The sequence below is a fragment of the Cupressus sempervirens genome, chromosome 3 (genome assembly GCF_028749045.1).
Source record: "Cupressus sempervirens isolate cs-2001-9-10 chromosome 3, ASM2874904v1, whole genome shotgun sequence".
Classification (NCBI taxonomy): domain Eukaryota; kingdom Viridiplantae; phylum Streptophyta; class Pinopsida; order Cupressales; family Cupressaceae; genus Cupressus; species Cupressus sempervirens.
The window spans coordinates 727312744-727456922 of record NC_143120.1 but is presented as its reverse complement, the minus strand read 5'-3'; the positions used below and the strand labels follow the sequence as shown (position 1 = coordinate 727456922).

The window sequence follows — 144179 nt, the reverse complement described above, 5'->3', positions numbered from 1 at the left end:
AAGAAGAAATAGAAGAAAAGAACCATGATGATATAAGTTGCAATATGGCGAACACATCTGATGATTTGATAGATTCTGATTCAGAAGAACCTGAGAATGATGTTACCAGCCAGAGAATTGCTTACCAGTTACATCATCAGCAAATATTTGCAGATGATGAAAAGAATGATACAGATAAGGTATGCAATACATTTTCTGAAGTAGGTTTCACAAACCTAAGAATCCCCTCCAAGGAGGAAATTGATAGAATTACAGCCGAAATGATTTCACAAATCCACAGTAATTACAATTTGAGAAATAGAGCAATAAGTAATGAGGCAGGAAGGCCATCTAGTATGTTCATCAAAGACACCACTCATAAGACAGATGATCAACACAAGAAAGTCAGTATAGATGTGTCTAAGATCAAGGAGAACAAGGGTCAGAAATGGGAACCAAAAAAGAAGGTTCAATTTCAGAAAGTTGAAGCAACAAAAACTGTAGTGCAACCAGAGAAATCAAAACCGGATGTTGTCAAGCTAAAAGTGGTGCCCACTACTCAAAAGACTCCGATCCCAGGTACTATTGTAAAACCTACTGTAGTTGAACCTATTGATATGATTGCCATGTTATCTCAAATTACTGTGAAAGTACCCTTGTCTGAGCTCTTTAGAATTGAAGAGCATAAAAATAAGGCTTTGTCATGGTTGGGTGGAATAGCAAACAACAATAGTATTGATAATCAAGTTGTAGCCCAACAGACCCCATTAATAATAGAGGATAATGGTATTATATCCCAGATTCCTCAGATGTTCTTAGATGATTCATCAGTTGCGTTCATACAAGATATTGATCCTTTTTTCCTTAGTTTAATCATAAAAGGGAAAACCTTGAAAAATTGTATGATAGATTCTGGAGCTTCCAACACTATAATGCCTTTTAAAGTAATGGAAGCCCTAGGATTGAAGGTGGATACTAAGCAAGGTAGATGCCGAGGGATGGATGCTAGAGAGGTTCCAGTAATAGGTACTATAAATGCCTTACCATTTAAACTGGCTGCATTTCCTGAGGTGGAATTAACCATGTCTGTCCTTGTAGTGGATATACCCCCACATTACGGGATGCTACTTTCCAGAAAATGGAGTGCCGCCATGGGGGGAAGCCTACAGTGTGACCTTACTTATGCCACTTTCCATATAGGAGACAAAGCTGTCAGGGTAAATAGGGAACCAAGGGTTAACCACATCTTAGGTGAAGACATTGACAAAGATACCACCTGTTTCCTAGACACGAGGATCAATGCTTTTAGGGCTGAATTGATTATTCAGGAAGTGGAAAACTTACCTGATATCATTGAAAATGAGGTTGAATGTTGCATGAATTCACCAAAACTGTGGACAATGTTCTTTGATGGGGCTAGTTCTAAAGAAGGTGCAGGGGCAGGTGTAGTCTTTGTATCCCCTGAAAATAACACCTTCAGGTATTCATTCACCTTGAAGTTTGCTTGCACAAATAACATTGCTGAATATGAAGCATTGTTGCTAGGTCTCAAAGTGGCCACACATCACAAAATTAAGAAATTGTATGTCATAGGGGATTCTGAATTGATCATCTCTCAGATTAAAGGAACATACTCCTCAAAAAATAGGAGATTAAAACAATATAGAAACGAGGTCTGGGATCAAATAGAATTCTTTGATGCATTTGGGATCTCATGGAGAGATAGAACCCAAAATAAAATGGCTGATCTTCTGGCCAATGTAGCTATCAAACCAAAAGAAATATCATTTGCAAGAATCTCCCAGATTGAGATTCAAAACAGACCTTCTATACCTGACAACATTGACAATTGGCAGGTGTTTGAAGATGACAAAGATATCACAAATTTTTTGCTAAATGAAGACAGATACCATGGGCAGGAGATGGACTGCAATGGACTGATTGAAACCATAAATGGGAAGGAAACCATTTTTGGTCAAGAAATCATGCAATTAAAAACAAATAAGATGCCTAAGGGGTTGGTAGTCTTGGAGAACATTTTTGATAACCAAGACAGAGTGAGATCGGAAATAAAGGACCCCAAACCGCAAGAGCTAGAAGAAGTGAATTTGGGAACGAATGAAATCCCTAAAAAGGTTTACATCGGCCAAGATCTGCCAGTTCAAATCAGAAAAGCATTGATTGACCTACTTAGAAAGTACAGGCATGTTTTTGCTTGGTCATATGATGACCTTAAAGCTTATAGGGAGGACCTTTTCCAGCATGTCATACCCTTGAAAGAAAATGTAAAACCCTTTAGGCAAAAGCAGAGGCCAATCAATCCCACCCTTGCCCCAAAAATGCAGGAAGAACTGACAAAACTGAGAGATGGTGGAATAATCAAACCAATTAGGCATTCCACTTGGGTTTCAAACCTTGTTCCTGTAAGAAAAAAGAATGGAGATATTAGGCTTTGTGTGGATTTTAGAAATCTAAACATTGCATCTCTAAAAGATAATTATGGCTTACCTAATATGGAAGCCATGTTGCAACAAGTGACCGGCTCTGAATTAATGTCAATGATGGATGGCTTTTCTGGATATAATCAAGTTCTGGTAAAAGAAAGTGAACAGTTCAAAACAGCCTTCACAACCCCTTGGGGAACATATGTGTATGTGAGGATGCCTTTTGGCTTGATTAATGCAGGAGCTACTTTCCAAAGAGCCATGGATGTAGCATTTCATGAATATATTGACAAATTTATGGTTGTGTACCAGGATGATCTTACAGCGTATTCTAATAAGGCTGAAGATCACTGCAAACACTTGAACAAAATTTTTATAAAAGCCCTGGAATATGGGGTATCCCTAAACCCAAAGAAATGCTCGTTTGGGGTCACAGAAGGAAAGTTATTAGGACACATAGTGTCCAAGGATGGGGTAAAAATAGACCCAGAAAGGGTAATGGCTATTGATAAGGTCCCTAAACCTAAAAACGTGAAAGGTATACAGTCCTTTTTTGGCCAGGTTAATTTTCTGAGGAGGTTTGTTACAAATTTCGCTGAAATCAGTAGACCCATTTCAAAAATGCTCAAGAAAGGAGCTGTTATAGATTGGAATGGTGAACCTTCACAGGCATTTCAGGATATAAAGACTGCGATAAAAAATTCTCCAGTGTTGAGGACCCCAGATTATACAAAACCCATGCATATCTTTTCATTTGCATCATTCCATACTGTGGCTGCAGTTTTATTACAGAAAAACCAAGAAGGGTATGAACAGCCTATTGCCTTTTTTAGCAAATCCCTGCAGCACGAAATAAATGAAAAACAAGCATATGCTTTGGTAAAGGCTGTAAAAGCATTCAGAAGTTATTTGATAGGTGCAACTATTATTGCCTTTGTACCTAGTGCTGCAGTTAAAGATATTTTCTCTCAGCAGGAAGTGTTAGGAAGGAGATGCAGATGGATCAATAGAATCCAAGAATTCAACATCGATATGCAGATAACTAAGTTAGTCAGAGGTCAAGGTTTGGCCAAACTTATGGCTGAAACTAACCTGGAAGCTAATCAGATAAACCTAGTAAATGATGATTTCAGAACTGATTTATGCGACATGGACCAGTGTGACTGGTACATTAATGTTATACATTATTTGCAACACATGAAAGTTCCTCCCCATCTGCCTGATAATGAAAAAAGAAATATTAAATTGCAAGCCATCAGGTATGCAATTGTTCAAAATAACTTATGGTGGAGAAACTTTGAAGGAGTTCTGTTGAAATGTGTTGACAGAGAAAGGGCAAAAGAGATTTTGAAAGAAATGCATGCTGGAGTATGTGGAGGACATTACATGGCCAAAACTACTGTGCATAAGATAATGAGAACTAGTTTCTGGTGGCCCACTCTGTTCAAAGATGCTCAAGCTATGGTTAAAAAATGTGATCCTTGTCAAAGATTTGCTGGGAAGCTGAAATTCTCAGGAAGTACTCCACTGAAGCCAGTTGAAACTAAAGCACATTTTCAACAATGGGGTCTGGACTTCATAGGAGAAATTTTTCCCAAGTCTAGTACTGGCTATTCCTGGATTCTAGTTGCTACTGACTACTTTACAAAATGGGTAGAGGCTATCCCTACCAGAAATGCAACGAGTAAAGTAGTAAATAATTTCTTATTGAATAATATCATTTCCAGATTTGGATGTCCACAGAAAATTGTCACAGATAATGCTATGTGTTTTAGGTCTGAGGAATTCATAAATTTTTGTGATAAATATGGAATGACAAGAACAACGTCTGCCCCATATCATCCACAAGGGAATGGACAAGCTGAGTCCACAAATAAAAGCCTGTTGAAAATCATTAAGAGAACCTTGGACGATAATAAAAGGGCATGGGATTCCAAGTTACAGTTGGCAATATGGGCCGACAGAGTAACTGTAAAGAAGGCAATTGGGGTGGCTCCATTTGATTTAGTGTATGGAATTCAAGCTAGAATGCCCCAGAACAATTTGATGGGATTATACAATTACATCCAGTCATATGATGAAGATACTACTGATGAAATGAAAGAAAGAATGAATGAACTGGTAGGATTGACCGAAGCCAGAAGAGAAGCATCTCTGAGAAATCAAAAATTGCAGTTACAAGTCAAAACACTCTATGATAAAAGAACTGTAAACAAGAAATTTGAAAATGGAGACCTAGTCTTAATGTGGAACGCCAGAATTGAAGATAAAGGAAAACATGGCAAATTTGACCCCATTTGGTTAGGCCCATATCTCATTGAGAATACTTGGGGTGAACATTCCTACATAATCAAAGATGTATTTGATAATATTCTTGAATTTCCAGTTCATGGACAGTTCTTGAAGAGGTATTTTTCTTGAAAAAATACTTAGTTTCTTCCATGAACATTAGTTTTAGGTTTTCCCAGCGTCCTGTTTTCTGTAAATCCTTGTACAGTCTGAGTTTTTGTTTTTGTGTGTTGCTCAGTGCTCTCTGAAGAAGTTGTCATTTCCTGGATGTGTGGTCTGCTCTCCCATAGATTCTGAATCCTTGCATAGACTCAAGTAGTCTATCATCCCCAGACAGAGCCACTGTTGGTCTGACTTTTTTTGCAGTAAAAATTTTTCAGTTAAACCATAGAAAGGTCAGGTGATCTATGTCTAAATGAAGTATAAGGTTTTGGATAAACCATCTGTGAGAAGTATTCGCCTTGTAAGCCTTACATTCATCTCTATTTATAAAAGGTCGGGCGCGAAAATTTTCAAAATTCAAAAGAAGCGAATATGCTTCCGTATTCCTTTTCCTCTCTCCCGGGTTACCTTTCTTACTGTTTGTCCCAACCGTCAGATCTGATTAGATCTACCGCTGGCGTTATCTCGCTATTGAAAGTTGCATGCTCATTAAGTATAGCAAGATAGCGAGTGTCGAATTTTTTAAGCGGTGGGACCATGAAGTGAACGTGCGGCGATCGAAGATTTGCTATTTAATTGCTTTATTGTGCAGGTACACTTAGCAATTCACCGTAAAAAGGGGGAAAAGGACCCACTAGAATATCTGACATCAGAGCCGGAATGTTGATATTTTTTCGGAAGTACCGCCACCTCGCTATCGGAAAATTCAGGCACTTCACCGTTAGCGAAGTAGCGAGGCCACGTGAAAATCTTAAAATGATGACATTGCATCTTGCTTGTGTCATAATTACACCAGGTGGCATGACCTGTCGTAAATACTGTTGTCAGAATCAGTTTTAATTAAACAGAAGTAATTACCGGGTACCCCCTTGCTTTTTTCGGCACGGAATCCTTTAAAGTGCCGAAGCTCGCTACCTCGCTATCGGAAAATTGAAGTTCTTCACCGTTAGCGAGTTAGCGAGGCCCCGTAAAGTGGTAAAAGATCGGCAAGATCTATGATGACGTGTAATGACAGGTGACTGATAAAATTTGACATGTGCTAGCTATGCAGAGATCCGATTCTCATTAATGCCTACCTGACTAAATGTACAAGAAATCTGGAACGTCAGTTTGAAGTGAATCAACGGAGCTCGCTATCTCGTTATGAAGAGTAGCAAGGAAGATAATTATAGCGAAATAGCGAGATGGGCCCACCGCCTTCTTTCTTAAGAAGCCCTGTAGCGTATCTTTCGATCATTTCTTGATCCGATCAACGGTTGTCGCCGCCTCGTTATGGAAAGGTGCTTGTTCTTTATGCATAACGAAGTAGCGACATGCTGACACGTGTTCTCCGTCGTCAGTGGGTTTAAAGGTAAGCGCCATCAAAAGAAAGAATTATGTACATGGCAAGCTCTCATTGGGTAATATGACTGACATGGCAAGTGTAACTCCTAGTTGTTCTCTTTGTACCGCATGATCGTAGGATCTTTGAAGATCAACGGCGCAGTTTTAAATTAAAAATGTAGTGCCACTCTCTGTATTAATTAGACAAGAAAGCTTCGTCCGTGAGAAAAAACAGAGAGATTGCATCAGTTTCATTTCACGCGAGAAAAGATTTGAAGCCATTCCTGTGCAGAAGCTATTACTGAAAGAAAAGCGTGCCAAGGTTGATAAGAAATTGTCAAGTTATCTGTTCGCTGAAATTTTGCAGGAATTCAAAGGAAAATTGAGACAGAATTCAAGTAAGTAAAACTGCCATCATCTTTGTGAGCTTTTAAGTTTTAAAGAGGATAGCTCAAGATGCCTCCTAAGAAGGGATTTACAAGGGCAGTAAACTACCTGGATAGAAATGTGCATGATGATTTGCTTGAGTTACTTCCTGAGTCCACTGTAGAAACGGTGCAAGTTAAAAGGTTGACCTCACTCAATCCTAGGCTTAGGGTAGCTGATGGATTGTATGATAAGGGTAATTGGGTCCGGGATGCTCAAACTGCTCAGACTGGTTTGAGTCTATTCAAGAAATGGTTTGCAGAGAGAAAGTTATATGCCCCTCATGCCAACATTTGGAATTTTGATTTTGGGAAGCTTGTTGTTCCCAGCGTGTTCATGGATTTTGACCTGCTTGAAGCCATAGCAAAAAACTATGACCAAGCCACTAAGGTAGTGAGGAGAATAGATGGTGAGGCTTTAGTTACCATCAGTCCCGAGGAGATTAGGAAGGTATTCAGTCTGGGACCCCTCACCATGTATCATGTGCCCATTAATCTGACAGATTTAGAAAAGGAATATATATCCAAGAGGGATGTAGTTAGACAGGGTGCACTGAAAGCCCACATAGGCCGAATTGGAGGCCTTCCAACCATAACATCATGTTCTAAAGAGCCCTTCAAGAAATCATGTTTTAATGCCAGGGCAGTCGAGATATATAGAACCCTGTGCAAAGTCTTCGGAGAGGGCGAAGAAGATTTTATTCCGGTGAGCTTCATGTATATGATCACCCAAATCTCTTCTTTTGGTGTGGAAATAATTTTTGATTTTGCATCTTACTTGGCAAATGAGATCCATCATGGATTGGTGGGGATTGCACAGGGCAAGGTGGAAAAGGTTTGGGGTCAGTATTCCTTACTGATGCATATGTTTCTTTTTAAAGGGGCCACTTATTTTGGTAAAGAAATGGTTTTAAATAGAGAACAAGAAGGGGAAGCACTACCAGTCCAATTATGGAGTGCAGACATGACCTGGGAAGCAGAAAATGCTAGCTTCGTCAGATTTGATAGGCACTTTGCCTCCAAACTAAGGTGCCTCTTATTGAGTGATAATCCCAGAATCCCTAAGGCATTAATGCACCTTATCAGGCCTATGGACAAAACCCACAATCTAAAGGTTTCACATAATTGGGGAGATATTATCCCATATTCAGTCTCAACGATCATCAGGGTCTATGGTTTCAAAGGAACACCCCATGTGTTACCCTATCAGGTACCCTTGAAGGTAGGGATAGCTGATTTTTTGTGGCAGTTAGGAGGAGTGGAGGAGGCCTTTTTGCACAAAAGGGGGACAGGATCAATTTTTCCTACTTGTACTATAGCCCACCAATTTGTGATAACTAAAGAAGGGTGGGCCTTTCTCCATAAATTTTTGGATCAATACAAAATGGCAGTGTCTCACTCTCGTTTTTGTGATACAGAAGGTTTCTTTAACTCTGCCCTTAGATTGAGAATCAAGCTGCGTCCAGTTCAGCATGAATTCTATTTTCCAGAAGATGTAATAAGAAATGAATATTCTCTCCATGAGCAAGAAATAAAGAAAGAAAAATGGAGAGTCTATTCAAAAGTTTTGGAATTCATTAATTGTTTTGATAAAAATTTCAGTCCTCTTAGTAATGCTGCAAACAATGCAGATAAAGTACATAAGCTCATGAGTAATTTCTCTGAGATAATGGAGGTAATGAATGAGAAGAAACAACATTTTATTAATTCTTTTCCAGATAAAGCCAGAGAAATTATGAGAAAATTGGGTTTCACTCCCAATATTGGAGTAGGTCCACTGGTGGTACGGAAGAAAACAGGATATACTATTGTCCGACAGCAGGTGCCCGTTGTGCATAAATAAAAACAGATTGTTGGATCTTCCAGCAATGTCCTAGAAGAAAGACCCCCTGAACCTTCCCCCAAAAGAAGAAGAATAATAAGGGAGGAAGAATCCCCTGATGAAAGTGGCTCACCTTCTCAAACCCCAATGAGAGTGGAGGAAGAACAACTCACCAGTGAGCAATTTGAACAAATGGGGTCACAAGGAGAAATTTTTGTTACACAAGCAGAGATTGATGAAGGCAACCCTCAGGAAACCCCTGTACCAAGTTTTGAATTAACTACAGCAGATTTCAGAGGAAGGGAATTGGACCCTGTTTTGGAACAAGCCAGTCAGCATTTTTTGTCTGATAACAATTTTGTAAGATCTAGAGCTTTCCATCAGTTTGCGTGGAGAGTAAACATGCACATTTTTGAGCAAAGGTGCAATAATATGAGAACAGAACATCCAGAAATGGATGAGACCTCCATTCAAAATACAATAAAGGAACAAATGGTTCAAGAGTTCCAAAATATAACCCCTGATGAGGGAAGACAGATGGTAAAAAATGCTAATGTTTTATTATTGCCCAATTGGGACATTGCTGACGCATTAGTTTTTAATTCTGTTTCAAATAATTTAGGACTCCAGGATTCGAATAAAGAGGAATTCTTGGGTACAACATTCAGAAATGATCAAGCTGCCCTTGTTATGTGGTCCCTGAGAAGAGGATCCAGAGTTACTTCATCACAGCCTGATGACTCAGGATTGACAGGGAGTATCATTGTAAGAAGAGTTGCTGACACTTCAAATGTACAGGCAGCCCACATGAATGTGGATTATTCTAAATTTTCCCTGGCTACTGCGGAAAGAGAAGAGAGGGAAATGATGGATATGCATAATAAATATGAAGTAGTGGTGGAAGCCTATAATCAAGAGGTGAAGAGGAGAATTGAGTTAGAAAACAGGATATCTCAACTGGAAAAGGTACTTGGAAAGAGAAAAGTGGGAGAATCCAGTACATTGAGAATTGCATATCCCCCACAGTCATCTGTGGGATTAACCCCTATTATTGAGATACCTGACACCCCTGAAAGACCCCAATTCTATACTGCAGAGGAATTTGAAGCAGAAAAAACCAAATTACATGAGTGGCAGATAGAATTTAGAAATCAGCAGGAAGAAAAATAGAAGCAGGGTGTGACATACTTGAGGGATAAAATACAATGGTCAGATTTTTATGACCAGCTGACCAGGATTGTAACCCTCATAGATGAGTTAAATAAAGGAAAGAATGGACTAGACTCCCTTGCACAGAAGTGGAGACAGAGGAATAATGATGTCACGATTGTTTGTATCTCTGCAGTTCAAATGCCTTACCATCAGGTTGAAAGAATTTTTGATTTATTAAATCAATTAGATAACTTTGAAAATAAAAGAGATTCTTTACAGAGGAAATTGACACTCTGTTTTTCAAGATATCTTGCTAAAAAATTCACCCTATTCCCTTGTGCCTTAGAAACTGTTGATACAGTAAAAGAAAAGGACAAATGGAAAAAGGAAATGGATGAATTATTTGATAACAGAATAACAAACATCATCAGTGAGACTGGTTGTTGGTTTTGGGCGAAGACAAATGAAGAGCTGGTAAAGATACAATTGTATTATGCTGATATAAGAAAAGAATTCGATGAATTAGAAGATAATGCCAATTCTTTAATAAAGATACAAAGAGAAACCCTAAGTTTTGATTGGCCAGATGATGATACTTTCAACAGATGGAAAGATCAGTTTAGTGAACAGATGTCAGGAGAAGATGACGATGAAGATGTAAGAGTAATAGTTACTCTTGTAGTCAGCAATGATGACATAGAAAATCCCCAGGTTAAAGTGATTTTGCATGCAACAGAAGATGATACATCACTTGCAGACCTTATGGATATGTACTCTGAAGATGAGGAATGATTGCGAGAACAGACCATAACAACCAAGAAGCATAACAGAAAGGGACCCGCCAAGAAATGTTGTTGTAATCAACCTTTATGTTATTCTTGTTTTTTGTTTTTCAAAAGAAGGACACCTGTCACCTACTGTAGCTTGAAGCTTGTTGCATCTCACATTATTTAAGTGAGATCCCAAGGCTAAAGAGTGGTCCGAATTTGGTTTTCACTAAGTGTTGTGCTTAGTTCCTTTTTGGTCCAAACATTTTTGGAAAGAAATTTATAGTATGCTTTTTCTGTCAAAATCTCTGAGAGATGGATGAATGTAAAAAGGACTGTGCTTCTTCTCTGAAGGTTTTTCTGGGTTTTTTATAAAGGATATATCATTTTCAAAGGAAATGAATACAAGTTATGAACTGTCCCCATATCTGTTCTTCTCTGAATTTTGTCTCCTTTTTAATACTGAGTTACCTTGATGTTGTGTGAGTAAAAGCTTATGCAATTGATTGCAATTTAGTAAGACTGTACATCCATTTGTTATTGCTGTTAATTCAATGAATTAAGTAAAGGCTTTGATAAATGTGATGAGGTTGCTTGAGTGTTAATAAGGATTCTTGAATGATAAATTCTGGTAAGAATTGCTGATGAAAATTCGTTGCAAGGCAACAAATTAGATCTAAGAATTTACTTGACTCTGAATTCCCAATGGATTAGGCACTGATCGAGAGTATTTCAGCCAAAAGAGAAGTATATTATAACTAGCTTTTTCAAAATACATCATAAAATCAATTTTCATTTATCTTTCCTGTAAGATTTTCAAAGTTGGCCAGCACTTGCCTGCCTAGATTGTTTTAGCTTCATTTAGCCATTGTTGTTGGAAACATCTGCAGAGCTATAGAAGATTTCTTGGCCATATCTGTTCAAGGGATGTGTTTATCAGTTATTTACTTATATGTTTAAGGATTTAGAGATGAGAATCAAAATGAAACTAAGGATAATTCTCATACAATTATTCCATCTTTGAACCATCCCCAGGTGCACCCGCCCTGGTTTTACAGAGCCAAAAGAGTAGAAAACCGTCTAAGGTTTTATTGAAGTTGGGTCCTAATACTTTGCATATGCAAGTGATAATGAGAATTGGCTATTCTTTAGGTTGTGTATGTACTGATATCTAGGTACTAAGCCTTTTGTCGCCTAGTAGTTTTAGTACTGTTAACATCAAAATAAAACACCAACAAAGTGCACAATAACCATGCTCATGTTGAGGAATGACTTGAGTGATTCTCCTAGTAGCCAATGAAAAATTAATTTGGAGTTGATAAAGTTGACTAAATATTCTTACATTGACTCAAAAAATTTCTTGGTAAGATATAACTTTTATTTCATATTTCTAGATTATTACACTGGATAGTGTTCTTGATTTTATAAGACAATAGCAAATGCAAGCCACAAAAGGCATTTGACTAATGCATGGAATATTGTTTTGAAATCTAAATTTCCTTTTTAACTTATGAATATTTTCAAATTTTGAAATTAGAAGTTAGAAAGATGATACAACATTAAATTTGTATTCTGTAGTTTGTATTTTCATCCCACATATGGACTTCAATCAATGGATTTAAACATCTCTCTTCTTGGGTTCTGAAATGTGAAGAAATAGGCTTTTGAGACTTTTGACATGTAAAAGGTATCTTTAAAATTACAATAGTTAAAATCATTGTGAAGTCAAACTCTAAACATAAAGGATTAAGGGAAGCCAAGCTTAATCAATCCCATAGTTTGCGAGGTCAAAAAACACCTACCATTACTACAATGTGGATCTTCTAATAACCTCACACTACATGAGGGCTTATTTTATGATCCTTGAGTTTGGGATATGAAAAGACAAGCCAAAAGCCAAAGGCTTGTATGTAAAAGGTGGAAATTATTGAATCATGAATTCTAAAATTTAGTATAACTCATTTTTGCAGTCTTATTTATGATAAGATTTTTTGTTTGACAATCCATGTTTTTGCCTCTTTGTGGGGAATTCGTGGATAATTTTAGGTTACATGTGGTCATGACATTGGAATAAAAAAGAAAATAAGTTGTTGATCTTAGCCTGGTTGGTATATCTCTAATATTTGAGGTGTCTATTTGAATTTTTTTAATTATAAACTATTATTTTTGCTTTCTTAGCTCTGTGGTGAAAGATCTAAACTTCTGCTAAGTTTTTGGTAGTTTACAGTTAAAGGGTAGGTTAATCAATTTCATTTTAAGGAATATGACATATTCATTGCATGCCTTTAATAATGATGCCAACTCTTATGAGTAAAAAATGATTTGATGTTCTAAACAAACATTTTAGGATGTCACTATATGCATTTTTGTTCCTTACAGTGATGACGATAGATATAATAGATTTATTTCTCAAACTAAGCAAGATCAAGCAAATAGAGGTTTGAAAAGAAGAATTAACGGGTAGGCCCCCCACATCTACTTAGTTCTTTCACAATCTATCTTAAGACAATAATAGCTTGAGTGGTGTTTGATTGCAAGGTTGTCTCTATCATTTTGAACAGTTTCATGCTTGATACTTGACCCTTAATGGATATCTACTAAATGTACAATAGCAAGAAAAATCATGTCTAGCTGATTGTAGAAGAAAGCCATCAAAATTACCTGTTTAATCAATAAAAGAAAAGAGCTAGCACTAAATAACCACCATATGAGGGAATTTTGATCTTAAATAACATATTTCACACTACAAATTAGGGTTTTGTCTCACCCCTTTATGCAAATCCAAACCTTTTTTGTTGTACATACCATTAACCTTTCCCTTGAGAAGGGAATGAATATGAAATTTTTCATCTTTAATATCTACATTTTGATAGCTTTGAGGTTTTAGGTAAACAATGGTGGATGATGAGCACTTTTAAATCTGCATTTTGTGTTCTGCTCCATATTATTGTATTTTTAAAGACAAGAAGACACATGAGAAGTAAAGGAACACACCAACTGATTCTTCATAAGTTAGGCCTTATCTAAAAAAAGGGTAGGCTATCAATGGAGGGAAGGAAACATAGCATATCACAACCAAAGCTTTATCGATCATGAACTAAGATAACCTTTTTTCTTTTTTGGTTATGAACTTGAGTTGGAAAATTTTTTGACCAACTCGAGCATAAACCCCTAATCTAGTCAAAATTTTGACCAACATGAGGATAAAAACAAAAAAAGATGAAATCATAGGGCAATATGGCCTTTGGTCAAAAATTTTGGTAGAAGAACAAGGGGAAATGTACTAGTGTTTAGACAAGGAGATCCTAGAGAAAGTTTTACATGCAGTTAGTGTCCCTACTGATATTGATGTGGATAATTTCTAAGCTATGGTTGATCACATTTTTACTCTACATTACCTTATTTTTTTGGAAGAAGATGAAAAAGCACTTAGTCACCCCCATAACCTTGCATTGCACATTGAAGTTCAAATCTATTGGCAGACGAGTGTTGACAGACAATTGTGTAGGGTTAAATATTGTTTCTTTTAATGTTGTTCAACAATTGGACCTCTATGAATTTTCTAATTACCCTAAATGAAAGATCACTATAAAAGCTTATGATGAAGTTGAATTCTCCTCCAATGGTCTCATTGTGCTACTTATTCAGGTTGGTTCTATGGAAAAATATGTGGTATTCCAAGTTCTTGACATCTTATTCACATAGAACATTTTTCTAGGAAGATCATGGATACATGATATGCAAGCTATTCCACCAAATTTTCATTAATGAATTAAGTTCTCCCTTAATGGTACTGAAGTTTTGATTCCCAGAGATAATTCTATATCAATAAACATGCTCACTACAATAAGTCTCTAGTACAAAATAATAAATATTCTAATAAAGATATATCCTCACTCGATGACTATGAGAAAAAGTTAAAAATGATGAGAATTGGCATGGGAGAGTACACCTTAGATTCTTTCTACATTACCAATTTCTCCATGCTCTTATGGAAAACTATCTAAATGCATGAAACCTTCATTCTCATTTATGACCATTTATTGCACATTTGTCCAATCCTCAATCCCATTAGAAGATGAGAACAAAGATCAAGTCTTTAGGGAATGTATATATAGAGAGGAAGACCTAGTTGATAAGGCTACTTTTACTACACCCATTTCTCCTAAGAGGTATGGGAAAGACATGGACCTTTGAATGATAATAAACATGCTCTTTTTGAACCCATGAGTCATACCAATGAATGTAGAAGTAGATACGCAACTGGCTTGGGCTATGGTGTTGATGAAAGTCTTCCTATTTATGATGAAGAAACCCTACAAAATAGTAATTCAAAAAATGTGATTTAACCTATAGCTAATATTATTCTAGAAGAAGATTTCATACCTTCTACCTCCATCCTTTGGGGAGAATACAAGCAACCTAACTACTAAGGCTTCCACTTTTAGACAACTTGAGTTTGATGAATCTAACATAGAGGATCCTAATAGAGAATGGATTAGAGGAAATATTGCTCACCTTATAGCTCATAATCAAAGTTCTGACTCAAATGAATATGAATGGGATTCTCTTTCTGTCACATCTCATGAAGTTGGAATAGATGTTTTACATACCTATACTAATCAAACTGATGTAGTTGACAAGTTTTTCATAGATTTTGATGAGTTGAACTCTCAACTTAGTTTAGTGGACCACACTAATTCTCCTAGGTCTTATCTTGATTTGGGTGGCTTTAAATATTTCCCTATGGGTCCTAACTCTCTTGTCACTAGAGATGATTCCTTTCATATCAATAACCTAGAACCTTCCACTTTCTATCCCTCATGCACCCCAATCTCATAGATTGGTCTATGCAAAATCAATGACCTGAACTACCATCTATTCAAAATGACTACGAGATTTCTTGTTATCTAAATGTTATTGATCCTGTAGTCTCTTTCACCAACGAGCCATTTGTCAACATGAGTGAGTTAGATATCAAGTATCTTAGTCACAAGTTAAAAATGAAAATGAAAAAAGGAACTCTAATGGATAAAACCACTTTGTGGTGGTGTCAAAGCCTAGAAAAAGGTAAAAATAAAGATGTATCTAAGGGTGAAAACCTCTTTGAGGTTCCCAAGGTTGAAGTATTTGGTAGTCTGCCTAGCTTTTTTTAAGATAGGTCATCAGTATTGATTGAACCTACATAGCTTGTCAACCTTGGCACGTAGGAGTCTCCAAATATTATACATCAAGATCAATTATTTTTGGCTAAAGAAAAATAATAGTTCACTCATTTTTTATGTGAAAAGAAAATCAGCTTCGCTTGGACATATGAAGACATGCCTGATCTGAACATTAATTTGATTATGCATCAACTTTCTATAGCTCCTAGTGTCAAGCCTGTTAAGAAAAAATTAAGGAAAATGCACCTACATGTTTCCCTACTGGTGAAAGTTGAATTAGAGAAGCTCCTAAGTGCCAAATTTATAAGAGCTATAGATTATGCTAAATGTATATCCAACATTGTACCTATTTCAAAGCATGAAAAGTCCATTTAAGTTTGTACTAATTCTCAAGATATAAATAAAGATTTCCCTAAGGATGATTTTCCACTCCCAAACATTGATATGATAGTGGGCTTGACTGCATGTTATGAAATATATTCCTTGATGGATGGACTCTTGGGATATAAACAAATAAAAATAGCTCTCAAAGATCAAGAAAAGATTGTTTTCACTTCTGTATGAGTTACCTTTTGCTGCAATGTCATGCTATTTGGGCTTAAGAATGATGGTCCTACCTATAAAAGAGCCATGCCAACCATTTTCCATAATATGATGCATAAAAACATGGAGGATCATGTAGATGACACCTTATCTAAGTCTAAACAAAGAAATACTCATTTGGATGATAGGAGTTTGATATTAGACCGTATGGAACAATTTTAGCTTAGGCTCAATCCTAACAAATGTTCTTTCAGTGTCACCTCTAGAAAAATTCTAGGCTACATCATATCCGCTAAGGGAATTGAAGTTGATCCTAAGAAAGTACAACCTATCATGGAAATGCCACCTTCTAGAAACATAAGTCAATTAAGAAGTCTCCAATGATGTATGCAATCTATAAGGAGCTTTATTTCTCATCTAGCTAATAGATCACAACCATTCAATACAAATATTCACAAGGGCTCTACATGTGTGTGGAATGAAGAGTAAGAAGAGTCCCAATCAAATTAAGGAATATTTGGCCAAACCTCCAATTTCTATGCCACCTATCCTAGGGAAGCCTCTAAATTTATACATCTTAGCTACAAATGCTTCCCTAGGGGAATTACTAGGATACCATGATGAGAATGGAAAGGGGCAAGCTATATATTACATCAACAAAACCTTAGTTACTTATGAGATAAATTACAATAACATTAAGAAAGCTTGTCTTTCCATAGTATTTACATCCCAAAAGTTGTGGCACTAAATGATATCTCATACTACACATTTGGTTGCCAAAATTGATCCACTTAAGTATCTCCTAAGTAAAGTTGCACTTACGGGTAGAATTTATAAATGGATGATGATTCTCTTTGAATTTGACATTTATTATGTCAAACATAAAGCCATTAAAGGACAAGCTATCATAGACCAGCTTGCTAATTTTCTACTTCAAGATAGTGCTCCTATGTAGATAGAATTCTCGAATTCATCCATTATTTATATCACATAAAGAGCTTGGAAAATGTTCTTTGATGGATCACATACTCAAAATGGTGATAGCGCTAGTATTTTTTTCATTATACCTCATGGCTATACAAATCCTAATTTCTACAAGATCTTGTTCCCTTGCAAAAATATTATAGCAGAATATGAGGCTCTCCTAAATGGTATCAAACTAGCTATTAAATGGAGAATTACCGAGCTACATATTTTTGAGACTCCTAACTTGTCATAAACTAAATCAATAATGAGTATCAAACAAGGGATGAAAAGTTGATTCCATATAAGAAGTTTATAGATTCTCTAAGGAATTTCTTCACCTTTGTCACTTTTCAAAAAAACCCTAGGGCTGGAAATAATGTTGCAAATTCTATGGATACCTTGGCATCCAACTTATAGTTGCAAGAACACAAATCTCGATTTAAATTCCTAGTGGAGGAGCTACATTACCCCACCTATTATTCCCCTGATAATCAAGTCATTTGTACTATTTTTGGTCATGACTCTTCTTGCTATGCTACCATTTATTCCTGCCCTTATGAAAAAATTATTCCCAACAACCTAACTTGCAATTAAAAATGCCAACTCATTCGCAATGCCTCCCATTATACCCTCATCTCTAGTGACTCGTATAGGTAGGGTCTAGTTGGAACACTCCTTAGGTGGTTAGAGATGGATGAGTCTGAATGGGCATTATCTGAAGTCCACAATGGCATTTATAGGTCTCACTCTAATGGCATTGCACTTGCTCAAAAATTGTTTAGGGTTGGTTACGATTGGCCTACTATGAAAGTAGATGTTGTGTGTTATCCTAAGTTCTAAAAAAATTGTGAGCTACATGGTTATTTGATTCATGCTCTTGGATATGAATTGGAAAAATATATCCTAGATCTTCAAGTGGACACAAGTTTATAATCATTGCTACATAATACTTCACTAAATAGGTTGAAGTTGTTCCACTTTTGACTGCTATGGGGAAACATGTTTCTCTCTTTATATTAAACCACATTATTTTTCTCTATCGCATTCCCTCCTCTATAGTCACTGATGATGGAGGACATTTAAAAAATGACCATAGAAATCTTTGGAAGAAGTTCAAAATTAAGCAACATTGGTCCTTTATCTACTACCCTCAAGGGAATGATCAAGCTGAGGCTTCAAAAAAAATTTTTTGAAAATTTTGCATAGAACTGTGCACAAATCTAGGAGAGAATGGCATCTTTGGATCAATCCTACACTATGAGCTTATAGGACTAGCATGCATACACCTATTGGGAATACACCTTTTCCTCTAGTTTACGGTTCTAAGGTTATTTTACCACTTAAAGTTGAGATTCCTTCCTTGTAAGTTTCCTTGGAAGGGATAATAAATGATTAATACTATAGAGCTATGTGGATGCAAGACCTTGAAATCCTAGATGAATGTTGTAAAGCTACTTTTGATCATAGGAGAGCTTATCAGAAATGAATGTCTACTAGCTAAAATAAGAAATTTCATCCTAGAGAATTACAAGTGGATGATCTTGTCCTTAGAGAAAATATGAAGAATCAACAAAATAGACAACATAAGGGCAATTTTGAGCCTAATTGGTTGGGTCACTACATAATCACTATTTCTTTTGGCTCAGGTGCTTATAAGCTTTCTACACCTACAAGAGAACAAATGCCCAATCCCATCAACATCCTTCCTTTGAAAAAGTTCTATGCTTAGTGCTCTTGTTACTCAACACTTACACATATCTTATGATCCTGGAAAAAAACCAAAAAAATCATATTTGATGCTGAAAAAATCCTAAAAGAAGAAAATGTCCTGAAAAAGTGACCATCTTAGTGATAACTTAGCATTAGGCACTTTGATGTATCACCAAAAAAATCAAGTATCTCAAAAAAATATAATCATGAAAAGTCCTTAAATTTTTTTAAAAAAATCCTGCCAAGTGGTGAAAACCTAAGAACATGTGCTACTTGAGGCCGTTGCACCTATGGCTATTAGCATCTCTTTTTGTGCTCATAACCCATCAATCTTAAGTCATTTTTCCTTTCCTAGATTGGAACTAACTCTTATCTACATCTAGGGGTTACAAACTATCTAAGCTTAACATGGGTCTCTTTTTGCATTAAGGTTTCTTTGGCAACTCTCAAATAATATTTTTCAGCACTTTTGCCTTTTGACATTGAGTGTTTCTCAACACTTATATGATGCTTTGGCTATAGTCTAGGATGTTGCAATATTTCTCATTAGAAGACTTGATTCCTAAGGAGATAGTAATGTGGCTTTCACACACACACTTAAACTGAAAACTGGCTAGGACTTCTTGACTTACTTTCTTTGTATGTTGTCTATGATGATTTATTCACTAAGTGATACATCCCTAATAGTCTACTGAGGATGTTATGGACTAGAGTACTGGGGGCATGGGACATGTTTTCTTTTCTTTCATCTTGTGGATATAGCTTGTTAATCTGAGGTCTCTTTTGCATCTTGCTTGTCCCACTTGACACTTAGGATCTTCTATGTATCATCATTATCTAACTTTCACAAGTGTGTGCTTATGGTAATCTTGATATTTTGTGTCTTGATGTTAGCATAATATTTCTATACTAAACGTAGGCAACCTGACTGTACCATCATCTTGACCTTTATGTCTTTGATGCATAGGTTGGATTCCCACATACCTATCCAATGTAGATCATGTATTCATATCCTCATAGTTATACTAGTGATGATTATATGATCTTCCAATGTTCCTATTAAGGCTTTATGATAAAAACTAGGACCTACTTATACAACCCTTGCAATTGCACATTTGCATAGTAGCTTTCATTTTAGGCTTCATGCTAGCTTAGCTTTTCATTTTGAGTATTGAGAGATTCTTCTTTATCTTTTGTGGATGTGTCAGTCAATTATGATCATCTTATCTCACTTCTTATCTCAATCATCTCTTGTCATCTCCTTTTAGCTTTCACTTAGCTCCTCATGGATGTGTGATAGGGTAGGTGGCAATGCTAGTTGATAAGCAATAGGACCAATCCTCTTGAGGATCTCAAATAGTCTAACAAAATGTGGCACCAAATTAGAGCCTTTCCCATAACGGATGGGGCTCTTCCTTGAACGCACTCTCAAAAACACCCTATCACCAATGGAAAAGTGACGATCCAACCTATGGGCATATGCATACTTCTTCTGCCTATCCTGTGTAGTAAACAAATTCTCTCTAATATGAATAACCTATTGCTCCATATATTGAAGCATATCTAGACCTAGAAGTACTCAGTCCTCTAAATGATCCCAACTTAAAGGGGTATGACATGGCCTACAAAGGTGACATGCCAAGAGAACTATGATACTCGTTGTTGTAGGAAAACTCAACAAGGTATAAATAATCCTCCCACTTCACCTGCTTGTCCATCACATACATGCAAAGCATATCCTCCAGAATCTAGTTAACTCTCTCTATTTAAACATCGAACTCTGGGTGATAAGGCAAACTAAAATTGAGTTGTAGACCCAAAACATGTTGGAGAGATGTCCATGATGCTGAAGTAAAAAATGGATCTCTATCTGAAATGATCCTATGAGGAATCCCATAAAAGCACACAATATCCTCCAAGAAAACATGCGCTATAGAAGAAGTTGTGTAGGGTGTCCGTATGGGTGAAAAATGTGCTACCTTGGACAACTTGTCCACTATCACCATGATAGAATCATGTCATCATGATGACATAGGAAACCCTGTGATGAAATCAATAGATATCATATCTCAGTTCCACTCTAGAATGGTATGCAGCTACAAGAGACTTGCTAGATGCTGATGCTCTGCCTTCATTCTCTAACACTCAAGAGATCAAGCAACAAAATCAGTAAAAACATGCCTCATCCCTACCCAAAAGTACAATTGTTTAAGATCAGCATGCATCTTCTTGACACTAGGATTTGCGAAATATGGTGCATGATGTGCTTCTAACAAAACCAAGGTATGAAGATTACCAAACACTGGTATATAGATATGCCCCAAGTGTCGTAGTAGTCCATCAGACTTAAGAAAATAGCTTGAGAACATCCCCTCTAGGATATGTCTAGACTCGATCTCTGCCATCAGCTCCTAATACCAAGTGTCACTAGGAAAAGCTTCCAAGATATGGCCTCATAAATCCACTCCCAATGACAACACTGATATCTCATGTCACCTCTTACTCAAGGAATCCACGATGAAATTATCTTCCTTTTAATGTAGTGAACACTAAAGTCATATTCACACAAGAACTCCATCCAGCGAAGATGTCGTGCATTCAAGTTTGGCTGAGTAAAGATATATTGCAAGCTCCTATGATTGCTATGCAACTCAAACCTGTGTCCCAAAAGGAAATGCCTCCAATGAATAAGAGCATGCACCATAGGTGCAAGTTCCAAATCATGAGTGGGGTAGTTAAGCTCATGGTCCTTGAGTTTTCTAGACTCATATGCAATCACTTGACCATCTTGCATCAACACCTCACCCACACCTTCCAACAAAGAATTTGTGCAAAACATGAAATCACCTAGAGGATTAGGCACTAGAAGGACTGGTGCACTGGTCAAAAACTCCTTAAGAGCATTAAAAGCAACCTCACACTAATCTGACCAAACATACTTCTTCCCTTTCTGCTAAAGAGAAGTGATGGGATGAGCTACTCATGAGAAATCCTTCATGAAGCGACGGTAGTAACCTGCCAATCCCATGAAAATACAAACTTCTAATACATTAATCAGTACCAAACAATCCATGATAGCTCAAATTTTCTCCAGATCTATTGTAATACCATCACTAGTGATGATATGCCCCAAATACTTTACCTCTGACTGGAAGAATCCACACTTACCCAAGTTAACATACAACTGATGATCTCTCAAGCACTACAATACCTAGTGTAAATGGACCTCATGTTCCTCAATAGTCTTCAAATAGATCAATATGTCATCCAAGAATACAATGACACAAAAATCAAGGTATGTACAAAATACTCCATTTATCAAACTCATAAATATTGGTGGCACATTGGTTAACCCAAAGGGTACAACCATGAACTCATAATGTCCATACCATGTACGAAAAGTTGTTCGATGAATGTCACCCTCTTGGATATGAAGTTGATGGTATCTCGACTTAAGATCATTCTTTGAGAACACTTGTGCTCCCTTTATTTGATCAAACAAGTCATCTATCATCTGCAAAGAATACTGGTTCTTCACTACTACCTTATTCAACTACCAGTAGTCAATGCATAAATGCAATGAACCATCTTTCTTTTTCAAAAAGATGACTGGTGCACCCCACAAGGATACACTAGGATGAATAGGGCCCTTGGCCAAAAATTCCTCCAACTACAATCAAAGTTCACTTAGCTCCTAAGTAGTCATGTGGTATAGAGCTTGTGAAATTAGCTCTGCTCCTAGTACCAAATCAATCTAAAAATTAATGTCACTCTACATTGGCATACTGGGTATCTCATAAGGAAACACATCAGCATACTCACAAAGGAGTGGGTGATAATCAAGCATCATTATACGACTCTCGGATTCCTCTAGATCACTAGCAAAAACAATGAACAATTGACATCCCTTCTGCACACTCTACTTTAGTTGATTAGCTAAGATCATCCGAAGTGAAACTGGTCTTTGGACTCCTAACAGTTCCACCTACCCACTTGTGTCATCATCACATTATACTAACTTACAATGGCAATCTATATTCTCCTGATGGGCGGCTAACCAATCCATGCCCAACACAATGTTCTATGATCCTAGAGGTAAGATATGAAGATCCATTGTGGTGATGAAGGTATCCAAATTCAAACTAGAACCACTGACCAAGGAGTCTACAACCACTTTGGAACACGTGACCAACTCAATCTACCACCTATTGACCTAATGTGCTCTTGCTAGCCCACATTATTGAATAAGAGATGGTGAAATAAAAGAATCTAAAGCACTAGAGTCAAATAACACTAAAGATGAAATATCTTGTAATATACCTATAGCCTCAACTACCGTACCTTGATACTCAACTTGATGGTTATCAACTGTTGCAAAGACTTGATGACTCCTTCACCAATATCCCATAATAGGCTCTGATCTAGCTATAGCTCTACTAGATCCTGTAGATGGTTTAATAGGACATTTGAAGGCTTCATGGTTAGGCTGGCCACAAGAATAGCAATTTCTTAGATAGTTACAAACATTTCCACAACCACAATGAGTAGCATTAGAGTATGGTGCATTACCCTTGCTAGAGTTCTGTTGACTACTCTAAGGAGGGCAATCTTGCTAGGATTTCTACCCATGACTTTGGTCCTCTCCCTTCTTTCTAGAGGTACCTAAAGACTATCCACCCTTGTTCCAAAAACCCTTCTTAATTCATAGTGATAACCACCCTGAGAGGTTTATGACTGGCCCTAGCCCTTCTCTAAGTACTGAGTAAATTAAGCATCTTTCCTTGAGTTCTGTGCACTTTGGTTTAGAGAACCTGATTTACTGCTGAACCCTCTAGTCACATTTCTCTCAAGAATTCTTGCCTTCTTTATGGCAAGTGCAAGCATCCTAGGTTGGTGAATATGAACATCTCCAATGATAGAGTCCCTAAGGCCTCTAACGAAATGTTGAGTGAGGAGTGCCTCATCATGATGATGGCTCGAGTACTACCTCAACCTAAGAAACTATTTCTCATACTAATCCACTATCATATTCCCTTGCTTAAGCTCATGGAACTTGTCAGTACAAGCCTCACGGTACTATGGAGATAGGAATTTATCACTAAACCTCTCTTCAAAGATTTCCAAAGTGAGCTCTGCCACATAAATATAGAACTTCTCACTCTCCATATCCCACCAAATAGATGCATGGTCCCTCAACTGTATAATCACACAACAAGACTTCACATTTCTTTCATAAGGTAATAATAAGAAGCAACGCCTCATGTCTAGTAACTAGGTCTTAGCCTTGAGCCTTGTCCCATGACCATCAAATAGTGGTAGTTTGGACCTTTAAAATGCTTACATCATCTCCACCTAAGTGAAGTCATCATCATTCTAACCATAACCTCCCCATCGATGCCCTCTACCACTAGGTGGTGTATGAGAATGTTCTCACTTGTGGTCATGCTCTTCCTCTTCCCTATGATCTAACATGTGGGAATCTCCATGATGAGATCCCTCTTCCCAATCCTGATCTTGTTAGCATCCCTACACACAAGGGCCCAACTGGGAAAGAATATCCTATAGCACTGGCATCAATATCCCAATGCCATTCTAGTCATTATTACCTTATTCTCCCTCACCATCCTAACATTCCTCTTCCTGGTGTTCTTCTTCATAGCTATTTTGTTGATTACCACTCTAACTACTAGGTCTACATGCAAGAGGCATCACTAAGGGATCAAAGGATAAGCGTCAGAAGTATACATCACAACCATAAGAGTCAAAATCATGAACCAACAAGATATCACAATATCAAACATAAGATAACAATACACACACTGAAAATGATAACATAGTGGAAGCATAACACATAGATCCCAATGTTACAGCATGGGCTCTAATACCAGATGTAATGCTTTGCCTGGAGATCCTTGGAACAAGGATTCAATACAAGCCAAGATTAAAATAATAATTCAAAAACAAGTATGAATGCACATGACAATCAACATACGAGGATCATAAAGATCACAATAGAAGACCAAACAAACATCCAATCACCAATGGATCTCCAAACACTACTACTAACCAAAGTGACAATCCACGGAAGAATGTAAGCAATTTAAAATTCAAAACATTTCAAATTCAAAATCCAAAACCAAGGGATTCAAGGACACCATAGAGGGTAACCAAAAAACCTCTTAAAAACTTTTGGACAAATTGAAAAGTGCCCACTATTCACCCAAACAGGATTTCCTAAGACCTAGGTGACACTTTCATGCAACATTGTGCGATAGTTTCCAATATCTTATGACCTTTCTCAAGAGGCCATGCAATACTTTTAAGGTCTCGGTGACACTTCTCCAAAGGTCATGTGATACTTTACCAGTATCATATGATGGTTCCTCAAAGGCTATGTAATTCAAGTATCATGCAATAGTTTTCCTAAGTGTGTGTGATACTTTCTAATATCACACAATTCTTCTTCTTTGGGCATATGATACTTTATAAGTATCGCCCAATGCTAACACTTTGTCACCCAGAAAAGCAAGAAACACTCCAAAGAAAAACTATTGAATAAAAAAATGAGTCAGAACCTCCACAACAACAAATATCAAATCCAAAATCAAGGCATACATACTTGAACAATATAACTACAAGAAGAAACTACATCTAACCATCTAATACGTAGTAGTAAAAGAAACATACTAAAAGCAACATCATAGTACATAAGAAACATTGCAATGTACAAGAATAACAAAACTCAAGTGCAATTCCTCTACCAACCCTCTGATCTCAATGATCACTAGGCTATGAGATAGAAATCCACTCCATATGCTACCCTACCCTACTCATTCTCATCCAATGATGAGTGCTCATAGGCATGCATATTCCCAACCCAAACCCAAATGATCTTAAATCTTGGAAGTACCACAAAAGATCGGGCCTCACAAGTCACTTGAAATGCACATGTATGTTCTTGTGTGTGGCACACCACCACCACAAAGGTCATAACACAAGGACTAGATGAGAATACAATGCAAATAAAACACTCAACTAAAAATAGACTAGGGAGGATGAATGGGCATGCATCACAATGCAACATAAGTGTAACAATGGCCTAGCTGACATCCTACAGATAATCCAAGTCCATGACCAACAACATGCCAAGAAAACTCGAGAAAATAGGGTAGCAAACAAAACTATGTAAAAACTCCAAAATTGAAAAACTTTGAAAATAAAATCTATTTGGTCTTAGGGCACAAAAGCCATGAAAATCCAATAAAAATAAGGTTCGCACACCATATGCACAAATGACCAACATAATAGTGTGAAACCCCAAACCCACATCTTGAAAACTTGAAAAATATTCATACCCAGCCAGCCGGGCAAAACCAACAAACAAAATAGAGGAGAACACTAGCTCTTAGCCTCCTAGCAAACATCTACCTAAAACATAACCTAAAACAAAGCTGAAACACAAAAATGTCAGAGCCCTACCTAATAGAAAAAGGGGCAGAAACAGGAAACTACACAATAAAATAATTAACACATAAAAGCTATCAGAAATCATGGCAAACCAAGGTGTCCATGAGCTAGATCCAACAAGACTAACCTCATGAAGATCCCATGCCTACAACTCTCACAACAAACAAAAACGTAATCCTCCAGAAGAGGATTTTGGAAAAAGCTCTTAAATTCTCAATTTCCAAAAGTGAGAAGTGAGGAATTAATTTCCTCTTTCAATACTTATCCACATTTTGAGTGAATAATCAAATAGAGAAAATAACCAGTAGAATTAGTCTAATCCCAAATTAGCCCAAACGAAAATCGGCTATTCAAAGTAATTGGAATTCATCTATTGCAAAGCTGCCAGAAATTAAATTCAATAAAATTTAAAGCCTGAAAACCCAAAATCACTAAAATTCCCCTAATAACTTTCGTGACAATGCAAACCACTAAATGCACAGACACTTTCATTGGTCTAGTTACATAATTAAAATGATTTTGGATTAATCAAATCATCGAAAGTTTTAATTTAACAATTAAATAATATGTATCACCCATATAGGGACAACATTGGTAAAATATGAATGTCTAAATCACTAACTCCATATGCCATTGCCATGAATATAAATCTTGCACACTAAAACACATGATCAAGTGTAATTGCATATAATATAATAGCTGAAGTGATAAATACATTAAATCACCTAATTTGACCATTTATTCAATTATATTGAAATAATCCATTTACATCACTCACATTTGCATAAAGCATAATGAAGCAAGAAAGAAGTAAATAGCCCTAGCATTAAATTCATCACATATAACATAATCAACAATATGTCCAAATACCAAATAACCATATATCATCATAAAACATACTGTCATCTCAAAATGGCATCAACATGTAAAAATGATCAATCACATAGCATAGTAGTATAGCATCTATGATACTGAAATCAAGGTATAATATCTGACCCTTGGATCATCTCAAATGCAAAAATAATAACATGAGTACAAGTATCCATCAAATCAAAATAAACAAGGTAAATACTACAAACACGAGAGGCACTACATGGTCCCACCTCTTAGGTGGGTCACATCCACACATCCCACTAGCCCTTTCTTATACTAATGTTTATATGGTGGTGATGATTTTTTTTAAAAGGTCTTTTATTATCTATCTATTTTATATAACCATTTTTATTTTCAAGATAGAAATCTTTAGGAAGAATTTTCTCTATTGCAAGGGAAAATTTGAGGATGAATTAATTGTTTTTCATACATTTTCTAGAGAACTAATATGCTTTCCTAGAAAAGTATGGATTTTCACAATTCTTGTTTACTCCTTGCTTTATATTATTTTTAGTACCAATGTTATATATCAATTTAGTGGGATTCTATTTTAGTATTGCAATTTCTTATTAGATATTACCATACACCTTCTTTAATGTGTCTACTGAATCCAATTTAATCTAATGGTTAAGACTATAAGTAAGTAACTCCACATACATGATATCCATTTCTTCAATTTATGAATTCTTTTAAATTTGATAGCTAAATCAAGCACATTATTGACATGAAAAGAATACTATTTTAACAAGGCTTAGTGGTGTGATCTCCTTACTAGTATCATTTCATCATAATCTAAATTCCCCACTATGTTGAAAACTATATTTCAATATTAATTTTGTTTCTCTTGATAGATCTTACTTTACTACCAATTTATTTGGAACTTTTTCATCTCATGCACCATAGATTCCAATAGAATGGAAATTTTAAACATCAATACCATATCATTAACTTCCATAATAACCTCATTTAACCTTTTCTTCACTTCTACTACAACACAAGGGAGAGATCCACACAAGATAATTTAATCAATGATATCAACAAAATACCTTTTTATTCCAACTTAATGATACATACAATGTAATGAGATCTATAAATGGAATAGAAATATACTCATTCCACTCAATAATTACACAAAAACAAGGATATGAAATGGAGGACTCTCCAACAACAATTTTCATCCAAAAACTATCTTGAACTCTTTTCTTCACAAAACTCCAATAGGAGGTTCAAGGACTCCTAAGCTATCCAACAAGGATCCACAAACCTACAAATAAGATTGATCATAACCATGGAGAGCTCACCTCCCAACGAAGGCCTCAATGTGAGGCCCTACCTTGAGCTTAGGAGAACTGATAATAGACCGAGTGACAAATCAAAATAATCAAAATGAGCCACTCAACAAACCAATTCCATCCCAAGTATGCACAACAGGTTCCATATTTAACCAAGACAAGGAAGAAGGTGGATTTTTCCATGTAGGAGATGTCAATCATGAACACAAATCATATGCCTCTTCCAAGGCTAACAAATCACAATTAACTTCCATTCTTTCTCTCCTTATTTCCCAAAACACAATCAGTTTGTATTGACAGCAAGGACCCATAACACCTTACTTTCTCCCTCTCCTCATCATGAGAAGAGACTATGCACTCACATAGAATCCAACTAAATCCATTCTCCCATACATGGTTACTTCTTCCCTATCCAAGGGTGAGTAATGTCACCACACCCTTCACATATTTCCAAACAAAACCTAAAGGAAAAACATGAAAGGAGGAAAATAGAAAACCCTCAAATACCCATCCCTCACATGTTATAAAACAAACATGAAATAAACACATGCAAGAGATTTACATAAGCAAGTAATGAACAATGCTTGAAGAACATGACCTTGAAGAATCCTACCTTCAAAAAGGTTATGGAAATGGAGTTTTGAGATGCACTAAATCCTTCTTCCTCTTCAATTCCAAGCTTGACTTTCTCCAAATGTAGAGAATGGGTGAACAACCTTCAACTCTCAAAAAAGCCAATAAATAGGCTTCTAAACTCACCCACCCTAAATGGCAGTAACTCCATGCTTGACTTAAGTCTTCTATGGTATTCCTCTTGTTCCTACCATCAAGACAACCTTTTAGGAGAAGTGTAAACTTGACTCATGGAGATGGTCCATTTTTGCATAAAGTGAAAATTGGGATATTTTAAGGGTCATAAATGCTATTAGGAAGTTCTAGAAGGGTGGAAAAGGTTCCCAACCCATACACATACCCCTTGGGCAATTGGATCACATTAAATTTGGACTCTAGGATTATTTGAGGACCTATATAATTGGCTTGAAATATTTGATCTTTTAAAACCCTAGAATGTAACCTTTCCACTAAGCCTTAATTAGGGTAATTAATATAGGTTACTAACTAACCAATATCCAATTAATGGGTTAGTCTGCTAACTCTAATTTGACATGTCGATACACGTATGCATATAATGAGTGTCAAGTGACACCATAAGATTTACTTTTACATAACATTTGACATGTCACAATCTACAGATTGATACACACACATTTAGATTATGATACAAATAAGAAATGTGACAATGAGGTTCAAATCACTTTATTGGATTTAACCTTAGTCTTACAGTTTGCACATAGAATCAATTACTAATTCTCCAATAAATTTCATGGTTAATTACCCTGCACACTCAATTCAAATATCAGTAGTTTGATAACATCACATTCATATATTTAAACCAAATTTTCATAATCACATTGATCAAAATATTAAACTTTCATTTAAATAACCTTTTTCTCATTTTTCACACATATTTGATCATCACTAATCTCATAATTGAATTATCACAACATATTCATCAGTTAAAAAATACTGAAATACTCATCGTAATGCATACGTATACCCAAACATCATAACATCATCAATAAGGTATACTAAATTATTTTAATGCATATAACCTAATCATGAAGGTACCATAATTAACATTGTCATCATATGGTGAAACACCTTGTATCATCATTAGTGCAAATTAATGTTTAAACAGTCGTGATAATGTAGTAAGTCTCGAATCGCAGAGTATTAAAACATGAATGTATCAAATGATCTTAATTTCTATTAGGATACCTAAACCATAAAATTTTAATTCATATTCAACATCATAATAATTATATGTGAGATAGTTGTAGTTTATCTTGATGTCCTCTACATGTCTTCTAGCAAGAACAACAACATTTCTTCGTACCATTGCCTTGTCATGCTTATTTATTCATTCAAATCTCCTATAAAGGATTTAATGGAGAAAAATCATATTTAAATAAGTACATATGAGGAGGGGTCTTACAATTTGAAGAATAATGACATGAAATTCATTGAGCCAAATCAAAAGGTCAGCAAAGTAAATGATGAACTTAGAATGTTGGAACATGATAAGGGAATAGTACTGAAAAGATTCAATCTACTTATAGATAATTTGACACCAAAGATGGATTTTATAAAAAATCCATTTGGACACACTTTTGGAAGAAAAATCATCTTACGAGAAGTTTTATTATACTAACCTTGATGCAACTTAATTGGCAGCCTATGGATTGTGTGGAGTTATTAGTATTGTTGAAGTAGTTAAAACTTCATGGAATGAAGAATTTAAACAATTGAAGACAATTTTTTCTGACAACATCACACTCTTGACACACACTCAACATTGAAGTAGAAGAAGAAGGCACCAAAATTTTGGCATGCACATAATTTTTGAGTCACCATTGTTATTGATGTCAAAGGGCGAGTGATGGGTAAAAACAAAATTGTAAGCATACATTACATATACATTTTGTAAGAGGGAGACATAAGCTAGATAGAGTATATAATATAAGGGGAAGCACATAAATAATAATGATGGTATAAATTTGAATGATCCACAATTTCGTATGTTTTCACAAGGCCATGAGTTTTTGTAATTTTGAAGATATGTCATACTTAGCCAAATTTTCCACATGTTTCCATCAATGTCAAAGGGGTTGTCTATTCACAATTTGGCTAAGGGAAGTTGATAGGGTTGTTATTAATGGAAACATATCATTCATTTTGATAGGGCATAAGTTATGCTTATTTTTGATGGAATTATACTTAGAAAATTGACTAAGTATAAAGAAAGAATGCAGACTACAAGCAACTTATTTTGTTCAGTGAGATTCACTGGAAGCACATGAAGTTATGTGAGCTTAGAGGATGGAAGTATATACACCATAGTACACATGTGTAAGCTCATGGAAAGAAATGTTTTGGATAAGTTATGGGTAGTTTACTAGAGATAAATTTGACATGATGAAACATGGTAAACATCAGAGTATTGGTATTTTGGTTAAGGAATTATGTTTTCTTGCAAAATAATTACTTAACAAGGTTGGGACAACATCCTAGATGTTAAACCACAAGTGGAATAACCTAATTTAAAGATTTGATAATGTACAAGGTAGCACAAGGCTGACTGGATTAAAGATTTTGGTATAAAGGACTTATCCTTTTGTTTAGTGAAGTGTGACATTGTATTATAATTATATAATGTTTATTTGTGCACTTTGTATGATTGATATAGATGTGAATTTGATGCACATAGAAAAACATAACAGTTGTATGATTGTTTTGTAAATAGAAACCACAAGGACTGATTAGATGTTGAAGATATCAGTAGCAATCAAAAAGTTTTTGTATCTATCTCTATAGATAGTTAAGTATAGTTGTATATGCATGTTTGGGAAGTGGGTTCATCTTGCACTTTGTATTGTAATCACAAATCCTAATAGGGTTGAGGCTTTAACAAGGCAATATAAACTGTACATATGTAATAGACTCCTAATAGCTTCTTAATATCTTTCACAAGATACTTTTCATTAGTGGATCATTTTGTGGGTACCATACCCAGAAAAGTTTTCCCTTGGCTAGGGTTGCCCTAGTTACAAATAATGGTGTTATGATTTTTATTATGTTATGTTTCTATATATTTTTCAGTTTGATCATCTATGAAAATTTAAAGATTGTTAATGATATCCATAGTTGGGCAAGTGTTTGTGGAACATTGATTAACAGCAATTACCCCCCACCCCCCTCAAACCCTCCCCCACCTCCCCCAACATTACTTATTTCTAACACAATGTTTGTCTTATCTATGTGGTTTAAAGAGTTAAGTACTTCGCGTGATCTGTTCTAAACTAGGTGTGACTTCCATTTCCTTGGCATTGAGTCCTTAGTTTGACATGACCATCATTTGGTGAATGAATTTTTCACTACCATGATGGGGAGATATTCTGGGCCACAAATAGTTTGCTAAGTGCAAGGTATAATGTAATTGCATGGTCATGCTATGTTTTTTTTTATATTACTGGTTGCTACATTATTTTTACTAGCCACCATTTGCATTGGACTGAGCATGGGTTGTGTCATATTTGGTTTGGTGATCTATTAAAATTCACTAATTTGGATCTATGCATGGATTATTGGATTTAGGGTTACTTATGAATGACATTTAATATTTCAATCAATTTGTAAAGGTTTGATGATCTGCCTTAAGTTGTCATGGGAAGGATCTAAGGTTCGACTAGTTTTTTTTATTGCCTTAAGACATCAATACTCATATGTGATGGAGGATGTCTTAAAGGTTTGCAGACCTATCTTAATTTGTCATGATAATGATTAAGGGATCAACTAGTTTTTTTTCTTTCCTTAAGATACATTAACACTCATATGTGGTGGAGGATGTGTTAGAAGCTAGGGTTTTCGATGCACCAAAAAATTGACATGTCAATGCCCAATACAACCACTAGACTTATAGAATCCAAAAGAGGCAGTTAAGCCATGTTGTAAACTCACAAGGGATGTTGTTCCACTACCAAAAATCCCCCTCCTAACACTAGTTGTCTAAGCTTATATGGATTCAAACTTGTGACCAAGCTCTGATACCACTTGTTAGAAGCTAGGGTTGTCATTGCACTAAAAGATTAACCTGTCATTGTTTGATACAACCACTAGACTTATAGAATGCATAGGAGGTGACTAAGATATATCACAAACCTCGCAATAGATGTTGGCCCACTACCAAAATGATGTTTGTGAAAACTAGTTTGATGAAGGTTTATAACATCGTTAGGGTCTTTCATAACTAGGTGGCAACACCTTCATTGGATTAACTTGCATCAGGAAGGATATTGACAAACATTTTCTCCTAAATAATGAGATATGTAGCTTTTATTATTTATTGAGTATTACTTTTATTTGCTTTTGGCAGTCAGTCTCTTATCTGTAATCATGTATGTACTGTAAGAGTTGTTTTCCTTGTTCTTTTACTTGGTCCCCAGTGATGGATTTTGCAAGAAAAGAAGCATGATGTATAAGGAATATTCTTGAAGCCTCTATATAGGCGATGCTAGTGTCACGCCCCTTTTTGAACTACTATATCTCTTCACATATTATTTTTTCCCTAATGGTCATCTCTTTCATTTAATAGTTGTCTTGTAAATGTGCCCCAAGTGGTTTTACTTATGCTTAAACAATGGTTTTATGCCCTAAGTGGTTTAGTAATTAAACTGGCATTTTTTCAAATTGTGTCCTAGAGAGTAATTTAATTGCAAACAATGGCTTTATTTTGTGCCCTAAATGGTTTTGGATAAAAATAGTGATTTTATTATATGAATGTTAAGAGAGTAAATTATTTATTGCTTATGAATTGTGAAATATATGATCTAAATGATCTAATTAATGTTGGAAATAGTCCTTATTGAGTAGAAGTAAATATTGATGTAAGACCAAAGTTAATAATGATTTCTAAAATTATGATTGGTTTAACTACTTGTTTTGGAATTGGACGCAAGAGTATCCTAGCCATTATGGAAGGGAGAAGGTATCACCAAGAAAGGGGGATTTTGAATGGCTGTGTCTAAAGACAAATTCAAGGGTTGGTAAGATCTGACATAATAAAGTTAGTGCAACTTTGGTGGCTAAGAGCATTAGGTTTTAGGATCGATAATTATTGTCTCTAAGGGCATTAAGTTTTAGGATCAATTATTACTATCTTCCTTATACTAAGTAAACTTAAAATTTGTTTATCAATCCTTTTGTTCGTTCTCTACCCTTCTCGACCTTGATGATTGAGGAATAATTATTAATATTATATATCTTTATAGATAATTTATATCCCTCCATTTCAACTTTATCTATTAAGTCTTATTCACATGGGAAAGCAATTAAATAATTTTTTTAAAAACTACATTATAATATAATTTATTAATTATCAATTCTTGGCATTATTATTAAAACCAGATGGCTTAAACATCACAAACTAAGGCTTGATTCCTAGGCGAAAAGTGTTAAATAGTCAAAGTTGACTTATTTTTCCAAGCTTAATTTCTTCGTTAGTGTGTGATGTTTAAGGGCGATGAATAAAAACATGTATAATTTAACTCCATTTCAACATAGAATATCTCCTAATCTCTAGCGTGTTTTTGAAATCCTTCATTTTTGACAAGGAAGCCATTTCATTGATCAAAAGATTGTAATTGATTTGGATGGGTAGTGAAATTTGCATGGGCAAGAAGAGGAATGGAATATAGTTGAAAGATCACAATGGAGAGTGTCGGATTAGAAGGACAATCTCTTAGCATCCAATGACATGGAAACCTTTGCATGTGCTCTTGTTAGAGGAGATCAGCGGAAGAGTAGAAAATTCATAGTTGAAAAAAGAATAGAGATCATTTCCTTGCATGGGAGAAAGAAAAGAAGAGTTTTTTAGTTATTGTATGGCAGCCTCCTTGAGTTTTCTCACAGCTTGGGAGGGCATTTGTTAATTTACTTAGGGTTTCCTTTTGGTATCAACTATAAAATATTGTGGGTTTCCTTTCACGAGTAGTGATTCACAAAAATCCATCCCTCATGAGAATAAATGGAACACTTAGCACTCATAGGATCTAGGTGATGCTCACAAGGTGAAGCCCCGAGACTTCTTGGGAGGTCACCCATCCTAGTACCACTCCTACTCAAGGATTAGTACTAGGATGGGTCTCAAGAAGTCCCAGTGCTTCACCTTTATGAACATCACCTAGATCCAATGAGTGCTTTCCATTTATTCTCAGGAGAGATGGATTTGTGTGAATAACAACTCATGAAACATGGGTCAATGAGTTTGACTAAAAAACTACACAGTTAAATCCTGATAGCAATATCACAATTTAATCCTTATTTCAAATAGAGTGTTAGTCTTAGGATAGTATGTATTGCCTCTTTATGGACTCCAATAAGAAGAAGAGAGGACTGAGTTGAGATCTAGCTGATGTTAATCAAAAAGAGAAATTTAGATAATACTTGATAATCTCTGTTGTGTGCATACCGGCTCGGTGAGAGAAAGTTCTAGATTTCTCATGAACTAATATATGTTGTAGCCAGGGAGATAAAACTAAATGAGTATATTCGTAGATAGGAGTTACCTAGTTTTAAAAGGAAACCTTTTTTAGAAAAAATTTGTCCGAAAAAGCAATTTGGTATTCCAGAACTAAAAGAGATAGGAAACCAGTAGCTTTCTTTTAACCTGGAAAAATTCTGATTCAGTACTTGGAATCTATCTACATTTTTGCAGTACATGGTGTTAATAAGAAGACAAACCTGACAAGAGCTAAATATAAAAGATAGGCAAGTTATCATTAATCCTTTACAAGTGTTTCATAAATCTTTATCCTCAGATCCTAATAAAGGTTAGGAATGTTGTAATGATACATAAATGTGGAACTTAACTTGAGCAAAACTCGCTTTCTGATTTCGGTTAAGGTCTGTGAAACCAAAGAAATCAATGTTATCCTTTTCTATATTTTTTAACAAAAATTTGGTAAACAAAAAAGAAAAAAATAAGATAACATCTTACATCCGGTCTGTTATTCAATTGTTTTATATTATTCATACATAAGTATAGCACAACACTGGAAGAGAGTCCCCGTTGTAGGAAATACAAGAAATATTGCTTGAATATGTAGGAATACACGAAGCTGTTTAGTATACGTGCATAAGGAGCAACCTTGATTGAACAATCTAGGTAGAGGATGGAATGTCTCATAATTCTGTTTAATAAAAATTTAAAAATAGAAACAGTGAGAACCACTCAATCAGCAGGAATTGATAATTTATAATATTATATCTATAGTCATTAGTGTTAGACACGAGACCAAGCTAGACAGATTTTAACCAAAACTGGATGAGAAACTGAAACAAGGAAAATTTAGAAGGTTTAGTGTGGACTTACTTCACGAACATAACTAGAGGAAAGAATAACAAAACTGAGATTCAAGTGGGAAGGGTGAGATGTTGGCTCTAATTTAATCAAATCCTTGGCCAAGGTGCACAAATTAGATGACAGTCAGATTAAGATCACAGGATACAATTGTAGTCAAGAGTCATACTAAGTTTGCAGACAGCTAGATAGGGTACAACCGACTAATTGTAGGTCTTCTTACACTTGATCCCAGATATTTGGCACCACCATTCACCATCCCTTGTGGAAGGCTGGGTTCACTTCAAGAATGAAGCGGGCAAGGGTGATCAAGCTACGATCCATGGTTGGGTGGATAAACGCCCCATTGATATTTTTTCCTTGCATGGTGTCTTCAACCAAGTCTTCAAAATCATTCTGCAACTCCAAGTTCTAGTAAGACTCGTCCTTATTTGTCTTGTACAACATTTCCCTTTAGTAATTTTTTAAAAATGTATACATTGTTTTCTTCTGTTCTTAGTTGTAAAGTAAATTGTTCTTTTGAAATGCATAGATTATATTTTTTTAAATATGTCGTAGAATTTTCTTGTTCTTAATTTAAATCTTGATTTTTTTTCTTGAAAACTAGTCGTTATTTAATGGTAGATGTTTAAGTATATTATAACTAGCATCAAGGATTACAAAGAAAAGTCAAGACAAGAAGGCTTTTTCAATGAGAGGGAGTAGGCCATGCAAGATGGGTTGTCTACTGATTGGAAACTATAGCAATCAAAGGACTATGACTCATGGGGATAAAGCTCCATGTATGTTGGCCAGAAAGGCTTTATGCAAACATCTAGGCCATGATATTTCTGGATAGATGGATACTTGTTAGACGAGGAGGTTGTAAGGCTGATATCAAATTTAGAGGAAGTATGCCAATCATCAAAGGCAACCTTGCATGAGGAGGTTAGAAGGTAGATATCAAATTCGAAGGGAGTATGACATTTTATCATAATCAACCTTGGATGAGGTGGTCAAATAGTTGATATATATTTCAAAGAAAGCCACATCATTATGAAGATCTGTTTAATGAGTTCTCTACAAGGGAGAAGTTCAAAGTGCAATCCCTTGTTAATGAGTGTTTTTCTCTGTGAGGAATAAGTTTGAGGTGTGATCCCTTGTTAATGCATTCTCCTTTGCAAGGGAGAAGTTAGAGGTGAAAACTCTTGTTCCACCCTCTCAAGGTGGCTATAGTGGATCCACCCTCTCATATGGTTCATGGCAAATTTTATGTATGTAACGTCATGACTACACCACATGAAAGAGTCTATGGTGATTTTCTTATACTTGTGTGGTAAATATCTTTGTGAGGTGATGATCTCACATGAGAAAACACTTGTGCATTTTACCATCTTTGTGAAGTGACAATATCACAATGATGGTTGCTATCTCATGAAGTAATGTTTATGGATAGCCATATTGGTGGATACCACATGAGATGGCATCCACAGATAAACCATAATGGTGGAAATCACATGTGGAGATATCTAAAATCCATAATGGTGGATAACTTGAGGTAGGATAGGCACAATGGTGAATATCATGTGAAGTGATATTTCTATTTAAACCATAATGTTTTTGATTAGATAAATAGATTTTGAAGGGTGCCTGAAATCCTGTACAAGACTAAAGATATTCAATAAACTTAGAAACAAAGATACAACAAACAAAAGCAGAATTGGTCACCCCTCGAAACATAGGGTAACCAAGGTGACAAAAATCCTATCACCAACCAAAAGAAACAATCCAGCAAGGGGGCAAATCCAGATATATCACGATTTGCCCTTTGATTTCGAGCCACCCTTGCACGATCTAAGGTTCATATCTAAAGGAGGAGCAGATGATCTAGTGTTCTTTTTTTTAACCGCAGTCCAACCATCCTCCACCTTAGTTGCCTCAACAATCCAATCCCCAGATCAAACCAAACAATGAAGCCCAGGGGGATCCGAAACACCAACATTCATCCTAGAAGAGCCCATAGCCAATTGGCCCCCTGCAGAAAGGACAGGGCCAGGGCCAGGAAAAGGGTCCTGGCACCCAACAGGACCGGGAGGAACTTCCAGTACTAGGGCAGGAGAAGGAGCAAGAACCTCCTCAAACATTAAACCATAATGTTGGATATCACATAAAATGATTTTTATGGATAGCCATAATAGTAAATATCATAATGGTGGATATCACGTAAAGTGATATTTATGTCATATTGGTTGATAATACATAGAGCAATACCTTCTTCAAATATGGATGTATTCATTGTGACAACCAAAAATGAATTCCTCCCTACTTAAAAGGGAGTGCTAAAGATAGAATCAAGAGAAGGAACTAGAAGTTATCAAGAAAGATTCCTCCCTAGCTAAGACAAAGTGTTAATGTTATTATGCCGAGAGGCATATACAATGGGAGCAACAATTCCCAACATGAGAATATTTCAAGGAATCATCCATGTAAGGAAAAAAGATTTGATGAGAGTTATAAATGAAATTCACTTTTAAAAATCAAATTAAAATAGCAAATGTCATTTCTCATTCTCAAAAATGTTAAAAACCAATTAAAAATATGTAATGTAATTTGGCAATCATTATTATTAACAAATTTAAATAGAAAACAAATTTGATGGGAGTTAAAAATAGAATTTATTTTTAAAAATTAATTTAAAATAGAAAATTTCATTTGGCATTCACATAAATATTAAAAGCCAAATTAAAACATGTAATGTAATTTGGAAATCATAATTATTAACAAATAGAAATAGAAAATAAATTTGATAGGAGTTACAAATGAAATTTATATTTAGAAATCAATTTAAAATAGATTCCTTGTCAATAAAAAAAAAAGGGAGTTACACAATTTAAAATTAAATATAAAATTATTTAATAATAAAATAATAAAGCAATCCCAAAATAATGGATGGTTGAAATAATAGGAAGCCAAATGGAGGCTGGAATATTAAGCTCAAAAAAATAGGACCTGAAAAAATAGGAGCAAAAAATGGGATTGGAAAATATAGGGCCAAAAAAATAGTATGCAAAAAATATGGCTGAAATAATTTCATTAAAAATTTTAATACGAAATATTTTAAAAAAAAAATATTTTTGGACACACCTTCATGCTTATTTTTTGTGGAGAGTGGTGAAATTTGAAGCAAATTCGTAGAATGTGAAGAGATGTCTATTAGGGGATATGAGGAGCCCCTCACAAGTTATAAAAAAGTCTTCTCATTTCATTTTCATTTTTGTGTTTTTGGAGGGAGGAAGAAATGGAGATTATTTGAGTAGATTTAAGTTTTTGAAGAGAAGTTGATTCAAGTTTTGGAGTAATTTTTTTGCAAGTGAGATTTCTACTTTTAATTTTTTATTTTTTATTTAGTTTTGCATTTAGATTTAGATTTAGTTATGTATTTAGATTTAAATGTAGATTTAGTGTCAAAATTAGTGATAATATTCTACTTTGATTAGATTTCAACTTGAATCAATTTCATTTAGATGTAGAAATGCATTCAAAATTGTTTAGATTTGCATGTAATAATTTGACCTTGCATTTTTTATTTATATTTATAATTGCATTCAAAATCTATTTGATTTATATATTTGATAATACTTTTCATTTGCTTATTTTTAATGTACATGTTTCAAATTAGTTTTAGATTTGTATGTTTCATAATATAGTTTTAGATTTGCATATTTCAAAATGGTTTTGGTTTGCATATATTAGATTTTTATATTTCATAGCATTATTACATTTTACATGTTTCAAAAAAATTATATTTTCATGTTTCATACTTAAATTTTATCATTAATGTGGATGGCAATGTCCCATATCAATGAAATTTGTATTTTATTAAAGTTAATAATTTATATAAGATGGACAAATCGTATATTTAGTTTATATGTTGTCATTATTTAATTAGATTACATCTATGTTTTATTTTAGTATTTTCATTTTACACACACACACACACACACACACACACACACACACACACACACATATATATATATATAATGTTTGTAATGTTTAAAAAGTGGAAAGCAATGCCACCATATTTCAAACATTACAATCTAAATGTTTCATTCAAAGTAGATTTGATTTTGTTTTTTTCTTATTTTGAACATTATTCATTTGAAAGAAATTATGTTAATTTCTAATATTTTTTATTCTGACTATTTCTATATGTTGATGTTTTTTTATAAGTTTGCGAGTTAATATTTGAGTTATGGATGCCTTGAACAAAGAATCAAACATATTGATACTAGCCTAACTACTTCAGTGGCCTCAAATGATTTCTTTGATACTGAGATTGACACAATGCCTATAAATAATTAAAGAGTTGCATGCAACTATAATTAAAGTTGTGGAGAACGCAGTATTGCCAATTGACTGTGTTGAGGAAATGGAAATAATGCAGATGAAAGATACAGAAAATTTATGTGTGACACAGATCTACAAAAGTGGATGGGTTTGCCTTAATGACAAAAGAAGTCTTTCACAATCATTGTTCAAATAAAGGTCACAATAAAATCCTAATCATTGAAGAATGTGACATTTATTTACACCATTACAGATAAATGTTATATATATAGTTCATTCTTGTCTCCAGTTTTAGACTTTTACTTCTTCTAATTACTTGTATTGAGAATTGTGTTTCCCCATTGTTCTATGTAACTTTCATGAAGAAGAGAACAAGAAAAAATAAATTTATTTTTATAAAAGATGTCTTCAATGGATATGTTGGCAATATGACCAATCAATCAAATAAGAGAAGTTATATGGTTGTCATTTATGGCAACATATTTGTTTTACAGATTAGTTATGATTATTCGTGAAGAAAAATTGTCTAAGTATTAGACAGTGTTACAATAGCATGACAAGATTTGATGATAGTGGAATATTCCCTTAGAATATTCTCTTATGTAGTTAACCAGAGATGCATGACATCATATTGATGATGCATACTAGTGCACATGTCCGTACGATCAACCGAGTTCAAGTTATGAAAGAAATAGTGATGCAATGATGATAAAGTGCAGAACAGAGCATGTCAGCAGAATGTGTTAAACGACTTGAATAATTATTTTAATTATTAATTCTTGATGAGCCGACTCTAAGAATGATATGTGAGCTGACTAAGGAAGAATTTACCAATATGTTTGGTATAAGTAAAGAACTTCATTTGCAAAGTTAGTGTATAATATGAATGAATGTCATGCAAAGTAATGATATATGATGCGAGATATGATGCAATTTGATATATGCGCAGTTACTCTTTGTATAAAGAACTAACAATCAGAAGAATTACGAAGTATAGCAAGTAATCAAGTTATGCGCAGTTACTGACATTCAAAAGATTGGCAAAGTACATCAAGTGATCCAATTTTGTATGTATATATATTCTCTTGAAGAACTTATTTGTACAGTTCCATGTTAGGGCAATGGGCTCTTCTTGCACATATTTGTATATGTTCTACCAACTCCTAACAGGGTTGAGGCTTCTAACAAGGCCTAGGAACAGGGACTCGAGACACTATACATTCTTCATAGACTCCTAACAAGGTCAATATCCTTAACCGGATTCTTTATATAGTGAATCATCTTGTGGGTTTCATCCCCACCGAGGTTTTTCCTTGGCCAGGGTTTCCCTAGTTAACAAATTATGGTGTTATGAGTTCTCTTCTTGTATGGTTGTTTATTTTGTTTAGTACTATTGGTTCTCTCTCTTATGCATGTGGAAAAGTAATTAATAAAATTCAATTATGGGCAAAAAGATTGAAAATACTGATTCACCCCGCTCTCAGTATTATCTATTTCTAATAGGATATGGCTACTAAATGTGTTAATTAAGAAAGAAAATCATAAGTCTACATAGATGTGCTTCATGATAGGCATATTTACAATTCTTAATCATTGCAATAAAACTTGCATTAGAATTATTAAAAATTCAACAATATATAATGTTCTCACATCATCATGGAGAAATATTTTCCATAAAATTGATTCTTATCTATTTTTTCACACTTTTTACATCATCTAAATAGTTGTTCTGGGACTTATAATTCCCCTTTCATGAACAAGATACAATTAAAAAAAATCCACATAGTTGAGTCATTTTTAGCCCAATTTCGACCATAGTTCTACTCCAAGTACTCCAACACTATACCTAAATCTCATACTGACTCTAACCATAACATTAAGTTTCATATAAATAAAATTGTAAACCTTGGATCCTGACTCTATATGTGACTATACTAAGCATTTAGTAAATTGCATACCTAAACTTAACCCTATATCTACTACTAAATAGAAATAATATTATGTTTTTTATAGGGGGAATATGTGTACGTGTGTGTGTACATAAACATAAACATATACATATAAATAGATAGATAGAGTAGGGGGCATATCTCGAGACAAGAGGGGGCTCATATTTTTTTATGTATACAGATATATTTTTAGTAGAGAGAGATATATTAGAGATAAGGGTAAAGATAGGCATATGATGGTGTATCTAGAGATAGAGAGATAGAGATTAGTGGTTGTATCTAGAGAGCAAGGTGTGTGTGTGTGTGTGTGTGTGTGTGTGTGTGTGTGTGTGTGTGTGTGTGTGTGTGTGTGTGTGAGAGAGAGAGAGAGAGAGAGAGCAGGGAGGGAGAGAGAGATTAGGGGGTTGTATATAAAGAGCAAGGAGAGAGAGAGAGAGAGAGATAAGGGGGTGTATCTAGATATTAGAGAGAGAAGGATTAGGAGGATTATCTAGAGACTACAAAGAGTGTAATGCCTACCATTAGTTGACTTTTATATTGTATTGTCAAATTCTTTTAGGTCAGTTTTCTAATTCAGTTTTATGATTAGTGGTACTTGGTTACCAAATTTGATTAGATGTTGTTTTATACTCATTTGGTTATATGTGATGAGTTACCAGTCATTTAATGTGTTTATGATTGTTTGATTATATAGGTATGTTCAATTAGTGATTTCAATTATCTCATGATGGTTAGATAGATAGATTTATTATATGCAGTTTCTATGGTTAGTTACCCCATACTTGCATGTGTATGGTGTATGTGTACATTTTTTAATGTATGACATTTATGATGTGGTTGAGGAAGGGAGTCATAGTCACCTGCTAGTCAAAATCTACATGATATACCACTTCTCACCATTTTTTGTTTAGTTTAGAATATGTGTTTGTACATGCATGAATTTTATGCAGATTGCAGGTACCGAGTATCGACTTCCTTGAATTGCTAGGATGAGCATACCCTATCGCAGGATCTTAATGGTACAAGTGGGGAGATAATTCTTGAGTCTAAATCCTAACCTAAGCTAATTGTGCTAGAAATAGGACAAGTATCTAAGTTAGTTTACCCGTCCGAATTTGTCAAGTGACATGAATTGTGATTTTGACCCTGGAGTTTCATTATGTTCTTTGTCTTCAATTAAGTTGATGTATTCAATTTTATGGGTGTGTGATGATTTTCAATTATAATCAAATTGAATTAAAAGATAATTTAATGAAAATTTTATAAAGAAAAATCTATATTTAATTATATTTAATTAGTTGAGAAATAAATTAAATAAAAGATTATATTAAAGTTCTATTTTTGACGTATTTATATTTATTTAATTTAATGATAATTATTTAGGAGTTTTATTTTAATAATAAACTCTAAATAATGGTATTCATTAAGTTAATAAATATATTATTAAAAATGTCTCATGAATTAATTAAATACAAGAATGAAATTTAAAGATAAAGTTATGGTTCTACTTGTGGCATAGTTATATTTATTTAATTTAATGATAATTATTTAGGAGTTTTATTTTAATAATAAACTCTAAATAATGTTATTAATTAAAGTAATGAATATATTATTAAAAATGCTTCAAAAATTTATTAAAGGGAGAAAGAAAAGTAATTTAATAAAGATATTTTAAATTGCTAAAAGTGTGCATAAAAATGTAAAATATAATAAGATAATTAAAAGAAATTGATCAACGAGTTCCCTCTGATGATTGCAAAATCAGAGCCCCAAATTTAGGGGAGAGCTCTTTATCAGAGATCAGGAGTTCATTTTTCAATAACTGGGTTTTTGAGAAGCGATTTTCATAGCAGGAAGTTTTTCAAAGGGAAAGGGTTTTCACGTTTGCTTCATGCGTTTGTGTGTTTGCATGTTAGCATAAGATCTAGGTAGGATCTTGTGGTTTAATTTTACAGTGGATTTTCGTCCTTCAAATTCTTGTCTTCTCCATGTCTATGGTATTTTTGTTTTTAGAATTCTTCTAAGTTGGAACCCTTATTTACATATTTATTATTCTTCATTTTCAGAAACTTCTATAAGCAATTTGATGATTGAAAACCATGTGTGTGGATTTGGTTGTTCATTGTTCTTATGAAGCATCTCTATACAAATTGGAAATTAGAAAACCATTGTTTATGTTTTATCGCTCTTCATGCTCAAAAGCATCTGCAATTAAATGGAAGAATTGTAAACCCTTGTTTGGTAGATGTTATAAATTTGCAATCTAATTGGTAAAAATTGAAATTTGGGTCTTGAAAAGAAAACAAACTTTGTTTTTTTAGAATTTGACTAGTTGGTTTAGATTTCTCTACCAAAATCCTATTGGAAAATTTATCAAATATATGTGTGTGTGCATGTGTGCATGTGTGTGTGTGTGTAAAATAATATAATTACATAGTAATTTATAATTACTATGTAGCTATATTATTAAATATATTAAAAATGTGCAATTTAGAATTTGATTGGTTGGTTTGAATTTCTCTACCAAAGTCCTATTAGAAAATTTATCATACATATATATAATTACATATGGTTTTACTATTTTATTTTATATAAACAAATTATTTTAAAACAAATATATAATTTAAATATGTTTGGGGTGGGCCGGGCCACAAACCCTCCATCCCCCTTCTTTCCCCCTAGCTTCTTTTGTTGTCGACGACGATACTATTGTTGCACAATAGATACTGTTGCTATGGCAGTAGCCTATTGCGGTAGCACTGCCGCAAGGTTGATGAGCCTTTTAATAAATGTAAGTTTTTTAATTTTATTTTTAAATATTTTATTTGTTAAAAACTTTAAATTAATAAATATTTTTATAGTTTTTAATATATTTAAAATTATTAAATTTTAAATAATTAATAAATGTTTTATTATATTTGTTGTTAATTAATTTAATTAATATAATTTATTTTTTATATTATTATTAATGTCAATTATTATTTTATTAACAAATTAGTAGTTATTTTATTAATAATTTAAAATAAGTTATTAATAGGTAATTATAATCGTTAACAATTTAATGATTTTTTGTTTAAGTTTAATAATATTTAATTAAAGTTTTTAATTAATTTGTTATTAAAATGTATTTTTCAACATACTTTGAATTGTGATATGAGGAGATTGGTAAACTTCGATTTTGCTTAATGATTCGATTTTATAAGAAAATGATTTTTTTACTATTACAGGAAATTGATTACATCTTTCGATAATTTGAGAACCTTAATAGTGTTGATACTTTGGTAATGAAAATTGAAACTCTAGTTGTGAAAATCGAATCTTGTGTTTGTTTGGTAACGAATTGAACTATGAAACTATATTCAAACAACTTTATATGACTTGTTGAATCATCTAGAATTCTAGTGAACTCGAAAATCTTTGTAAATCTGGTAACTAGAGAAGAAACTGACACCCTGTTTGAGATCGCAAACATTATGAACTGTAATATTTGAAAAAATGAAAAATGAAAACTTGAAAACCTTTAATGAAAATTAAACCGTTGTGTTTTCTAAACCTAATATTTTGTGAAAGTTACTTTTGTATGTGCTTTTTTTTTATGACGTGTGATTTTATTGTTGGGTTTACTAGAGGCTCGGGAGTTATGCTTTGATCACGGTCTTTTATACTCAACCATGGTAATGTGTCTTGTATGCTCTATGAGGTGTTTTGATCTGTTGATTGTCATTGCTTTCCAATATTCTTGTGTGAAATTGAGGTGAATGGTGTGACCTATCTAATATAACTTTTGAGTCTTCGATCAGTTGTATTTGGATTGCTTTTTAGTTGCTTGTATAGGATTGAGGTGTTTGTATGATTTGTTCTTGGTAATGTCATGTTATGACGTGGATTCGTTTATGTGTACTTAATTTTCGATCAGTCCTATTAGGATGATTGTAGTGGTGGAATGTGTGATTTTGATTAGTGATATTTCAATGCTTGTCAGTTGCTTGTTTAAGAACTGATGTATAGTATGTGGTCTTTTGAGATCTTTTTTCTTTACTAAGCTTAGGGTAGGTTATATGTATGTCATGTTGGGAAGTGGCTTGCAATGGAGGTTGAGGCCCTAAACAGGCTGATGGGAACCCATTGTAGGTTATTTCAATAAGTGATAACATTTCATTAAATGGGTTTAAAATGAATTAATAAGATATGGGTACCACAGAAAGTCACTATGGGGCCAGAGGATTAAAAGACTAGCCAGGTAACCTTAGAGGTGACTCGTTAGTATGCCTTGTCAGTACAAAAAGATACTAGTGATACATAGAGTCACTAGGGGGTCATAGGATTAAAAGACTAGCCGGTTAACCTTAGAGTTGGCTCGTGCGATGACACTTGCCCACATGCATAATAGATTCCCTACGTGTCATTGTTGCCTTTGGGTTTAGATGTCTTTTGTGTCTTGTTACCTTTGAGTTAGATTCTTTTCGGTTTTCCTTGACTTAGATGTTGGATTTGACTTTGCATTTGTTATCTTGTTTGGGACTTGAGACTATCTCCTTAGTGTGGTGGGAGTGGACCTTTTTGGGTTACCATGAGGTCAGGTAGTAGTGCTTTTTCTTGAACCATTGAGATCCAATAGTTCGATGTCATGGCTAGAGTTCCCTATTCTGTAATCCTTTCATTCTATTCTTGTGTACTATGATGGATGGTTATACCTTTTGTATTTTATTTTATTTTGTGAATCTTATGAGATGTTGTAATCTATTTTTATGTTGTATATTATTTCAGCCCTTCATACCTTGTGACCTGTACATCGGATGATAGTGCATTATGATTATTGCCAAGTAACATTCAAGATGACTATATATTATTTAAATGGATTCATACTTGTACATTATTATTTGTTGTGGATTTATTATATATTGGATTTGATGTGATTCATCATCATGGGACCCTTAAGAGTTGTAACCTATTTATGTGTTGTTGACGTATGAGTGTATGTTAATTGCTTCCACTATTCTATAACTATTGTTGTATCTTTAACTTTTAAAAAAAATGTTTGTTAAACTTCGTAAAGCTTTAGGGCCCATTTGGTTGCTCGAATATAAATTAAGCATTGGCATTCATAATGCTGGCTTTGGGGTTCTGGAACTTGGAATCCATATTATGATTAGGGAATCCAATTTGGGATTGTTTGGTTGACCAAGAATTCATTGTGAGAATACAGATTTCCTTCGTTTGGTTGCACATTGTGGAAATGGAATACTAGCCAAAATAACATGCAAAATATTATCATCTAGCTGTAGTATTATCATCATGCAAAAAAATCAATACTTATTTGGTTTGTTGAAGTCCAAACATTTTTAACAAGTATAAAAAGATTAAGTCATGTTGAAAGTAAACATTATCATAACGGATGAGGATGAGATTGTACTAATGGAGACTAAAACTTTTATGACTCTTGCTCTATAAAAAAAATACCATTGATTATAATTCACATAATTACTGATATGAAATATGTATATTGTTCAAGTCTCATTGAATGAATCCGAATCACAAGAATTGATGAAATAAGAGTAAAAAACATCCCATTAAAAAATATATATTTGCAGAGATCAAATAAAAAATTTGATCATCACAACATTCAAACTCATAGGTGCAAAGTCTAAATGTTTATATTAAAATTTTACGAAATTTTACCTAGAAACACTTTTACGCCAGAAAAAAATCAACAGAGTAGATTGTTTTTGTCTTGCATACAATTCATTTAATTGAGAAACAATGTATGTGAAAAAGTTATTTCACCAAACTTTTTTGCAGTAACCACTGACGTGGATCAGGTGGAAAAAGCTTGATAAATTACTCAACAATGGCAAATATATGAGCAAGTAATAGCGAAAAATTTTCCCCCCATTTAAAAAAATTAAATTTCAAAAATTAGTGCAAAAAAAAGTGCCCCCAAATGGGTATCCAGAAGTCAAACCCAATTAAATTTTACTTTAGTTGAAATCCTCATTTTCAAAAAATGGGAATTAAAATGGGAATTCCAAATAACAAGTATTTTGAAGGACTTTGGAATCCTTGTTTTGGGGGTCAAATGGGGATACTGGATTCCACTTTTTCCCAAATCCATTTCTAATTGTGCGGACCCAAACAATGGATAAATTTTTTTTAAAATTTTGAATGCCAATTCCATTCTAATTCCAGCTACCAAACTAGCCCTTAGGTTAACTTCTTTTGGGTTCCCTTTACAGAGAGATATTAGGGGGTGTACTTAGAGAGAGAGACAATAGGAGGTATATTTAGATGTGTGTGTGTGTGTGTGTGTGTGTGTGTGTGTGTGTGTGTGTGTGTGAGAGAGAGAGAGAGAGAGAGAGATTAGGGGGTGTATCGAAAGATTAGAGAGAGAGAGAGAGCGCAGTGATTAAATGTAATCTCTGGAGAGATTGGGAAGGGATGGGAGAGGGAGCGAGTACATTATAAAAAATATAATAATATGTATCATAATAGCACTAACCATGAGCATTTTAATAGAACTAACCCACATAAGAAATTAATCTAACATTTACCATAACACTAACTTAAATTGTAATAATAGTACTAACGTCAACTCTAATAGGAGTAGTAACCCCAAAAATAACCTTAACTACAATAATAACACAAACCTAACTCTCATTCTAATCCTAAACCTAACCCTAACTCTATCTCTAACTCTAACTCTAATTGTAACCCTAACCCTAATACTAATCCTAACCCTAACCCTAACCCTAATCCTAACTCTAACTCTAAACATAACTCTAACTTTAACCCTAACTCTAATTCTACCCCTAACCCTAACCCTAATGCTACATCTAACTCTAACTCTAACTCTAACTTGAACTTGAACCCTAACTCTAATTCAAGTTCTAATCGTAACCCTTACACTAATTCTAAACCTAACTCTATCCCTAAACCTGACCTTAATTCTCAACCTAACTCTAACTCTAACTCTAACTCTAACTCTAACTTAACTTTTGAAGATGTTGCCCGCATCCATTTTGTCGCCTATGCCCACCTCCACATCTACAGCCTTGCCCTCATTTGGGCTTGCTCTTGCTTCGGCTCCCTCTGTGAAAGTCTTTGCTATATAGGCTAGGGTTGGTGTTGCTACTGGATCCGGATCGATTTCTCCCATGACTGTCCCTAACTCTGACTTCCGTAGCTCTACCTTAGTAGGGGCTCATTCCACCCTTCCTCACTAATCCACTGGAGTTGGATTTCAGCTGGTTGGTGGCCTCTCTATGATGTTTCTTGTTGGAGTGGCTTCTCTCCCTCATGGTGCTAATGGCAGAACCACAATATCTTACGCTGAGTTATTGCTTATGAGGTAGGCATTGGAGGGAAGCTTGTACGTTCAAGGCTTTGAGATCCTATGCCAGTTGCATTTAGTAACTCAATAATGATTGATTTAGAGCTTGATATCATTGATGAGGTCTCTGTTTAGGATGATCTCTCCTCCAATGTTGTTATCTTTTATTTTAAGGGTTTCTGGCCCTCTCTGCCAGAGCTACACACATGGATATCCTATGTTTGGAAGCCCTTCATTTCAGGTACAACTTAGATATACCCTGTGATAAGGGGTTTCTTCATTGTGGAATTTGAATCTATTGAAGATAGAAATGCCATCCTATGTCATGGTTTCTCATGAGGGGAGAAGTTTCCCTTGATGGCTAAACCTTGGTATAAGGAGTTTGACCTGTTGATGAAATCTTTTAATAAAATTCATATGTGGGTCAGGTTGTCAAATCTCCCCCTTCACCTTTAGGTGGATTCTATCTTGGAGGTGGTGGGGGATGCCCTCTGGGACTTCTTGATGGTAGATAATGCTTTTTCCAACATGTTTAGGATGGCGTATGCTCGTATCTTGGTTGAGATCGACGTCTCCAAGGGACTCCTTGAAATGATTTAGTTGAATTCTCATGGCCCTTGGATTTAGCTTCTTGAATATGAGGGCATCCCCTTCTGATGTAGGATATGCCACAAGATCGGCCACCTTGCTACCTGTTGCTCCTCTGAAAAATCTAGACCAAAGAAGTCTCCTTGGTGGAAGGGGGTTTCAAATGATCACTACACAATTCAGAAAGCTTACTCTATTGGGAATGGTCACTCTTCTCAAGACACTTTGGTGGCAGACTCGACTGTTGTTTCTGATGGCACGACTATCCCTATGGTGGTGACCTCTTTTGATCACCCTCTTCTGGATTCTATCTCTGGCGATTCGATTGTTGCCCCTCCTGCGGCTTCGTCATTGGATATTTTTGCCCCATCTTTGGATGTTGTTGATCCTTCTTTTGCTACGGTTCATTCACTGGTTGCAGGGGTTTTAGGGGATGGTCATCATGTTGCTGACTTTACATGGCAGAGGACAGTTGGTTTGGTGGAGGATGGATGGACCACAATAAAAGGTAAAAAGGTCAAGCCCTCCACTTCATTTGATATGGCATTATGTTCTCAAAAGTTGGGACTAAAAGGGAAAGCTTGAGTTGTGATTGTCCCTTTCTTTGGTTTTCCTGGCTCTTTTGCCTGTTGTTCAGTGTTGTCTGACATGGTAAGGGACTTATTTTCTATTCCTCTTTTTTGCCATGGGGTTTTAGGTGCCCGTTCAAAACTTATTTGTGTGGCTAATGAGTACTATGTATTCTATGATGCCATGTTGGTCACTGTGTCTTTTTGGGTGACCAATTTCACCTTTGGATTGCAGTTTTGTTTGGTTTGGGTTTCATTGAAAATTTTATGATTTGCAAAGTGTTTCAGGCTCCCTTCAAAACCTATTTTCCTTAATCAAAAACTCTAACTCTAACTCTATCTCTAATTCTAAGCCTAACCCTAACGCTAATTCTAACCCTAAATCTAAATCTAAACCTAACTCTAACTCTAACCCTAACCCTAACCCTCACACTCACCCTAACTCTAACTCTAATCGTAACCCTACCCTAACTCTCACCATAATTCCACCCCTAACCCTAACCCTAACTCTAACCATAATTCTTATCCTAACCCTAACTCTAATTCTAACCTTAACTCTAACTCTAACTCTAACTCTAACATTAGCTCTAACTCTAACTCAAACCTTAACTATATATCTAATTATGACCCTAATACTAACCCTAACCCTAATTCTAACCCTGGCTCTAACAATAACTTTATGTCTAACTCTAACTCTAATTGTAACCCTAACCCTAATGATAAACCAAACTTTAACTATAGCCCTAATGCTAACCTAACTATAACCCTAACCTTGATTCTAACCCTAACTCTAACCCTAACTCTAACCCTATTTCTAATTCTAACCCTAACTCTAATTCTAATTCTAATTTTAACTCCAACTCAAACCCTAACTCTAACCCTAATTATGACCTTAATCCTAAACTTAACTCTAACCCTAACCCTGACCCTAACCCTAACCACAACTCTAACTCTAACCCAAATCCTAAGCCTAACTCTAACTCTAATCCTAACCCTAACTCTAATTCTGACCTTAACTCTCACCCTAACTCTAACTCTAACCTAATGCTAACTTTAATTCTAACTCTAACTCTTACCCTAATTCTAACTCTAACTCTAACCCTAACTCCAACTCTAATTACAACCCTAACCCTAATTCTAACCATATGGTCCTAATTGTAACCTTAAATTTATCCTTAACCCTAACCCTAATTCTATCCTTAACCCTAACCCTAATTCTAGCCCCAACTCTAACCCTAACCCTGACCCTGACCCTAACCTACTCTATCACTAATTATCACCCTAACCCTAACCCTAACCCTGATGTTAACCGTAATTTTAATGCTAACCCTAACCATAACTCTACTCTTGATTGTGACATTTTATGTAACAATATTTTTAAAATAAAACCAAATTAAAGTTATTCAAATTAAACACCATATATAGAATTAAAATATAAAATATTGAAGAATAATTTTATAGTAACATTATACAACTATAGTTAAAAATTTAATGCATCTTTAGTGTTAGTGTTAGTGTTAGTGTTAGTGTTAGTGTTAGGGTTATAATTGGGGCTAGAATTGAGGCTAAGGTTAGGGTTAGGGTTAGGGTTAGAATTAGAGTTAGAGTTAGGGATCAAGTTAGAGTTAAAGTTGGAGATAGAGTTGGGGTTAGGGTTAGATTTAGGGTTAGGGCTGGAGTTAGGGTTAGATTTAGGGTTAGATTTAGGTTTAAAGTTAGAGTTAGGGTTAGAATTAGGATTGGGTTTACGATTAGAATTAGGGTTAGGATTAGAGTTACAGTTACATATAGTGTTAAGGTTAGTATTAGCATTATATATAGTGTTAGGATTAGGATTATGAGTATGATTAGGGTTAGAGTTAGTGTTAGAGTTGGGGTTAGTGTTAGGGTTACAATTAGAGTTAGAGTTATAATTATAGTGAGGGTTAGAGTTAGATTTAGAGTTAGGGTTAGAATTAGGGGTAGGCTTAGGGTTAGGGTTAGAGATAGAGTTGGAGTTAGAGTTAGAGTAAGGGTTAGGGTTAGGGTTAGGGTTAGGGTTAGGGTTAGGCTAAGGTATATAATTTATACATATTATACACTCTCTCTCTCTCTCTCTCTCTCTCTCTCTCTCTCTCTCTCTCTCTCTCTCTCTCTCTCTCTCTCTCTCTCTCTCTCTCTTTGGGTGTGTGTATATACATATTATCACTTATAAAAAGAAATATTATTTCTAGATACTTGTACACATAGGGTTAGGCTAAGGTATATAATTTACTAAATGATTAGTACAATCATATATAGAGTAAGAGTTATAGTTAGGATCCAAGGTTTACAATTTCATTTATATGACACTTAGTGTTATGGTTAGGGTTAATAAGTGGTTAAATGTTACACTAAAATAAGGGACAGGGTTAAGGGAAGTATGAGATTTAGGTGTAGTGTTGGAGTATTTGGAGTACAACTATGGTCAAATTTGGGATATATGTTAAACAAATGACTCAAATAGTGGAAAAATTAATTCATGAAAGGGAAGTTATAAGTCCCAACACAAAAATTGAGATGATGTTAAAAGTGTGAAAGAATATATAAGTCAATTTGATGAAAATTATTTCTCCATGATGATCCCTAACTCTAACCCTAACCCCAACCCCAACTCTATCTCCAACTTTAACTCTAACTTGATCCCTAACTCTAACTCTAATTCTAACCCTAACCCTAACCCTAACCCTAGACTCAATTCTAGTCCCAATTATAACCCTAACACTAACACTAAAACTTACACTAATTATAACCCTAACCCTAATGCTAACCCTAACTCTAACCATAACCCTTATGCTAACCATAATCCTAGCCCTAATTCTAACCCTACCTCTAACTCCAACTCTTGTTCTAATTCTAATTCTATCTCTAAATCTAGCTCAAATCCTACCTCTTAATCTAACCCTAACCCTAACCCTAACTTTATTTGTAACCCTAATTCTAGTCCTAACCCTAATTATTACCCTTACCCTAACTCTAGCTCTAACTCTATCTGTAACCCTAATTATATTTGTAACCCTAATTCTAACCCTAACCCTAATTCTAACTCTAACTCTAATTGTAACTCTAATTCTACCCCTAATCTTAACCCGAACCTATATAACCCTAACTCTAACCCTAATTCTAACCCTAACCCCAATTCTAGCTCTAACCCTAACTATAACACTAACCATAACCCTAACTCTAACACTAATTCTAATCCTAACCTTAATTCTAACCCTAAATATAACCCTAACTCTAACTCTAACTCTAACTCCAACCCTTATTCTAACTCTAATTCTAACTCTATCTCTAACCCTAACCCTAACTCTTATTCTAAGCCTAACCCTAACTATATTTGTAACCCTAATTCCAACCCTCGCCCTAATTCTTACCCTTACCCTAACCCTAACTTTATCTCTAATCCTAACTATATTTCTAACCCTAATTCTAACCCTAACCCTAATCCCAACTCTAATTCTAATTTTAAACCTAACCCTAACCCTAACTCTCTTTGTGCCTACTCTTTAGATAGACCTCATAATCTCTTTTTCTCTCTCTCTCTCTACATAAAACATGCCTCTATAAGAAACATAATATGAGCTCCTTCTTGTCTACATATATGTTCTCTCTCTCTCTCTCTCTCTCTCTCTCTCTCTCTCTCTCTCTCTGGGTGTGTGTATATACATATTATCACTTTTTAAAAGAAAATTATTTCTAGATACTTATACATATAGGGTTAGACTAAGGTACATAATTTACTAAATGATTAGTACAATCATTTATAGAGTAAGAGTTATAGTTAGGATCCAAGGTTTACAATTTCATTTATATGACACTCAATGTTATGGTTAGGGTTAATAAGTGGTTAAATGTTACGCTAAAATAAGGGACATGGTTAAGGGAAGTATGAGATTTAGGTGTAGTGTTGGAGTATTTGGAGTACAACTATGGTAAAATTTGGGATATATGTTATACAAATGACTCAAATAGTGGAAAAATTAATTCATGAAAGGGAAGTTATAAGTCCCAACACAATAATTTAGATGATGTTAAAAGTGTGAAAGAATATATAAGAGTCAATTTTATGAAAATTATTTCTCCATGATGATGTGAGAACATTATATATTGTTGAATTTTTAATAATGCTAATGCAATTTTTATTGCAATGATTAAGAATTGTAATCAATAAATCTCCCTATCATTAAGGAATATATTTAGACTTATGATTTTCTTTCTTAATTAATATATTTAGTAGACACATATATAATCTAATTAAATAATGACAATATAAACTAAATATATGATTCGTTTATTTTAAATTAATCACTAACTTTAATAAAATACAAGTTTTACTGATAGGGTGACCTTCTTGTCCACATCAACGATTAAATTTAATTATGAAACATTAAAAATATAAATATTTTGAAACATGCAAATATAAAACTATTATGAAACATACAAATCTAAACATGGAAACCAAAAGTATTTTGAAGTATGCAAATCTAAAACTAATGTAAAACATGCAAATGTAAAACTAAATTGAAACATGCACATTAAAAATCTAAAAAAGAAATGTATTATCAAATATCTAAATCAAAAAGTTTTTGAATCCTAAATCTAAATCAAACATACAAGGCTAAACTATATGAAACTTTAATCTACTCTTGTTAAAAAACTCTAATTGCTCCAATAATCTCCATCTCTTCCTCCTTGCAAAAACACAAAATGAAAATGAAATGAGGAGCATTTGTTTTATAATTTATGAGAGAACCCTCATATCCCCCAATAGATGTCTTTTGACGTTCCATGAATTTGTTTCAAATTCCCCCACTCCTCACAAAAAATAAGCATGAATGTGCATGCAAAAATATATTTAACAAAAAAAAAAAAGTTTTATATTAAAAATTTTAATTAAGTTATTTCAGCCCTATTTTCTTGCGTTCTATTTTTTTGGCCTTATTTTTTCAGGTTCTATTATTTCGGCATCCATTTGGCTTAAATATTATTTTGGCTAGCTATTATTTTGAAAATTTTATTTTATTTTATAATTCAATAATGTTAAAATATATATTAAATATATGATTTATCTACTTTAAATAAATCATTAACTTTAATAAACTATAAATTGTATTGATACGGTGGCATTCTCATCCAAATTAATGATAAAATCATGCTTTGAAACATGAAAATATAAATACTTAGAAACATGCAAATGTAAAACTATTGTGAAACATTCAAATCTAAAACATGCAAACCAAAACTATTTTGAAATATGAAAATCTAAAACTAATATGAAACATGCAAATATAAAAGTAATTTGAAACATGCACTTTTAAAATATGTAAATGAAAAGTAATATAAAATATATAAATCAAATAGATTTTGAATACAAATCTAAATCTAAATCAAACATGCAAGACTAAACTATTAAATGCAAGCCTAAATAGTTATGAACAGAATTCTAAATCTAAATGAAATTAATTAAAATTGAAATCTAAATCAAAGTAGAATATTATAACTAATTTTGAATTTCAATTTACATCTACATCTAAATCTAAATGAAAATGTAAATAAAAAATAGAAATCTCACCTGCAAAAATGTTACTCCAAAACTTCAATCTGCTCCTATTCAAAAACTCCAATCTAATCCTCCAATAACCTCCACTTCTTCCTTCCTGCAAAAACATAAAATGAAAATGAAATGATGAGCCTTGGTTTTATAACTTCTGAGAGGCTCCTCATATCCCCCAACAGACGTCTCTTCACATTCCACGAATTTGTTTCAAATTTCTCCACTCCCCACACAAAATAAGTATGAATGTGCATGCAAAATTATATTTAACAAAAAAAAAATCATATTGAAATTATTTCGCCCCTATTTTTTCGGGCCCTACTATTTCGGGCCCTACTATTTCGGGCCTATTATTTCGGCCTATTATTTCGGCCTCCATTTGGCTTCCTATTATTTTGGCCAACTATTATTTCGTTTGTAACTCTCACCAAATCTTTTTTCCTTACACGAATTATTCTTTGGAATATTCTTTGTGCTGGGAATTGTTTCTCCCATTGTATATGCCTCTCGACATAATGAAAATGTAAATAAAAAATAGAAATCTCACCTGCAAAAATGTTACTCCAAAACTTCAATCTGCTCCTATTCAAAAACTTCAATCTAATCCTCCAATAACCTCCACTTCTTCCTTCCTGCAAAAACATAAAATGAAAATGAAATGACGAGCCTTGGTTTTATAACTTCTGAGAGGCTCCTCATATCCCCCAACAGACGTCTCTTCACATTCCACGAATTTGTTTCAAATTCTCCCACTCCCCACAAAAAATAAGTATGAATGTGCATGCAAAATTATATTTAACAAAAAAAAAAATCATATTGAAATTATTTCGCCCCTATTTTTTCGGGCCCTACTTTTTCGGGCCCTACTATTTCGGGCCTATTATTTCGGCCTATTATTTCGGCCTATTATTTCGGCTTATTATTTCGGCCTCCATTTGGCTTCCTATTATTTCGGCCAGTTATTATTTCGTTTGTAACTCTCACCAAATCTTTTTTCCTTACACGGATTATTCCTTGAAATATTCTTTGTGCTGGGAATTGTTTCTCCCATTGTATATGCCTCTCGGCATAAAAATTTAATGTATCTTTATAAAACTACAAATTTATAGTAAATTTATATATACTTAATTTATAGTAAATTTATATATAAGTATATATAAGCTAAAAATTTATATATAAGTATGTATCTTTATATATAAATTTACTATAAATTTACATTAAATTTTTAGCTTATATATATATATATATATATAATGTCGAGAGTCATCCTTCTCAAGGCACCTATTTTAATTTAAATCGTAATGGTTTTTTTGTATTGGATACGATTTGAATTAAAATAGGTGCCTTGAGAAGGATGACTCTCGGCATTTATATATATATATATATATATATATATATATATAAGTATATATAAGCTAGTAGCAGTCGCCGCAGATATAGAAGATATGATAATAATTTTAATATTATATATACACACACACACACACACACACACACACACACACACACACACACACACACACACACACACATATATATATTTATACATACTTATATATAAATTTATAAATTTATAGTAAATTTATATATAAGTATATATAAGCTAAAAATTTAATGTATCTTTATAAAACTACAAATTTATAGTAAATTTATTATGCTGAGAGGCATATACAATGGGAGAAACAATTTCCAGCACAAAGAATATTTCAAGGAATAATTCGTGTAAGGAAAAAAGATTTGGTGAGAGTTACAAACGAAATAATAGCTGGCCGAAATAATAGGAAGCCAAATGGAGGCCAAAATAATAGGCCGAAATAATAGGCCCGAAATAGTAGGGCCTGAAAAAGTAGGGACCAAAAAAATAGGGGCGAAATAATTTCAATATGATTTTCTTTTTGTTAAATATAATTTTGCATGCACATTCATACTTTTTTTTTGTGGGGAGTGGGGGAATTCGAAACAAATTCGTGGAATGTGAAGAGAAATCTGTTGGGGGATATGAGGAGCCTCTCAAAAGTTATAAAACCAAGGCTCATCATTTCATTTTCATTTTATGTTTTTGCAGGAAGGAAGAAGTGGAGGTTATTGGAGGATTAGATTGGATTTTTTGAATAGGAGCAGATTGAAGTTTTGGAGTAACATTTTTGCAGGTGAGATTTCTATTTTTTATTTACATTTTCATTTAGATTTAGATGTAGATGTAAATTGAAATTCAAAATTAGTTATAATATTCTACTTTGATTTAGATTTCAATTTTAATTAATTTCATTTAGATTTAGAATTCTGTTCATAACTATTTAGGCATGCATTTAATAGTTTAGTCTTGCATGTTTGATTTAGATTTAGATTTGTATTCAAAATCTATTTGATTTATATATTTTATATTACTTTTCATTTAAATATTTTAAAAGTGCATGTTTCAAATTACTTTTATATTTGCATGTTTCATATTAGTTTTAGATTTTCATATTTCAAAATAGTTTTGGTTTGCATGTTTTAGATTTGAATGTTTCACAATAGTTTTACATTTGCATGTTTCTAAGTATTTATATTTTCATGTTTCAAAGCATGATTTTATCATTAATCTGGATGAGAATGCCACCATATCAATACAATTTATAGTTTATTAAAGTTAATGATTTATTTAAAGTAGATAAATCATATATTTAATATATATTTTAAAATTTTTGAATTATAAAATAAAATAAAAATTTCAAAATAATAGCTAGCCAAAATAATATTTAAGCCAAATGGATGCCGAAATAATAGAACCTGAAAAAATAAGGCCAAAAAAATAGAACGCAAGAAAATAGGGCTGAAATAACTTAATTAAAAAATTTAATATAAAACATTTTCTTTTTGTTAAATATATTTTTGCATGCACATTCATGCTTATTTTTTGTGAGGAGTGGGGGAATTTGAAACAAATTCATGGAACGTCAAAAGACATCTATTAGGGGATACGAGGGTTCTCTCATAAATTATAAAACAAATGCTCCTCATTTCATTTTCATTTTCATTTTGTGTTTTTGCAGGGAGGAAGAAATGGAGATTATTGGAGCAATTAGAGTTTTTTAACAGGAGTAGATTAAAGTTTCATATAGTTTAGCCTTGTATGTTTGATTTAGATTTAGGATTCAAAAACTTTTTGATTTAGATATTTGATAATACATTTCTTTTTTAGATTTTTAATGTGCATGTTTCAATTTAGTTTTACAATTGCATATTTTACATTAGTTTTAGATTTGCATATTTCAAAATACTTTTGGTTTCCATGTTTAGATTTGTATGTTTCATAATAGTTTTATATTTGCATGTTTCAAAATATTTATATTTTTAATGTTTCATAATTAAATTTAATCGTTGATGCGGACAAGAAGGTCACCCTATCAATAAAACTTGTATTTTATTAAAGTTAGTGATTAATTTAAAATAAATGAATCATATATTTAGTTTATATTGTCATTATTTAATTAGATTATATATGTGGCTACTAAATATATTAATTAAGAAAGAAAATCATAAGTCTAAATATATTCCTTAATGATAGGGAGATTTATTGATTACAATTCTTAATTATTGCAATAAAAATTGCATTAGCATTATTAAAAATTCAACAATATATAATGTTCTCACATCATCATGGAGAAATAATTTTCATAAAATTGACTCTTATATATTCTTTCACACTTTTAACATCATCTAAATTGTTTTGTTGGGACTTATAACTTCCCTTTCATGAATTAATTTTTCCACTATTTGAGTCATTTGTATAACATATATCCCAAATTTTACCATAGTTGTACTCCAAATACTCCAACACTACACCTAAATCTCATACTTCCCTTAACCATGTCCCTTATTTTAGCGTAACATTTAACCACTTATTAACCCTAACCATAACACTGAGTGTCATATAAATGAAATTGTAAACCTTGGATCTTAACTATAACTCTTACTCTATATATGATTGTACTAATCATTTAGTAAATTATATACCTTAGCCTAACCCTATATGTATAAGTATCTAGAAATAATTTTTTTTTTTTTAAGTGATAATATGTATATACACACGCCCATAGAGAGAGAGAGAGAGAGAGAGAGAGAGAGAGAGAGAGAGAGATCATATATGTAGACAAGAAGGAGCTCATATTATGTTTCTTATATAGGCATGTTTTATGGAGAGAGAGAGAGAGAGAGAGAGAGAGAGAGAGAGAGAGAGAGAGAGAGAGAGAGATTATGAGGTCTATCTAGAGAGTAGGCACAAAGAGAGTTAGGGTTAGGGTTAGGTTTAAAATTAGAATTAGAGTTGGGATTAGGGTTAGGGTTAGAATTAGGGTTAGAAATATAGTTAAGATTAGAGATAGAGTTACGGTTAGGGTAAGGGTAAGAATTAGGGCGAGGGTTAGAATTAGGGTTACAAATATAGTTAGGGTTAGGGTTAGGGTTAGAATAAGAGTTAGGGTTAGGGTTAGAGATAGAGTTAGAATTAGAGTTAGAATAAGGGTTGGAGTTAGAGTTAGAGTTAGAGTTAGGGTTATATTTAGGGTTAGAATTAAGGTTAGGATTAGAATTAGTGTTAGAGTTAGGGTTATGGTTAGTGTTCGGGTTATAGTTAGGGTTAGAGCTAGAATTGGGGTTAGGGTTAGAATTAGGGTTAGAGTTAGGGTTATATAGGTTCGGGTTAAGATTAGGGGTAGAACTAGAGTTACAATTAGAGTTAGAGTTAGAATTAGGGTTAGGATTAGAATTAGGGTTACAAATATAATTAGGGTTACAAATTGAGTTAGAGCTAGAGTTAGGGTAAGGGTAATAATTAGGGTTAGGGCTAGAATTAGGGTTACAAATAAAGTTAGGGTTAGATTTAGAGGTAGGATTTGAGCTAGATTTAGAGATAGAATTAGAATTAGAACAAGAGTTGGAGTTAGAGGTAGGGTTAGAATTAGGGCTAGGATTATGGTTAGCATAAGGGTTATGGTTAGAGTTAGGGTTAGCATTAGGGTTAGGGTTATAATTAGTGTAAGTTTTAGTGTTAGTGTTAGTGTTAGTGTTAGTGTTATAATTGGGACTAGAATTGAGTCTAGGGTTAGGGTTAGGGTTAGGGTTAGAATTAGAGTTAGAGTTAGGGATCAAGTTAGAGTTAAAGTTGGAGATAGAGTTGGGGTTGGGGTTAGGGTTAGAGTTAGGGATCATCATGGAGAAATAATTTTCATCAAATTGACTTATATATTCTTTCACACTTTTAACATCATCTCAATTGTTGTGTTGGGACTTATAACTTCCCTTTCATGAATTAATTTTTCCACTATTTGAGTCATTTGTATAACATATATCCCAAATTTGACCATAGTTGTACTCCAAATACTCCAACACTACACCTAAATCTCATACTTCCCTTAACCTTGTCCCTTATTTTAGTGTAACATTTAACCACTTATTAACCCTAACCATAACACTAAGTGTCATATAAATGAAATTGTAAACCTTGGATCCTAACTATAACTCTTACTCTATATATGATTGTACTAATCATTTAGTAAATTATATACCTTAGCCTAACCCTATATGTACAAGTATCTAGAAATAAAATTTCTTTTTATAAGTGATAATATGTATATACACACACCCACACAGAGAGAGAGAGAGAGAGAGAGAGAGAGAGAGAGAGAGAGAGAGAGAGCATATATGTAGACAAGAAGGAGCTCATATTATGTTTCTTATAGAGGCATGCTTTATGTAGAGAGAGAGAGAGAGAGAGAGAGAGAGAGAGAGAGAGAGAGATTATGAGGTGTATCTAGACAGTAGGCACAAAGAGAGTTAGGGTTAGGGTTAGGTTTAAAATTAGAGTTAGAGTTGGGATTAGGGTTAGGGTTAGAATTAGGGTTAGAAATATAGTTAGGATTAGAGATAGAGTTAGGGCTAGCGTAAGGGTAAGAATTAGGGTGAGGATTAGAATTAGGGTTACAAATATAGTTAGGGTTAGTGTTAGGGTTAGAATAAGAGTTAGGGTTAGGGTTAGAGATAGAGTTAGAATTAGAGTTAGAATAAGGGTTGGAATTAGAGTTAGAGTTAGGGTTATATTTAGGGTTAGAATTAAGGTTAGGATTAGAATTAGTGTTAGAGTTAGGGTTATGGTTAGTGTTAGGGTTATGGTTAGGGTTAGCATTAGGGTTAGGGTTAGGGTTAGTGTTAGGGTTATGGTTAGGATTAGCATTAGGGTTAGGGTTACAATTAGAGTAAGAGTTAAAATTAGAGGTACTGTTAGTGTTAGTGTTAGTATAAGAGTTAGAGTTAGAATTAGAGTTAGAGTTAGGGTTCAAGTTAGAGTTAGAGTTCAAGTTAGAGATCAAATTTTGATCAGGGTTAGATTAGGGTTAGGGTTAAAGTTACCTTATTAGATTTAGGGTTAGGGTAAGAGTTAGGGCTAGGATTAGGATTAGAATTAGGGTTAGTGTTAGAGTTAGAGTTATATATAGTGTTAGGGTTAGGATTAGGGGTAGGTTTATAGTCAAAGTTAGGGTGAGGGTTAATATTGGGGTTAGGGTTACAAAAAGAGTCAAAGTTAGAGTTAGGGTTAGAATTAGGGGTAGGGTTAGAATCAGGGATAAAGTTAGAGTTGGAGTTAGGGTTAGAGTTAGAGTTAGAGTTAGAGTTAGATTTAGGGTAAGAATTAGGGTTAGGATTAGAATTAGCATTAGAGTTAGAGCTAGGGTTAGAATTAGGGTTAGAGTTAGGGTTAGGGTAAGAATTAGAATTAGAGTTATAGTTAGGGTTAGAGTTAGGAACATAGTTATAGTTAGGGTTAGAATTAGGTAAGGGTTAGAGCTAGAATTAGGGTTAGTGTTAGAATTAGGGTTAGAGTTAGGGTTATATAGGTTTGGGTTAAGATTAGGGGTAGAATTAGAGTTACAATTAGAGTTAGAGTTAGAATTAGGGTTACAAATATAATTAGGGTTATAGATTGAGTTAGAGCTAGAGTTAGGGTAAGGGTAATAATTAGGGTTAGGGCTAGAATTAGGGTTACAAATAAAGTTAGGGTTAGGGTTAGGGTTAGATTTAAAGGTAGGATTTGGGCTAGATTTAGAGATAGAATTAGAATTAGAACAAGAGTTGGAGTTAGAGGTAGGGTTAGAATTAGGGCTAGGATTATGGTTAGCATAAGGGTTATGGTTAGAGTTAGGGTTAGCATTAGGGTTAGGGTTATAATTAGTGTTAGTGTTAGTGTTAGTGTTAGTGTTAGTGTTAGGGTTATAATTGGGGCTAGAATTTAGGCTAGGGTTAGGGTTAGGGTTAGGGTTAGAATTAGAGTTAGAGTTAGGGATCAAGTTAGAGTTAAAGTTGGAGATAGAGTTGGGGTTAGGGTTAGATTTAGGGTTAGGGCTGGAGTTAGGGTTAGATTTAGGGTTAGATTTAGGTTTAGAGTTAGAGTTAGGGTTAGAGTTAGGACTGGGTTTATGATTAGAATTAGGGTTAGGATTAGAGTTAGAGTTACATATAATGTTAAGGTTAGTATTAGCATTATATATAGTGTTAGGATTAGGATTATGAGTATGATTAGGGTTAGAGTTAGTGTTAGGGTTACAATTAGAGTTAGAGTTATAATTTTAGTGAGGGTTAGAGTTAGAGTTAGGGTTAGAATTAGGGGTAGGGGTAGGGTTAGGGTTAGAGATAGAGTTGGAGTTAGAGTCTGGGTTAGAGTTAGAATATGGGATTAAATTAGGGTTAGATTTAGAGTTAGGATTAGAGTTATAGTAAGGCTTAGGGTTAGGGCTACAATTAGGGTTAGGGTTAGAATTAGCATTAGATTTAGGATTATAAAGGGTTAAGGTTAGGGTTAGGGGGAGAATTAAAGTTAGAGATAGAGTTAGAGTTAGGTTAGGGTTAAACTTAGATATATATACTTATATATACTTATATATACTCTTATATATATAAACAAATAAATCGATACTAATTTTATCAAAAATAAAAAATTAGAATATATATATATATATATATATGTGTGTGTGTGTGTGTGTGTGTGTGTGTGTGTGTGTGTGTGTGTGTATGTATATATACATATACCTATATATATATATATTCTAATTTTTTATTTTTGATAAAATTAGTATCGATTTATTTGTTTATATATATATATATATATATATAATGCCAATAGTCATCCTTCTCGAGGCACTTATTTTAATTCAAATCGTATCCAACACCAAAAAACCATTACGATTTAAATTAAAATAGGTGCCTCGAGAAGGATGACTCTCGGCATTTTATATATATATATATAAGTATATATAAGCTAATATAACTATATTTAAAAATAAATATATAATTCAATACTAACTTTATATATATATATATATATAAAGATTTTAAATAAAAATATTATCCAAATTTCTTCAAAGTAAAGATAATTTAAAATTAAAATATTGCATTGCTTGCTCCTAACCATAACCATCCAAATTTCTTTAAAAATGTCTTCCATGGTGTGCGGCGATTGCTAATAGCTTATATATACTTATATATATAATATGCCGAGAGTCATCCTTTTCAAGGCACCTATTTTAATTCAAATCCTAACTCACACAACCATAGGATTTGAATTAAAGTACATATAGAAGGAGGACTCTCGGAATATTATATATAATTATATATAAGCTAGTTGTAGCTATGGTCACTTTTTTAAGACCAACATAGATGACATAAAAGTTGTGATAATATAATTTATATTGATAATAATTATATTATATATATTATATTTAATTGGTCATATAATTATATTAATAATTATAGTGTATAATCATTATATTATAGTATAACATAATTATTATTATATTATATAATTATATCCATAATATGATTATTCACTTGGTGAAGGGGCACCAACGCATATGAAGACTCATTCTTCCTCTAATGAATTTTTAATAAAATATACACAAAAAAATCAACAATAAAATCCACTATTTCTATAATATCGTACCGAGCAGTGGCTGATTCTCAACTTTGTAGCTTGATGCTACCGTTCATATTACATAACAAAAATATTACAAGCACTTCATATAACCACCACATGGGCGAGATGTCATCAAGATAGAATCCTTTCTTAAATTATTCTAGTACTTGAGCTTTTGTTGCTAGGCTTCTTTTGATTCAACATCCTTACAATATGAAAAATATACAATTGGCATGCAATACTCAAAGCAATTGCTTATGATAGTGAGGTAGCTTCGGCATCCCCAACAGGTCACAGAATTAATTGAGTTGAAGCCTGAGACTTCAGATGATATAAATTGCCTTTTGAATTCTCAAAATGCTAATAATTTCAACATGTTTGCAGATGCAGTACAATTTAGTTCTTATATCCTGGATTGCACTAGATTTTTTCCACTCTACATGAAAGAAGTATTTTTTCATTTAGATTTGAAAGTGGAAGAGTGTGCTACAAGATCATTTTTGCAGTAATAGTCATCCACACATGGTCCAAATGAAAACCTTCATTTCCCTAGACGTTTTCCACAAGGCCTCTTAATGTTATCATATTCGTTATAGGTGCAGCAGTTTCAGAACCAATACTCAGTGCTTCCACAAGCATTAGAATGACAGCTTCCATGTTTGGCCTGGTTTCGACTTCTTGGAGAATACATAGACAAGCAATTTCACATATAGCATTAAGTTCCTTTTGAATGATATTCTTCAAAGTAGGATCTGCAATGTCTGCCATTTTATCATTACATTGGAGATATTCTTTTGCCTGCAGACAAACACAAGTTGATCTGAAACTCAACATGAGAAATCTTGAATAAGTTTTAGAATGAACAAGAAGAAACATGTGCCAAGATTAGCATGATGAAGAGAACCAGATTGAATATACAGAAAGAGACATTAAGAGGAACTTCTGCAGGCAATACTTTTATCAACAGGATACAATGGAATGTAAAGACAAACAAATGTCTTGGGTGTAAAACACCTATCATACAATATAAGTGATTACCGAATCAGTAAGCGTCAAAATACTCTGGTTTGAAGCTTGTCTGCCTGAAATAAGCTCCAGGAGAAGTGCACCAAATGCATAAACATCAGCAGCTCTGCCACTCTCCACTGTGTGTGTCTGTAGTTGCACTACTCTCTCTTTATCTGATTTCAAATCTAGCTCCAATGCTTTTTCTGATACCTTCTCTATACCTGTAATCTACATTATCAAGTAATTCTGTCCAGTGTCAACAACAGAAACTAATGGCTAACAAATTCTAACCAGTGAAAAAACATAATTTTCAAAACTGTCAATGGCTAATAAATTCTAACTAGTGAGGAAACATACTTTCAAAATTGTATTTGATTTTCACTACTGAAACATTTTGAAATGCTCCTACTAATAGCTCTAGTACCTCCTGTTTAGTTTATCAACCAAGGAAACTGTTACATCTGTTGTTTATGGTTTCAAATGAATTGCACTTTTTTAGGGAGAGCTTGACTCCTGTTGAATTCATTGTTTTTCTCATAGATTGATAAGAAACAAGGTTAAGGAGACAGGGTACTTCAAGATGTTGGAGACTGTTGCCCGTACCAGTAAGGCTAATTTTCAAATAGGAGATGAGGACACCAGTTTTTTTGATATAATTTAGTAATTTCCAGAAAATATCACAACAGAACTTTGAAAACAAGAACAGTGATAAAGTTTAACTTGTTGAATGAAAAATGAAATTAAATTGCTTATGCTGCCAGGACCATAGCCAGTCTAAATGATTCAGTGAAAGTAAGGTAATATAGGTGTTGAGAAAACTCAATTTTGTTGTCTAGACAGTAAAGGAATTTATCTTTAGACCATTTGAGTGACAGGAAATCAGTCATGCAACTGTTTAGGTCCCTAATTCTACTTAGTCACTAGATCCAATCACCATATAGTATATCTTTGCATGAATTATTGTCTTCCTGCAGCATACTTCCATTATTTCCCTTTGACTTTGCTTTGTTGCAGGCTTATTTTATTTGTTTGACTTCCTTTTCTTTTTTCCTTTTACTGCCTTTTGCCATAAGTTTTCTGGCAGGAGATGCCAGCCAAAAGAGCCCAATACATCAAATGTTTCTGGGGTTATCTTCGGTCCCCAAGAAATGTCTCCATCTCCAAGACGTATCTCCTAGGTCTCCAAGAAGCATCTCCAGTAAACATAGCAACAAACCATTATTTTGATCTCAACCACAGGCCCACAAAAGGGACACAAAAAAAATGCCTGCTAACATACAACCTTTTCTTCCACTTTTTTAATTATACATTCTCTCATTACTTTATTTTATTTTTCATTTAGAACAAAACTAAATGGTGAAAATTTACCCAAGAAAGGAAAAACATCTAGTTATTTAAAGGTCGTTATTCTTTTCTTCTTTGATCAAACATGGAGATTACATGAATTAAACTGCAAAGCCTTCGTTTTTATGTCTCATACTCAGGAAATTTTCAAAGTTAAAATCCTGTATTTCCATTCATTCAAATAGTCATGTTTCAAAGTTTTGCACTGTTAGTCCTTTCTATTTATAGTCGTTTCTAGTTCTACTAACAAATTTTGCATGGTTAGATGATGACCACAAGCTCATTAAAGAAGAAACAACGACTATGTTTATGGATTGGGGGTGGAAGAACAGGTCAGCATATAAAAATAGCTAGCAAGCATATGTCTAATGCCTTTTCAATTTTCAGTCAAACATCATAAGGATTCAGTCTTCAAGGACAACTTGCTGACAACTTGACAGAGTCTGGCAGAGGCATGAAAGGAAATCAAAAGATCAAAAGCACAAGTTTAATGACATGAACCTGCCTTCACCTTAAGGCAATGCATGGTTGTGTTAAGTGTGGCAGACAAGTCAGATTTCGAGTGAAGTACATCCAGTCACATCACAAAGTGTACAGTTCACAACTTTGAGTGTAACCGATTCAAGTTCTTGACAGAGTTTAGGTAGGACCACAAGATTCATATATTCCGTTAGACCACATAAGGTCTATATTGGTCACTAGCAGACAACAGTCCTGATAAAGACAGGGGTTCCAAAGTTTCTAAAGTCTTCCATTGAGAATTCTATTAGGCAAGAGTTTTGGACTCGAAATTTGTGTTATGAATTTCCAATTTTCATTCGGATAGAATATTAAGGTTCAAAAGAACATATCATTCCCTTAAGAAGGGATCCAAACAGTATGAGTTGTAATATGCACAACACTACACTCAGCACTCTCAGAAGGGCACCAGATTGTAGGGCAACATTGTTATCATCAGAAGCAGTTGTCCAGACATACAATGTCCAAACATGGAACCTCTCTCCATAACTTGTTTTTGGTAGATGGTTGAGTAAATCAATTACTAAAGACTCACATGCACATATGATGTATGACTAATATTCTTAAATCACTAAACATGACATTATCATGGATTAGATAAGTAACAGATTGTTAACATACTATGGTTTATGATTATCGACTGGTGACAAACTGGTATTGAAAATAGAGAGATTAGTAATTTCCATGATCATCCATTCAGTCCAGGAGACCACATTGTTATTTAAAAAGAAATGAATAAGACTTAATTTTATTATTGATATGTAGAAAAAGAAACAAACTCATTCTTACAAGCAGAACCTGAAAAATAATACGTTTGAAGTTAGAACTGGTAAGAATTCAATATAAAACTGCTGATTCTGGTAAGCCTAATTCGTGACAAAAACTTTTCAAAATGCACCTTTGCTGCGTAGTCTTCAGTTAGGAGAACATTCAATGAACTGAACTTTCCATGGAAGAACAAAGGCGGATTACATGAATAATGCAAGTAGGACAACCCATATGCAGTGCCGAGTGCAATCCTCATTCTTTGCCTCCATGAAAGTTGTTCACCACCTGCATAAAGTACCTCACATGTATGATCACCATAAGAGAATTTCTTAACATTGAAACAAGAAACAGAACCTTAACACTCAAAAAGCCAGATGGGAATAGTAATAGCATAATACACACCATGCAAATTTTCTGAAAGTGTGCTGTTTGGAGCATACTGCAAAACGATCATCCTGTTTCACATCAGTAATCCATGAAACATATGGTAAGTCAACATCATAAACGAAAAATGTAGTTGTTTTTTTCAACAGTATGATCTTTAAGTGTTTTAACAGATAATGAGCTCTTTTGCTTGTTGCTCATACATCCTTCCAATAAGTTCAATTGCATGACGAAATCTTTGTGTTGAATTATAATTAAATAAGTCTTGCACAAATCCATTGCAATGAAAAAATGGGCCCACAAAATACTCATATTTCCTGAAAGTGAGCCGTTTGGAGCATACTGTAAAATGTGCCCACAAAATAGTTCCTCTAGAAAACCCTTAATCTATTATGCCACCTATCACTAATTTTATCCTTGTTTGGATAACATAATGTCACATACCCACCAGGTACATATATGATAACTATGTAATATATGCATATTGAATATAGAATAAGAACATAATAATAAAAATGGTAGAAAATAAATATATAGGTTGATTTGTTTTTTATGTGCAGACTTAGTGGCATATTCGATAGGATGTGTCCCATCAAGGTGATATGTCACCTCATCACTAGCATGTATCAATTACTAATTATGCTTAACTAGGTATATAACATGCCATCTTGTGTTCGAGATTCTTGGACCTCAAAGCATTGTGAGAATGCTTCAATAAACATTATTTTGACAAAATCTAGACTAGTGACCATCGACTAATGACTATTGAGGCCAATGACTTAATTGTCTAGAAGTGATTCTTATTGTTTAGAACCATTCAATGTCATTGAAACGATTTGATCTTCATTTCAGCATATTTATAATAATTAGTTTCAATCCATCCAAGATTAATCTTTATGTGCATTGATTATTTTGCAAATTATGATTAGAATCTTTATAGTTTTTTGGTTGGAGGAATAATCGTTGTCAATAGAAAGGGTATCAATAAGAATCAAGCAATAATTTTTTTGGATATTGATCAATGTTCTTAGTCTTTGGCAAATTAACAAATTTGATTGATTATTGATGTTAAATAACTTCATTGGTGGAAGTTCTTTGATGCAAAACTGATCATTTAATCACTGTTAAAAAACTCTAGAGTCCACAAAACCTCAGCAGGCCTAAAACTTCCCTTGGACAAAGAACTTGGAAAACCTAAGAAAAAATTTTGAACATTAAAAGCACATCAATTTGTAAAGAAAAAATTAAAATTAATAAAAATGACTAGAGAACTAATAGGTATTTATTCCTTATTTATAGGGCAAAAATGAATTTTATAATAGTTAAGAAGAGATGTGTTTCATACCCATTCTGACATGTCTCAAAAACCAAAGGTGTTCCTAGAAACACCCCAATACACAAGGTTCTTCTAGCTATCGAGTCATGTCATCTCCAAAGTTTGTAGCTTAAAACTTGACCTCTCCTCCAGAAACCTTAGTGAATAATATGTTAACGAAATCTCAATTTCTATCCTCTATCATCAGCCTTGCAAACTCATTAGTAGTTATTTGTTAGTAATGATAGTGAAAGCCACTATAGTCTTCTCGTTGATTTTCTCAATTGCCTTTCTACAAAGACTCAACAATGATGTACAATTATTCACTTTTCTTATAGTGTCATGATTTACTAACTCTTGTTCTTTTAAAAAGGTCACCATGATGGTAATAAAAGATCTTTGCTGATGCGGAAGCATTCTTGGGTCGTTGGCAGTCTTGCATCATCCAAAAACAATTTGCTTTGTTTTTTGTTTTTTTGTTTTTTGTCTGAGTGTTTGAGGTGACGATCACTTGATCACACGTTCTAGATTATTCAAACTTGGTTTCTTATTAAGGACCTATCATGGATCATTCTCCTAAGGTTGCATGTCTTTATGTTTTATATTCTTGGAGATCTGTTTCATTACTCTTGGGTGGTGTATTCTTCATTGGCTCTTCAGATGATGCATAGCATTTTGCTTATGTGATGTTCATCTTTGCTTGTGTGGTTTCGTGGCTTTACATGTGGGCTCTTGGATCATGTGACGACCTATATGTAAGGCCATTGATGTTCTTATGATGTATTATGTATTTAGTCATTTAATTTTAGAGAGTCAATCCTATAGCTTGACACATTTCCTATTTTGGGAATTGTGATCTTAAAGCCGACCTGTGTATCGTGATGGCTATAAATGTAATGTAAGATGTATCTTGAGGGAGCATCATTATCAGTGTTGGTAGAGATGTGATAGCAGAGGTTAGGAAGCAAGTTGATCTATAATATAGATTCTTTGTATTGGTCACAACCGGGAAGGCCTTACAACCTGACACATTTGATGTTCATTTGAGGTAATTTGGATCTTCTATTAATAAAGGAAGTTATTTTCAATTGTATCTTGTTGTACTTTTGTTGTGTGACTTTTCACTAGGGGTTTGGTCATCTCCTTTGGGGATATACCGGCCTTGTACTGCATCACTACGTAATATCATTCGTTGGAAATAATGGAAGCCATTGAGTATCTCCATCCTCAAATATCTTATAGGTGTTAGCATGCATGTTGATGGCATTCCTATGGGAGAGTATGTTAGCATTGTTGGCGAGATGTTTATGTGTTGCATTCATGATTGTGTTTGTCAATGATATCAACATATACATTGTTCTATAAAGATTACTAGAGTTGCAGAGGAAGAAATGTTCAACACAGTCAACGGATTGGGTTCTACACGCTTGGGAAAATATTTAGTGGTCTATACAATTGCTACAGTTATGTACACGGAAAGAGATGTGAAGATATGTCAGAGTCATGCACTATTTTCTGGAGGTAGCTTTCAGAAAGAATTTCTAGAAAGTAGGTCAAGTAAATTGGTTATATCTTTTAGTAGAGATGGAAGTCTGTTTAGCGCAATTGAAGGAAGGTCAAAGACAATGTCAAGATGCTATATTCAAGATGGCGAAATCAGATATTCATTCTATGAGGTTTGGTGAATATTGTTTAGCGTATGTTTCCCAGGAAGCCGACTCTTGATAAAATCATTATGGGAAGTGTTAACTATAATGTAACGTGTATTGTTACATCTTTATGTGGTCCTATATTATTCATTGTAAGTTGGGGAAGCCTCAAGGCCGACTCGATACTAGTTATTTTAACTTGATATAAAGGAAAGTTTGTTTCCTTGTGGATTAGTATCCAGTGCAGATGTTTTCTAATCAATGAGATCATGGTGTTATGCGAGCTTCTGGATGCAAATTATGAGCAGAGATTGATGTTGAGAATGTATTGTGAGCTTCAAAGGAACAATATTGGCAAAGGACTTGTTGTTTAGTCAATTCAGAACTTAGATATGATATCCAGAAGATTGTTTAGTGAAGATAGTCTGAGGCTATTTGAATAGTGGGTTCAGTTGTCCTCCTTTCAACTCCTAACAAAGTTGGCACAACTCCTAATAGAGTTGGAATCTCTTGACAAAGATTCAAAATCTCCTAACAGGGACTCATATGTACTGGTTGTATTTCATTGGCTTCTAACAGGGTGTATCCTTTCACAAGTAACTTTTATATTAGTATATCATCTTGTGGGCATCATTCCCACCGGGGTTTTCCCTCTAATCAAGAGTTTCCCTAGTTAACATATCTAGTGTTGTTGTGCATGGTTATCTTTCTATGATTGTTGCATCTATTGTTTACATGTTTTAGAATTAATAAAAATATTGAGAATTGTTTTAAATGCATAACTAATTCTTCCCCCTCCCGTCCTCCCCCCCCCCCCCCACCAAATATCTTGGTGGACTTTACTTTCTAACAATAGGGACATCCGTGCAAACCATATTCATTCTTAGAAGAACAATAGAAAAATTATCATAAACGCACATCATATCATTTGGCAATTACATGGTATCAAGAGATCAATATTTTGAAATAGTGATGATAATTCAATGTGAAATGTGTAGTGAGCTTTGAACTCTTTGATTCTTTAACAGAATGGCTTTTGACATTTTGTAATTAAATTTTACCACTATTCTTGTTTTCAAAGTTCTATTTCATGATATTATTTGGAACTACTAAATTATATTAAAAAATGCACCCTTCCAGTACACCTCTCTCATATTTTTGAAAATTATCTATACCAATATAGGCACCAATACCTGAACTCTCCAAGTATCTTTGTCTCCCAGTAACTATGAATTTAGTGCATATCACAATGCCATGACTATAAATTAAAAATCCTTATTGGTATTTTACTAATTTATTAATTTTCTCTCAAACTAAAGCTTCCAAGTGGAAGTGTGGTAACCCTTCAAGTGAAGGGTAATCAATCCTATGGAGGAAGCATAGTACAATCGTCCAGAAAATCCATATTAATGCTTCACCTTTTAGCTTTCCTTGTGGCACTACAACTATTGCTTCTCTCAAAATCAGTGATCTCATCTACACAAAACATTCTCCCAATTTATTTTATACTTCATTTTTGCTTAATTTTTTATGCTCATTTAACCACGGGCAATGACATTTCCCTCCTAACCATAGACAAATGACCATCATCTCCCCCAAGCATTGCAAACTAACTTATTATTGTCTATGCTATAGTATTGTATGTATTACAATTACCAAGAGAGGAAGACTTAATCTTCCTTTATACCTATCAGCGGTGCCCCTTCACCAAGGGTAGCTACTCTTCACATGTGACCCTATTAATTTAATAAATGTCTCATATAATTAATTATATATTAATCACATAATTAATATATAATTATATTATCACAATAAATATAATTATTTTATTATCAATAGGGACAGGATTAGGTGTGGATTATTCTCTAACATTTATTCATCTATCCATCCTTCTCCTTGACATTGATTAGTAGGGTGGTTGATCTGAAACCCTTTCTATAACTTACTTCAATTTCGTCCCTTTATTTGATTTGACAAATCATTATTTTATCAATATAATAATTATATTATCAATAATATAATTTATCACAATAATTATATTATCAATATAATTGTATTATCACAATCTTTATGTTATCTATGTTAGCTTGAAGGAATCCAACCATAACTACATTTAACATTAACACTCTTGCTTAGCTAGGGAGGAATCCTTCTCGATAGCTGAGTTATGTAGTGATATCCATCATCACTACTCCCATGAAAGGAAATGCAAATGAACACAAGTGCTCATCACATAATCATTCATCATGACATTCACTATGGCTACTCCTAGAGGGTGAATAAACATGTGCTAAGTCATGGAGTCTCTCACATGACATCCATCATAGCTATTCCTACAGGGTGGATCCATCATAGCTACCCCCATGTATGGAAATAAAAATGAGCACAAGTGCCCATCACAAAATCACTTAATGTGATGTCATCATCTCATCATGGCATTCACCAAGGCTACTCCCAAAGGGTGAATAAACACATGTGCTAAGTCATATAGTTTCTTACGTGACATCCATCATGGCCACACACAAAGGTAGATCCACCATGGCTACTCCCTCAGGGTGGAACAAGGGATTTCAACTCAAACTTCTCTCTAATAGAGAAGAATGCATTGACAAGGGCCTGCACCTCAAACTTCTCTCTCATAGAGACAAATCCATTAACAAGGCTTGCACCTCAAACTTCTCTCTCATAGAGAAGAATGCATTGACAAGGGCTTGCATCTCAAACTTCTCTCTCACAGAGAGGAATGCACAATAGCATAGTTTGCAAACTTAGACTCAGAGAGTACTTGGAAAGCCCAAAATTTTCAACTAGCTGAAAACTTGGCAAAAACTTAGCAACTTAGAAAGAACTCAAAAAAAAATCTCTTAAAGAAACATATTTATTTGGTAAAACTCAATAAGAAAATGTATTAAATTAAAATTGACATCTTGAAAGAGGAAATGCATGGTTTTATAGAAAAAATAGCATGTGAAAAATAGGTTTTAACTAGTGCTTTACCTTAATCGACATTTTTATCCATGGTTCTTTTGTCTATTAAAACATGAGAATTAAATTTCTATGCACTATTGAATTACTCGAGGAGTACTCAAAGAGTTAGAAAAGTATGCACCATAGTACATCTCAAGGAATCATTGACACTAAGACTCCCTCTCAGCAAGGACTTTATTCTCCACAATTCCTAGCTTGTCTCAAAAAATGCACAAACTTCACTTTGGCAAGGGGCTTGGTGAGAATATTGGCCATCTGATTGTCGGTGCTAATATACCTCAACTAAATAGCATTCCTTTGCACCATATCTCTAATATAGTTATATTTGATCTCCACATGCTTTGACCTATCATGAAATACAAGTTTGAAGTTTGCATTGCACTTGGTGAATCCCTCGCTCACCAAGTATCCATCTATTTAGGAATATCCCGACTTAGGTGTTAGCAAAGGGGCCTTTCAACCTACAGACATGGAACTCCATCGCATGAATCATAGTCCTCTAACTGCTATAGTTTCCTGATCACTAGAAACCATCTTGACATGATCTACTCCCTTGGAACCAATACGACCAAGATCCTCGGATGTCAATTGAAGTAGATCCTCTAGCTTCTCCCTCTGACATGGAAGCATACCCTTCTCACATGGTCCCAATCATGGAAGATACATTTCTTCAAGAATGCAATCAAGTCAGAGTTGTTTCCAATGACTCCAAACGAACGAATCAGCCTGCTCCGTTATTTTTGTTAATAGTTTGTGACTTCCCTTCTTGATTTTATTCCATGTCACTTTATTCAATTCATCTTGCAGATTCTTAGTCAAAGTATTGGACTAAGGTCTAGTCCATCGTGTACCAAATTTTGTGTCCAGAACTGAGCGTCCTCTCTTGGTTCCTTCTATAATCACACACCACATTGGCACCTACAACACAAGCTCGCTCAAGAAGACATCACTCAGTACAACGCAACAGACATCGCTCAACACAACAAATGTGCAACGCAGATGAGCTTCATCGCTACCTAGCTCCATACCATCTTCATTTTACATTCGCAGGTGAAACAATTTACATGGAACTCAGCAACATTATTTAAGTCTCTCATGATGCCTTGAGATGATAATACTCCACACACTACACAACCTTTCATTGTAACTATTACTTTATCTACTGTTGTGAGCAGCTCATTTTTATTCAGCAAGTTAGCTCTACAATTTCAAACTAGTGCTATCAATGCCAATCCTCAACTTATTGCATTATGAAGCCAACGAGCACAAACTAAGACACATTCACCATCTTACATTATGACCACCTAACAACCATATAATGAAATCATCAATCTGCTTGACCTTTTTTGCAACTTGGATCATTTCATAAATCACCTCTTCCATAGCATCTGTAGTAGGTCTTACAAACCATTCACATTACAATATCGAAATCTCATACCAAAAAATACATAATGGCCACTACATATAGCTACATTGTTAACCAGATCTGCCAGTGCAACTGATATGCACTTTTCTTCACTTCACTTGAAAACTGCTATAATTATTTCATTTTGAACCTGCACAACTTTATGCCATACCAAATCTGATATAGCTGCTACATCAACTTTTGTCAACTATTGATTAGCATCCTATATAGCTGCAACTATCATTAATAATTATCAACTTCATTGCTTCATATAATACTGTCACTGGTTTTTCACATCATCTGCAGTATCTCCATCGCAATACAGCTAATTGCAATCCAATTCTATTTGACCATCATCCTCTGTATACAGAAAAGTCACACTTCACTTGTTATTATCGTGGTCTCTTCTTAATGCTCATGGGATTCTGTACACAATGAAAATTACTTATGTCCTCTTCAAAATATTGAAGTCTTCATGCATTATTGGCTGCATATATATTACAACATTTGTAAAAGTATGAGATCAATTTGAATATAAATTGGCAAGCCGGAAAGTATTTCTCTCCATTGTTACAACCTGTAAATGTATGTTTTATGGTATGCAAAGACTAAGAACATTGACTTTATTTGCAGCACCACTAACAAATCCATGTTTGAAACCATGTATGCTATCTTTTTTGCTTCTTCTACACTATTGCAGACATACGGTGCAGTTCATTAATCTATCTTGCCATTTTGGTCACACGAAAAAATTACAGTCAATATCTATTGGAACTGTATGCAGAATCAAGCGATCACCTTTCCTCTCATTATTGCAAACGGTCAAAATATAAACCTCATAGGCTTGAGAGGAGGGCTTGCTCTGACACATTGTTATTTTTTATGCTCATTTGACCATGGGCAATGGAGTTGCCCTCCCAACCATAGATGAACAGCTATCATCTCCCCAAGAACTGCAGACTAACATATTATATTCTCTGCTATGATAGTGTATGTATTTCAATTACCAAGAGAGAAATATTTATACTTCCCACCGGTGGCACCCATTCACCAAGGATCACCACTCCACCACATGTGGCCCCATTAATTTAATAAATGTCTCATATTATTAATTATATATTAATCATTTATATTATTAATATATACTATATTATCACAATAAATATAATTATTTTAATGTCAATAATTATACTGCCAATATAATAATTACATTATCACAACCTTTATGTTATTTATGTTGGCCTGAAGGAATTTGACCATAGCTACAATTATCATTAACAAAAATGCCTATTGGAGTCAAGGACCAGCATCCCTTGTAGAGATCTGAAAACCAAGCCTAGCACGATTAAGGGTCAGTGCCCCAGGCCCCTAGTGCATCCTTTCTCTTGATGTACGGTGTGGTCAATGGAGGCTCCACCACTACAACCCAAATTAAGGCCTTTTGACACCACACGGACCTTCATGGCGCATGCCACTTTTCATAGTTTTATCTCTTTTAAGTCTCAACCCACCATCAACAATTCTATGCAGTGTTGTTAAAGGAGCAATTGCACAAATAAGGAAATGAATAAAATAAGAAAAGATGATTTTTTTGCCTGCTGCCCTTTTACTCTGCCAAGAGAAAAAAATCTGCACAAATTTCGCAGTAAATTACTTACCAAAAAATTCACCTGTAATCTGCCATCAAGTTTTCCATTAAAAAACTTTCCAGCCAAGTTTGTCTCACAAGTTACCAGGTTTTCAAACAATGTTTGATACTTAACTTGGTTGATTGCATTATTTGCATTGAAATCTGTCACAGCAATGGAAGTTTGTTTAATAGCTGTCACAATATATTTTCCTCTTCCTTCAAACTCTTCTAACTCTCATAGGAAGATTTTTGGCACGGTTACACAGGCATAAAATATCTCAATCTTTTCTGGACATATTTTCAAAGAATTCTTGACTTGTGCTTTAAAATTTACCTCTTAATAGTAAAAGTTTCTGCTTACACTCTTCATTCTTTGACCAAAACTCTGATTTTCTATATTCCATTCCAACATTTAAGCTTTAAATTTAGCGATGATTTTAAAACTACTCTTGAGACAGCTTGTAAATAGGAAAATGTCTTATTAAAAAGTAATTTTATGTTTAAATACTCACCACCAAGCTTCCATGTCTTCATCCTTCATAAAAATACTGATGTTCAACAATATAAAAATCATACTTATTTAAAATAGTTCTTATTATTTTTAATTACCTAATTCAATTTTTTACAATTTCTACTTTTACCATTTTACTATCAAAGTAATATAGCTAACTAATATATTAGCTGAGAAGAGTTGTCTCCCTAATAAAGTCCACATCCCTTGACTTAATAGCTCCTTATTAATAGATGATTCTCCCTCAAATTTTGTCTCTGTTTTGTTCTTGGCCTTTCCTTATGTATTGATTGAAAATCCAAATGTTTTGGTACATTGTTTAATATGTATTTTAGAAGGTGCATTTTGTTTATTATTTTTTTTCTTAAGCTTCAATTAGTTTGAATTGTAGATATCAGATCCACTCAGATCCATATTTTTTGGACTGGATATGTTTGTTTGATTAGATCTAGATTCTAGATTTTTAAATTCCTTAGAACTCTGGATTTCCAAACGTTTCTAGCCTCTCAAATGAATTAAAAAATTTGGACCTTAAAACCATATTTAGAATAAATCTTTGGTATTTTGATACATATTTTTACTTTAGTGGAATTCATATGGTTTTCTACTATTTTCTTCATGTTTTCTAAGATATTTAGTAGCAAACCAAGAAATTGACCACAAGCTAGAGAAATTTTGCCCGGTCAGAGTCTTCAAACTTGACCAAACCAGAGGTCTGGAACTCAAAGAAAAAGGCAACACCAACCTTACCACAGATTACACCTTGGTTATCTCTGATACCACTTGTTATATACCTAGCAGGTACATACACAAGTGACATAAATATGTAGCATTTACAAATTAAATTAGAATAAGAATATATAATAGTTTAAGGTGAATGAACAAATAGAGTGATAGATTAGTTATGCAGATTACGTTCACTAGTTTATGTATTGTCAAGGTGATGTATTGCATCTTAAGTGGAAAATATTGACAAGTAGTCATGCTTAATGACCTAGATCTGTAACAAAAAATACCATAAACATATTTCAAATCTTTTGGTAAGGTCAACTTAAGAACACTTGACAAGAGGAGAACACTAGAAACTTAATGTTATGGTAACTGCACATGTTTGTCCATAGACTGCCAAGAAACTGTTTAGCATCTACTAAATGTGTTTTCTGGTCGACTATGCCCACTATAAATTGAAATCACCACACTAGAGACAACTAAGTCTTTAAAATCTAATGTAAGGAACTACGTATAAAAATATGTTCATCCTCGGATCTTGAGACTTGTGGAATTTAAGGAAGATTATTTTCACTTGTTCAGAGACAGATCTGTTTCCTTGGTTTGTAATTAACAATACTGAAGAACGATCAATCTGTTTAACTTCACATATATGATATATTGGTTGTCATGATTTATATATGTTATAACTACATCATACCTGGTCACAAAATCCCTGAAAAAATTGAATTATAGACAGTTGGCAGGAGAAAATAAGGAATGTTTGTTGAGGAATATTAATACCATTTGGTCCACTACACATGCATTCAATCTTTAAATTCGCAGGTAGCGTGTAATGTTTCAAATATTGGAGCTCAAAGTGCATATTCAGATTCTACTGCAAAAGCATTGATGCAATAATTAATAGAAGCATTCATTTTTTAACTGCAATATCTCTGTTGAGCTGCTATATAGGGAAGATTAATAGAAAATAGCAATAATAATCTGTCACCATAATTGTACTTGTGACCTTTTCACACCATCACCCCATTGCAAATAGGGAGCTCCTCCTTTCATCTGGTAGTCTTAGAGTGTTGATAGTAGCAGTGTCGAGTCCAAGCTTAAAGGTTGAGGAGTGGTTAAGTGATCAACTCATCAAAGTTGCAAGTACAGATAACATTATAAAGGTTTGATGGTCACTTTGGTCAAGTTGCTTTGAAAGTTAAAAAAATTAAATTTTGATTGCCCGACTCAGTCACGTATTGAGAAAGAAGATAATAAAAATAAATAAATAAATTTTGATTGCCTAACTCGGTCAAGCATTGAGTAGGTTAACTCATGCACAATGAATCAAAATCTTTGGAGTAATTTGGCTTTAAACAACCCTGAATCTGGGTTGGTTGTTTGTCAAGGTTTAATGGCTTTTGCTGAGCTTTAGTTGTTTCTCTCAGTTGTCACTTTTTATTCCATAATGCTTATTGCTTGTCTTCAGTTATGTACAAAGGTTTGGGCCATTCCAAAATCCCTTCTTTTATTAATCAGAACATAAATGATTATTATGATACTTGTAATGCATTTAAAGACCTCTGCGAGCTTGCAATGCACAAAAGATCAATTTACTCATTGTCTGCACTGTAAATTTGTAATGAACATGATTTCTGTCAGAGATTTAGCAGTAACTTCTGTTAAGATTTACCTATATATTTGATCATGATTATTTCCACAATAATCCTACATTATATGCAGATTTATGCTCTGTGATAAATCTCAAATAAATTTACTTTGTTTAGGAGAGAAGATGACTGCACCCAAAATCCTTGGCTTTGAAGCTTGAAGACTGTTGGAATTGTATGTGTTCAATGCCCAAATTATCAAGAAACAAAGATTAATATGTGACAAAGAGTCACACACAATAGGCATAATTGCAAACAAAAACTAAACAATCCGCCAACCATTGATTAGTCAGCAGTCAACCATGTATTCGAATGCATAACTTGATTGATCTCCAATTTGTACTATTATATGCACATTTGATATTTATTTAATTTAAGTTTCATTTTATATATATATAAAAGTCAATTAAATACATATATCTCATTTATTTTATTGTGCAATAATAATATTTAAAATATAATAATAAATATATATATTACATCAATATTATTAGAATTTTCCGACTAAGCTATACAATAACAACTTCAAAAAATATAAATCAAAAACTGGTAAAACAATGAAACAACATCCTGCATGCAAATTGTGAAGCTCTTACTAACCTGGAATTGTTCTCTTCACAATATCCAATAATATTTACCAAATTCGGATGATGCACTCGAGATAATAATTCTACCTGGATAAAGAAAAATACCATTTTATTAGGTGCATTTCCAAGCATCTCAATTACCAGAGTTATCCAAGCAACCACTAAAGGGACATTATAGATAGTAGGAAGAAACACTAAATGTCATCTCATAATTTCACCTTATATAGTTAGATGGAATCATTTAGCTCAAGAAATTATAAATGACTTTAGATAATCCAACATTCTTTGAACTGATATTTTCTGTGGTAGATGTGTACTTATAAATCTGGTTTTAAATGGTTGATAAAACATACTCAATAATTTCAGGAGAAAATCTTATGAAGGACAAAAGGATTTCAAAACATCAAAACATGAGAAATTTTTATGTCACGAAATTCAAGAAATGATTAGGTAAAATAAATGAAAATCCAGTGTACAGTGAGTAACCAGATGAAGGATCAGGCAAAAATTATTAATTTTTGATAGTCAAATTATTGCCATAGAAATATCCAATCTTTGGCTCATTGTAATGTTCCCCATCTAGTATTTCAATGATCTGTCTTAATAAGTTTTGAATTTTGTTTGTTTTAGCAAGCAAATAACTGAAAACAACAAACTAACGTCTTTGAAAGACACTGATTCAAATAACAAATGTAACTATAGACTGAGATGCAACCACACAGTGCAATTAAAACCCCAAAGCTAACCAGAATGAATAAGATAGGATCAATAATGACTGCTGCTAAAAATCTGATTCCATTCATTTTACTTGAAATGAGCCATAGGGCTCATATTCATGCAGATACATGTCACAAACTATAATAGGAACCTCTAGCATATATGCATTTCATATTGCAACATTGGATGCTTTACCACCGATCACAAGCTCGCATTATCAACCATTTTGGTCTGAGTCAAGCTTAGACATTCTGTAATAAGTAATAACCCTTACAGCGAAAATGTGTTCCAAACTTGCAACATCACTGGTTAGCTTGCATTCCATTAAACACTTTGCATACAGTTATCAAAATATTCTAAAACACATACACATTGAACCACTGTAACTAAAATTATAAATCATAACTTCCCTATAGAATTAGTGTACTGCTCATACATTCCACATGGGTTTCTCGTCAAACAGTTGGCATTCTGCTAGACCATGTTTTGTTTTTTGGTTGCTGTGAATACACATTAAAACTAATTAACATGACATTGAATTCTTAATTCCACATATTAAAGTAGAAATATTAAATTGAGTTTATATTTGTCATCTAAGTCATTTAGTTAGTTTTAGTAACTTTCTATTCTGTCTTTAGTTCTTGATCATTTCCAATATGGAAAGATCTTTTGTAATGTCTTATTTATGGAGCATTCCTCTTTTTTGTTGTATATCAATTATCTTGATCATTTTATGGTATTAGAGCATAGTTAAATTTTTGGCGCTTTTTTTATAACAAAAAATTGTGGTCTTTTACCTAGAAATTTTGTAGAAATTTCTAAAACTTTATTTATCAGTCTTTATAAACCAAAAATCATGCATTTATTTGGCAGATTCTTTATCTAATAAAATTTGTGATCTATTCCTGAAAATTTCGTGAGAAAATTTCAAAAGATTTTTGTCGATATTTTTTAGAATATTGTGGGATTGTTTCACTGTTAAAATCACACGGTTTTTTTCTGCAGATCTGTATCAGAATAGTGGAAAATTGCGGCAAGGCTTTTCCCTAAATTACGCAACTCTGAGGAATTTTCTTCTAAATAAAATACACCACTCTTCTCCTACATATTGTGCCCCTATCTTTGGTCTTTTTGACTGTTGCATCGAAGGTTTCTTCTCGGGCAAAGTTCCTGAGTTGGGTTTTTGTGGCCACGCGACCTGATGTTTTGCCCACACGATTGTGGTTTTTGGCTCACACATCTGTTTTCTCTTAACAAGCGTTTCTTGTGCCATTCCCTACTCATGTGACCTATGTCTACTTGCATGACAGAAGATTTTTCCCAGCACAACAAGGACTCTGTTTGTCATGCTTATGTGTTGCATAACCTGTTTCAGAAACTTTTTTTAAAATCGTGATCATCAAGGGTCGCAGCACAGGAACCTTTTCTTTTTCTTCTGCATGACTTACTTTTCATGCTGAACATAAAATAAGAATTAACCAAGCATGCTGAAAATGAGCTCATGTTCTTTAATACCAAATACCCGTGACTCTTCATTTTCCCTTTCTCTATCTCTTGGAATTCCTTTTCTGCTTGGGACACTACATAATTCAAGATCAGCAGGTGTGGAAGGAAACTAAAGATTCTAAATTGATAAAGCATTCGTTTATGTAGACATACCAAAATGATTGAACAACTTCCAAGGAATAGGAGATATTTGTGAAATTGTATTGTGTAAAACTATTTTGGTATGTCTACATAAACGGATGCTTTATCAATTTAGAATCTTTAGTTTCCTTCCACATCCACTGATCTTGAACTAGTTATTCTTGCAATCTGTTTTTTTTTCTATTATAAGATAAGATGAGATGAGAAATTACACAATTAAAAATAATAATAAAAACACAAACATACAAGTGCAAAACAAGGATCAAAAAACATTATAGCAAAGAGTTAAACTTCTATCTTATTTTCTAAAAAAATTGAAAAAACACTTGAAAACAAAACGGCACAAACTTAAAAAAATTCATCAAATGCTTAACTTAGACACTTAAATCTCCTTTGTGCAAGCTATCCAACACTCCACAATTGATCCCCTTTGGGAAAAACCCATTACCCTTCAAAACACAAAAATGCAGACAAAGAGATTTGAGCATAAAGAGAAAACAAAATGATTAGGTTTTAGGTTGAAATGACCTCGTATGGACCAATTTAGGGTTTTCATAAAAAAGGCAAAACAAAATTGTTTTTATTAAGTTTTTATTCACTTTATTGGGCTCTCCTACGAGTATCCTGTGAGTATGCCCCAATAACGTCTAGGTACTTGCACTGTGCACCCTAGGGGCCCCTAGTGTACTCCAAGTATACTAACATGTACCCATAGTGCACCCAGTGTGCCTAGTATGCACCCGGTGCATACCCACATGGTATCTAGCATGCGGACCCTAACTGTACGCACCCACACACAGTACGTAGGTCCTTTGGGCATACCCTACTATCACAATTGTTTGGTGTTTGATTATCATACCCGCTCTATGTTTAGTTAGACATAACAAAAGTCTAAACTTATATCAACGACCATAATGAAGTCATTTCAATCACAGCCCAATAATGATAATTATGCCGATCGATATTGATCTAAACAAATAGGGATCAAAATATATTTCGATCATTACTAAGATACGATCTCAGATGAAAATATATATATGAACATCGGTTTCGATGCAGTGATCATATGCAAAATACTATTCGATTGGATTATATATATGCGTGTATATATATCAATATGTAGATCATTTTGGTATATATATATACATATGTATATAATCTTATATCATCGATCATAGTTATTGTCTAACCGAAGCTACGTGCTTTAACACTCCCTCTTAGCTAGGAAAGACAAAGTACACACACACACACACACACACATATATCAACAAGTTCACCTTATTCGAAAAATGATAGCACTTAGCTTGTGATATCAAAGGAAATGCTTGAGAACATCAAGTCCAATGATATTATTCTCAGTTATGGTATGTGCACTGACATCAAGTCTCATGATGTCTACCATAAGAGATCATGGTATATCCATAGATATTAAGTCTCATAATATCCACCATGATAAGAAAACATAAATATCTTCTACAGAAATCACGTCTCATGATATCTATCAATATGTCATTTTAACTATCATGACCTGTCCATGAATATCAAGTTGCATGATATTTGTCATGATAGTAATCTAATCATTGTAAAGTTGTCACCTTATAATGTTAGAGTCAGCAATTAATTATTAAAAGATCGTCACCTTTTAATAATGTATATAGGATAGGCCCATAAATTATAGAATCACACATATGATAAAAGAGTTTACACTTTAAACATCTTTATATAAACATTAATACAATTTTGAGACTTAATCTCAAAAGCTTACATTTCAACCATACCAAGTTTCTTTCTAAAGTGATCACTTTTCACTTTTGGAAGAGGCTTGGTGAGAATGTCAGTTGTTTGATCACTAGTATTAATATCTCCAACTAGATAGCTCTCCTTTCCACAAAGTCTCTTACGTAGTGGTAAGGGATCTCTATATGTTTTGATCTATCATGAAATACCAGATTCACGGATAATTTGATGCAACTTCGGTTATCACAGTAAATGATGGTAGGCTTCAGAGGCTCACCAAATAGACCCACAAGCAATTTTTGAAGTCATAATGCTTCTCTTTCTCCCATTGGGGCTGCAATCTATTATGCTTCTGTTGAACTCTGAGCAACTGAAGATTGCTTCTTGCAAATCCATGAGATCATAGCTGATCCTAAACTGAAACATCCTGATGTGCTTTTCCAGTCTGTCACACTTCCGACCCAATCAAAATCTGTATATCAATGTAGTTCCAAATTGGCATTCTCATATTTAAGTCCATACCTAATGGTACCTTGAAGGTATCTCAATATACGCTTTACAACAACAATATGTACTTCTGAAGGTTTACACATTAACTAGCTCAATGTATTCATGGCATAGCGGAAATTCGGTTGAGTATTCACAAGGTACATCAAAGATCCAATTATCTATCTTAAAGAATAGGATCTACTATTCTAGATTTGACAGTTGCTTCTTTTAGTTTGTGTTTTCAGAATATCAGTAGTGTACTTCTCTTGATTTAGAAAGATGTTCACTGACTTCTGTCTGAAATCCAATCTAACGAAGTAATGAAGAATTCCCTAAGTCCTTCATGTCAAATTTAGAAGCTAGTTCTTTCTTACATTGATTAATGAGGTGGTCTTCTCCTGTAATCAAAAGATCATCAACATAAGGGATTAAAATCAACATATCACCATTAGTTACTTTAAAATAAAGATTTGGATCAGCATCATTCTTGGAGAATCCAAGACTTCGTAGATATTTGTCAATCCTTTCATACCAGGCTCAGGGAGTGTAATAACCACCCTTTTTTGTTTTTTGAGGAGACTTGTAGATTACTAAGTGTTATCAATTAGAGTGTTATTTTCAACATGGCATTTTGACAAACACTTAGCAAACATACAGCAATAAATATGCAAAGTCTAGAACCTCCTTATTTGCTGATAAAATATTGATTTTGCAATAGAAATGTTTACATACAATTGCCTTATAGGCTGCAGCAAATATTCAAACTAATATTTAACAATTACAATGCCTAAAATAAATAGTGTGATGAAAGGAACCTGGAAGTAGGTGCCGCAACGATCTGCTCATGAAATGACAACCCCCCAACCTTTAATCAGCGAGAGTGAACAAGAAACTCAATGCAACGTTGTTCGCATACTGTAGCAGCACTATTCATCACACTATAGCAAAAACTATTACAATAATAGATAAGACGTCTATTATTAGTTAATGGTTATCCTGTAAATATCTTTAGCTTTAGTTTGCTTTCTCTAGAATAGAATGCTTCTATTCTTTACGATCCTTTCCTAAGGAAACATCGTCTCATTCTTTTGTATAAATTGACCTTTCGGTCTCAGTTATTAATAAGCAAATATTTACCAATTACCTCATAATATGGTATCAGAGCCAAATGCTTAAATTTTTTTGTTCAAATTTATAATTTCTTCTTGAAATTATTTGTTTAAATTTTTCCAAAATTATTTCAGCTATTTTCTCCAAAAACCCGCCTAGGTTTTTCTGTCTAGAGAAATTCTGAACTTGGGTCTACAAATTGCATGAAAATCGTGGTCCTTTTGTACCATTCTCAGCTGGTATCTGAAAATCGCGATTTCTTTTGCCTAACATCCTCTGCAAATAGCACTTTTTTTTTACACTCCATTTTCGCGTCTTCAACTTGCGTGTTTTTGGGGAGAAAATCTGCATGTTTCTGTATCAAATCTTCATGCTCGTAGCCGTCTCAGTCTGTCATCGTGCTCTAGGAAGCAGATTCGACCATTTTTTACATAGTTACACCACCCTGGGGGACGGGGGGACGGCGAAACGGGGGGACAAGTTTCCGGGACGGGGGGACAGAGGGGCCTTAATTTGGGGACAGCGGGGGGACGGTGGGGGGACGGCGGTAGGGGACAAGAGGGGTGTATATATCTATGCGTATGGTATTTAAAAATGTTAGTTATGAAAATATGTATTGCAATATAGGATGTAAAGATGTAAAAGAGTGAATACTTGAAACATTGCATTGAATTGGAACATCGAACATTAAACATAAATAGTTGAATTTGCAAATAGTGAATAGTAGGATGTCCCCCATCCTCGGTGGAGGTGGTGGAATCTAGTGGCACCACTGGGGACGGGGAGACGGAGTCCCCAAGTCTCCGGTGCGTTGAAGTCTCCGAGACGTCGGGCAAAAAGGGGGGGGATGCGTCCCCGTGTTACTATGATTTTTTATCAAGAAATCTGAAGTTTTTTCAAGCTTTTTTCAGCTAGGGCCGTTTTCTTTCAAAACCCTAATTTTTGGGTTCGGAAAAATATTATGTTTGCAAATTCTTGGTGGGTTTTTCGAGAGCTCAACTGGGTTGTTGTCCGTTTTTTCTGGGTGCCTCGATTTTTGTGTCTTGATTTTCGAGCCAGCAGATCCAGAAAACGGCAGCAGATTCCTTCTGGGTTTTTCGAGCTCTCTTCTGGGTCATTCTCTAATTCTTCTGGATCTTTCATATTTTTGCCTCGAAGAACGTGCCTTCACAGATTTTCACAATTTTTCATTGAAAAACGTGCCATGGCATCTCTGACAAATATTCTTCAGAAAGGACCCAAGTGTTGTTCTTCAGCAGGCTCTGGTGTTCAGATTGCATGGCCTGTTCCCACTCTAGAATTCCTTTAGCCTCGGAATATGTTTGAGGTTCAAACACATTGTGAATGTTGGCCATAAGAGCAAAGTTAACAGAATTTGTAGTTTTGCTCTTTTTCCGAGCAGTTCTCCCATCAATGAGCTCATCATCATGAAGATCAGCAAGTGTCTTAGCCCACCACTTAGACCGGAGAGGAGAATGACCAACAGTAGTACTAGGAGATGCTTGATCAGCAGGATCCTCATCAGAAAAATCGACTACTCTGTTGATAATGAAGGCATTATCAAGTTAGCACGGAATCCAGTCTTCCATGACCAAACCAAGCATGTGGATGTTCATTGTCATTACATACGACAGCTGGTTGAAGACGGGACTATAGATCTACAGTATGTTCCTACCACAGATCAGACTGCAGACATTCTCACCAAGCCTCTTGGTCCTGATAAGTTTGTCAAATTCAGAGGCCAGCTTGGTGTGTTAGATAGATTAACCATTAAGGGAGGGTATTACAATAATAGATAAGACGTCTATTATTAGTTAATGGTTATCTTGTAAATATCTTTAGCTTTAGTTTGCTTCCGTTTTTTGCTTTCTCTGGAATAGAATGTTTCTATTCTTTACGATCCTTTCCTAAGGAAACATCGTCTCATTCTTTTGTATAAATTGACCTTTCGGTCTCTATTATTAATAAGCAAGTATTTACCAATTACCTCATAATAAAAACACTATTCATGCATACTGTAGCAAAACACTATTCATGCGTACTGTAGAAAAATCACTATTCACAAGTACTATAGCAAAATCACTATTCATGCGCACTGTAGCAAAATCACTATTCACGGGACTGTAGCAACTTTTGACTTGAACTTTAGAGCTCTCTTCTACTATGTGCAAACTCAACAATAAATTCCACTGTGTTCCCCTAAAAGAAAATGCCCGGTAATCCTCCTGATTGTGTCTTTCAACAACAAAGAGAATGCTAGCAAAGAGGGATTTCGTCCTCTAAGCCCAACAATTAGATTTCCCATAAATCCAATAGCATAATAATAATATCATCCAAGCATGCCTCAACTCATTCCAACCAAGAGAATATAAAGTCGTCAAGGAAGTCGACTTCATTTACATAAGCAATGTGGGATAAATGGGAAACATCTTTTTTAAAACAACTTTATAATAAGTGACTTGATAAGTTTTTTATTTAATTATCACTTTATAATTAAGTAAATTAACTTCGGCATTAAAATCATATACGAGTCGAACTCATAATACCATGTATGATAGCTCGTCGGAAAGAGCTCAACCAAATCCACCAAGCCGAACAATGAAAATTTCCATATCACTTGACTCCCATTGACTTACTAAAAATAGTAACTCCTGAAAATACTAACAAAAGAGCTCCCTAATCACTTGATTATCCTACGGAAGCTCCTATCATAGTCTAATCTACTGACCCTTATGGTCACATTAAGTAGGGGACATTACAGGGAGCCTGTTTGAGTCCATATAGAGCTTTCTTCAATTTACAAACATGAGAAGCTCCTTCATGAATCACAAAGCCTTCAGGTTGCTCTAAATATACTTTTTCCTCAATAGTTCCATTTAGAAAGGCAGTTTTTACATTCATTTGATGGATTTTCCAACCTTTGGTAGCTACCATGGCTATTACTGCGCTAACTAAGGTATGTCTAGCAACTAGTGCAAAAGTTTCTTCATAATCTATTCCTTCCTCTTGGGAGAATCCTCTAGCTACAAATTGTGTTTTATGTTTTTCAATGCTGACACCTACAGCATGCTTAACTTTGAATAAACATTTGGATGAAACAACAAATTTCCCTTTAGGTTTAGGAACTATATCCCAAAAATCATTCTTTAGTATTGATTAATATTCTTCTGTCATAGCATCTTTCCAAACTTTATGCTTGATAGCTTCAGGAACATTAGAAGGTTCAGAGTTAGGAGTCTCACACATTAAAGCATTATATGTTAATTTGAGAGGTCTTTTGATTTCTCTAAATGTCCCTTTAGGTGCTACAAATTGATCCCCTTCCTCTATCATCTTTCTTGATCTTTCTTGCCCAAAGTGGCCTCTTAGGATTATTGTCAAGATTCTCTTCTTGAATCTCAAGAAGGGTCTCATATTCATTTGTAGTCTCTTCAGGGTACTTCCTCTAAATCTCAGGAGTAGGAACCTCTTCTATGGTTTTAGGTATGTCATACATCTCTATCATTTGAACCTTTTGCTCTTTCGAAAACAATGTCTTCTTCAAATATGACATCTCTATTGAGTTCTATTTGTTTTTGTCCAGGTATATGTACTTTGTAACCCTTTGCAGATTTTCTATAACCAATAACGATTCCTTTCCTTCCAATAGGTTCTAATTTTGCCCTTTTCTCCTTAGGTACATGGATATAAACATGGCATCGAAATATCCTCAAATGACTAATGTCTGGATTTACACCAGAAAAGGCTTCTTCAAGGGTTTTGTTGTCCAAATGTGAGCGAGGAAATCTATTTGGAATATAGACTGTTGTATTAGACGCTTCAACCCAAAACGACATGCTCAAAATTTGATCATATATCATAGCCCTAGTAGCTTCTACAATAGTTTTATTTTTCCTTTCAGCAACCCCATTTTTGTTGAGGATTGTAGGGAACTGTATACTCCCTCTGAATTCTAGCATTTGTACATAATATTGTTTTTAAAAATTCAGAAGTGTATTCTTTCCCATTATCTGTTCTAAAATTTTGATTTTCTTTCCTCTGGAGTTTCCCAGTGATAGCTTTGAATTCTCTAAAACTTCTACGAATGTCTTCAGATTCCTTGCACTTAAGGAAACATATCTATGTTTTCCTTGAGAAGTCATCAACAAATATCACATAGTACAAAAATCCTCCTAATGATGGTGTCAACATGGGTGCAGACAAGTCAAAGTGTATTAGTTCTAAGTTTCTAACACATCTTTAGTTTTACACAAACTAGTAGGAAATGAATTTTTTGTGTTTTTCCCCAAGGCACAACCTTTACAAGATTCATTATGAAATTGACTTAATTTAGGTAGTCCAATTACTAACTTCCCATAGAGTTTAAGGCACAAAAGTTGATATGGCCTAATCTTCGATGGCAGATTTCATTTGAGTCTGAGGTCTCATGAATAACAAGCTTAGTTTGATTTAGTGCAAAGTTCATATAATAGTCCTTGTCTCACACCTATAGTTTGAGCCTTCTTTATAGTTGAATTATTTTCCCTTGGTAGTACTTTACCTTCCATGAATGTAACTCTATACGCATCATCTTCAAGGGATGATATAGATATAAGGTCTCTTTTAATACCTGGTACATATAATACTCTAAAGAGTTGAATAGATTGTCCTGATTTTAGTTGGATAGTGCAAGTTTCAATTCCTTCCACGAAATGTACAAAATCATCCCCAATTGTAACTTCTTCATTTGTTTCTGCTTGCATGCTTTCTAGGTTATCTCGATATCGTGTGATGTGTCTTGAAGATCCACTATCAATTATCCAAGTGTTAGATATGTTTGACACTTGACTAGACAATGTTGAGTAGAAGGCATACTTCTCAAGATCTCGATCTTCGTTTGACTTATCAGTTTTAGCAAATGATGCTTGAAGTTTTGATTGATCAAGGCAATCTAGTGCATAATGCCCATATTGATCACATCTGAAACATTGAATTTTAGACAGGTCTTTCTTTTGTTTTGAATATCCCTTTCCATGAAAATTCCTTTTCCTTTTAAGGTTCTTCTTCTTACCCTTCTTATGAGAGTTGGTATTAAGAACATGAATGTCTTCATCTATTGGCTTTTTTTTTTCCTTAAGTCATTTGTCTCGACTCTTCTTGAAGACAATAAGATCTTAATCAATCCAATTTTGGAAGTTCAGATCTCACACTTATACCTTGTACAAATGGTTCCCATGAATTTAGTAGTCCTCCTCTTGATTGTCAATTCCTTACTGATGACAATTGATCTCTTAATTCAGTGATTCTCATGAAGAATGCATTTACTAATTCTCCTTTATTCATGCTTATATGATTCATTTGTCTCTTAAGGGCAAGTTTTCTGCCAGTATTATTAACTACAAATGCATTTTCAAGGGCTTTGAACATGCGATATGCTGTTTCATGCTTTGCTACAATAGGTAATATATGATCTCGAACTGCATCCACTATAATTTCATAGCTTTCTCATTATTCTCAATCCATTGAGTTTTCTCTGGATCATCTTTTGGTTCTTCCTTTTCTTCTCTCACAAAAGATTCTAACTTGTTCTCTTTTAGCAACATTGTTATTTGAAGTTTCCAAGATGCAAAGTTGTCAGCATTTGCAAGACAGTCTTCAAATCTTATCATGTTTGACAATTTAGAAGAATAATATGCGACTGTAATTCATGGTATAAATCTGAATTCCCAAACTTAATATGATCGTTCCTTAACAAGGCTCTGATACCATGCAAACTTATATTAAGTTTATATCAGATTTCTGAATAAGTTTGGATTTTGTATAATATCGACTGATGACAGATTTATTTGCAGGTTCAAACTTCAATGGCGATGGATCTGATTTACTTCAAAATCTATGTGCTTATTCCACAGTAATATAATAGAGATATTCTTCAAACTGTGATGCTTGAGATACTTCAGGTATGCTTTGCATTAATTGATTTCAATGCCTAGCAAGATCGGGCAGATCGAGTATATATATCAAGGAAGGATGTGACAGTGAATGGTCCTGTCTCCAATGGGCATGTCTCCATGACCATTCACTGTCACACCTGTTCGGTGTTTGACTATCATACCCGTTCTATATTTAGTTAGACATAACAAAAGTCTAAACTTATATCAACGACCATAATGAAGTCGTTTCAATCACAACCTGATAATGATAATTATGCAGATAGATATTGATCTAAACAAACAGGGATCAGAATATATCTCAATCATTAATAAGATATGATCTCAGTTGAAAATATATATATGAACATTGGTTTAGATGCAGTGATCATATACAGAATACTATTCAATTGGATTATGTGTGTGTGTGTGCGTGTTTGTGTGTGTATCAGTATGTAGATCATATTGATATATATATATACATATGTATATAATCTCATATCAGTGATCAGAGATATTGTCTAATCGAAGCTACATACTTTAACACTTATGAACTCCATAATGAATGTCAAAATGCTTGCTTTTTATGTAGCAGATTCTAAATATAGCGATCTCTAATATCACAAGGATATATGAATGTTGTTGCTTCTTATGCAAGTATCATGTGATGTCGTGAGCTCTGAATGTTTCAATCTTTGATATGCAAGTTCTTGCTCCCCTTGCAGTATGACACATCCTCCCATTGACTGGATTCTCACCATGGTCATTGTTCTCTCCATTGACTCCATTTGATCTTACTTCTGCCAAGTGATTGAGATTCTCATCAATCTTTCATTGTCCTCTTGCCAACTCTCCCAAGATAGCCATCATATTTGCATTTGCATCTCCCATATTGTCCAAAGAACGATGCCTTATCCTTTGATAAACTATGTAATCTTGTCTTCTCTCTCTCATTTTACTAAGCTTGGTAGATTGGTCAAGTCAAGGCTCTAATGCCACTGAAATGTTCCAAGCACATATAACAAAACAAAATAGACAAAGTGTGTAATGATAGACCAACAAATCTCAATTATATTCTGACAAACAATTGCACTCATAATTCATATATCATTCAAATAACCTTGTAACTTGTTCTTCTAACAATAATTTACATTGGAACACACAGAGTAATGATGTTGCTATGACTGATATATGGATGTCATAATAATGCCATGATCTTTGATTATTATAATATCCTAATATTGTAGTTTTCGCTCCTTCAATCGTTATTCATCAGGGCCGCCAAAGAAATATGAATTTTCATAGACCTCAAATTGTTGTCATTTATACTATAATGAATATGTCAAGATGCGAAGGTAAATTGCAAGACTCGGTTGTATCTCCAAATCAAGATGTGAAAGAAAAACATTGCAAATCTATCAAACTAGTTTGGTCTTGAAGACACTCCACCAAATTGGGATTGATAATAGATTGAAGGAGGATATCTCACCTCTGAAACTACAATCTCCCAATGAATTCCAATAAGGTATCTCAAAGACAAGTAAAAGTCAAGTTGATTGATGTTGATTATGCTCTATCAATGCCAATATATGTATGATGTTCAAGCAATGCAAATTAAACTAGTTGGTTAACACAAATGAGTGTCATAAATGCAGAAATTGGCTTAGGTCTATACTAAGAAGGGTAGCGCACAAGTATGCATGCCAAAATAGCTCCCCCTTGCAAGGCTAACTGGCTCAAAGGGGACCCTATGAGCTAATAGAAAAATTAGGAATGGGTCCATGCCAAAGAGGTGACATGACAGAAAGTGGAAACTTCTTAGAATACGTTGCAACTAGTCTTAAGGCCTTTGGAAGGCCATAGACACAATAGGAATAAAATTTTAAGCCTTTAGAAGTTTGAATTAACCCCTTAAATGGTATAGTGAACCTCTTGTGTTGTACACAAACCTATTTATAAAGGTATTCACCAATTAAAAGTTGTGACTGTGTTTGGAGATATTTGTATAGGTTGCATTGCCCGTAGGAGTACATGTTCCATAGAAGGGTCCGCTACAACGCTTCTTTGAGTAGGGACATTCCCCTACTGTGTCATGCGTTTTGAGAAGGACCTTTGTATCCCCTCACCATTCCCAACATAAAACCACCCTTAATAGAAATCTACTCCACAACTCGGGTTTCAATTATATATAAGATACTTAGAATGAATCAAATGAGTCTCTCCAACATTTTTCTATAATTTTTTGGAAATTTCAATTTTAAAATTAACTTTTAAAATGATAATCCTTTCTGACCCATTAAAATGGCTTTAATTTCTTATTTACTTTTTTGGCACTTTAGCCACCAAATACTCATCCTTATAAATCATTTATACAAGCCTTTTAATTCACCTTTTGACCTCCACCCAAAATTGTAGAAAATACAGGAATAGTTTAAAGCTGAATTTTGAGTGTGACAATATACTTGTAATGTTTCCATCATAAAATAAATAAATAAACAAAGCATAGTTTATGGGCCAATTGATTTAGTATATCTCGGACCCATTTTTATTTTACTTGTTTCCGTAGGTGTTGTCGTCGACTGTCTTTGTAAACCCTCGGGAGTTCCTCCGAAGGGTATTTAAGCATAGTATGTAGGTAGTAGTTGGTATGTGATTTGGATTATTTTCTTTGTACTGTAATGTAATATCCTCCCCTGATTTGAACTTTGACTTGTAGAAATTTAACTTAAGGAATATTGTCAAACACTTTGTATGCAAACTCATAAAGCTGATTTCCTCAATAAATTGCTTTCCAATGAGTAGATTTACGAACAACTATGAAGTGACATTAAAATGCATAATACACATCATAACATTTTCACAAACACTTGGCACACATTCAACCGTATATGAAAAATCTAGAAACTCTTTCAATCTGCTGATAAAGGGTGATTTTTAAATGTAGATGTGCACTTACAGCTGCCTTAAAGGCTGCAACAACTATTCAGACTTGTATTCAACAATTATTATGCAAAGTATCAAAATTTGACAGAAAAAACCTGGAATTAGTTGCTGTAGTATTTTGCAGATGTAGTCGGCAGCCCTCCAAACTTCTAATCAGCCGGAAAAACAAGTAAACTTGATACCAACACTGTTCACGCCGTACTGTAGCAAAATACTGTTCATGCCGACTGTAGCAAAATACTGTTCATGCGGCACTATAGCAATAACTAACTTCAGATCTGCATCTCCAACCCTTGTAAATTTCTTTATGCGAACGCCCCAAATGAAACCCAGTGTGTTTCCTGAAGTGAAAACACCCTTGATCCTCCTGACTGTGTCTTCCAACAGCGAAGAGAATGCTAGCAAAGAGGGATTCCATCCTCCAAGCCCGATAATCAGATATCCAGCAACATAACATTAATCTTCATCCAAGCATACAAAAAAAGGTTCTTCCATTTCTTTTATAGTGTTCTCACAAGAGCTCAATCCTTCGTTTTCTCAATGTGGGATAAAACATAACTCCCTTTATGTACCTTATGTCTCCAATGTGCTATAAAAATAAAGGGAACTCTTTTAATTTAAATATTTCCCACAAACTATAGTCTATGCATTAATAAAGTTAAATATTTAAATTTAACTTTATAAAATGGCTTTATCAATGTATAACAAATCTTATCAATGATAAATAAGTTTTCTTGTCGATTTTAAAAAATTACCATCGACATACCACTGTGACTGAATGTCCGGCCATGTCCAAGATTACTTACTATAAATAGTAAGTATGCCCAAAGTTGCCCCAGAACCCCTCAGAAAGACCTGCAACTAAAACTGTCTAGGCCAAATGGCCTCTAAGCCCCTTTAATGTCCTAGTTAGCCTACGGGACTGTGGGGAAATAGGCTAACGACAACATCATGCTATGAATGCTAGAAAGGGGACATTACAGTAATTCCTATCGGAATTCTACATTGTTCACCATTTCAGAAGTGGAAGATCTTCCCTACTTGGCTTTTCCAATTTCGATGGGATTCAACCCTCACCATATTTTGTCTTTGTAATACTTTGCTTAGATCGAGAAAATTGGAGCACCATCATATTTGCAAATTGTAGGAATAATTGTGTCTAAATTGATTATCTCTCTTTGTGTTTGGGCAATTCAATCCTTGGCAACAATTCTTTGTGTTTGCACTAAAATCTAACTTTGGCAATATTTGCGTACTGTTTGTACGGCTTCGTCTACCGTACGACTTGCACACTACACTCAATCATACGCACCCAAGTCAAAGCACGTCACCCACCGTATGGCCCAAGTCCTCCCTCATTGTACGATCTATTTGTCTACCATACGACTTTTATTCTACACCATATGACATCCTTTCCCACTATACGACCTTCGAATCACATTCATCGTACGGCCTCATTATTCCTTACGTCATTGCCCATCGTACAGCGTGCAACAACCCCCCATCTACCTCCACCGTACGGCCAACTTCCACCTTGCCTAGCGTACGATCTACTCAGATAACCTTACACCGTACAGTGAAGCTCAACATTCTCTTTGTTCGGCATCAAAGTTGCACTTTGACTGGTCTAACACTTTGGTGTCGAACTAGTGTGCGGAGATCTTGAACATTACAATACTCTGAAATACACTTGAGGTCCAACCAATAAATATTAAAAATTGATACTTTTTGAAAAGAGTATTCCTCCAAGAGATTTGCAATGCACCTAGAATGATATAGTTGGCCTTGAAAAGCATCAATGAACTTATCTTGATCCCCTAAACATAACACCATAAACTAGACTTCATTTTGAAGAGTAGCACTCTCCAAGAAAAGTTGGAGCTCTCAAGAATGTTGGAATCACCAAAAAATGGGAACACTAAACATTCTTGCAATGGCTTTCATTGCATGCACACAATCGATCACCAAGAGTAAACTACCAAAGTTTATAATGCAATCCTTGATAAGATGAGCTATCTGATTTTGGAAAGTTTTAAGTAAACAAAAAGCACTATTGTTCAAAACCAAAGCCAGTGATACTAATCTGATTTCAGTGCTCAACAAATTTCCCAACAATAAGGACACATGATAAGCATTTTGCTGTACCAAATCAGCTCACAAGCGGCTGGAAACATTTCCAGGCAATCTCCAACAGAAAATGTTTACTTCTTTGACAAAGAATAATATGCCAACTCTCCTGAATGAGAGTAAACCATATTGTAAAGTAATTGGCCAGAAACCAATCAGCTAACTCAAGACAGAAAATCCGAACCATTCTTTCACAAGAAACACACCCACGATTAGCTACTCATTCATCGCTCCAATCTATTTGTAGATGAGTGATTGGAATCACAAGATGGCTGGTGAGAAAAAGAGCAGCACTACTAATTCTGAAATTTTCATCCTCAGACCTCCAAAACTCATATTTACCTTTTCCAATGAGCTCCATCAATCCTTTTCAAGGATCCTATGCAAGAATACCCAACCAAGAATGATCTCTAGCTTAACTAGAAAGATACACATCACAATTACAGGTGCCATCCATGACATGATGCACATCAAGGAAATTTCTACCCTTTTTGGTACACACCCATGAAAGAATCAATAACTAAGGTGCAAAGAACAATTGTTGCCTTCAAACCAACCCAAAGAAAGATTAGCATGAGATAAAATATCACTCAATCCAAAGGATGGATTGTGGATGTCATGTTTAGGTCCTTCCTCCAGAGTTACACAAGTAACAAGCTTCAAATCTCCTTTCCTACAGTTATTATGGAGATTCCAGCAAGCTCACTAACATTGTTTGGAATTTCAACTTCTGAAATGTAGAAGTCTTCATGAATCGATTCAACCCATTAAGGAAATAAATTACCAATTACAATTGAAGGGCATTAATTACAATTCATCAACTCAAATAATTTACAAAAAGTCCCACTTCTTTAGCCCACTCCACAGCTCGAGACAAAACTCCATACAAGAATGATGCAAGTCAAAGCAAGTGCCAACAAAGAATCACTCTTTAACTGAAATCATAAAATTGAATACCCAATTTACCTATCAATTCCTTATTAGAAAGGAATTATGATCTCTCCTATTGTCATATCACTCATAATGCAATCTTCATATGGCTCCTCATTTGCATATCTCATATCTGGTGTTCCAATAGGAGGGTAACCATTGACCAATCACCTCATAAAGCTATCTCAGATCATTAGCAGGTTGAAAACCATACTCCAACTCAGGTTCTAAATCTTCTCCTGCATCCCATACCTTGCTATTTTCAGAAAGTACAATACTACAAGAAATAGTTCCATCATCCAACACAAAAACTCAATTGTCATATGTCACATCATCACCCATCTCAAACAATGGGTTATCAACAACCACCACAAATTGATTCTCCCAATCGTGGTCATGCAAAGAAAGACTGCAGCTATGATAAATACTAAAATCAGAACTTTCATACATGTCATCAATGACTCCAAGATTGTCCCAAAGCACCATGTCTCTCCATTATCACTTTCAGTAGTACACTGTGGGTCCAAACTAAGTCACAAGGTTTGAATTCAAATTCGAGTTCGTCAATCATAAAATTTGGATGAAATTCGGCAAGGATAAAAATTCAAAAAAAAAATTGGCATTAACTTGAACTTATATATATTTATCAATTTTTAAATATAAGTAATATATCCACAAAATTGTCAAAATAGTTTAACATTGCTAAATAATTAAACTAAATAGCTTAATATTATTTTAAAATAAAATAATCTTATTATAAATAACAATATAATATTAAATATCATAAAATTTGGATGAATTTCAGAAAGGGTAAAATTTGCTGAAATTTGAACTTCATGGATGAAATTCAGCAAATCTTGTGACTTAGGGTCCAAATCATCAAAGAGTCCATCACCAATCACTGATTTGAAGTCACCAAGGCTTTCATCTAAGAGAACATTAGTAAAATCATCAAAATTTATATTATGGAAATCAATATTCTTTGTAATGTCACTGGATAAATTTGAGAGTGGTTCCAAAGTTGTTATGTTCTTCCTTTCATGCTCCATTTCATCTGAATGTTTTGTTATCAACCTCCCTTTCCTGCTTCTCATTAGTTCTTGCATGAGAAGAATCTTTTCCGTTTGCTTCTTTTTGAAAAGGGAAACCTTCACCACTCAAGATGCTCCTGCAATTCTTGCCATAATATTGACAAATCTTGGTATAATTTTGATAACTTGGAAATAACAATCAAGTATGCACTTAGCAAATGGACAAGTCACTAAACATGAGTACCTTAATAAATGTGTCTTTAATCTACTAAAGGTTTGAAATGTCTTCAAATCAACCATCAAATGCTCATAAAAAGATTACTACAAGTCTGCCATGACATTTCTTTAATATTACGATCCAGAAACCATCAAACTAAGCTTTAATACTCAGAAAATGTAACTCAGAAGTTTTCTCCAGCAATTCAATGCAAACAATAGCACAGGGGCAATTCACATAAGAAATATCAGTTACTTTTTTCACCTTCCAAATTGATCCAGATCTGTTAGGAATTCTTAAATAACTCCAAATGATATTTTTGCATTCAAACACAGGCGTCCCAATACCCAAGTTGGGAACTGCCTACAAGGAGAGACTCGAGCTCGAGAAATTAATGCCAAAGTAAAATCTATATATTATATTTGCATACTCATCATCTAGCCATAAAAAAACCTTTGAGACAATACACAAATGATGTCTTTTTTCCAAAGCTATGAGCAAAAACATGAATCTGAAGGTAGCTGGATTGGTACAGACAGCATTGAAAAATGCCTCAAAAATATCTTGAAACTCGAACGAAACACCAAAAAACCAACTAGAAATGCATTGTGAATACTTGTAAGATCAAACAAATACAAACCAAAGTAGATATTCCACTACGTTGCTAGTCTTCTTCAAGACAGATTTCATCCTCAAGAAGGCTATGTGGACCAAGTTGGAATCTCAAAAGCCATGCAAGGTTTTCTCAAAGAGAAATAAAAAAAATAGTAAACTCCACATCAAATCAGCTCTCCATCCCTTTGTTTATAAACTTTTTAGGGAACTTTCCAAAAACTCCTTTGTAAAATCCCTTTAATAATTTCTTAAACCTTTTAACTCGAAAAAGTGACTTAATTCACTTCTTAACGTTTCAGCACATAAAGTCACTTTTAAGCAACTCAACATTTATTAATTTCTATTCTATTTCCAATGAGCTATAACTGAGGTGCCTGATAAACTATTTTAATTAAAATGGCAATCTTATTGAATTTAATCAAATATAGCTCAGTAATACACCCAGCTAACAAAAATGGTTAAAGTACATCGGAATTAGAATTTGACTACACAGGAGTGATCCTTACGAGGAAAGATGATAAATGGGCCTAACTGGATGACTCTTTAAAAACAGACACTCAAAAAAAAAAAATTGACACTCACTCCAAGAATCTTGGAACCAAACATTTGAAAGAGTTATAAATCTTCTAAACCATCTGAATTCACTAGTAACATCAAATTACCCCTCTGAACGAGTTGACACAAACACAGGAAGGCAGGAACAACTACATTGCTAGAGAACCTGAAAATGAGGTCATTACAGGAATTTTTCTTAACAATCAGATCTAGCCCTAGGGAAAACATTCACTCCTTATAGAGCCTTAGCATGCATATTTTAAACTATTGACGGAACTTTTTAAGTGTTGCCAATACGAGTAAATATAGGAAAAGTATATTCTTCTATTCAATAATTGCAAAAATCTGAAATTGCAACTATCCTTGTTTGATGTGTAAGTTCAAATATCTTATGTAGAAAATAAATAAATTGTAAATACTGGACATTATTTTATCTAATTTGAATTTATAAGCACTTTGTCCATATGCTAGGGGGCAAAATTTAGATAGTCTGGTTAAGCAAAACTACTGTTTGAAACTTTCAAACATGTTCATAAAAATATGCTTTTCTACTCTCTAATTTGATGCTATAGGAGATTTGATTGGGTGATCCATGACACCTGTAAGGTCTAATTTAGAATTTGTTGGTATTTTATTCTTGTCTAGGTATACTAAAGACAAACTATAAAAACAGCACGTTCTCGAAAAGACCATAAACTATTCAAGTTTGTATAAAATGTGACATGAATTATGTAAATTAAAAAAATCAGAATTCTTGCTATTAACTTTATTTTTATAATTTCAGCCTTTCATTTGATCTGTTCTGTTCTTTCAGGTTCCCAAAAAATATGAATTATTTGCCACACTGTATTTTTCATAAGAATACAACACAGATAATACCTGATACTGAAATTTTCTTTCTGCATAAGGCTGCTTCTGAACCATATCTTTGAACCTTTTGACTGCAATCTCTGTGCCATCTAATAAGATACCTTTGTAAATGCAAGAGGTAGAGCCCTCACCTACAAGATTACTGAATCCTTCACAGAATGCTTCTATTTCAGTGTAGGTGAAGTATTGTACTCTGCCTGAAAGCAAAACCACAAAAATATCAAATTCATATATCAAGGAAAACCATTTCTAAAAAAAGAAATCATTAGCTTCCCACTAGAACTTAGTAATGATATAACTTCAGAAAGTAAATGGCAAGAGAAACTAAAATGGGCATATATAAAATCTCAGAGAATGCAAGTGATAGCCACCAAAACTGTTAATGCACAAAATTCTTTAATGTGGAATAAATAGAATTACAACAATGCTAAATGGATGAAACTGCTCTTCAACCACAAATATATAGACGACTATCAGTTGCCTGAAGTGGAGTTAGTGAGCAGTGTACATGAACGCCTCATTCATTCTTGTCAAGAAGCAGTCCATAAGTTCCCCATTTTATTAATAACTAAAGGATCTGACATAAAAATATCAAGGTATCAGTCTCCTGGTTGGTTGCACACTTTCAAAAAACTCATACTGTGTCCGGTTGTAAGTCAGAATCCTGTATTGCTCATTTATGAATCATAAACGAAACCTTGTTCCTAAGCGTTGGCAATGCTCTCATCATAATTTTTAGGTAACAAATTTGCAGGGGCAACTAAAGTAGCTCTCTAGCATATTAATCAAATTAAACATGAAAACTTGGATCGTGAAGAAATGGCAAATGCATCATAAGGTAGGTAAACAGTTATCAGAACTTTTGAGAGTCAGGACACATCTAGACAAAGGAGATGCACTTTTTGATGGTTTCAAGTTAGTAAAGGATATGTAAATGTTCCAAAGCACACCAAGAAGACAGGATGTCATAATTGGAGGCCAAAACAGGCAAAACTGCTGTAAGTATGAAGAATTCCCACAAGGAGTAAACTGTAATATTAAACGTTTCAATGAACTTTCAATGATAAGGTCAACTTAGAGAGGGAAAATGTAATGTTGATGACACATGAGAACATGTAATCACCTGCCTGACCCAAAAATGCTTTTTTCAGTCAAATGACAGAACTCAGTATAAAATTACAAATTAAAATAGATTAGATCCTCAAGGATGCACCACAAAAGAAAAATCTGTTAAGTAAAAAACATAACAAAAGTACATCCAATCTCCGACAAGCACAAGAAGGGGATTAAGTAACAAAAATCGATGTGAAAATAGATGAAACATATCAATCCTAACAGTGCACCTTATGAGTTGAACGTAATTTCAAGAAAGAAACATGAGGAAAGCACAATGTAACTCCCAAGCATGGGGCCAAGGAGTAGAATGCCAAAAAATTATTATAAAAAGGTCATTTAAGTGATAAAGCGCGCCCTAGAGTTCTTGGATGCAAGTGTAAACGGTAATAATAGAAGGCAAAAATTTCCATTAGAGGTCAAAAAGTGCACCTAGGATAGAGTGAAAAGAAAAAGCAAATTCAAAGTTTGAAAAGAACACACCAATTTCTATTGGAGTGTTTTTATTCTCTTATTTTCTCATTGTTGAAGGAAGGGGTTGAAAAGAATCATCATTAAAGCACCATTGGAGTAGTTTGGACTTAAAAGACATTTGCCTTTCTTCAAGGTTTCTCTACGAACACCAAAGGGTTACACCCTATTTCCATCCTCCAAGATTTATAGCAGGTATTCTCCTTATTTGTGTCATTTTCATAAGAGTTGTACTGCACATTTGTTGTAGTTTGAACTAGTTTTCATGGCAGTTCTCTTATCATTTATAAGTGTGTTCCCATCTACATCATGTTGAGCGGTCATTTTGCACAATGCTAACAGCAGAAATTCTCACAAATCTCTCTTGAAAAGCTAATAATGACCAATTCCAAGGTTTCGGATGGCTGTTTTTCAACCTGTTGGGTAACTCAATTGAAGATAAATGTGAATGTTCACAAGGAGGCCTTTGCTGGTATCTACCAATTCTGCACAACTTTGCCGAAAACAGAACCACAAAATGAATATATTTTTGTATTTTCAATTTTATGATGAATGCAATTTCTAATCAATGCAACTATATGAATTCCTATTTTGACCAAGTATTTGAAGAGAAAATAATGAAGATAGAGCAATGAGAGATTTAAAGCAAATTACTGAAAGGGAAATTCCTAATGAACATAAGCCAAAGTAACCACACGTCTGTGAATTAAATTATCGAGAGGCCCTGGTAGGATACCAAAGAAATTAGGAGCAGCGCTTCCTCAACTCCACTAATGCAATCATTGATGGGAACTTTAATAAAAACTGAAAGATATTTCACGATTCATCAAATCGTGTAGGCACGGAAAGTGCGCGCACATGAGACAACACGTTGTGCAAGAACAATAATGATCCTTTCTCCAATTTGTCACAACAGCAGGATTTGTTAACATAAGGCAAACACTAGAATTAAAAGATTGCACAATTATAACAACACAATAAAACCATTAGCTCCATTATCATTCATGAAAGTGAATACACAAAATTAACACACTCTGGCAAGATTTACTACACTCAGAATGGGAGTACCAATACCATTTATTATTGCATCAAAATATCGGCTTGGAGTACACAGTACATCCATTTATTTATAAGAAACCCTCTCCTCTTTTTGTGTTAGGAGTGAGAACTCTTCTAATGCAAACACTAAGCTTAAAACTAATAAAATAAAGCTAATTATATACAAACTGACTCTCTAAATGGTGCTAAGTAGGTCTCCACCCTTGTTTATATCATTTAATGGGTGCATGAGCCTTTACATGACTTAAAACAATAAAAGAATAAGAAAATAAGAAGAGAGAAGCCATGAGATGATTTGGGAGTCACTAGGACTTCTAAAAATGAAAGAATGGCCTTCTCTAGGTGTTTTTGGGAGTTGAACTATCGTCAAAAATGCATTTTTGATGCATGGAATGCTCAAAAATAGCAATTGGTGGTTAACTGTCGGTCCACTACTTCATCTTCAAAATTGTCGATGCACCTCTATGAAAAGTGCACCTTCTGAAAAGCGTACCTCTATGAAATGAAAAAATTGACAAAAAAATTGTAACTCGACAATTTTCCAAGAGAGAATTTTTCTAACTCCACAATTTTCAAAGTGAGAATTTTTCCAACTCCACAATTTTCCAAGAGAGCTTTTCTAACTCCACAATTTTCCAAAGTGAGAATTTTTCCAAGTCCACAATTTTCAATTTCTAGCATCTGGGGCTTGTTGACCTTCAACCAAAATGATGTGTGGATGTTCCCCTTTGAACTTTTGGATGACGGAGGTGATTTCTTGAGGATCTAACAAGTCTAAAGCTTCATATTTTGCCCTCGCTTCCCTATGGAAATCATGAACTTCTTGCCTTACCTTTGCAAAATCATCCAGCTTGGAGTCCAATTCCCTTAGTGTCTCATCGGTTTCAAAAATGTGGTTGACATCATCCTTAGAGGATACTACTTCAAATGATGCTTGAATTGTTGTACAAATATTTTTACTGAGCATAGTTGTGTTCTGGAGTTGTCTAGTTGGTTGCATTATAGTATTTATCCACTTTTAATAGTTGGGCATGTGTTCTTCTCTGCATATCCCGGATACCTTCATACATAGATAACATGACCTTATTACTGGCCTGTATATTCTCAATCCAATCATTGCTCTTATCCAGTTCTTCTCTTGTCTAACATCTAGCAACATTCGGTATCTCTCACTTTTGAGTGCAAATCCATGAAGTGTGACTTCTTGGGCACTCCTTGGAACTTGAAGTCATGGGTTTTAGTGTGGTCTTAGCTGTTGTAGAAGACGAGGAAGCAATGGTAATCTTGGGAACCTCGAGGGTCCCTAGATTTTTTGGATATGTGCACTTGTGCACCTTTAGAGACAATTCCTTCACCAAATCTTCAAATTGCGCACCTGTGCACCCTTGGAGATATGCGCAAGGTGCTCAAGTCACAAAAATCCAAAGTTCCAAGATTTGAAATTGATTTATGGGTTTTGCTCAAATGGGATCTTAGACCACTCTTCTACCCTTATTTCTAATATTTCCAATGATTTAGACCCATTTGCGCACCTTGTGCACCTATGCACTTTGCTCATAGCACACCTTGCACTTATGCATCTTCAAAACTTTGTAAGATTGCGCACCTGCGCACGTTAGCATCTTTGGGACCTTGGGCATCTCCAAGACTTTAGAATAGCGCACCTGTGCACCTTCACTAAAGTGTGCAAGGTGTTCAATTCACCCAAAAATCAAAGTTCCTAGTTTTGAAAACGGCTTCTAGGTTTTTCTCAAATGACATCTGAGAGCACTCGTGTACTTATTCCTGATATTTTTGATGACTTATGCCCTCTTTATAGTTAAGATTTTCATGGACTTGAACTCCTTCTGCTTCTTCTATCTGAAATCCCAAAACACCTGTGTTGAATATGCACATGCAATACCATGGTTTTTTCTGCTACGGATGATGATGATGCCATGATGACCTACACAAAAGATTAACATCAGTATACTGGTGCTAGGGGTAAAAAATGACGCTAACTAACCAAACTCCTAAACCCAAACTACAAAATTTCCACTCCCCAAGGCACCTTGGAAGAAACCCTATTCTGAGGAACAAGCTTCTGTGAGCCAAAAAAGGGGTGTCCCCATTTCTGAAGTTGAAAATGGGGTGTGTTGTGGAACCACAACACATCATAAAGTACTCAGACATTCAATTAAGTACAAAAATGGAAGGATTTCAAGGTTTTGGTAGTGTTGGCATTGGCTTATTAACATTTGACAATGGTAGCAGCCATAGAATAGAGGATTACAAGCTCCTATATCCCCTTTTTGCATCATTCTATGATGAATATTCATGTGAAAGAGGCTGCATAAGTGTTGTGGGAAGTTTATTTAAATGAGAGAGGAGTGTTAACTTCAGCCAAACCTTTAAAGATTCAGCCATAATTTCAGGAAGTTTTTAATGCAAGCAAGCTTCATAATAGAAGATTTCAAGCTCCTTGCTTGCTTTTCTATGGTTTGTTCTCATCATGAATGGAAGGGAATAAACATAGCAACCGATGACAGCAGGTTCTCCACCTTTAAGCACTATAAAACGGTGGTTTTTGGATTCCAAGGGTTTCAAGGCATCTTGATTTATAGTGGTTAAGGGCCTCAAAGGACAAAAATTAAGAGTAAAAATCAGCAAAAAAAAATACTCTAGTTCCAAAACAACAATCTTTTCTTAAGCATTCAAGTCAGCCTAATGTAATATCATTTCCAAGCTTAATGATCAAGTAACTCGTGGACTCCAAAACGAAGTTTCCAAATGAGTGATTTCATAAAAGGAGTAGGCAATATGTGAAATTATTAAAGAAATTAATAAATACTAGCAAACTCTTCAAATCTGAAATGCTCAATAGAGTGGGCCACTCATGACTTATGTAAGATATGCTCATAAATAAGGAAGCCCAAGTACTACAACAGGTTTTCCCAAACTAAAAGAAACTTTGTCTTGGATTCTTCCTCACAATGTGAATGATTTACTTCATTCCTTTTCACCTTCTCATAACTCTTCAACATCTTTGTTGTAGATTTATTTTTCTCTAGCTTCTTATTGTTGCATGTCTCATAACCTTCCAATATACACCATAACTCCTCCAACTCAACCTCTAACTATTGCAACTCCTTTTGTTGGCCCTTTGTTAACTTCTTTCTTTTTCTTTGTCTTTATAGTGCCTCTCGTGTTCACATTTTATTCCTTCGTTATTTTGACCCAAGATATACTTTGATGGATTTTGCATGTTTATTTGAATATTGAATTGCTTCGATGACTATACACTATTTTGATTACCAGTGTCATAGCTGCTAGATGATAGATGTGCTACTATTCAGTTTGATGATATCAGCATGATAATGCCAGTGAATGTGACATGATGCCTTATGATGACATCTTGTTTATTTTGTATTCAAACATGGATGATGCTTTATGTGTTATCAGATGAATATTATTGAATTCATTTCTAGTGTGCTTTTATGCTATGGATGTCTTTTACCTTTAGTAAATGTATGCTCAAAATAAATAATGATTATTTAAATGATTTAATTTAAATGCTTTATTGTATGATTATATGTTGTTATGTTGTAAACTTGTACTGCACTACATGGATTGCCCGTCAATGCTAGTACAAAGTGGGAATGGAGCCGTAGTCACTTGCAATATCAACATGGTGTGTCGTTCTCCTTCATGTGATTATGTGTAATTTGTGCTTTGGATATTATATATTGAGCATTTGCCTTGATGTTTTCTTGCTTACTAAATAGGTATCAAGTTCATTCACCCTAAATTTAGGATCTAAGTGTGTACCTATATCATCGACAGTGGCACCTAGAGATAGTGACTTTGACCGATCGTGTTGAGTCAATGTCATCCCTGTATGGGTGGCGTATCCATATATTTTTTATTATTAACCCTCTAGTAATTGGTAAATCTGGATTCATAATGCATTATAATTTATGTGATTAGACCCGTTTGTTGTTTTAGGGTTTTGCAGTTGTCCCAAAAGATGTTAATTAAAATGTTGATTTATTTGATTTGGGCAAAATTTTCTTATTGATTTAATTTATTTTATTTACAAGCTAATTGCCTAATTTATTTGGGAAAAGGGGCCAATTGGATTATTAAATTACTTAATATTCTAATTTATAATACACTTTTATAGAAGTGCTTATATTAGCAAAAGTGAGTTTCAATTCTCAATTCTCACTTTCTTATTTCATGATTTTGGAGAAATTCTTCCAAAACTCTCTTTGGCTAATTGTGATTTTTTTTTTGTGGGAGTTTGGCTTGTCGGATCATCACAAGGATAGGCTCGTTGGATTTGTAGCAAGAATATCCTCATTTGTCGAGCGTTTCATCACATTCGGCAATCTATTTAATTTGTGGTTGCAATCCTGAGGTAGTGCTTTCTCATTTATTTTGTTTTAGTCTATTTTAGTATCTATTTTTTATTGTTAAATGGTTGGAAGTTCAAAACTATTGTTCCCCTCCATTTTCATAGTTTAATTCAACCTGGTTGGACGAGAATGAGCATTTCATGTTATTATGTGCTTTAACTAATAAGTTTTGGTAAAGTTATGCTATCAGATTTTGCATGTGAGCTTTTAGCTCAAATTTTATTGGATTTTGGATGTTTTATTTCCTTTTGGAAATGGGTTTTCGATTTCATCATTGAATTCCGTAATGTTTGATTTTTGGGTGTTATTCTTGTCTCGTTTTGCATGCCACCCAAATTTTGTGAGAATTTTGTGGTGTGTGTTTGGGTTTCGAAAATGGATTGTCTTCCATGTTTCTATTCTTGTCATGGTTTTACTTTGTTGACATTGGGATTCGTGTTGAGTCTGTACTCCCGACAAGATACCCAATTGAGTGAATTATTTCTACTTGGTGATTGTGTTGCATTTCTCATATCCAACCCTTGAATTAGCTTTTTTATTCAGCATTTTGTAGAGTTAGTTGTGCCCACCCACAAGCACATGCAAGATCTTGCAAGACCCGAACACCCAAATTTAGGCCAGTTGAGTGATCATTTTAGGGTTGGGTTGGGAACTTGCATTGCCTACAAGTACTCGTATAACGAGCATGGTTATGTAGGGTAGAGGTGTGCAGTCGCTTCTCACAATTACCCTAACTCCGAAGTGGCCGACAAGGTAACATGGAGAGGTCTAATAAGTGATAACCAAAATAACCACTTGGGTAATAAAACTTAATGAAAGATAAGATTATTGATCACCTAGCCTCCCGAGGGAGTTGGAACGAAAGTGTGTGTCTGAACTCCCAAGGAAGTTGGAACAAAGACATGGTATCTAGCCTTTTGAGAGAGTTGGAAAGAAGATACATTTCGAGTGTGGCCTCCTACAGGAGTCGAAACAAAGGCTCGATGCTACTTGGACTATGCGAGACAAGTAATGACACTCCACTAGAGTCCGTACATAGTTATCCTATAGCGTGTCTGACTAGTGACCTAATGTATTGCATTATCTTCATGATTAGTGAATTGTTTTGTCATGTACTATTTGGCGTGTGTATTAGCCTTGGATGCCCTTATCTTATGTGACTCTGGTCAGGTCGCTATCTCCATGAGCATGGCGGGGTGGGCCTAAGGGTTCCACATGGTTGGGAGGTGTTGCTACCCATACCACTATTGGGGATCGGAGTACAAGGACGATCTTCTTCTAGCTTTAGGATTGGAGCTTTATGTTCACTAGGATTCTTCGATCCTATCATGATGTATGCTACTAGAGATTTACGTTTTTATTTGATGCACATTATATCTTGATCTTGTATTATCACTATGATGGATAAGAATTGTATTTAAGGAAGATTATGTTAGATGTATTCATTATATATCTTTGATGTATTGATGTCATTGAGTGCTTATCTCCTCGAGATGCTTGCTTCTGGTACTCCTTGATGTGGAGGTTTGATTTTTTGTTATGGCTTAGACTAGCTTCTTGTCTTCAATTTGGGTACTAGGTCGTACCCCTTAAGAGCAACAAGTCATACAATGAAACGATGGGGTAACATTTCATCGCACGTAGTTAAGAGTTGTATTGCATATAGTACAAGCTTGTATTGTGCGATACAGAAGTTCATCACACCTCTTTCATAGTTCCATCGTGCGATAAACAAGGTTGTATCATGTGTAGTTTTACCATATTATCGTATTCCTGCTGGAGTTTTATTGTATGATGTTGATAGAGAATTATCGTACCTCAAACAACGGGTGTTTCTCGACTTGTTTGGAGGGTGCGACTTGGTGTTTTGGATACCCTATGGAGAGTTGCTTCTCCCCAATCCGGAACTATTCCCCTAACAGCCATTTTTGGGTTCTATTGTATGACATCTCTTCATGGTTGCGTTTTAACCTAGTAAATGAACTTGTATGACTTAATCATTTGGGAATTTTTATTTGGGCTTTAAATTGAACACTGCTTTTAATGTTAATATGTTAAATGGAATGAACAATGTTTGGTTAATTCACTTCAATGGAAAGTACGTGTTGGTAAGTAGTGAACGCTTGGAGATCTTTGGTTGGTTGGTTATGTCTTTTGCTGCAATCTTGATATTGTTGTATGCATGTAATTATGTATTTCGTAGCAAAAAAAAATATGTTAGTCTATGTTTACCCTTGTTTCCAAGGATCTCTGGGCGAGGCATACAGTCTTACTCTTTCTTCCAATTTGATTATCCTATTTTTTGCATCGTGATACAAATCCATAATCATATCTTCAGATCCAAGACAGAGTTGCAACTCTCTTCTTTTATTTCCTTAATATAGGTGACTGCCTATCTTCAGATTTTCCTGCACTGATTTCATTCTACACCTCAAATAATCCTCTGCTAGTTGTGGTTGCCACCAATCTACAACCCCCTGTTTCATTCTCTTCCGTATGCACAACTCATTTCTTCTTATTTTATTTTATTTTCCTCTTTAGTCTGCAGCTCCTCCTGGAATGTGATGCTTACCAAAATATCCTTCTCAAGGCATGGCAAGTCTTCTTGAGCTCAGCTACGTACTTGTGTTTAGCACCTCTGTTGTTGAATGACTGAACAAACTCATGAACACCTCTCCTTGATCACCTTTGAGCTCCGATTACCATACTGATGCAGACACTCAGCTCAACACATAGAAACAAAAAGAAAAACGTTTAAAGACTAATAGCCAGCAACCTCTGTTCTTTTATTCATCTCTGTAAAACCATAAATTACATCTTCTAATTGCTGAACTCTATGGTTTCAGCTTTTCCCTTTATGATTAAGAAACTCCTAATAAACTCCTTGATGGAATACTAAACCCTTAGATTAACTCATACAAATACTACAATGAAACAATAGTTCAAAACATAATAAAACTCCTAAATCTACTCCTACGGTGACTGCAAGGTAAACTGTAGATTGGCTGAGAATCAGATCCTATATTTAACATAACTCTCCCTCAACTAACATCTGAAGCTTAACAAACATGACACAAAAACTACTAAAGATGACCAGTTTAACAACTGGATGTGCTGGCAATCAACCTAAAGTTGTTACCCAAAATGCTTTGCATCATTGATTGTCTCATATTCAGTCGTGATGTTGTATTTGACAAAGAACGAGGGTCCTTTGAGCTCTCTTCTCCTATTTTCAGCCTTGGGGATCAACCTTTGAAGGCTAAGGGAAGCCCAAAATTAGTCATTTAAAGGTCTTTGGCTCTACTACTTATGCTTGGATTCCAAGATCTAGATGTTCACAGGTTACAGTGATGACCAAAATGATTATTGGTTGATTGACGTAGACACTAGTCTCATATTCACCCGCAATGTTGTGTTTGATGAAGAATGAGGATCCTTTGAGCTCTCTTCTCCTATTTTCAGCCCTGGGGATCAGCCTTTAAAGGCTTTGGAAGTTTGTTTTCCCTTCGGTCCACCTAATGGGAGGGATTCAAATGACTGACTCTAAAGTTGTGGCGACTACTAGACATTATGTTGCACCACTCAACTTTTCTCAAGAAAATGTTGATCTACATCTAGATGTTTTTGTTCCATGCACCCCAGGTGATGTCGATACTCCTGACTTGGATGTAGGGGCTTCTACTTTCTATCCTAAGTAGTGGGCCAAGACCATTGGTCATCTTCATGATGATGAACTTATTGAGTGCAAATCAACTAGACGCAAGAGCAAGCAGCAAAATTCAGTTAACTCTGCTCTTATAGTCAACATTCCCAGCATTTATGAGCCTTGACCATACTTAGAGGCTAAAGGAATACCTAAGTGGGAACAGGCTATGGATGTTGTACACCAAAGTCTTCTGAAGAACAAAACTTGGGTCTTGTTTGATCTTCAACCTAGGAAGAAACCCATTGGCTGCAAATCGGTGTATAAAGTCAAGTATAAGACCAATGGAACTCTTGATAAGTACAAGGATCAATTAGTAGCTAAAGAGTTCTTGCAGAAAGAAGGCATCAGCTATGAGGAATCTTTAGCTTCCATAACCAAAAATGAGTGCCAAATGCCTTTTGCATGTTCGACAAATGGACATCAAGAGTGCATTCCTCAATGGTGAGTTGCACAAAAAATGTCCATATGACACAACCTCCAAGGTTTAAGGTAGCCAATAAAGAACACTTGGTATGTAGACTAGTGAAAGCACTCTATGGCCTCAAATAGGCTCCTCGAGCTTGGTACATAAAAATTGATATGTAATAAGTTGATCAAGGCTTTCAAAGGAATCCTTTTGATCCCAATCTATATGTTAAGAATACTAATGGTGATATCCTCCTCCTTGTCATCTATATTGATGATCTGATCAGCACTAGTGATGCAATGCATTTGATCAAGCAAATCAAACAGAATTTGTGCCAATCATTTGAATGGAAAACTTGGGACTTTCACTTCTACATCATTGTCTTGTTGTAGAGGTATGGTAAACAAATGACCACATTTTTATTTCTCCGTCAAAGTATGTCAAGAGTCTGTTGGGTAAGTTTGCATGCACGACTGCAAACCTGCATCTACACGTATGGAGAAAAGGCTAAAACTATTAGCTGAATCAGATTCATCTATGATGAATAAATAATGTTCAGGCAACTAGTTGGCAGCCTATTCTATCTCACTACCACTAGACATGACCTCAATTATGCTACGAGCTATATGTCTCTTGCTTCATGACAGCCCCAAAAGCTGAACATTGGGTTGCAACAAAGTGTGTGCTAAGATGTGTGAAGGGCACTCCTAACTTTGGCATCTTGTACAAAAGAAGCATTTAGATTCTAAGCTTATTAATTTTAAGGACTCGGATTGGAAATGATTTGTCGATGAGAAAAAAGTCTATTTTTGGGTATGTCTTCGGTTTGGGCAAGGTGTAGTCACATGGAACAGAAAGAAGCCAGAAGAAACAAGCAGTAGATTTTTCTTTAACCTAAGAAAAATATCGAGGAACTATTAATGCAGCTTGTGAAGCAGTTTGGCTTCAAAAAATGCTTTCTAACATGTAAATGTCTCAAGCAGGTCCTTCACCATTGTATTGTGACAATCAAAGCGTGTTGAAACTAGTCAATAAATCCAGTCTTCCATGAGCGGGCTAAACATGTTGAGCTTCATTTTCATTTCATCCACAAGCTGGTAGAAGATGATTCAGTACAGTTGCAGTATGTTCCAACAGAGGATCAAATTGCAAACATCCTCACCAAATCTATAAGGCAGGACAAAGTTTGTAAAATTAATCGGCAATTTGGTGTAGTTGATAGGATGACCATTAAAGGAGGGTATTAAAGTAATATTTTATTATTCAATGGTCATCTATTGTATTTTAGTTTTAGTTTTCTTTGGATTGTTTCTAATTTTGTTTAGATTATGGTCATTTCTTTTATAAACATCATCCAGTAATTTGTTATATATCTTCAGTTTCATTCATCAGTTATCCAATTACCATAACATATAGAATGGTTTATCAACTGGCAGGTCGGCTTCAATAAAGCACTTTTATTGTCAAAATAACATTAAGGCTGGAAATAGCCTACACTTGCCTGACATTTCATAGCAGCATCACACCTGGTCATAGCTTGTGCTTGAATATGCTGAGTTCCAACTCGTAACAGGTATCCCACCTCATAAATGCAAGCTACCATTAATGTTCTGCTATGATAACATCATGTTAAGATGAAGAATTTCTTTTCATTGAGTTTGGGAAGTTTTCCATGGACTTCAGAGCCTTGGACTGTTATTCATGCATGCTTAAACTCAAATAAGACAGTTTCTGCTAATTATAAAAATAAGCAGAAAAGAGAGGATGTCAAAGAAATAGAAAAGGCATATCAAGAAAACCATTGCATTTGACTACACGTACATGTAGTGAACCAAGTAATGTTGCTCCATTTGATCTAAAAGATAAGAGCGTAGAAGAGCTTTCATTAATAGTTTGATAGTCAAATCTCAAAATACATAGCTAAATAATTGCTTCTCTTTCCCACAACATATTTCAATTTTGCTAGAGAAGTAAAATACAGTACCACATCATGTTTATTCAATTTCTATTATTGGATACCAAATAACCAGTTCAGATATTGTTTGAATAAGCTGGACCCATTTTTTATCAGTTTAACATTAGGCACTGATATTTTAGAAACACAAAACAGATGTTTCAGAATTGACTAGGAAAGAATAAAAGCAACATACCTTTCTTAGTTTCTTTATAGTCTGACGACTCGTCTGCTTTTGTACAGTAGAATGGCAGTATGGATTTATGCATGCCATGGTAAAAGATACTAAAAACCTGGTATACAATGAAAAGTAAACAGGCAAGAATAATCACAGCACCAGCTCCAATAACTCCATAGACCCATGCTTCCATCATTTCCTGCTCCCAGCAGAGATTATCCTACCAATATATCTCTTGATTAGATAAAAAGGGCACTTTATCTTCAAATATGTTAACAAATTCATAAACCAATCCAAGTTCTTAACAGAAAACTTGAAAAGTGTAATTTTATGGATTTACAAGAGATGGATGCAAGTATTCCCCTCATGAAAATTGAATGGATGAAATCAACTTGAGTTGCAGTTAACATTATGAGGGCGTTTTATATTTTTATCTATAATAATTTAATACAAACTGCTGAGTTTGTAATCTTTGTTGAAGAAATGTTCCAATGTTCTGCATAGGTTGTCTTTGAGCATAAAATCAATTTCACTAGATGTTTGATGGCACATTACTGTCTCTACTTATTATGGCTTGGCACAGACATTCAAATCATCTCTTTCATTCTACACATAACTTTTGAAGCAAGCATCAAAAGCAGACAAATATTTTGAATGCAACACATCGCATGCAAGATCTCTTGTAGTAACTTTTCAGTGCACTTAAAAAGCACCAAAAATGACAAATATCACCACTTGTATTAATAACAAGCCAAATCAACTTTATCAAATTTGTTTTGTGATAGAAGAATCTTTCTTTGGCTATAAACATGTAACAGAGTCACAAAATCATTAGAAACCAACAGTGTTATTTAAAATACATGTATAAAATACAATACAAGCATAGTAAATGTGCATGAGTTTTTAATTACTGTAAAGAACAGACATAAGATGTGATTAATTGAACTTAAAAATAATTGGGCTTTTTTCTTTTATAATTATCCAGTTACTTGATATTATCATATATTTCATTTGCAGTACAGAGCCCTCTCACCTAAGGCAGTGTAACAGTTGAGTAATTGTTAGCTCCCACTTTCCTTCTGTTGTTCGCTCTTCTTAGCATATTTTTGGTTTGCTTTCTCCCTTTTAAAGGGATTTTTTGGCCATTTTGGGTTAGTAGGTACTAGGTACATATGGTGTGGAGACTGGGTTTTTTTTCCGTGTAGGAGTTACAGAAATTTTGGGCTCGACTTGTAAAGACCTCTCTGTTTTTGCTACAACTAACCTCTGTGCTCCTTCGTAGCTTTATTTTATGTGTCCTGATGATGATGACTATGGATTCTGTTCATATTTTTGTTTTTTTTTAGAAGTTTAGCTGTTTGTTCACTATTTAGCAGCAGGATAGTAAGGAGATTTTTCGCAGGAGCTGGATACCGTTGTTTTTGGAAACATGCTTGCAGAAGACGAGTTCTGATCTGCATCAAAGAGCCATGTTTAGAAGACGGAATGCTTAGTCATTTTTTTTTTTACTTACTCCTAATGTTTTTCATTCATCCTGAGGATGGATCAAAGTGTGTGATCTGAAACGTTGATGAAAAAAAGTTGCACAATGGAATCCAGAAAAGAATAGCAATTGATTTCATGGATTGTGGAAATCTACTTACTTAGATGGAATATTGTTAACAGAACAGAAAAGCTCCCAACTAAATTATTAACGTAGAGTGTATGCCTAAATATGATGCAAACGCATTGTGGGCTTGCTTGCAATCCTGCATGTTGGAGGGATTTTGGCTTGAAGATGTAGACTCGGTCACCAAAGGAGTGGTGCTCGGTCGTTATTGGGAATAGTTTTGGCTGTGGAGCTCGGCAGACACTGGGAGCTCAACATACTCTATGGAGCTTGGCAGACACTAGGAGCTCGACATACCCTATGGAGCTCGGCAGGCACTGTGGTGCTCAGCATTGCTTGGGTTTTTTCTAATGCTCGGCTTGGTCTCTCTGACACTCAGCTTGGTCTTGGTTCCTATTGGTGCCGAGTTGTCTGTGAGCCAACTTTTGGCATTCAACTTATGTATGGGTATTTAATTTGTGTTGTAGCCGACCTATGGGCATTCAACATATAATTAATCTGAGGGATTTAATTTAATTTGTAATGAATTGGGCCGACCTATGGCTCAACATATAATTAATGTGAGGGATTTAATTTAATTTGTAATGAATTGGGCTGACCTATGGATTAGTTGGGTATAAGTAGGGGGTTTTGTGGAGTCTTTGAGCATGAATCATCCAGCTTGGAGAAGAGGATGAAGTGTAGGAGCGAAATTTGAAGGGCTAGTGGTTTTGGCTTGGAAAGCTTGGAAATTGCTTGGTGGGCTTGCGAGCACAACTCGAGATTTCCTTGGAGTTTTCTTCCAGAGTGCAGATCTGGACTAGCTAAGTTTAGGTTGTGAGTTGGATCTTGAGGGATCTTGCAAAACTATTTTGTAATTGCTTTTGCATTTGGCCCTAACCCAGAAGGCCTTACGACCAGGCATATTGCATGTAAACAATCATATCTATGAATAAAGTATTGTGATTGGGTATCAGATCTTGCTTTGTTGGTGTGTTTCCCCTATGTGGTTATTTGCTAGGAGCTAGGACATCTCCTTTGGGGATTCTCCTGCCTTGCATTGCATCAAGTGGTATCAAAGCCAGGTTTCCTGAGTGTGTGAAACCAATTGCCAAAGTTGAGGCAGTTTTGCACCAGGATCTTGGGTTGGAGAAGGTTGATCCTGTGGAGCTGATTGATCTTTTGGATTGGTGGATCTATTGCTTAGGGTTTGCAAAAATTTTGGAAGATGCCTCCAAGAAGATTGGACCCTAGGGCAATTGATGGTCTTAGTGATGTTGTGGAGGAAAGGATCTCAGAGAAGATTAGAGCAGAATTCCAATATGAGATTGCATTGATGAAGAGTGACATGATTGCTGAGATTGTGAGTGCTTTAGGTGGTATACCTAGGCATATGGGTACTGAAGATGGCTATGAGGAAGTTGCTGAAGACTTTGAAGCTATTGGATCTAGTGGTGAGCATAGAACTGATCATGTGGAGAGACCTGATGGAACTAGGGCTGGACAGTTTGCTAGACCTGGATCTCACTTGAAGTTGAATTATAAGATGGAGGTTTCTAATTTCTAAGGTACTTTGACTCCTGAAGACCTCATTGATTGGATTGGTGAATTGGAAGACTACTTTGAGCTTGAGGATATTGAGGATCCACTCAAAGTGAGGTTGTCACAAGCTAACCTGAAAGGACATGTTGCTCTTTGGTGGAAGGAACTGCAAAGAGACAAAGAAGAAGAAGGTGAAATGAAGATCACTAGATGGAGATTGATGGTGACTAAATTGATGGCTAAGTTCATTCTTGTTGACTATGAACTTGAGTTTTTTAAGAGGTTGCAGAATTTGAAGCAGAAAGATATGACTATGACAGATTATATTGAGGAGTTCTACAAGTTGACTATTCAGTCTAGTCACAACAAATTGTCAAAGGAGAAGGTAGCTCGGTATATTAATGGTTTCAGGTTCAATATTCAGGATGAGGTTTGTATGCTGAATATTTCTTCAGTTGAGGATGCTTATCAGTATGCTCTGAAGGCAGAAGATAAGTTGAAGAAGAAAAGTCAAGGTAATGCTAGAGGGAAGGAGAAGCAGGATAACTTGGCAAAGGCTAAACTAAGTGCTAAAGGTGAACCAAAACCTACTGATCAAAAGAGAAGAACAGGTGGAGGTAGATTTAGTGGTAATTGTTTCAGATGTGGTAAAAAGGGGCATAGATCTCTTGAATGTCCTCATGGTAAGAAAGTTGCTCTTGCGAATGAGGTTGTACTCCAAGACAGTCAACCTGAGCAAGGAGAGAGTTTGCTAGCTCGGCGAGTACTGCTTGGTCAGAAAACACTAGATTCTTGTTAGAGGACTAGTTTGTTCAGGACTCATTATATGTCTGGTGGTAAAGTTTGCAATGTGATTGTGCATGGTGGTAGTACTGATAACCTTGTTGTTGAGGAGATGGTTCAGAAACTTGGTTTGAAGAGAATGAGACATCCTTATCCTTATAGGATTGACTCGTTGCAAGGTGAGCATGTTTTGGAAGTGAGGGAGCAGTGCCTTGTTGATTTCCAGATTGGGCAATATAAGGATCAAGTGTTGTGTGATATCGTCGACATGAACAGTTGTTATGTGTTGCTAGGTAGACCTTGGCAATATGATTGCAAGGTTGTGGATGATTGTGTCAAGAATGTGTTTACTATTGAGAAAGGTGGCAAGAAGTATTCCCTGATTCCTTTACAAAATGAAGAGCTTGGTACGAGGAACCTGAGTATTGGCAACAGAGTTGAATTGAATGATTCTGAGAAGGTTGGAGATCAGTATGGAAATCAGACCTGTGGAACACAGAAGATGGATGTGAAGAAGCAGAAGAAAAACAAGGGAAAGAGTGTACAAGTTGAGGACTTGGAGGATGTTGGCTCCTAATTTAACAGTTTTGAAAATAACCAAGAAACAAGACCAATGCATCTAAGGCTAGCAAATTCCTATGACAAATACACTCGACTGCAGTCTTGGGCCAACTATAAGGCTTGACCCTTCTTCACTTCAGGCTCTACAAGACCTAGGCGGGTTAACCTTGAGGTTTTGATATAGGGTACCAGTGCAATTATAACATAAATGTGAACCTATTAACAGCAGATGCAACCCTTTATATCTCCTAATAACTCGTGTAATAACACAAATCTACAGTAGCTAAATGCGAATCTATGAAATTCATAAGCTAAGTGAGGGTTAGACTTTTCAGCTCTTCAACATGAAAGGGAAGAACATTTGACAAATGATGTTGAATTCAACAAAACCCCTAATATGCAACAGCATGAACAAGTGATCCTATAACTGATCAGTGCCTAATCCATTGGGCAATTCTATGAATCAAATACATACGTACAGGTACCTGAGACATATTTGTATCTTCAGATATCTGATCTATCCATTCACGTTGTAAATAGACATCTATACTCAATCTAAACCTCATTCTTACCTGATATCCTCATCAGTAAACTTGCAACCCTGTTGATTTCCCTAAAGCATTTACATAACCCCTTGAGTTATAAACAACAATGAAACAACATACAGCCTTAAGGAACTGCAACTACAACCTAGGCTCTTTTTTCAAAGATAATAAAACATTGAAGATCACTGATAAAGGAGACAAGATTCAAGATGAAACTCAACCTGTAGTTCTTTGTATTTATTTCCTTGAAATAATACATTCATATGCATGCAATCAGAACATAGAAAACACCTAATAGATCTGAACTATCTGTATTTATCTTGACTGCTGTTGTTCATACAAGAAGAATTTGCTGAAGAATGTGGTGTCACAGTATGAGAACACATCAAAACTGGAACCAAAAATCTAAACTGCATCATGAAATGTTGGTAAAAACTTGGGTTTAAACTGAATAATGGTGACCAAAATTGACCCCAACTGCATTCTTACCATGCTTTACCCATATTCAGGTCATTACCTTACTAGAAATCACAATTGAACTTTGATACCTGAATGCGGTTGCAAGTCAGGAATCTAAGTCAAAACCTCATGTAGCTTGAACAAACTGCTTCCTGTGCGAAAACTAACCTCAGAATCGGAAAGTTTGTCTTCTCCTGATTTCGGCGATATATAATATGCCTATATTCGCTTCTTAGAAACCCCCAGAAAGCCATTTTGAAAAACAGTCCCCTGCTATAAGTGTCTGATCTACACTTCTTATTTTTTCAAAAATTTAAAATATCTAAAGTTTAAACTTTAGAACAAACGCCCTTTTGATTTTAAAAGCTTTGCTTGCACATACATTTTGAAAAAATAATAAAAAATAATATTTTTTATCATTTTCCAAATTTCTCCTTACCCCTTTTGAAAAAACATTTTAAAATGACAATTTAAAATATTTTAATTTATTTTCCCTCGCCCCTCAATTTTAGGGTCAAACTAGGTTTGACCGACCTTTTTGCCACGTGGTGGCCTCTGATTGGCCTACCAAGTCGCCACATCATCGCTCAAATAGCACCTACTTCATCATCGCCATATCATCACTGGGCGAGCCCGCTGCCACATGGCGCGTCCCCGCATTCCCGCATTTTTTAACGTTCGGGCAACTTTCTTTTGCGGGCATGCGCCAACCCTCTGATGTGGACACGTGTCATTATCTGGTGCTTTGTCGCCACATCATCACGTGCTTATGTTTGTTCAAAATTATGCATTTATTGCCTCCAACTGTCCAGGTCGGGTCCCACACCATGCATAGCTTGCCTTATAAAAGGCCACTGTCTTATTCACACTATGCTATTTGCACAAAGGTGTATTTAAACATTCAAAAGCTTCCCAGTATAAGCCATGTGGGATATATGTTGGAAAAGAAAACTCTTCTCTGTTCTGCATTTTCCATTGCTTGGTTCATTCTAAATTATTTGCCACTCCATCAATTCTCCATTTTCTTTGAAAGCTTCCATCTGGTTTGAGACGTGGGCATGCTTTTCTTTGGCATCCGGCCATGCTCTTCTCTGCTTGCATGGGACTTCTCCAAATGCTGCCTGGGACATGGTTACTTGCCTCTGTTCTTAACTTCTACGACGTCTCATCTTCATTCAGATTATGTAATGTTTCCATGGTGTCTAATGATGTGAGTAAAGGCTGGTGGTTTTATCTAAGAATTTTTTAATTGATTTGCTGCTCTTCACATGGGAAAGTGCTATAATTTCTTCATATTCCCTTTTCTCGTATTTCCATCAGCAAACATCTTTATTGCCCCCTTTTTTTGTGGAATTCCTTTTTAAGATGGTCTTCCTTCCATTCTACAGAATACTCTGGCATTGACTACCTTGAGATGTTGCTGCTTGTGGGTTCTTTCAAAAACCCCCTTATTGTATACAATCAATATTATTTTCTAAATATGCAGATTCCAAGGCATACAAATTTTAATTTCAATCAAATTTAACCAGCTTTATACACCCACCCAATTGCTTATGTGCGTGGAGAGTAATACATTGATTTAAATAAGAATTTGGAACCAATGGTGGCTAATCATCCATATATAATTGCATTTTATTGAGTCACAGATCAAAGAAATCTATGATCAAATATCACACATGCTGAAACAAAGTCCACACCTTGCTCTGCTGTAGAAATCTCATGCATTTCATGTGCTCTCTCCAAAAGACTTTCCCCCAGCTTGTTCTTCAGTTCTTTTATCAGATGAGCATTAGCCTCTGCAAATTGCGCCATCTCATCAATAGCAGCATTAATCTTATCTAAAGTGAGATGGCCTCTCATATAGCTTAAAAGAGAGTCAAGTTTGTTATTGCTAATATACCAATGTGGAGGTGGACCACAGCCTTTCTTCTCCTTTTGTATTTTTAACTCCTCTGTCAAACTGGAAAATGCATCATTACCATCTGCTTTAGACAAGCTGATGGCCTTTTCATCTAAAATAGGATTAAAGCTTCCCGGCATTTGAAAAGGAGTATTGTTAAACATATGCTGCAATTTCTTTTGTTGATGCCATGACTCTTTAATCAAATCTTTTAATCAATTCTAGAGATTGTGAATTTGCGTCTGGAGGCCTGCCAGCTGGCCTTAAAAACTGATTCAATCAAGTAACCAGGCCACAAAAATTGGCATGATTGTTCAATGCTACACATTCTACCATACTGCAAATTCTTAGCCCATGACGACTTTCCATTCAAAAGATTTTAATTTTCGAACATCCATACTTCAATTATCCTGCAAGCAAACAGTGTTAAAAAACATAAACTGGGCTCAGGTTCGGCATTATAAACTGGGTTATTGATCACTTGGGGTTCTAAAAACCAGGATATAGGTTCTTTGCCATTCAAAGGATAAGAATCCATAATGAGGGCTTATGACAAGTAACAGGATGAATTTGGCGAATTTCCAAAAACAGGCACTTGGAAATTTTAAACTGGGAAATGTGTCAAAAAGTAATTTTTGGTAAACGAACGGACATAAGAAAGTATGCAGATGGATTCGTCATGACTTGAGAATTGGCATACTTCAAGGATTTTCAGGACACAACACGATGGTACAATCCGTTTAGGCTTACCAATCACGGGATCAAAGTTATAACGTGCCAAACAGTGGTACGGATCAATCTGGATACCTTAGCCGTAACAAAACAATGTAAATTGGGTTTTTAATCATGTTAGCAAATTGATCAAATGGATTCGTCATCATCTCAAAAATGGAACATATGAAGTGTCTGACCCCTAGAACACAGTGCAAAAAGAATTTTTTCATTTGGGTCAACTAGGTCAAAGATATAATTGGTCGAACAGGGCTTCCCAGAATTGTGAACTACACAAAAGCACAAAACAATAAATGACCAACTTTGAGGGGTTTGAAACCTAGTCAAACGGATTCGAAATGGGCTGAAAATCGGAACACATGTTCTTTGATATGCATACTAAACATCCTCAAAGTGGCGGGTCATGACACATTCTTAGGTAAAAGATATTCAAAGACAAACTAGGCCTCCTGTCACTATTTGACACGGGCAGAATTGCAAGTTTTGAAACTAGCTCAAAATGGGGCTTCACCGAATGATTCAGGATGACAAAATAACATTGTGGATTACATGCATACGTCAAATGAAAGGTTTCAAGCCACTCAAACACCATCTAGGCCTCAAACTGACAATTGGCTACATATGCATAAAAAGTACTTTAGGGCATTGATTCTTCAAAATTTTCAATATGTGACTGAAAATTGACCATGCAATTTTCAGTCCCAACAGAGGATATGGATGTGAAGAGCCAGTTTGGGATTTATGTGTTGAATCCCAGAAGATGTTCTTCCAACTATTGAGAACATCTTTTCGAATCTAGGGAGTCTAATGTAGGAGTATCGTGGGCTTGCTTGCAATCCTGCATGTTGGAGGGATTTTGGCTTGAAGATGTGGACTCAGTGACCAAATGAGTGGTGCTCTATCGTTATTGGGCATAGTTTTAGCTGTGGAGCTTGGCAGACACTGGGAGCTCAACATACTCTATGGAACTCGGCAGACACTGGGAACTCGATAGACACTATGGAGCTCGAAAAACACTGGGAGCTCGACAGGCACTATGGTGCTCGGCATACTCTAGGAGCTTGACATTGCTTGGAAATTTGTTGATGCTCGGCTTGGTCTCTCTGACACTCGGCTTGGTCTTGGCTCCTGTTGGTGCCGAGTTGTCTATGAGCTGACTTTTGGCATTTAATTTATGTATGGGTATTTAATTTGTATTGTAGCTGACTTGTGGCAAAACATATAATTAATGTGAGGGATTTAATTTAATTTGTAATGAACTGGGCCGACCTATGGCTTAGTTGGGTATAAGTAGGGGGTTTTGTGGAGTCTTTGCACATAAATCATCCAGCTTGGAGAAGAGGATGAAGTGTAGGAGCGAACTTTGAAGGGCTAGTGGTTGTGGCTTGGAAAGCTAGGAGATTGCTTGGTGGGCTTGTGAGCACAACTTGAGATTTCCTTGGGGTTTTCTTCCAGAGTGCAAATCTGGACTAATTGAGTTTAGGTTGTGAGTTGGATCTCGAGGGATCTTGCAAAACTGTTCTGTAATTACTTTTGAATATGGCCCTAACCCGGAAGGCCTTACAACCAGGCATATTGCATGTAAACAGTTATATCTATGAATAAAGTATTGTGATTTGGAATCAGATCTTGTTTTGTTGTTGTGTTTCCACTGTGTGGTTATTTGCTAAGGGCTAGGACATCTCCTTTGGGGATTCTCCTGCCTTGCACTGCATCAAAATATTACATCTGTAGCCATTTTAATGGTTAAGAGACGTCATTTAGAACAATGTTCTTTGCGTGGATAAGGTTGTATCAAGGAAGTTAAAACAAAACCAATATAAAATTTCACTAAACAGGTTGTCATGTAAGGTGTCAATGATTTTTTACAAGCTCATTATAAGTGGTTTCACTCCAGCAAAGCCATCTCCCTCTCAAACGCTATTGTCAGGTTATTCGTCCAACTATTGGGTCAAATGCAACATTTGATCAAGTCAAAAGTGGGTTCATTTGCAACCAAGAGGTCAATGGCCCCAACTGTTGATTGTTAGATTACTCTAATATAACATCATCACCAGATTAAACATTGAATTCGATGTTGTTTAAATTGTCTCAAAGAACTCGATCTTATTGTGATTCCCTTCAAAATAGTATTACAAACTCAGTCCATGGACTACTTTGCATGGAACACGTAAATCCAAATTGGTTTGCGTGAAATTATTCATTTATTTTCATGTACTTTTACCTTGGCGAGGATCAAGGTTCCAACATTAATCCCTTCTTGTCAGGATGCCCAAGTTCAAATCTTGTCTCTAAAAATTTTCCTTTTGCAGAGGATGGGTGATCCAGGTGAGTCAGGACTTGAGCCAATTGTAAAAGGAAGACACCCACCACAACAAACTTCACACAATGAAAGCCTAATAGTCTCAACTCTACATAACTTGTATAAGCATGCCCAAAATCACACTAACATATAATCTTCACAGTGTATTATGAACACATCAATGGCATTTGGGATGTTATATCCTTACGAGAAAAACAAGCATAAACGGTTTTAAATGATCTTTAATCTTACCTGCTATGTGTCCTTGCACATGATCATATCTATCTATAGCTCTATCTACCTATCCAGGGTACTACCACCAAGGTTCATTTCACAAAGTGCACTATAATTCAGGAATGCCATGTTCGTCACTTAATTGATCCAGAATCCAAAAATCCATGTTTGAAGAAATTCAAGCCCACTGACACATATAAAAGAAAAGCCCATAAATTCACATTGTGCAAAAAACAACATCAAGCTTTGGAACTACCAACCTTTGTGCGCAAGGCTTAAGGCATCTAGATCCTTTGGTCCTCAATTGAGACCAGCTCGTTCAAAGATACGTTTTAACTTCCAAGCACATTTGAACAGAGAGGAAAAAAACGAGACGGTAAAATTTCTTTGGGTTAACAAGACATACTAATCAATATCGGCTGAATATTCAACTCAAATCAGGTGGAGGGAAGCCCCAAAGGTGGCAGAAGAATTATATGCTGCAAAAATTGTGGGGTACTTGTTGAAGATAGTAGCCGCGATAAAGATCTTTATCTCTGGAAATATGAACGTCATTACTGTTATTGTTACGTTCAGCTGAAAAGGACAGTTATGTTTAATTGTAATATTAAATGTAAATGACATGTGTCATTCTCATGCATTGAGGCATGAATATTCGATGAGTTGTAATTGATTATAGGAGTTATAGGAATCTCAAGAGACCTTCGATTATAATGTGAAGAGTCTCTCCTATTGTTATATGTATCGCATCAAGCGATAGGCTTTGTACACTTGAAGTTTATTATCAATAAAATGATCGTTTTGTTGTGTGACTAGGTTTTCCCCTTCATTCTTGAAGGGATTTCCCAGGATATTTTTGGTGTTCCTTGTTTCAGTTTGGTCTTCTTTTAATTGCTAGTTATCTTTATGGATCTCTAGGCTGTAGATTTAACATGGTATCAGAGCCTAGTTAATATCAATTTTGAGGGAATTAGCCTCTGAAAATTGTCTTGTGCAAAGTTTTTCTTCCTCTTATAGGGTTGTGATTATTGGATTTGTGTTTGATCAGAAGCATATAGATTTGTTGATCATCTGGGTAGAATTGTGTGAGAATTGGTTGCATGTAAAAAGGGATAGTTGCCTTTGATTGATCTACCTAGTTTCTGTTTGCTTCATTGTTTGCTCTCCTGTTGTTATTTGCATCTCTTTATGATCGCAAAAGTTCTTTTTTAATTCGGAAGACGATGATTATATCAAGTTAGTTATGTTGAAAATGTCTGGATGCTCTCCAAACGGCGTATTCACTCTCTTTATCTGCATGGAATAATCGTCATGAGTTCATGCGATTCCAATGATAGGAGTGCAATGTTTATTTCTTGATTAATGTTCTTATCCATTCGTTTTTGCATATACAGTAGCACTCTCCAGCGTTGTTGTTTCCTTATCTGTCAGGGTTTTGCATTTGATCTTGCGATCTATATCCTCTCATATATTTTGGCTTGCTCTACATATGTCGCAACTTTGTATGTATGTTGTTTTATTTAGAAGTTTTTCTTGGAATTTCTTTCTTTGAAATCGGTTCTTATATTTTATAGGTTGTATCTATCGTTAAGTATTTATTGTGCAAATGTATCTTGGTCTACTTTCGTCATAGTATTTGTTTTGAGTCAAGCTTTGATGAATGTTAGATAGTAGTGTTATTTGAAGCATAAGTTAGTGTGTCTGTAACGATGAGCAACTATCTTTGGGAGTGGGAACTGGTGAGACTGTCACTCAAATATTAAGGTGATATGGCGGCAGACTTGACCACAAGAGAGTAGATTCTTGAACACGCTTAATGTGGGTTTATCGACATTCTTCTTGTCGGGATCTGCATTTATCGTGCTCTGTTATTTGGTGTGCAAGCATGACTGCTTGATGGGTATGGAAGATCATAGGTGGTCAAAGCAGGAAAACACACCATCATGGATCGAACTGCTCTCTTGCTCAAGACCTCCGCATTCTAGATGCTCTCCTTTCTTACCCCTCCACCATTCTTGATCGATGAGTTTGTTTATTTTATGCTATACATTACGGAAGTGAAGGCTTCGATTTATATTGTTTATTGTCGTGTGTTGCATCTCTCTTATTTAACATTAAGCCACATTTGTCTCTATCTTTGCCTCATATTACTCTGTATATGTGATAGGTAAATTATTTTGAATGCATATTCAAATTGCACTTGCATGATTATATCTTGTAACTGACATCTCATAATCATCTTGTTATGGAAGAAGATCATTCATCGTTGTTGTTGTCATGATACATCACTCTTCCGTTACGACTATCTGAGGTGCGTAAGTTACTGTATTGTGTAATGACACTAGTTCAAGAAGAGTATATGGTCGGTTAGTTTTGTCTAGCAATAATTTTCTTGGAAAATATTATTTGGGTAATTTCATTAAGCTATCATTGTTTTCATATGAATATAAATTGAAGCCTAAATGTGATGACCATGATAGTATGATTAATCTCTGGAACTTGTAAGGACATTCACTGTCATCTTGGACAAAGTTGTAGTTGTGTTGGATTGTTCTAAAGGTTAAATATGTGGAAATCCCAAGGGTATTTGTTGTTTGCCTTCGACATTTTTGATGAGTTGATTTTATTTATCCTTCTTGATTGCAAGATGCATCAAGATTTAGAAGGAGATTTTAACTTCAAAGAGAGGCTTCATAATTAAGAGGAAGTACTTATGGAATCCCTATCACTCTCCTAGATGCTTGTGATGCTTGTGGTATTTATTAAATTTGACACTTGAATGGAACTAAGTCTTGTTTTGTTATGTCTATTTCCATTCATGAGAAATCAACAATGAAATTGTAAGATCAGCTATGATAACTCTTTCACTATGCGATAGTGAACATCATGTTGAGAGAGTCCATGATGTCATCACGTTGAGAGATTCTGTGATGGGAGTTGGATGTCATGTTGAGAGATTCCATGGCAATTCACATTGAGAGATTCCGTGATTAAAGGCTTAGCTGTGAGTCTTACAAATTTTTCATGTGGAGTGATTCCATGAATGTGATTAATTATTATAGGGTTTCATGTTGAGTGATTCCATGAATGTGATTAATTGTTACAGGGTTTCATGTTGAGTTATTCCATGAATGTGATTAATTGTTACAGGGTTTCATGTTGAGTGATTCCATGAATGTGATTAATTGTTACAAGGTTTCATGTTGACTGATTCCATGAATGAGATTGTTACAGGTTTTCATGAATCTTATAGGATATATTGTAAGATTTTATCATTAACATTTTGGTTGCAGTCTTGTGTGCTAAAGATCTCTCTCTGGCTAAGAGGGAGTGTTGAAGATAGTAGCTACGATAGAGATCTTTATCTCTGAAAATATGAACGTTATTACTGTTATTGTTACGTTCAGCTGAAAATGACACTTATGTTTAATTGTAATATTAAATGTCAATGACATGTGTCATTCTCATGCATTGAGGCATGAATATTTGATGAGTAGTAATTAATTATAGGAGTTATAGGAATCTCAAGAGACCTTCGGTTATAATGTGAAGAGTCTCTCCTATTGTTATATATATCGCATCAAGCGATAGGCTTTGTACACTTGAAGTTTATTATCAATAAAATTATCGTTTTGTTGTGTGGCTGGGTTTTTCCCTTCAATTCTCAGAGGGTTTTCCTAGGATATTTCTAGTGTTCCTTGTTTCAGTTTTGTCTTCTTTTAATTGCTAGTTATCTTTATGGATCTCTGGGCTGTAGATTTAACAGTACTGTGTGCCGGGATTGTGAGTCCTTCAAAGTTCCATTTAGCATAGGAACACACGTTATTGTCCATGAAAATCTCACCTATATTTTAAACAGTGGGACGAAATTTGAAAATTGAGAGAATATTCGACTTGGTGGCAGTATTCTTCAATCTGCTCACCTGCCAAGTTAGGTTTCTGGTCCAATTCTCTTCAGTGGATTGCAATCAGGAAGGTATAATCCCTTCCATGCACGCTTTAACTAACATTGGCACATTCTTTTGGGGTATGTGGTCAAGTACCTACGGAAATCACCTAATTCCTACGTTGCTTTAATATCCATTCTGCAATATTCCTTGAACTGCAATGGATGATCTCACCTTGTAATGTTCTTTTTTCCCTCTCACCTAAGGCAGTGTAACAGTTGAGTAATTGTTAGCTCCCACTTAAAAAAAATTGGGCTTTGCTTTTTTAAAACTACACAATTACTGATATTATCATATATTTCATTTGTGGTACAGAGCCCTCTCACCTAAGGCCGTGTAACAGTTGAGTAATTGTTAGCTCCCACTTTCCTTCTGTTGTTTGCTCTTCGTAGCTGTTTGTATGCTCCTTTTTGGGGTGTCAACTGTCACTTTTGCTCTTGCTATAGCCTATTTTTGGTTTGCTTTCTCCCTTTTGAAGGGAGTTTTTGGCCTTTTTGGGTTAGTAGGTACTAGGTACATATGGTGTGGAGACTGGGTTTTTTTTTTTTCTGTGTAGGAGCTACAGAAATTTTGGGCTCGACTAGTAAAGATCTCTCTGTTTTTGCTACAACTAGCCTCTGTGCTCCTCCGTAGCTTTATTTTATGTGTCCTGATAATGATGACTATGGATTCTGTTCATATTTTTGTTTTTGATTAGAAGTTTAGCTGTTTCTTCACTATTTAGCAGCAGGGTGTACTAAGGAGATTTTTCACAGGAGCTAGGTAGCGTTGTTTCTGGAGACATGCTTGCAGAAGACGAGTTCTGATCTGCATCAAAGAACCATGTTTAGAAGACAGAATGCTTAGTCATTTTTTTTTCACTGACACCTAATGTTTTTCAGTCATCCTGATGATGGATCACAGTGTGTGATCTGAAAAGCTGATGCAAAAAAAATTGCACAATGGAATCCAAAAAAGAATAGCAATTGATTTCATGGATTGTGGAAATCTACTTACTCAGATGGAATATTGTTAACAGAACAGAAAAATTCTCGACTAAATTATTAACGTAGAATGTGTGCCTAAATATTACATCTGTAGCCATTTTAATGATTAAGAGACGTCATTCAGAACAATGTTCTTTGCGTGGATAAGGTTGTATCAAGGAAGTTAAAAACAAAACCAATATAAAATTTCACTAACAGGTTGTCATGTAAGGGGTCGATGATATTTTACAAGCTCATTATAAGTGCTTTCACTCCAATTGCCAGGTTATTCGTCAACTGTTGGATCAAATGCAACATCTAATCAGGTCAAAAGTGGGTTCATTTGCAACCAAGAGGTCAATGGCCCCAACTGTTGATTGCAGGATTACTCCAATATAACATCAGCACCAGATTAAACACTGCCAATTCAACACTGTTTAAATTGGCTCAAAGAACTCGATCTTATCGTGAATCTCTTCAAAATAGCATTACAAACTCAGTCCATGAACTACTTTGCATGGAACACGTAAATCCAAATTGGTTTGCGTGAGATTTATTCATTTATTTTCATGTATTTTTACCCTGGTGAGGATCAGGGTTCCAACATTAATCCCTGCTCATCAGGATGCCCAAGTTCAAATCTTGTCTCTAAAAATTTTCCTTTCGCAGAGGATGGGTGATCCAGGTGAGCCAGGACTTGAGCCAATTGTAAAAGGAAGACACCCACCACAGAAAATTTCACACAATAAAAGCCAAATAGTCTCAACTCTGCATAACTTGTATAAGCATGCCCAAAATCACACTAACACATAATCTTCACAGTGTATTATGAACACATCAATGGTTTTTGGGATGCTATACCCTTACGAGAAAAACAAACATAAACGGTTTAGAATGATCTTTAATCTTACCTGCTATGTGTCCTTGCACATGATCATATCTATCTATAGCTCTATCTACCTATCCAGGGTACTACCACCGAGGTTCATTTCACAAAGTGCATTATAACAGAGATAATTCAGGAATGCCCTGTTCGTCGCTTAATTGACCCGGAACCCAAAAATCCATGGTTGAAGAAATTCAAACCCACAGGCACATATAAAAGAAAAGCCCATAAATTCACACTGCGCAGAAAACAACATCAAGCTTTGGAACCACCAACCTCTGTGCGCAGGGCTTAACGCATCTAGATCCTTTGGTCCTCGATTTAGACCAGCTCGTTCAATGATAAGTTTCAACTTCCAAGCACGTTTGAACGGAGGGGAAAAAACGAGACGGTCAAATATCTTGGGGTTAATAAGACATACTAATCAATATCGGCTGAATATTCAACTTAGATCAGGTGGAGGGAAGCCCCAAAGGTGGCAGAAGAATTATATGCTGCGAAAATTGTGGGGTACTGTGTGTCGGGATTGTGGGTCCTCCAAATTTCCATTTAGCATAGGAACCCACGTTATTGTCCATGACAATCTCGCAAATATTTTAAACAGTGGGACGAAATTTGAAAATTGAGAGAATATTCGACTTGGTGGCAGTATTCTTCAATCTGCTCACCTGCTAAGTTAGGTTTCTTGTCCAATTCTCTTCCGTGGATTGCAATCAGGAAGGTATAATCCCTTCCATGCACGCTTTAACTAACATTGGCACATTCATTTGGGTTATGTGGTCAAGTACCTACGGAAATCACCTAATTCCCACGTTGCTTTAACATCCATTCTGCAATATTCCCTAAACTACAATGGATGATCTCACCTTGCAATGTTCTTTTTTCCCCTGTTTTTTGTTAAGACTTTATTAGAGTTTTCAAATGTTTTTAGATAAATCTAATGAGTTCAGGCGTAGATGACACTTAAAAGTTTATTATTTTTAAACATTCAAAGAAAACAACCTAATAGATTTTTTATGTGCGTTTTATCTTTGGATAGTGAAAGAAAAGGAGTTTGTTGGCCACAAATGAGTTGGATTTACGTGTGATAGGGGGAAATTTTGCTTCTAGTATTTATATTTACATTTATATATTCTCGGTTCATTCAAAGTTTTGAAGTTCTAGTTTTTGTTTTTTTGTTTGGATTTGAATGGTGTATTTGAGTTTAATAATTAGTATTTAGTTTGACTTTTATTAGAATGGTAATGTTATTGTTTAGCGTCTATATTTATTTTAATTTAGTTATTTTTAGTCTACGTCAATATTTTAATCTTTTTCAAATTGAATTTAATAATTGATTCAAGTTGTGGAATATTGATTATATTTTCTAAAATAAAATTTAATCATGGGGCTAATTGAACTTCACCCTAACTAGTCATTACGTGTCAACTCATATGTAAAATATGTATCTTTGAATACTAATGTGTTATATTAAAGAGCAAATATTGTAATTTTTTAACCATCTTTAATGGAAAATAATGTTATCCTTCAATCATGGACAAATGTGTAGTTATTTTTATTTTGCTTTGCATGTTTTCAAGCTTGTTCAAACATCGTAGAAGTTCAAGACTTAACTATAATCAAGATAAGTCACAAATTGTCCCCACTTAATAAGAAACAATTCTAATGTGTTTGAGAGACATTGATTCAAGAACATAAAAACAAGCATGCCTCATAAGGGTAGGGACACATAATCATGGCTACCATTGCAAGATCAAGATCACTTGCATAGTTTCATCTTAATGTATAATTAGTTACCTATTTTTTAGAGTTTCATATTCAAAATCAAATAAAGTGTGCATTTCAACAAAATGTTCATTGTCAAACATAGAGCTATAGCGCTCCTAATATGAATTTTGATAAACATGGTCATTATTCCATAACAATGGTTTTACAAGATAACTTGAAATGAAAATCTCTTTGTTCTATCATGAATTTTGAACCTTACAAATTTGCACTCCTTTTTGGGGGGTTGTCTTATCGTGTTTCCCTATCACTCCAAGTATATTTCTAGCTTTTCATGTTGCCAAATTATTGTCATATGCTATTATGGAGATTGAATTTTGTGCACTAACATGTACATGCACAATTTTTCATTGTTCTGGCCCATTTTAGGTGGGTTATTCATTAGGTGCTATGGTCCCCCAAAATTGGCCCAAATTTTAATATGTTAGTGTTTCAATTGTCACCGATTGTTATATGATCTTGATACTTTCATATGACCGTCTTAGGTCAACCTAATTTATGAAACAACTTGGGAATCCTATATAAGAGTATTGTCCTTAGCTCATATGAACATTTCTTGTCAACTTATTCACTCTACGTCAAGAATTGTGAGTGAATTCTTCATATTTGAGCATTAAGAAGAAACAAGTTACAATAATCTTTGTGAAGAGGAGCTTTCACAATTGGTCTTGTTTTGTGGTGTCACATTGTTATATCAACACTTGAGGATCTTATATAAAGAGCATTACATTCATCAACATGATCAAGCTTGAGTTATAATTTTCAATTTAATGCTTTACTTTAGATTAAGCTTTCTTTCTAGTCATCATCGCTATAGAAAAGGTTGAATTGTCTCAAATTATGACTAGGGCAAGCCCTATGCAACCAAACAGCATTCTCCCTCTCATTGTATGCAATTTTTTAGATTCAATGGAAAATAATTACATATCTAGAAAGAGAAGAATGAGATAACGAGGTTAAGAGTTTGAAGGAGCAAAAAATCTTGGATGTTACATGGCTTAGCCACATAAGTTGATGCTTTTTCCATGAAATTTTAGGGAGATGATCAAAGCGACATCCTTAGTAAAAAAATTGATATCTACATTAGACATCTCTATGACTAGGCTTATTACATTACATAACCACCCATTTTCAAGCTTGAATTGCATTAAACAAATTCCTCTATGATTTCTTTATACAAATTTGTACTCAGAGTTTGCATGTTTGATATATAGCTTATTGTTTATAATGGCTATTAAAAAATTTACATCATTCAACCTAGTTCTTACATATAATAATCAATTAATTAAAAATATAGAATAAGGATAATTAAACCATTATACCTATTTCTTTTCAATAGATTTGAAGTTGGGCCTATTGAATTATTCTTCAATGTGGGTATATGTGGATGAACTTGATTTCTAGTTTAGATTAGTGATCTCATTCCACCAACTCACATTTTGGTGGACCCAATGTCTATTGTACTTGCATACTTTTTATTCATTTTTTTATTGAGAGTTTTAATATTCAATCTTTCGCTATGGAATTCACAATATCTAATTAGTTTGCAATTTCACTTTTAATTTAATTATTTATTAGTAATGTTTATCAAAACCATGTGTTAAATGGTGGTTGCTTTCATGTTTTGTTGCTTGTATTGATCAATTGCATCTTAATTTATTGCATAAAAAGGCTTTCAAAGATATTTCTTCAATTCACTTTATTTCTGAAAGCTTTAATATATTATTCATGTTTTTATATGTTAATATTCTTAAACATGTTCATTAAATACTTGAATTTCATCAAAGATTTAGTGGATGCTCAAGTAGTACAATTGATAATATTTGAGAAATAATATTGAGATGAATAATGTGTGTACCTCTCCAAGAGTATCTATTAATCATGAAGAAATAGTTAGTGCTCCTATCAATGATCTCACCAATGGAGATCAACTATTAAGGTGCAATGATGACTCATCAACAAAAAGAATGAAATACTTATCTCCACAACAGCTTTGAACATCAATAGGTCCACATAGGTCAATATGAACTAATTCCATAATATCACTAGATGTGTATGTTTTTCTCTTGAAACTAGACTTGGTCATTTTTTCTAATTGACATCGTTTACACGTAGCATTGTCAGGCTTCTTTAGTTTTGGCAAACCTCTTACTTTCTTCATTTTACTTATATTCACCAAATTTTAAAAATTCACATGACATAACCTCTTGTGCCATAACCAAACATCTTCTTGTTGTGCAAACAAACATGTCTCATTAGATAAATCTAGATAGAACAAGTTACCTCTTCTCTAATCACCACTTCTAATCATCTTACCATCAACATCATGTATCTTGGCCTTTTTGTGATGGAATTCAACTCTATATCTTGATTTATTCAACTGTGAAACACTTAACAGATTATAGTTAAGTCCTTCCACCTAGTAAAGATTGTTACACTTGATTTTGTTGATCAATTAGATTGTACCTTTACCTTTCACAACACATGGAATATCATTACCAAACTTAACACATCCACCTTTGTATGGTCCAATATCCTCAAATTTGTTTGTATCACTAGTCATATGATTAGAGAAACCACTATCAATTATCCATCTATTACTCTTGTTCACATAAGAAATTAATGCAATTTTCTCGTCTTCATCAAAATATTCTTTCATAGAGACATAGACAACTTCATCATCATTACTTTCATAGTTAGTGTCACTTTCTTCTTCAACAATATAACAATATTTTTTACCTTTTTCATCATTGCTCTTCTTGTAATCTCAAGCATCTCTTCTTCCTTTGTACTTGCTTTCCTTTCTTTCATCCTTGTCTTCTCTATCAAGACATCTAGCAACAATATGACCAACCTTGTTGCATGAAAAAATAATAATAGGTAATTTATTTTTGTATTTACCCATGCATCTTCCAAATATTTTTGCAATAAGTTCTTCAAGTTCATCAAGCTCATCATCAGAACTATCATTGTCACTCTTCACATGTTTTCTTTTCCACTTGCTAAGAACTAGTTGTGACTTAAAAGCATATTTAATAGTAGCAGGTGTGTAGTTATCAAAATTAGACATCTCAAAAGAAATAAGTCTACCAATTACACATTCTAAGGTCAAAGTGTTACCTGGAGTGCATTTCAACTCTTGTATTGCATAAACCCCAATGGCATATATAGGAAGTAGAGTCCTTAATACCTTGCTTATCACTATTTCATCTTTGATTTCTCCATTTGCACCTTGAATAGCATTGACAACTTCTTTGACTTTTGTGTAGTATTATACTTTATTCTTACCTTCCATCACTCTCATTTCATCAAATTTACCTCTTAAGCTTTCTAATTTGGCTCTCAAGACATTTTCATCTCATCCATATATGGTTTTTAGTTCGTCCCACATCTTCTTTGTGTTGTCACATTCTTTTATATCATCAAACTCAACATAGATTAGGGCTAAGGAAATCTCCAACATTGTCTGATTGTGTTCTTGCTTTTGCTTTAGTTGGTAAGCTATCAGAGGAGTAGTCGTTATTTTCACACACTCATTGTCCACAAATTTTATAGAAACATCACTGATACTGGATATATGCAACCTCATCAAAGCTTATCATGTATGAAAGTTCACCTTGTTCAGCATTTGTACCTCCCTTTTGTGAGTCATGATCTTTATCTTTAAGTACCTTCAAACTTCTCTATGTAAGCATTGGTGCTCTCATACCAATTGTTAGAATGTTTAGAATAACTGAGAGGAAGGGGGATGAATCAATTACCCAAGGTCCATAAGTATCATTTGAACAATCAAACATTAAACATTCACTATTCTACTTATCCTATTGTAGTTGGGTCTCTACTGAATACTGATAAACAAAAATTACTAGTAGTTCACTATCCTAATATAACAGAACTTTGTTGAATGTAAAGATGTAAATGCAAAACATCGTAAAACATTCAACAAAAGTTTGACACTAGGATTTTACATGGAAATCCAATTTGAGAAAAACTACCAGCAACATGTCACCACTTTTCCACTCTTTCGAAGTGAGCTATGTTAGGAGTCAACCCTATTAAAGGTTACAATACATCCTATTAAATGTGACTTGGTTAGAGGATTTAATCTCCCTATTAGGAGTAGCCTTTTTAAAGGACTTTGATAATTCCAATAGAATGTTGCCTTACCAAAGGATTTACATAGACTGTTAAGTCCTTCAATGACTATTAGGTCAACCTTTGATTAAAAGGATTTCAATACAAACAGTTTACAATAATTAGAAAGAAAATAATAGGGTTTTGATCTTTATGATTTAAAACTCACTTTTGCAGGTTTAGATCACTCTTTGACTCATGTGTTGATTCATTCATAAGTAGCCCTTTCTCAACTATGTCTCTTAACTCACTTAGCATCCTTTCAAGTAGTCATCCTTCTTCTCATTAAAATTAAGCCTTCTACTCAGATTCACCTATCAACTTCATAAGCATTTGAACAAGCACTTCTTTTGCTTCACTCTCACTCTCTCTCTCATACTTTCTTATTGATTCTATGCCTCCTTATATAGTTAATTATGGCTTTGTCATTTTTCATGATCACCATAGATATTAGGGTTCACGATCTATTTTATCAAGTTCATTGTATCTGTCCATCTTCCTTCTTTTCTAAAAACTTCTCATCCATCGAATTAAATCTTAGATATTATACCTAATCTTCACCTTGAATTTAATGATCCAACTCATCAATCTTATCTTCAACATGATTTTCATATCCCAAGAAATCGATTGAGTTAGCTGGAATTTATGATTCTTCTTACACATTCAAAATATTGTTACTCCGCAATTATAAAATTCTAGCACTTGATCATCACTTAATCCATCAATCAATGTAGAACTCTTGGCTTGACATCAACTAGCTTGCTCAGTCGATATTGATGCCCAGTCAACACTAAATTTTATTAGCACTTACTGTGGCTCAGTTGACACTAGCATCACTCAACATTCCTTAGTATGTTACTCTATTGCTCGGTTAAGCTTTACATCAATGATATAAACAATCACTTTGTCTTATAAAAATCTAACTAATAAAATGTCCATTGTAACTTCCATTTCATAACTCAACCTTTCCTCTAGGTGTTATTGTTATGAGTAACTCTTCAAATGTAATGCCCACCCATAGTTTGCTTTATATTATATGTGTTGAACTCCTTTAGGCCTATTTCATACATGTGTTAGCTTCAGAGATATGATGTTATTTCATGACTTCAAAATATCATTTATGATAGTTGATTTTATTTCATGTGTTGTCTAATGATTATGACTACTTATGTGTTAATGTCTCTTTAATGATTCTTAGTTAGTAAATGTGATTGCTTTCATAATGATGTTAGATTATATGTCTTTAATGATGCTTATTTTACATTTATAGTAATGCATTTTTATATCTAAGCTTTTGATGAGATGACTCGTGATTCATTATGGTACTTACACCATACTTGTATGTGTACGTTGTGGGTGTATATTTTAATTTTTTGTCTTATGTGTCTTATGTGGTTAAGGGAGGTAGTCGTAGTCATCTGCTTGTTGGGATTGTTAGGATGAGTGTGCCCTACACAATAACTCAATGGTAAGAATGTGAATATAATGATCAGGTCCAATCCCAGCCACAGACTAAACACTTGTCCTACAAGGACTCGTATCTGACTCTCTACCCCTTTTTAAACCCACAAGTTTTTCTTTGTGCATGGTGTTTGAGTTTGGGTTTTGAATGGTTTTGCTTATGTGGATTTAACCATGATATTTTTGGTAAAAGGTTTAATAATGATATTTAGATTAATCACATAATATTAGAATTATTAAATATTACTTAAATAAAAGAAAGATTTATAATATCAAGATATTTAATTAATTAAGAAATTAAATGAATTAAATATTTTTTTTAATTTAAAAGACTTGATTTAAAAAGTATAAATGTGAAAGTTGGAAAAAAGATAAATTAAAATATTAAAGAGTAAATATTGATTTATCATAAATATTTAATAGTGATAATAAAATTAGAGTTGCACATAATTAGTGGTCTTTAATTATTATTAATGATTAAACTAATTATATGCAATATAATTGCACATTAATTAATAAAATTAAAATAAGATTTTTGAGTGGGGAATAAGTTATTTAATTTAAAAGAAATGATATTTATCTATTTTCAAAGTTTGGGAGTAAAGCCTACAATTGAGTTTTTTTTCTTCTTCTTAACAAATCAACTTGGTGTTTGAAGGTAGGGGTTTTCAAACCTTTTTTTCTATTTCTATTGGAAAGATTGTATTCTCCATGGTTTCTTGATTATGAATAAAATTGTTTGCAGTTATTTGTGTGTCAGTTTGAGGGTTTGAAACATGTGATTTTGATATGAATTTTATTTAATATATTTTAGGAAAATGTAAAGATACTTTTAGACACCCATTTGGATTTTATTTAACACATATAAAAATCATATATGATTATTTTTTACAGACATGGTCAAATTATCATGCTAAAACTAGGTCTATTTGTGCTTGATTCTTCAATTAGAGACACATGAACAATCATTTATAACTTCTACAAAATATATAGTTAGGAAAATATCTTCTTTGTGATTGTAAATAAGTATATTATGAATACTTTTCTTGATTTTCATGAAGGTCCAAAAGTTCAAAAAAAAGTTATGCTTTTTCTTCTAAATTGATAACTTCAAATCTAAAATAGTGATGCTAGGAAGATTCATATTTTACACCATTTGGATATACTTTTCTTTAGGACTAGTAATAATGAAAGATATGTGAAATTTAATTATCTTTCCATTGATATAGGTTGCAGATTTGTATCATTCCACATGAGATTATAACATTAAAATTACCAAATGATTTACAAAGAGAAAATGCATAAAAACCCATTGTTATGAACTTTGAAAGTGTCTTATTTTTTCATTAAATATTATTAATTTAATTAATAATAATAATTAATTATAAACTTATTAAATAATTAACATACTAAATTTATCTACTCTTATATACCCTTTATATAATCAAATTTATTTTTTGAAAACAATCTAATTCAAATCATTCAATGAAACTTTGTATTATTTGATGTGTTTTTATTTGAGGTTTTATGGTATTTTTTTTGTGATGGGTTTTGGAAATTTTAATTTGATATTTTATTTTGTGATGGCTTTTATGTGAGCTATTTAGCTAGCCAAACTAGGATGTGCACCAAAGGCATCTTTTAAGATTTAATTTATGATGGTTTTTTGACTAGATGTCAAGGTGTACTTTATGATTCAAAATTGAGGCTTATGTGTATCAGATTTATTTGGTGAGCATATATGATGACTTAGGTTTTGAGAACCAAATTATTTTTGGGTTGCCTGTTAAGAAACTGAGTTCTATTATTATGGGTGTTGTGGTATGGGACACAACTGTAGTTTATGTGCGTAGGGGAGGTTGTCTAGGTACATGTCTTTGGAAGTGGCTTGCAATAGGGATTCGGGACCCAAAGTGGTTAGTACCAAGGTAACCTATTGTAAGTTGTGTAATAAGTGATAACATATTAATTAAAATATCTTTCCTAGCCCTTTTCCTTGAGATGCATTAAAAAGATAAAGTAGAGATGTGTCTTGCCCATGCCTTGAGTTCTTGTATAGGCTAAGGATGGGAATGGGATGATACCTATTGAGAGGTATGACTAGTTTTCCTCATCTTCATGAAAGAGTATTCTAGTTCCGCATGTGTCATGTTGAGGGTTTGGGGTCTAGAGTGATCAGTCTAGGGTAACTCAACACTTGAGGGTCCAGGGTCTAATGAGAGACCAGTTTAGGGTAACTCAAGTAGTTTGACCATGTAATGACACTCCCTAGTATGTAGCCCGAGTCTCCTCCATAGATTTTGTATTTGCCTCTAGTGGTGTAGTTATTGGTGTTGTATTTATTATTGGATGTATTTATTGTTGGTGCTAACTTTCATTGATGGTGATTGGTGATTCATGGTGATTGCACTTTTGACATGTGTCTTTTAACTTGAGGTGGATGTATTTTGTGGACTTTATCTCATGATTTGGTACTCAATATATACTTGGTATATGTATGTTGACTTGGTATGTGGTGTTGGTATTGGATGAGTCTTCTTTCAACTTTGGTTATCTTTTCTTCTTGAGTAGTTTGTGTTACCCTTGAGGTAGATTTGGCTATTAGGATTCCTTGCCTAGGAATGTTTTATGGTTTGATTAGTTGTATATAGATCGTTCATTATCTTCCCTGCATAGTGGGAGTGGAAGCCTAACTAGGTAACCACGCGGTCAGGAGGTGGTGACTTCTTATCACTTGGTCTCCCCTTAGATTTATAGATATTAGAAGGCCAATGATGCAATTGTACCTTAACCATTCTTATCCCTATCTTGGAGACTTCTATTCAATTGACATATTTACATGTTATCATGTATATTGTATTTTGATGTACTTGTATCTATTCTCGCATACCATGTGACATGTGCAGTAGATGTATTTCATTGTATTAGTTGTATTCATGCATTTTCTTATGAGATTCATATGTTATATGTTTATAATTATGGACATTGTACTTAAGACTTAAACAATTAATAAATAAAAAACTTAAACGTGACTCAATGTGAAGGAACCCTTGAGGAATGAAATCTATATCATAATTGCATGTCTAAACGTTGTTTTTTTGTATATTTCTTATACATTGTTACTTTGATGTTGTATAAACTTCAGGAAAAAAAATAGTTCAATAAACTTTGTATCATATTAGGTTTTTTTTTTTTGGGTTCCTGAGTGAGGTCTTACATCAAGTCCTCTTTGCTAGTTAGAATAGATATGACATTTAGATCAGATAGCAATGTGTCTCATTAGTAGATTTGACATCAATGACAAAACAACATGTGTTCCAATTATAATTACCAACAATCTCCCTATTTGGCATTGATGATAACACCACAATACATCTTACAATATAGGAATACAATCTCCCTCTTTGTTAACATACAATCCAAAAGGTTTCACTACCATGAGTGATCGATATCAAATTCAAATCTCTCCCTCTATAGTAATCTTTCTTCTCTCTTTCATGCTTCTCTTCCTCTGAGTTTTATCTCTCCCTCTTTGGTTATAATTATTTGGATATATCTCACCTTTTGTAGTAAATCTCTCCCTCTTTGACAATAATGTCAAAGACAATCACTTACTCCATGCATCTTGATCATGTAGAAATTTGCATGTCTGGTTGAATTCTATCATCTTTTTATGACCGATCTATTTTGTTGGTCTTCTTCTTAACTTTACTACCTTAGGCATCTCCTAAAGTAGAATTGCCCACATCAATGTGTATGATATTTTGATTAACACATTTGATGCAATGCACCATGTCTCCTTAAGTTTATTTGTTGGGGGAATAACCCCTAATTTGCCTCTAAGATATTCATGAACATCTTTAGATAAGGCTTTAGTGAATATGTCTACAATTATTTCTCTCGTGTGCACATATTCTAACTTCACTTCTTTTTTTTGAACTAGTTCTCTCAAGTAGTGATACTTGATAGCAATGCGCTTGGTCTTAGTATCTGTCACTAGATCCTTTGATATGTTGATAGCACTTGTGTTATCACAATAAATAACCA

General features: G+C 34.5%; 1 protein-coding gene across 2 annotated transcripts; it reads right to left on the bottom strand.

Moving 5' to 3' along the window:
• Positions 1–65617: 65617 nt before the first annotated feature.
• LOC149568831 (protein MALE DISCOVERER 1-like) lies at positions 65618–133165 on the bottom strand. 2 transcript variants are annotated; one of them, XM_089821707.1, is made up of 8 exons: positions 133029–133165; positions 116327–116528; positions 103034–103221; positions 82141–82214; positions 69680–69732; positions 69408–69562; positions 66677–66874; positions 65618–66436 (listed from the first exon to the last, which is right to left on the bottom strand). In XM_089821707.1, exons 2-8 carry the CDS (start codon positions 116502–116504, stop codon positions 66188–66190), a joined length of 1095 nt encoding a protein of 364 aa, XP_089677833.1. In that variant the 5' UTR covers positions 116505–116528; positions 133029–133165; the 3' UTR covers positions 65618–66187. The 2 variants fall into 2 exon arrangements, with proteins under 2 accessions (XP_089677833.1, XP_089677834.1); XM_089821708.1 differs by lacking the exon at positions 133029–133165 and adding an exon at positions 126973–127069.
• Positions 133166–144179: the final 11014 nt, after the last annotated feature.

Coding starts and splice junctions, on each gene's coding strand:
- LOC149568831 (XM_089821707.1), bottom strand. CDS start 116,504: ATGATGGAAGCATGGGTCTATGGAGTTATTGGAGCTGGTGCTGTGATT. Junction 69,733..82,140: donor TGTGAAGAGAACAATTCCAG/GTTAGTAAGAGC, acceptor GATGTGAAACAG/GATGATCGTTTTGCAGTATG. Junction 66,875..69,407: donor CTGAAGACTACGCAGCAAAG/GTGCATTTTGAA, acceptor TTGATAATGTAG/ATTACAGGTATAGAGAAGGT.